The 141,994-nt window shown below is 49.1% G+C and overlaps 3 protein-coding genes across 5 annotated transcripts; 1 reads left to right on the top strand and 2 right to left on the bottom strand.

The window, feature by feature from the left end:
• Positions 1-3,898: 3,898 nt before the first annotated feature.
• On the bottom strand, positions 3,899-43,799 carry CAPN9 (calpain 9). Of its 2 annotated transcripts, XM_004776002.3 has the most exons (20): positions 43,382-43,798; positions 37,673-37,742; positions 34,177-34,295; positions 32,458-32,591; positions 28,592-28,760; positions 27,546-27,629; positions 24,750-24,835; positions 22,670-22,747; positions 21,155-21,315; positions 19,996-20,153; positions 19,613-19,821; positions 17,868-17,904; positions 16,773-16,853; positions 15,075-15,132; positions 13,228-13,292; positions 12,680-12,748; positions 12,346-12,424; positions 10,749-10,865; positions 8,052-8,116; positions 3,899-5,263 (listed from the first exon to the last, which is right to left on the bottom strand). In XM_004776002.3, the coding sequence occupies exons 1-20, from the start codon at positions 43,592-43,594 to the stop codon at positions 5,237-5,239; spliced, it is 2,079 nt and encodes a 692-aa protein (XP_004776059.1). In that variant the 5' UTR covers positions 43,595-43,798; the 3' UTR covers positions 3,899-5,236. The 2 variants fall into 2 exon arrangements, with proteins under 2 accessions (XP_004776059.1, XP_044943161.1); XM_045087226.1 differs by lacking the exon at positions 16,773-16,853 and having other exon boundaries at positions 43,382-43,799.
• A 28,094-nt stretch (positions 43,800-71,893) lies between these two features.
• Positions 71,894-84,330, top strand: AGT (angiotensinogen). The gene is made up of 5 exons (XM_004776001.3): positions 71,894-71,998; positions 76,667-77,518; positions 80,612-80,879; positions 82,522-82,666; positions 83,431-84,330. The coding sequence occupies exons 2-5, from the start codon at positions 76,690-76,692 to the stop codon at positions 83,620-83,622; spliced, it is 1,434 nt and encodes a 477-aa protein (XP_004776058.1). The 5' UTR covers positions 71,894-71,998; positions 76,667-76,689; the 3' UTR covers positions 83,623-84,330.
• A 3,272-nt stretch (positions 84,331-87,602) lies between these two features.
• On the bottom strand, positions 87,603-140,507 carry COG2 (component of oligomeric golgi complex 2). Of its 2 annotated transcripts, XM_045087223.1 has the most exons (18): positions 140,286-140,506; positions 121,353-121,514; positions 119,946-120,011; positions 117,663-117,743; positions 115,944-116,047; positions 113,507-113,615; positions 112,480-112,659; positions 110,729-110,853; positions 106,454-106,580; positions 104,426-104,565; positions 98,139-98,200; positions 96,278-96,429; positions 94,460-94,657; positions 93,488-93,560; positions 93,053-93,195; positions 91,361-91,500; positions 89,736-89,919; positions 87,603-88,209 (listed from the first exon to the last, which is right to left on the bottom strand). In XM_045087223.1, exons 1-18 carry the CDS (start codon positions 140,355-140,357, stop codon positions 88,108-88,110), a joined length of 2,220 nt encoding a protein of 739 aa, XP_044943158.1. In that variant the 5' UTR covers positions 140,358-140,506; the 3' UTR covers positions 87,603-88,107. The 2 variants fall into 2 exon arrangements, with proteins under 2 accessions (XP_044943158.1, XP_044943159.1); XM_045087224.1 differs by lacking the exons at positions 87,603-88,209; positions 89,736-89,919 and adding an exon at positions 90,848-90,999 and having other exon boundaries at positions 140,286-140,507.
• Positions 140,508-141,994: the final 1,487 nt, after the last annotated feature.

Raw genomic sequence — 141,994 nt, 5'->3', positions numbered from 1 at the left:
GACACAGTGACCAATTACCAGCCAAAGAAACATCAGCTTTGCAAAAACAGCCTGACTTTTATATGTTTCCACCAACTGCAATAATAGAGATAAACATGATATTGGATCTCAATCCAACATTTCCTGACTTTTCCAGGGACTTTCAACCGACTGAATGCTGCTCAGATGTGGTGATTCTTTTTTTTAAACTTCTACTTCTTGAATACAGCTGGCATGTTCTGTGAGCGGCACTGTGATTCTTTTGCTTACAAAAAGGGACCTGCATCTGTTTCCTCTCAAAGGTTCTTACCAGAGTGTTCCTTGCTTCAATGAACACCGCCCTGTGTGCTTGAAATTTGTCTTCTCCTGGAAGGCATAATGCCGTCTCCGGAACAGAACACCCTGCACGCTTTTTGAGCAGAGTGTAGCCAGTGTTGCATGCCAGGAAACAGACGCTCAGTGGGCGTCCTTCACGGAGCCACAGAAGCGAAGCCTATTGTGATGGAACAAAGGGATCAAAGGGGTTGAGGAACACATACTCTGGGTCCGATTTCCCTTCCTCCATGCTTGTGGTCTGCGCGCATTAGGGACAGAGAGCCCAAACCTTCATGTGGACCAGAAGCTGTTCTGTGCACGTGAGACACACCAGAGATGGGTATGACTCGACCCCCATCCCCACCAGTGAGTCGTCCCAGATCTACAGAGGACACCCACGGAGGCAGTGCTGTGATCCAGCCAGGCTTGGGGCATGCTTTCCGATGGGAGGACAGCCACCCCAGCTCCGGGCTGCATCCTGAGAACATGCTTGGTGACAAGCGGGGCCGTACGCATTTCTGGGCATTTTCCTGGAGACAAAGAGGAGGCCTGACTGTATCTTAAGTGGGAAGGGCCACACGGCACCCACCACAGTGCTGGCTGAGTGTCTGGTATTTGTAAACTGCAGAACGGAGGTGCTCATCGGAGTCCCCCTCCCCCCAGAGCCAGGTAGAGATGCATGTAGAGATGATTCTCCTCCTCACTGGGCTGTCCAGGAGCTCAGGAGGGGCCAGAAGGAAGACCTGGGGTTGGGGGTCAGTGGTGTAGACATGGTGACAGAATCCACAAGCACCCAAAATACGGATGTGTGCAGAGTGGGATGAAAACCCTGATGTCGCAAAGACACCAATATTCAAGTCCGAACAGAGGAGAGGAGCCTGGGAATGGGACTGGCAGCAAGGCAGGAGGAAGCCGGGGAGCAACGGTGCCCAGAGCAGAGGAGTGGGTTCAGAGAGAAGGCCATGGCCAGGAGCATCCCGTGTTTCAGAGACCTCACACGGGAGGACGTCTCCATTTTCCCCAGGAGCTGGCCTCGTCCCACCCGTGGTGCCACACAGTGGTGGGGGTGGAAGTCTGTTCCCGCAGTGGGTTGAGAGGTGACCATGGGGAGACCATCTGGGTGGATGACTGTCTTATTAGAAACTCGAAGTTCAACTATGAGGGAATAGAGAGGGAGCTAAGTCATGTGGACCGCTGACTTCTGGTGAGTCTAGAAGATGGAGAAGCATGGGGAGATGCTGAAAGGAAGGAGGAGGACAGAGAATGTCCTAGAAGCCAGGTGCTGATGTGGCCTGGAGAGATTCCTCTGGATGGTCTCCTTCTTCTCAGAACCCTGAGATTTGTCAGGGAATTAGGTATCAATCTCTTCTACCCCCCACCGGTCTCCCCATCTGCCCCACTGGGCCAGGAGTGAGCCCCACTCTACTTGCCTTCAAAGACCCAGAATTAGGGAATCCTATAATTGCACAGTGCAAAGCAGCCCAGAGAAGTTAAGTGACATGGCTCAAGTCCCGTAGCTCACTGGAGGTAAATGACAGGCTAGAATCCAGGTCTCTGTGCCCTGAACCCAATGCCATTTGCATCATGTGATCCTGCGTTTGTTCCAGGTGGTTCGGCTGTCTGACTATGGAAAGAGAGAGACTTTTCCTCCTCGCAGTTTGACTGGGAATGCACAGATAAATCTCCTCAAGAACACCCCTGGGCTATGTCCTTCCACCCGGAGGTGCTGTTCAGGGATCAAGGAAGAACCTTTCTCCTGCTCCCCTCAGACCCCAGCCTCTTGCCCCCTTTCAGAAAGGCACGGTGGGGCTGGGAAAATGCCCCAGGTGAACCTCAGTAGAAAGCCCAGCCTCCAGTGATCCGCAGCTGTGCTGCCGACACAGCCCACACTGGTACTTGGCAGGCGGTCTTGGCACTCTGGAGAATGGTGCTTTATTGCCACGAACGATCCAGAGTGCTGAGCAGATCTGGCACCACTGACCCTAGGGCTCCCGCCAACAGGGGCCCCTGCTCTGGTGCTCTTCCAAGCCCTGGCACCGCAGGGCACAGCTTGATGTGCAGAGTGCAGGGCTGAGAAGAGCCTGGGGCATTTCAGAGAAAGGTGTCTGCGGCCCATGGCTCCCTCCTCGTAGAGCCTGAAGGCTTTGTCTAAGGATCCACGGGGAAAGATTTCCACTCCCTGGGTTGGGTGAAGCTCTTTACATGTGACCACAGGGCTGCAGTTGATGAGTTGATGTGAGGTAAGGGCAGCCCTGTGGGGACAGATACTGGGGAGGTGGGGCATCTCTGTTATTGGGGGGAAGAGGGCTGGAGGCGTGACCACCCCTCATGATGGTCCACTGGCCTATCTCATCCTTGCTGATTTTCTGTTTAGCTGCTCTATCAGTTACTGAAGTGGGGTACTGAGCTGTTAAACCATTTCTTTCAATTCTATGCATTTTTGCTCCATAAATTTTGAGTCTCTACTACTAGGTAGTATTACATTTTATAATTGTTATATCTTCCTAATGTATTTACCCTTTATCATCCTGTAATGATCCTTCTCGTCTTTAATGATATTTTTATCTGGAAGTTAACTTTTTTATTTAAAAGATTTTATTTACTTATTTGACAGAGAGAAAGAGAACACAAGTAGGCAGAGAGGCAGGCGGCGGGGGGGGGGGAAGCAGGCTCCCCACTAAGCAGAGAGCCTGATGCGGGGCTTGATCCCAGGATCCAGGGATTATGACCTGAGCCAAAGGCAGAGGCTTAACCCACTGAGCCACCCAGGTGCCCCTGGAAGTTAACTTTTTTGATAGTAACATAACCACTCTGGCTCACTTATTGCTACATTGGCATGGTATACCATTTTCATCATTTTATTTTCTGCCTATTTTTGTCTTTCTGGGTGAAGTGTGTCTCATGTAGATAATAGCCACTGAGTCTTGCTTTTTAAATCCATTCTGATAATCACTGCCTTTTGGTTACAGTGTTTATCCATTTATATTTAACGTAATTATTGATGTGGTTGAATTTAGGTCTACCATTTTGTTTTCTGTGTCTCATTTTGAAAATGTGTTCCCCCCCTTTACGACTTTTGTGCTAAACAACTCTAAGTATACCATTTCGATTCCTCTGTTGCTTTACTGCATTTTTGTCATTTTCTTAGAGGTTGTTTTATAGATTGCAATATGCATATTAACTTATACTGTCTACTTCAGATTAATACTTGCTTAATTTCAGTAAAATATAGTAATATTGTTTCAATGTATCTCAATTTCTTCCCTTTCCTTTGTGCTATTATTATTATATATCACTACATACATTACAAACCTAAGAATACAGTGTTATAATTATTGCTTTGTATAATCTTATGTCTTTTAACAAGATTAGAAGAAAAAAACATTTATTGTCTTTTATATTCACCTACAGATACCATTTGTAGTGCTGTTCATTTCTTGCAACTTCAAATTATTATCTGGTGAGACCAACAGATCAGAAGACAATTGCTATTGAAAAGGTCACTTGTTATATTCCCCAATCCCAAAGGAGGGGGAAGGGCATGTCATGCAAGGCCACACAGAGAGGCAGCAGGGTTGATCAGGAAGCAGCGGGAGCAACGGGAAACATGTGGGCAAGAGTCTTTATTGAGGTTTTCGTGGGAAGGGATGGGTGAGGCAGGGTAAGCACTCTGAGGGCTGCCTAGTTTGAATAGTTTCAGCAGCTCTGGGCCAGGGAAGTGTCCCTAGTTGTCTGGAACCTGGCCCTGCAGTGATTAGGGCAGGTGGGTAGTGGTGTGGAGTGTGAAAGTCCCCTGGAGGAGGTGACTGGGGTGTGGGCTCTGGATTGGTTAGCTTGTATGTGGAAGGCACACTGTCTCTGGGAATTGACTAGCTCTGGGAAGGGCAGTCCCTCTGGGGTCAGCCAGACCTCAAGATGTCAAGTATCAAGGACAGGAACTAGGAAACATTGTTATTACATGATGCTGCTATTGCTGGGTGAGTTCAGGGAAGCGCAGGGAAGTGGGAAGAGATCATGTTGCCCTAGCATCTTCAGCCAGGGGACAGGGATCTGATGAAGTTTCACTTCTAACCTGATCTTCATCCCAATAATTGTCTCCCCTCCTCTCTCCACACACCCCTCCATTCCGCCTCACCTGCCACAAGTATATAAATAAGAAAACAGGGCCTAGCATTTACCAAGGCAATATCACGTTATTTCCCATCATCCCAATTTGGGGGGGATTTCCTATTCAGTGCCAGGGAGCTAAAACAAGGCTTCTCCGCTCTGCTCTTCCCCATCCTGGTAGACATGAATGCAATCCTGAATCTGACCTGGATCTGAACTACGGAGAAGAAGGAACATTGCACCTGGCTTTTCTGACCCAAAGCTCTAGACACAAAGGATGTCTGGATTGGACAGAGACTGTCTTAGTTAACATTCCATTCTTGCAAGTAAGCATCCAGAATTCCCTGGGGATCCCCCCAATAAGGAAACACACCTAGGATGAAAAGGCATAATCATGACATCACACCTTTCTATTCTCATCTCAGTCCCCAACACATCTACAAAAACATTGTCCTTTGTCCTGTCTAGGATGTTGGAGTATAATGATCGACACTCCACTGAAGCCAGGGTTCTGTGCACTGACTTACACTCTGGATAATCAGTACTGGGAAGAGGTGGGAAGGAGTGGGGGGAGAAGTTGCTAACAACGCCTGAATCTGAGTGTAAGGCACAGGGGGTGGCATCAGCCCGTCTTAGGGCAGTGATTGTACAAAGAAGTAGCATAAAATCAGAGATCACAGTTGAGTCCATTTCATTCTTCCAAGATCAGGATGGTGGGGCAGGGGAGGAGAAGGTTGGATAATGGAAGGGGAGCTCTACACCAAGAAAGCTTCTGAAGTTCACGGTTGAAAAGTCAAGACCCAGCTGGACAGACTGCATTCTTGCCAGGGAAGCCTCAGATGTTCATTGTCAAGTTGATGAACTGGGAACAAGAAGACAGAGCGAGGAAGTGAGAGTTGGTTCCGCCTCCGTTCCCCTACCAGCCCGGTTTGTTTATGTCACAGTAGCTCCACCATATGATCGCCGTGCCTGCGAATATGGACTCGTTCTTCCACACAAAATATTTTTAAAAAAAGAATTCCCAGCGCTTTCAGTTTTCCAGAGGTCCTGAGATCTTTCTGAGTTAGCTCAAGTCAAGAGCAGATGGTGAGAGAGAGAGAGGGAGCGAGAGAGAGAGAGAGAGAGAGAGAGAAATGTGCTTTCTCTCTGGCAAAGAAGAGAGCCTTCCTGAGGCTCCCAAAGCAGGGCGATAAGAAACACCTTTTCTCTTTGTCGAGGGGTCCCTTCATGGGGAGGGCAGAGGGGCTCCATCAGGAAGAGGCTGCGGGCTTAGCACCCAGGGCTCTTTACAAGTGAACTAGTGAAGTCGCATGTGGTTCCTTCTCTATCCTGAGGACACCCTGCCCCCTGCTTTCTTATCACAACCTAGTCATGGGACAACACGATTCTGTGGGATGGTTTCTTCTCTCCTCTGTGCCCCCCTTCCTAGACACAGTGTACGCCAAGGCCGGGGTCAGGGAAGGCCGCTGGGTGCAGGAAGACCCATAAGCTCTTTAGGCAAATACAACCATAGGAGGGGCAAGGATCCGATTGCTAATGGGTGGATGGGAGGGACTCTTGAACTTGGCCACAAGCTGCACTCCTTGGGAATTTAAAAAAATACCACTGTTTGGGTCCTACCACAGAGATTTGGACTTGATTGGTCTGGGTCACAGCCAGGCCACTGGGGTTTTGAAATCTCCCCAGGTGATCCTATCGTGCGGTCAGAGTTGAGGATGACAGGCTTGAAGGGAGAGAGAGGGAGAAGGCTCAAAGATTTTTCCTGTTGTCTTGGAGATGGACAACTATGGGCTGGGGCAGGAAAGCACACAGCACAGGACTTGGGTCTGTTGAGGGGAGGGTGGAGAGTAGAGAGAGCCTGTCCCAGCCCCCGCGCCTGTGGATGCTTGGTTTGGAAGTGACACCTTGACTCTGAGGCAATGGAAAGTTTCCTCCATGCTTCTGATCCTTTGAAGCCTTTGGCCAGAGGGTGTTGACTACCAAACCTGCCTGCTCTGCCCCTGCACTCTGGATAGGTGGTAACGGTCCTTTCTTCATGCTTAATCGTGGCCAAATGTTGACGTCATTGAGACATCTGGGTCTGGAGGTCCCTCTTATTTTCAGAAGGGGCCAGCTTGAGTATGCACACCTTTCTTTGGAACCCCCCAGGTGTTCTGTATGGTTGTCTGTCAGAGGAGTTAATTTATTGAGTGTATAGTGTGCACTGAAGTGTAGAGAAAATACTAGAAAAGGAAAATGCCCAGTTTCTGTCCTTAAGGAAATTACAGTATGTCCAGGGATCTGAGATACACACATGAGAACATTGGAAATGATCCGACACAATAAATTATATGATATTTTTAGAAACCAAACTTTTGGTGTAAGAGTAAGGCCTCGATTTTTCTGCAAATGGGGAAACTGAGGCACAGAGCAGCTGAATTGAACAAAATCAAAGCACAGAGGGGAAGTTCTATCCCATTTGATACACACACTGCTTTGTCTTGATAGTCAATAAAGCGGAACCCAAATCCAAAATTGCTACTGGGCTTGGAAATGAGCCAGTGTCTGCAGTGCGGATGTTGAAGAGTGCGGGTGGGAGGAGGGCTCAGAGATGTGACGGAGACTCGAGTTGCTACTGTGGGGTCCAAGGGAAGACAGAGCTGAACAGGAAGACACAGGGAGAGAAAGGGGGGAAATGGGCAACAGAAATCACAGTAACTGGTGAAGGGAGGTGGTCCATAGTCTCCTCCCTGCCTTTGGGCAGAAGAATAAGCAGTGTTCTCCGACTTTAGTCTGTGTAGGAATCGCTGGGGATCCTCCTAAAATGAGATCTGGCTCAGCAGGTTTGGGGTGGGGCTTGGTATTCTGCATTTCTTGTTTGTGTGATTTTTTATTGTCTTTATTGACATATAACTGACAGAACACTGTGTAAATGTGTATAATGTGTTGACTTGATACATTTATATGTTGCAATGCGATTAGCTAACATTTCTTTCAGGTCACATGATTATCATTTCTGTTTTCGTGGCTAGAACAATTAAGATGTAGTCTCTTGGAAGCTCTGAAGTTTGCGGCAGTCTTGTGGACTGTAATCACTATGTGGCACGCTACATTTCTTAACAGCTCGCCTAGCTGATGCCCACGCCACTGGTCAGCGGACCACACTCTGGGCAGGCAGAGAAGATGGTCCAGCCCTAGGATGCCTCTTTCAAGCCTCTGAAACTCTGATCCGTGCTCTTCCCTCCATCATTTTTGTTGTCGATAGCCCTGTAACTGGTAAAAGTTGTGTCTTTCTCAGGGTTTTTGAGAATCACGAGACCTACAGGACAACATGAGCAAGGGGAGTGAGCAAATCGGAAGCTAGAAGGCAGGCAGGCTGAGGAACCCGGATGGCAGAAGGAAGAGAAGAAGAACGCAGGGTTTGCTTGCTCACTCTGTTCCAGGTGATTAATCGTTTTATGCCTCAGTTTCCACTTCTGCCAAATGGAGGTTCTGTTCATTCTTAGCTCACAGGACCATTGTAACAATTGCATTGTCTGCTAACTGACTAGTACCTAAAAATATTAGCAGTTTCATTGTTGTTACTACCCGCCAAGGTCAAGTGTGACCTTCACAGGCATTCAGGAAACATTTATAGGGCGGGGCTCTGACTGGCCCCCGCTGGATCCTACCTCGTTTATGTTGAGACAAATGAACTCCTTGTCCTCGTTCGTTGTACTGAGAGCCTGGAACACCCCTGATGGGAGAGACACGAGAAAAGCATCATTGTGGGGACAGTTCCTTTGACAGGTTTCCTTCTTTCCTAGTGACCTTGGGGCCCTGCTGGGCAGCCCGTGGAGGAGCTGCTCCATCTGGTGGTAAGCAGGGATCTTCTAGAATGGCAGGCCAGACTCAGGCCGGCTACACGGGGATTTCTGTTGCATGATGGGGGCTCTTGAATTCCTGGGAGGGCAGAGCTGGTGGCCTTAGTATTGAGCAACATGTGCTGTCTTCTCCAACATGTTAGTCAGCTGGCTCCTGGGCCCCAAACATCACGCTTGTGCTAACTTTTGGGGGAGCTACAGATGCCTTGTGATCCACGGGCCTTCCCCCCGGAGGAAAAGCACATGTATGTGAAGCTAAGCCCTTCAGTCTCTACGAGTCCCTAATGAGAAGGTGAGCACCGTAGGCTCCCGCACACATAGGAGGAGCAGGGGGAGGTCGGAGAGCTGGCCCAGCTGGACATCACAGCTAACACCTGGAATAACCTGAAAGCTACTTTCCTCTCTGGGCCTCGGTCTCCCCATTTGGTCAAAGTGGCCAAGCCGGCCGAGTCTGGCTTCCCCTAAGAGTCTCCCAGGAGCTTGAAAAATAGAACAAAAAGGGGGAGGGAACTGTCATAAAACAAAAGAGACAGAACCCAACAGCCAGGGGAAGTGAGTAAATCCCGAGACAAGCAAGCAAACATGGAGAGATGACCTGGGAAGTTCAGCTCGCGTCAGTTCTTAGATGACACTGAGGGCTCCCTGAGAAGTGTGTTGGGGGTACAGATGGCAGGAGGGCTGTGTTGAAGACAAGCCTGCCCATTAGAGGTATTTACAGAGGGAAGGACTGAATTTCTGAGCTCTGTTATCAAATAATTTGAAAAAAAAATTGTATGTTAGAAAAAAAAGTGTACGTATGAAAGATTAGCAGGATGATCATTGTTGAGACTGGTGTAAGGCTCTGGAACCATCTGGGGGAGGCAGGTTACAAGGAGCCATGCTGTGTTCCACCCCCTGGAGTCTAATGAATTGGCTTCCTGTGCAGCCCAGGTCATTGAAATTTTCTAAACCTGCCAGGAGTGCGGGGGTTGTAATGTGTGGCGAAGTTTGGGAACATTAGTGTGGGGCCCATGGGGATTGACTGGTATTCCTTGTACTTAAGATTAAAAATTCTGAGAATAAAACGTTTGACTACTCCTGGGGTGAAGGCTTAGCCTCGGTATTTTAAAAAAGTTCTCCAGGCGGTGGATCTAACTAGAGGATCCCAGAGAAGGTGGGTGTGAAGCCCAAAGTGCATTCTCCCTAATATTCCTCGATTTTGTGAGAACAAGCTGAGAACCCCCAGCTTGGAAGGACTGGGCTGAAGGCATTTAGGAAGGACTGGGACAGCTGAGAGATGATAAGTTACCAAATTTCATTCTCTTTGGGTCCATTTTGTCCACCTTGTAATTCTAGTAAGTATCTGCCTTTCGGGGGGCCTTTCTAAAATGCACCTCTTAGCAGCTAGTGGTAGTGGTAGTGGTAGTGGTAACCACCTAGAGAAAGGCCATCCTGCTGGCTTGGTGTGCAAGGCCCTCCAGCACCGGCTTGTCTCCCTCGTGCCATCATGATCAGCCCACACATAAGCCTTATTTGTCCACTAAGTGCAGCTTTCCGGGGGGTTAGAGCTGGGTGGGGACAGGCTTCCGCAGGTAATCCTATGGGCTCTAAGTGTCACAGAAGCAGAGGGAGCTTTGGCACCCTAGACACGGGGAGCCCAGGCCCTGACTTGGGTTAGCAAGTGCCCTGAGGCCACCTAGCAAACATCCTTTAGAAAATGCCAAGCAGGATGGGTCCGTAATTCATGGGACCCAGTGCAAATGGGAAATGTGGGACCCCTTGCTAAAAAATGATGGAGATCACTTTTTAATGATCACTTTTAATCATTTAATAATTTTAATCATTTTACATCATTTTTAATCACTTAATGATCATTTGTTAATCATTTTCAGTGATGGTGACACTGAAGTGTGAAATCAAGCATGGGCATCCTCAGGGGTGCAGGGCCCTGGACACCGATGCATTTCTCTCCCTCGCCCCCAGTCATGCTGGCCACCCTGGTGCTGGGTTCTAGGCCCCTGGATTCAGCCTCAGCTTGGTGACACTGTCACCATAGACTGCAAAGTCTAAGGGCCTCCTACCCAAAATCTCTCTCTTTCTTCCTGAGGTAACACGTCTTGTTTGGGAAAAACCAGGTCAGGACATAGAGCTTACAAAACACAGAGGGAGGGTGGAGGGCGGGCGACAGAGAGGAAATGGGTTTGACCCCTAATGGGACCTTTGGGGGGCTGGAGTACCACCCCCCGCCCCATCCTCCCGCAAGGACACAGAGGGTGTACACGTGGAGAATGACTCTAAGGGCAAGTGATGTGGCCCTCCGCAGAGGCAGTAGACTAGAAGATTCTTAAGGACGGTCCTGCCAAGAAGACTCCCGCACCCCACCCCTCAGCTAACCACTGAGATCACAGGACAAAAACTGTCGTCGCCAGGATTTTTGCCTGGCTGGCTGTACCCACCACCCCAGGGACACTCCCCCCACCCCTCGCCCACCGGGTCCCAGGAGGCCCAGCCCCACCAGCCACTCACGGCTCGCGTTGTCCAGCCGGACCAGGCAGTTGAGGAAGTCGTCGAAGTCGAGCTGGAGGCCCTCGTCCGCGTACCTCAGGACGATCAACTGCAGGAGGTGATGGTTCAGCTGGAAGCCTGTGGGGGAGGGGAGGAGACGTGTCCGCCTGGGCCCCGTCAGGGGCACCTTCGGGGCGCACCCCGCCAGCAGGTGGGCTCCTTGTCCTCAGCCTAGATGCAGCGTGACCTTGCGCATCTCTGCCAGGGGGATTGCCCGTGGGCTCCTGAGGTCATGCTCCTGGTTTTGACATTCACTTACCCGTTATATCTTGCCAACTTTTCACTTGGGGGAAACTTAACGCTGGATGGTGTGTGAGCCCCACTCCCATCACCCTTCCTGCCTCCATTTCTGGAGAGCATTTTTTTTTAAAGATTTTATTTATTTATTTGACAGACAGAGATCACAAGTAGGCAGAGAGGCAGGCAGAGAGAGAGGAGGAAGCAGGCTCCCCATGGAGCAGAGAGCCCGATGTGGGGCTTGATCCCAGGACCCTGAGATCATGACCTGAGCTGAAGGCAGAGGCCTTAACCCACTGAGCCACCCAGACGCACCAGGAGGACACTTAAACCCAAAGGTGCTGAGGGCTCTAGGAATCACGTTTCTAGAAGGGATGCTGAAGCCCCCAGTGAGTGACGCCCTGGGGCAGGGGCTCCTTGTGTGAGCGACGCCAGGGCTGAGCCAGGGGCGGCTGTTTCACTTCTCTGGGATTCGTGTCCTTATTGGTTGAACAAGGGCTTGAGGGAGGTAAAGTCACTTTACATCCAACATTTAATGCTTCAGTATCTAACCCACATCCCAGGGACTCCCCGCGGACCTCCCCGCCGCCCCAGACTTCAGTCTACATGCTCCATTTCCAGAGAATGTCCAATATACTGCTTGGAAATCTACCCGGTCTTCCCTGCTCCTCAGTCCCGATCCCAGACAGAGGAGAAGGCCAGTCAGACATCGAGAGAGGTTTCTGGAGCTTCCCGTACTGTCGGTTGCTGGCCATGCCCCAGATGCTGACATTTGCTCCCCACGGGGCTGGAGGAGGGGAGAGAGGGGGCGTCCTCCTGCCCCCACATCAGTCCCGGAAAGACTCAGGCACACCTCTCCTCTCTGCCCTGTCCTTCTCCCCTAGAAACCTGTCCCTCAGTCTGGGGACCCGGCACGCCCTGCCTCATCCATGATCATTCCCAGCCATCACCATCTGAAAAGTAGCAATTAGAGGTCTGGGGGCACCACGTGTGGCCTGCCACCAAAGGCTCACATGACCTCAGCTCGGCCAGAAAACTTGGCCAGAGGTCGGAGAGGAGGGTCACGCTAAGTTCACCCTCAGTAGATCCATTTTAAAGATTCCTGCCAATATTGCAAAGTGACTCAAAACACGGGCCTGGGCATGAGCGAGTGGGTCCTGAGCCTGATGTCTGGCTCTGGCACTCGCAGAGCTGTGCCCTCAAGAAGCACAACCTCGGGTTTAAGACCGGCCACCTCCTAGGGCACGAGAAGCAAGGGGCTGTCCATAGACAGTCCCCGGCCACGGGCAGCCCACACCTGACCTTCCAGGCTCTGCTTTACCTGTGGCTTTCAGGGCCATGCGCAGCTCGTAGGAGGACATGGTGCCTGACTTGTCAGCGTCGAACTGGAGGAAAAGGTTCTATGGGGAGGACAGAGGCATTGAGAACCAGAGGGAGGGCACCATGGCCTGCCCACGAGGAGAGACTCCTCGACCTCTTGCTTTCACTTTCATTCTAGGGGCAAGCGTGGATCCTTCTGGAAGCGCTGGAAGCAGAAGGGACCTGGGAATTCCATCACGCTTCCTTCCCTCCGGCCCTCTCCCTTGGCCACGGAAAACCCCTCCTGCTCCAGTCTGGCTCAATCCCCAGAGGTCGTGCCTGGCAGGGTCACCTACTGTCCACTTCTTCAGCTTGTCCCAGAACACTGTGAACTCCCCGAACTCTAGCTTCCCGTTGCCGCTGGTCTGTGCCGAGAGCGTTAAGGAAGAAAGGAAGGAAGACGATTAGGGTTTGGACCCAAGGTGCCTCGTGGGACTTCAGCGATGGAGGGGCAACCCGGCTGGCCCGGGGGGCCCGTGACACAGAGTCAGGGCTCCTAGGGAGGTAGCTTAATTAGGAAATCATGCTTCTCTGAAGAGGGGAAATGGCAGGGGTGAGATGGGGAGGCGTGAGATGGGCATCGCACCACCAGGTTCGAGAAAGCGCAATGAAAACATTCCCTTATCATCCCCTTAGCGGGGACCCCAAAGTGGCAGCCAGACCCCCAAGTGCCTTCAAAAGCAGTCCCCCTACTGGACGGTCTGTGCCTCCTGATTCTGTTCCAGTTCTAGGTGCCGCCAGTCTTTGCGTATTCTCCGAGGAGACTATCCCACTGGCTAAGGGTGCCGCATTCTAGAAGGGTCTGCACGATGGGAAAACACAGCCCACGGATTTGAAAGGATACATCCATTAGAGAGATGATGTTTTTACAGGACATCAGACTGAGCTTCTTGAACTGGAGGTCCTTTTCTGAAATCACACATGAAAGCAGAATTCACTGGACACGTGATAAGATTAACTTCCCCGGGCTGCTGGGAGTGCAAGAAAGGGGTCAGATCTGGAGCTGGGGAGGCGGACACGTACTCACTCTCCAGCTGCTGGTGACAGCAGAACCTGACACGGCCTTTGGGTGGGTGGGTGGGGGGGACAAAACTGCACAATATAAAAAACGGGAAGATCGGGACGCCTGGGTGGCTCAGTTGGTTAAGCAGCTGCCTTCGGCTCAGGTCATGATCCCAGCGTCCTGGGATCGAGTCCCGCATCGGGCTCCTTGCTCGGCAGGGAGCCTGCTTCTCCCTCTGCCTCTGCCTGCTATTCTGTCTGCCTGTGCTTGCTCTCGCCCTCTCTCTCTCTGATAAATAAATAAAATCTTTAAAAAAAAAAAAAAAAAAAAAAAAAAACGGGAAGATCTTTCCATTCATTTATCCCAGTTTTAAAAATCCCAAGCAAAGAATTACAAATTAAGACCTTTATCGTTTGGTTGTGTGTAATGGCAAACATTTAGAAAGGACATAAATGACCAACGGAAGGGTCAGAGCAGAAAAGGTGACGTGTGTAGGATGGATTGTTACACGGTGCTTAAGAGCGGCGTTTTGGAAGCATGTAATGACGGGGGAAATGCTCAGAAAAAGTCAGTTTAAAAGGCAGGACTGAAGTTACTGAAGAAGTTTGAACACTCGCATGCCGTTCGTAAGAGCCACTTTGGAAAATGGTTGGCGGGTTCCTTAAAACAGAAAGTACAGAGTTACCCTGTAAGGCAGCAGCTGTCTGAGATATATGCCCAGGAGAAACGTCCACACGAATGACTCGTTCACCGACGTTCACAGCAATATTCGTCACGAGAGCCAGAGAGTGGTAACAACCCTCACGGCCCTCTGTGAGGAATGGGGGAACGAAACCTGGTATATTCCTACAGGGAAATGCTATCCAGCCATAGAAAGGATGGAAGAAGTCTTTGCAAATACTACAATGAGGATAAATCTTTTTTTTTTTTTTTAAAGACTTTATTTGTCAGAAAGAGAGACGGAGAGCACAAGCAGGCAGAGTGGCAGGCAAGGCAGAGAGAGACGCAGGCTCCCCGCTGAGCAAAGAGCCTGATGTGGGACTCGATCCTAGGACCCTGGGATCATGACCTGAGCCGCTGGAAGGCACTTAAGGACTGAGCCACCCAGGTGCCTCGAGTGATCCTTTTTATATGCAAAGTCCAGAATAAGTGAGTCTATAGAGACAGGAAGTAGATCAGTGGTTTCGGGGGCTGGGGGAGGTGGGGGTCTGACTGTTGCGGCATGTAACCTGCAACCCGCACACCAAGAAACGTGGTGGGTGGATTTTTCAGCATGAGAATTCTATGTTAAAGCTGTTACATTAACAAATAAAACTGTATAATTGGATGACAATTCCTTGTGTGTAGATGTACACACACTGAGAGACACACACGACAACACACGATGCACACACACATAGGCGGAGACACACACGCACATCTTAACGGGGTTTATCTATGGGTGGTTCAGTCACTGGAGGCTTTCGTCTTTGTCTTTAGGCTTTTTTGCACGTTTACAGAATTTTCTGCCGTAACTGGCATCATTTCTGTAATCAGGAAATAAGCAATGAAAGTTATTTGGCAAGTCTTCCTAGAGTCAGCCCTGGAGAGCAGGGGGAGCTGGAGGAGAGGCAGCACGAGGTCACAGGTCATGCATCCCCTCCAGAGGAGCCCTGGGGTCCCCAATGGGTGGGGGGATGAGCACTTACTCTTCTGAAGCACAGCATTTAAGACGTATTTGAGTTCCTCTGCGGTTACCTCCATGTCCTGTGGGAGGAGAGATGACTGCTTTGATGGCCCTTAGCGCCTTCTTTGTCACTTGCTTCCAGTCCTGAGCTTGATCTGGCTCAAGCCACAGTGTCACATGTCACTGGCCCTCAGGGACCCTGCTGCGAGCCCGTGTTCTGGTCCCTCAAGACTGCAACCTGCCTAACTTCTCAGGGACACCCGTGCCCCATGCAGAAAGGATGGAAAAGTTGGGCCAGGTGACACAGGCATCCCCCCCAACCCGGCAAAGCCCCCCATGTGGCACTTCTGTTGGAGGACCTTTGCGTCTGGGTCCCCAAGCCCCTGCACAGCAGAGCTCCTGCAGAGTATGAACAATGCCCACACTGGGGGCTCACCCCATGCTGGGGGCTCCCTCCAAGGACCATTTCAATCCAGAAGACTGGGAGGCTGTCCCGTGGGTTATTTTCAAAACCTCTAGGGTGAATTCAGAGCCACTGATTTGGGGCCATCTGCTAAGCCCACGAGAGCTCAGCACCCACGGCCCTTAGAAGCTTGTCAGAAATGTGGAGTTTCAGGTCCTGCCCCAGACCTCCAGGCGAGAGGATCTGCATTTTCCAGGATGCTGCAGCAAGTGTTACTGAGCTGCAGCGTGAACTTAAGGCTCCTTTGGTCCAGGATTTTGAGCTACTGGTGCAGAATAAGTCACCTGTGAAATTATTTCATATGGGCCTGCCTGGAGCTCCTGAGGCCTGGGGAATGGGGTTTGGGGTGGTCGGTTCTGGAGGAGAAATGGCTGATGTGCGCCCCCCTCCTCTCCGCCACCACCCCTTCCCCAGCACCACTCCGCCTGCCCTGTGGCCGTCTGGCCTGCTGCGGCTTACACAGAACCACCCAGGTCCCCATTTCTCTCCACCCAGACAACCGTCCCCAAGTCTCCCTGCCCTCCTGCTTCTTACACGGCCTAAAATCCTGCTGCTCCCCACCCGCAAACACAACTCTTTTATGATTCAGGGGCCCTGGCAGGAGAAGGAAGCGAATGTAGTCGTTATAGTCCCTCCAGGAAATGGTCAAACAAGCTCATTTTATTAATGGCTATGAGGGAGCACAGGTGGGACAGTTTCTAGGAGAATGGAGCCTTAGGCGAGAGACACCCAGGGCCCCCAAGAGAGGCCGGGACCCCCCAAAACAAGCTGACAACTGAGGGGACAAGAATGGGGTAGGGGCCAGAGAGCCAGAGGCGAGGGATGGATCCCGCCTTCCCCAGGGGCTGGTCCTGGCCCGAACCGCCAAACCTGGCCGGGCTGCTGATGGTACCCGACAAAGGTCACATTTGTAATTTCGTGGTGACCTCCCTGAGCAACCCCAACTTCCACCCGAGCAGAGAGAACATTCGAAAGGCAGTGGTTTATGGGCTGAGTGCAATGAAGCTCCTCTTCAAGGCTCCCCCTAGCCTTCCACAGAAAGCCCCAGGCCAGGCTGAGCTCCTTTGGGGGGCCATTGTCCAACCGAAGGTGGCAGCCCAGTCTGATGGAGGAGGTGGTCTTTGGGCCCTCCCAGATGATCAGGCCTGGCCTCCCGTTGGCTCCAGCTCCACCAGGCCTCTGGTAACTGCTGTGGAGGAAACCAGGCCCCTCAGCTCCACAGGGGTCAAGGCCAAGTGTAGCCCGCAGCGGCCCTACCTCACCAGCAACTTGTTCAAACAGGGCCCGGAACTGCAGTTCCTCCTCTGTCTCCTGGCCGGCTGGAGTCGGCTTCGGAGGCTAGAAAGCAACCAGAGGAACTTGCATTGGAGCCACAGAAAGCACTTGTGGCGTTTGCTATCCCAAAGAAATCGCAAGAAAAAGGCATGCCCTGGAGGCCTTGTGGTCCCTTGGGAGAGCCTGGGACCTCACTGCTGTGGGGAGGAAACAGAAGGGGCCGCTGCCTGGAGCATTAGGAACGGCCGTCGGATCCCTGGGGAAGGCTCTTTAGAGGGAGAATGTGGAAGGACTGATCAAGGGGACTTTTGCAGACAAGAGTGCTAGGGAGGCTGGGGTCCTGACCGAGCTGGGGTCCCAGCAGGGGTGGTCGTGGCTCCCTGTGCCCTCTCTCACAGACCCCTCACCACTCTCGACTGTAATTACTTGCTGAACCATCTGTCTTGACAGGTGGTGAAATCTTCAAGGACAGGAGTCTCTCACTAGCAGGCAGCCCTGAGCCCAGTGCATGGAAAGAGCTCAGCAAATGCATTGGGTGTTTTAGTTTTGTCTTGGGCCGATCAATACTGACTTGGGAAGCATCAGACTGTCCCAGTTATAGCTCAGCACGTCTTCAAAGTCTTACAGCCCCTGAACAAGTATAAAACCCTCCCCTACAGCCCCGCACAACACACATATGGTAGGGAGGAAGTCACGTGTTCCTCCAAGGCCTCTGCAAGAGAATCTCCTAGCCATGGGTTATTTTTCTTAGACTGAAGGCATTTTAAAGACATCTCATGCCCTGCGGAAGCGACAGCCACTTCTCAGGGTACAGAGTGAGTTGGTAGTCCAGAGAAACATCGCTCCAAACGGAGCTTTCTTCAGAGCACGTACCTCCTTCCCATGCCCGGTCGTGGTAGGACACGAGAGACTTAGAAGGTACAAGGCTTGTCCTTCATGAGACTGGAATCAAGGTACTCACTCGATCGCAGATAAACCATTCCCTGAACTTCAAAGCCCTGAATGACACTGTGATCGAAGGGAACTTTCGGGACTGTCACTGACTCCCACCCTCCAGAGTACCGTGCGAAGGCTTACCTCCGGAAGGTCAATGGCCACATCCCCATCCATGTCCCTGGGGGGCAGAAAACACATTGTAGATTAACTTCCTCTCTCATTCTTGCCGCCCACAAGAGCTGCCAGTCTGCACGCCTCTCGTGCGGGCGCTTTTGTGTGAACAGATCCTGGGAAATTCATCCTCAGCTTGTACCAGTATCTGGAAGGAGACTGGAGAAAACTCTCCAGCAGAATTTTCAAAAATTAAAGGAAGATCTTTAATTGCTTCTATTTAGTGGAGAAGAAGGAACCACACCTTTTGTAATCAGCTTGGGAACTCTAACCAGACTGGACAACTGGGCTTATTCTCAAGGCCTGCCACCAACCCAATCCTATCCCACCGAACACAAGATAGAGCTGGAGGCTACGAACTCACAGCGGGCTCCATCTCGGTATCTTAGGGCAGTCCCTAGCTGGGGCTTCATCTGGCTCAAAGGCGTCATTAGCCAACGTAGCCCTGCTCCGTCATCTCTAGAACGTCTCTATTGGGAAAAGGAGGGGATGCTTGTATCTTGAACCATTTTTTCCCTCTGCCACAGAGCAACCGATGGCAAAAAGAATAATGGGAAACTTTTCATAGACGTGTCCAACACAAAATAATTTTGCTCAAGACACTGCAAAGGGGGAGGTGGCGGAAAGTCGGGTATACTAAGCAGAAGGCCAACTTGTTCAGTATAAGCCCTTGACAATTAGCTTTTTTGATGGTAAAGTAAGCATCTGGCATTAAATTTTTGATGGTTCAGGCATCCGTTTCAAAGATATCCATCTCCAATAAACACATTGCCAGCTTCACAGCTAGACATAAAGCCCAGGCACCTCACCCACGAAGTTCTCTCTTTTTTTAGAAAGCTCTGGTAGACCATTTGGCCCGCTCCTTGCTTTTCCTTCAAGCACTTTAATTCCTGCTTTTATGTTTGAAGTTTACCAAGAGTGAACCTGTTTTGAAACTCTAGGCCCCTACCCCTGACCCCAATAAAGGCACAACCCCAGGCCTGTGCACTCTCTCTCTCTACTCAGGATATCACGAGGGGGTGGGGGGCAGGTTTGCCATGTGCTCTCCAGGACCTGTATATAATAAATCTTGTATTTTCAGAGTTCTTTGGGTTGTTAAGTTGTGTCTTGCAATCATAAAAAGACCCACAAGGGTCAATCAGGCCTCAGCATTGGCTCCAGTTCGGGAAACGTCTCTGGGGGCCCACCCCGGGCAGTACCTGCCCACCTGCCCAGGTGAGTGCCGTCAGGTGTTCCTAGCTGATGGCATTGCTGTCCATGGGCTGAGACCAACCCCAGACAATTTGGCAACATTTATTTAAACTGAAGCTGAAAGAATGCGTCTTTCTGGAAACCTGTAACAGTCACCCCCTTCACTGTATTCAAAAATGAGTCTAGCACTTCTCAATGTGGGTCCCACTCCAGGTTCTTGAGAATAGGGTCTGGAAAGTGGAGGCCTCACCCAAGCGTCACTCTGTGATACTCATCGCCGGGAGAGCGTGGTTCTGGGGGGGCTTGGGGAGAGCAACCTCTCAGAGGCTTGCTCGAGGGATGGAAGGAGCAGAACTAAAATGGAAATTATCCTGCTTTTGCAAATGGGTCGGGAGACCCTCCAGCCTGCTTTCTCAGGTGGATTGTAGGGAAGGGAAGAAAGGGGTCATGGCTCCAACGGTCGTCTGTGACTTCCCCGGAACTGAGCCACTAGCCGAAGAGGAATTCTCAAGCTTGTTACTCACTGGGTGACGGCTTTCTTCTCCGAAAAGATCCTCAGGCAGAAATCGGCTTCCTGATGGGGCTCAAAAGTGCTGGGAATCAGGATGTACTCCCCGGGGGGCAGCTTGAAGCGGTCAGAGACTTCTCTCAGGTTGATGAACGTTTTGCTTCTGGCCTGGGAAGCGTGGTACCTGAAGAAGTCCTTGTTCAGGTGCTCGTCTCTCCCGGGGCTCTGCAACCGGCATGAAGAGTGTTGGGAGGGGTTGGTTCTATGGGGAGGACCGCTGGTCTTGGCTACTTGGACACAGTTGGGGAACTGGCCATTGAGTCGGGCATGTGGACAAGGAGATGCTGAGGATCCAGCACCCGGGGTGGGGCTCTGAAGAGCGGCTTGTTTCCTACCCACCTGGTAAATGGCGTAGCCAATGGTCAGCATATCGGCTCCAAGCCTCTTGAGTTTCCTTCGATCTTTCTGCATCAGGGCTATGAGGAAAGTGCAGTCCTCCTGCCCCTCGTCTTTCTCGGTCAGGGACAGTTTTATCTGTGGATTGGTCCAGAAGGTATCTGCCATTTGAAAGAAGTGATTATTTCATCTTCCTCAAAAAAAGCACAAAAGACAAGCACAAACAAGCACGTGTGCACGCGCACACACACACACACACACACACACACATACACACACTCCATTCAGCCCCACCACATCTTCCCAAACCCGAGAAAGTCATTCATTTCTTCTCTCCCTCTTCTGATGACCCTCACGCCCTACTTCCTGTGACCCCAGTGAGAAGGCCAAGTGCTTCCCTTTCATCTCTACCCTCTCTCGAGCCGTTTCCCATGCAGCTTTTTAAAGACATTCCTCTGGGTTTGCTCCATCTTATTTCTCTCATGTGGTATTTCAGAGGAGAGGACTGTGCCCCTGTGTTTGTGCAACATGAGGAGAGCCCACCCCAGGCCCTGCTCCGACGGTGAATGCTGATTGGCTCATCCTAGTCTCTCTTGCTGCAGAGAGTTGGAACAAAGCCAACGAGCCTGCAGCATTTCCCCGGCAGTATGGGCTCAAGGAATTCCCAGTTAGAGGGATTGACCCCAAGTTGAGGACTTTCGTTGGCTGACTCTGTGCACAAGTGAGGGCTCAACAAGCCTTGGATGGTGCTGGCAGCCCTTCTGTGACTATAGAGAAATCTGGACTGAGGAAGAAGTCCTCAGAGAGAGGGCAGAGCAGAGAATCCCAGACCAATGGCTTGATGGAAGTATGCCTGAAGCCCATCCTGCTTCTCCTCTGAATTTTTCATCCATGCAAGGAAAAAAATCCTTTTTATTGTTAAACTAGCATGATTTATGTTTTTTTATTAATTGTCATGGGAAATAATCTAAGAGGCCAAACAAGTTTTTCCCCTAAACAATCTGATCCGACTTTCTGCTACGTCTCTGTAGCCCTCACTGGCCATCCCAGAAATCCTGCTAACTCTGCACTCAGGCTTTCTCTAAGGTCCAGGTGCTGGCCTGCTGACGTCTGCCAGGCTGGACTGGACGATGACAGAGAGCGTTACAGGCGGACTACCAACCCAGGAAATTGCGGCAGCCACCGGCGGTGGAGCCCCGCACCCAGCTTCCTTGATGGACTGTCACCTCCCACTTGTGGAGCGCGTTCTCTTCCAGGGCGTCAGGGGTGAGGTTGCAGATCTCCACTTTGTCAAAGTGGGTCTTGAAGTCCCTAAACGCCATCCTGCAACAAGGCAGAAAGACACCAGGCATAGAAGGCGATGGTGACGTCGTGATCCATTCATTCGCTTAATCATCTAACCAACCAGTAGTGAGTCCCCGTGCCCATCCTCAAGGATGGGGAGAACTCAGGTGTGGGCAGACAGAAAAGACACAAGCAAAGCTAAGGAGAACCTGGGTTCAGGGACTGCATCCCCGCCCCCTGCAGCTAGAGTGGGATGTGAGCGGTGATGTGCGGGTCAAGGCTCTTAGGGAGCGGGGTGGGGCGTCTCCTCCAATCTTTCCTGTCTCTCCACTTCCGCTGACTTTTTGAAGATGGCCAGGGGACCCCGGAGGATGGTGAAGCCATACCGAGGAAGGAGCTTGGGTCCCTGAATCAGCACGAAGAGATCCACCCACAGAACAGGGATGTCCTGTTGGACTGGTACAATGAGTGAGCGATAAACTCTATTGCATTTGTGTTTTCATACATCCTGAGTCTACTTATTACAGCAGCTGGTGTTACCCTAAGTCCTCAGTGCCTTGAATCGGGAGGTCACCATGATGGAATTCTAAATCACGCCAGCTTAGCACTTGGACAGGCTTCAAGGAAATGTTAGAGCTGGAAAATAGATATCCACATTACAAATGACAATCTGTTGGTTAAAACTGTAAAAATATGGAAGACAGAGGCTATGCTCGAGGGGAAGAGGAGGGGAAAAGCTAGATTATTAGTGTGTGCTGGTTTTTGCTTGCTGTGTTTAATAAGGCCTTTAAGAAAAAAGTGAGCTCCGTTCAAAATTGACTGGTTTGCTCCTCAGGGAAGACAGCTGGACATCAGAAATGTGTGGTCTTACAGGGTTAGAAGCGTCAACTCTTTTCTGGACCCCTCAGGAAGAAATAAGATCAAAAGAAGCTTCTAGAGACGAAGGCCCATTAAAAACTCCCAGGTAAGCAAAGCTATTCCACCCCACAGAAAGTCCAGATTAGGAATGTTTCCTGCCCACTTAGGTCTCTATTTTTGGATGCTCTCAAGGTCACTGCCATCGGGGTCCCTTGTCATCAAGCTGGACAAGGGGGCAGCCCCTGGGAGAAGCAGGACAGCCTGTCTGTCTTCAAATACACCATGAAAACTTGGATGAGAAACAGTTCGGAGGAGGGATGCTGGGCTGGAGACACAGGCTCAGCCCCACGTTTCTATCAAATTCTCTGCCAACACGGATGAGCACAAGGGGCTTGAGACAAATGGGTTTGATTTACCCTAAGAAATGGAACAAAGACAGACAGAAGGCAAGCAAGCGAGCCAAGGGCTCTCGGGGACTGCGCTCATACCGGTTGTGTAGCTCATACAGCAAGAAGAACAGAGACGAGCACCGTACCAGAACTCCCCATCGTCCAGAGCCGTGTGACACAGGCGCTGTTGCTCAGCTGGGCCCACAGAATGCCACTCAGAGGAACTAGGAGGAGTAAGCAAAGTCGGTGGAAAGGATATTGACCTTGGAGGGGGCCGGGGCGTCCCTCCCGAGGAGCCAGCGTGGTGGCTGTGTGGGGACCAATTCTGGTCAGTGCCTACTCCCGGAAATGCCCCCAGGGATCTAGAGGATGGCTGGAAAGTGCACATCCAAGAGAGCCCATGGTAAGAAGTCCTCGGGGTCCTGAGAAGCCCCTCCGTAGGGGATTATCATAGGACCATCCCAGGACATGGAACACCAGCAAAACAGCAGAAACTTCCAACTGGAACCCAGAACAGGGATGACCTGTGCCCCAGAGCACCTCCTGATCTTTCCTCTTCATTTGTAAGTGACGTTTCAAAAAGCAGTAAGAAATCTTATGTTTGCTTGGACTTGACATTTCACAGACTAAACGCTTTCTGTAGGTGAGCTTGCTAGGAAACCTCCAAGGTCACTGTGTCTCTGTGATCCACACAGCCGCCTCCAAGTGGTTCCTGCTGAGTAACCAGCACGTGGTACCCAGCCGACGTGGCTGCCTCGTCCACGCCCTACAGAGCTTGTCCCGGGAAGGACCCAGGTGAAGCCCCTCTCCAGGTCCTGCGTGCGGTACCCAGAGCCAGGACCTTCCGAGTGGCTCCCGTCCCATCACCTGCTGCCCAGCTAAAGAACTTTCAGGACTTCCCTCCTAACAAGCAGGGACAGGAGCAGGATCAGGATGGGGACCTGCCCTCCGTCACCCCGAGGCTGAGCGGGAGTGGGAGGCAAGCTCGCCTTCCAGCCTTGACCCCAGGAAATGCACTTCCCTTATTTCTCCCTCTGTGTGTTTCCCAGGAGAAGGCACGAGTGGCCCTTTTACAGGCTGTGTTCTCTAAATGGAAGGACACTGTAATTGTCCATGTGTAATACGAAGCGTCTCATTAACTTTGATTTTAATATTTCTGTTCTTTCCATTTCTGCCAGGAGAGGGAGGCTGATCTCTTCCCTCCTGTGATGTTGGTGTAAATCCATCTCTGCCCCAGGCCCTGGGCTCTGAGAAGGCAGAACCCAAATGGGGCTGGGAGGTGGTGGGACATGAGCCATGATGGGACCACCAGCCCCCCCAGGGGTGTGTGCTGTACCCTCAGGTTGGAGTCAGGTTAACAGAGACACAGACACACTGATGGCGGGCGACATGGTGGCCTCTTTGTGATCTGTGGACAAACACAGCTCAAGTTCTTTTACTCAGGCTCTAGACTTGCCGGAGGTCTCCCCAGAGTCCCACAAGCTGTGAGTGGGTCGGGTTAGGACAGCAGGACCTCAAGATGGCAGAGTCCTGCCTGAGGGCGGGGGCAGCTCAGGGAGGGTCCTGCCCAAACCCATCTGAATGTTCCCAGATCTTAGCCACCTGGGCCGCTTCCTGGGGACGAGGAGGAGACACACACCTGCAGGGGAGAACTTTCTTTATAAAGGGGGCCAAAGAAATAGCTGCTAGTTGACTGCTCTGTAAGGGGTGCATTTCTTGTTCCAATTCCTGTTTCTCTACTGGGCGGCCAGCCTCTCACCAATGGCCAGGGACCAATCAGAGAGAACCCCATGGTGATCAGCTCGGCAGTATTTCGGGGATTCTCACAACTCAAACACTCACGGCCACCCCACCCGACCCCACAGGTACACTTGCACACACAAACACACTGCATATTGGAGCCACTCATCCCTGGAGAGAAAGCCCCTCGCGACATCATGGGGAGATGACGTCATGTCCCCATGGGACAAAACAGATCCACTGATGTAAATACAGTAACGGGAAAGGGGGAAAAGCCCTTGTAAGCATGTTCCCTTTTGGCTGCATGGTGGGCCAGAGGGCTGAAGAGGGAGGAAGTAAGGCCACCCCAGCTGCAAAACAGTCCCCTGAAAGAGAGCCAGGAGGGAACTGGAGACACAGTGGCCCTTCCTTGTCTGCCTGCAGAAGCCAGCCCCGGGCCAACCCCGGGCCTCTGTGCCCTGGGAAGGCAAGGAGGCAGGGACTGACCTGTCACTCCAAGATCCGTTCCACTCAACCTGACCCCAAGGGTTCCGGACTCGGATGAGCTCCGTTTTCCGGCCTCGGAAGTTTACCTAGAGGGAAAAACATCAGGGCAATGTGGAATGGTAAAATCCAAAAACATCAGGGAAACGTGGAAAGGTGAGCTCCGGGCTCCTTCACCTCCGTCCCAGCTGACTTTCCCCAAAGCCTCTTGACTCTGACACGAGGCTAGTCACCAACTATGCTACATTATGAATCATGCCAGAACGGATACACTGTATCTGGGAAGTAAAGTAGAATTATAAAGAACAAGAAACCAGTCCATGTGAATCTTCAAATGAATGAGTTTTCTCTCTGGACTGGAGTCGCTGTAAGGGCAGGGACTGGGTCTTACTTCTCAGTGTACCGTCGGCATTGAGCACAGCGAGAGGTAAAGAGTTGTTTGTCCAAAGGGCTCAGGGAGCTATGAGTGAGTTTTCTTCATCCTTGATATCTCACTCACAGATGAACGAAAATTGTATAGGCCTATGCTGGGAACTTAAGCAAAGATAAACAAAACCACTTCTAAGTCTTCGGACTCCAATAATCCCCCCTTTCAGGTGTCAGGGGAGGCTTTCTGCTGTCCATATGGAGCACCCTCGAGCCAGTAAAGAAAGATGCTTGGCCATGACCTTCGTGCCCTGCCCCAGACCAGGAGAAAGGGCCAGTGCATGTTAGCAAGATGGTGGAGAAAGGAGAGTAAAATTTTATGAGCCAGAAATTTTAGCTCAAAACATTCCATCCTCATGCCCTGGGCACAAAGCTTATTTTTGATGTGAAAATCAAGTTAGTGTGACCTCTCCAGAGTCTAGGACGTAGCTTATAGCTCATTGTTTAAGAGGTTCATTAAGTGAAGTGCATGGGGAAAGTCAACGCATTGGACGGGGAGAGCAAGGAAAAGCAACTGAACGGATGTGATGGAAAGTTTCTACTACCGGGAAAAACATTTAGAAGATGTGCCAGTAAAAATCACATGCCTCCTGGGGCGCTTGGGTGGCTCAGTCGGTTAAGCGTCTGCCTTTGGCTCAGGTCATGATCTTGGGGTCCTGGGATCGAGTCCTGTATCAGGCTCCCTGCTCAGTAGGGAGCCTGCTTCTCCCTTCCCCCCGCTCTCCCGACCCCACTCCTGCTCATGTTCTCTCTCTCGTTCCCTCACTCTCTCTCAAATAAATAAATAAATAAAAAGACTTAAAAAAAAAATCACATGCCTGGACACCTGGGTGGCTCAATTGGTTAAGCAGCTGCCTTCGGCTCAGGTCGGGATCCCAGGTTCCTGGGATCGAGTCTTGCATCTGCCTCCCTCCCTCTCCCTCTGCCTGCCACTCTGCCAACTTGTGCTCTCTCTCTTGATCTCTCTGTCAAATAAATAAATAAATTTACCTTTCAATAAATAAATAAATAAATAAAAAGAATAAATGAAAAAAATCACATGCCTACTCAAGCGAGTGATTGGCAAGGCATTATGGACAAGGAAGGAGGGGGAAAAGAGCCTGTGCCGATGGTTCAGTTCTAGAGAGTCCCATTTCCTCCGCCGCCCTGAAGGCTCCACTCAGAATCCCCTGACAGGGAGGCAGGACAGGCTTCCTTCCAGATTCCCTGCTCCCCGTTTCTTTGGACTGTGTTACTCAAAATGTGGGCACCGACAGGAGAGACCAGAGGGGCTGGGCCTGAGACTTGTCCAATTGGGTCTAAGACTTGGGTCTACAGACTGGGTCTGAGACGTGTCCAACAGAAGCACAAAATAGGCCTTTAGACTTTGCTGAACTTGACTCCGAAACACTGTGGCCCGTGGCTTCTTATCCTTCTCTTCCTTCTCATCTCCTCCCCTTCTCTTTCCCACACGTCCCTTCAGGGGCTCTTGTCCCAACTAAGCACCCCCTAGAAGTCAGAGGGGTGCTGTGTGGGGTCTAGGAATCCCTGGGAATCAGTTCCATCCTGGGCTACAGCTGCAGAAAATGGGATTTTTGATGGTTATTATTATGATTTTTTATTATGTTCAGTTAGCCAACATACAGTACTTGATGGTTATTTATATGCCAACTTGACTTGGCCACTGGCACCCAGACATTTGGTTATACACCATTTTGGGTGTGTCTGTGAGGGCATTTCCAGATGGGATTAGCCTTTGGATTGGGAGACTGAGTAAAGCAGGTGGGCTCGTCTAATCAGTGGAAGACATGAATAATGCTAGAGAAGGCGGGCGAAGGGAGAATTCACGTTCTGTGTCTGACTGCTGAGCTGGGTCTTTGGTCCTCTTCTTCTCTCAGGCTGGGACTTGTACCATTGGTTCTTCTGGTTCTCAGGCTTTTGGACTTGGACAGGGAGACCCCTGCCAGATGGCAGATTGTAGGTTTTCTCAGCCTCCATAATCCTGGGAGCCAATTCCTCATTCCCTATTTGTCATCTATCATCTATCATCTATCTGTCTATCATCTATTGATATCTTATTGGTTCTGTTTCTCTAGAGAACTCCAAGTACTACAAGACTGATACAGAATTAGGGAAGAAAAAAGAAAAGAAAAAACAAAGCCCAGTCTCTCACATGAGCCAAGACTCTTACACTAAGCCAGGTGGGTATTGTGGGCTTCTCTCTCTCTCTCTCTCCTGTTTTGCTCTTTTGGTTTCCAGCCTGCCTCCTTTAGATGAGACCTTCTCTGAAACGTCTGAAGCTGTGGTGTAAACTGGGATGCCCTAAGTCAGTATGAGGGACAAGCACCGCCAATCTGTTCCTGTTCCCTATCCACAGGTGTTCACATCGCCTACCTGGTCAATTCCTGTCACACTGTACGCATGGCCCTTAATGAGGCCAAAAGGCGTCCGGGCTTCAGATTCTGCAGAATTTCTGATCTAAAATGTGAAAAAAAAAGCAGTGTTGGACCCCTTGGATAAGTCAAGCCTTCCCTACCTGCCCAGACCCAGCTCCGTGCCTGGCCCTTTCCCTTCCACTCCCCCAGTTGAGAGCCATGTGCCAGACACGTATCAGGTAGGTACACAGGACACCCCGAAGATGGTTAGCAGGGACATACAGCAGTTCCCAGGCTCTTCCCAGGGAGAGGAAGACCCTCAGTCTTGGCTCAGACTCCAGGGAAAAGTTCAATTTTTGCCTCCAGACAGAGCAATTTGATCCCTCCCCTCATCAGTTAGCCCAACAAAAGATAGAAGTACGACCCCATACACCAAAGAGAGGATCAGAACTGTTTAACAGTGTCACACACAACTCTATCACACACTTGAGAACACAGAGGAAAGGGATAACTTAGTAGCAAGGAAGACATTCCCAAGTTAACCCAAGAGGAAACAGAACTCAAATGGGTTCTAAAAACTGGATAGAATAACATTACACGTGTGTGTGTTGGCCTGTTAGACATTAGACAAATCCTGTTAGACCCCTCTCTGCTGGTATGAATGGTTTAATGCTATAGGAAGTAGTTAAAAAAAAAAGTTTCAGAAAAGTATAGAGTAAGACTCCATTTAGTCAACTCAAACTGGATTTCTCCTGTGTTTGTGTAGTTAGGCGCATGCCTGTTTGTCCCAGTAAGAGGTGGGGTGTGACGGGCACACACCGGGTGTCCCAGGGCTGGGACTTGGGCAGGATCATTCTGCCTGATACAGGAAGTGTGCCCTAACTTTGTAATTTGGAAAACATTAAATTAAAACTTTCATTTTAAGGACAATAAATAAACATTGACACATCCCCACCCCCACTCCCTGGAAGTCATGGTCCTCCTCTCGCCAGGACCAGGGCACCTGCTGGTCTGCAGCCCGAGGACCCCGCGCCGGGAACGAGAACAAGTAAAGGAAGGACTTACGTCAATGGAGCAGCCCACCAGAGAGCCCCTCTTCAAAGCCTTCTCTAGAATCTCATAGAAGTTCTCTGGAGCCTCTTTGGTTGCAAAGGTCTCTGCTACACCCCCGGTGAAGTCTTCCATGGCCTCTATGGTGCTGCCCCCCTTCAGAGCCTCATAGCTGCCGTTCAGCCTGTCGGGTGGCGAGTAGGGACAGTGCTGCAGGGACCAAGGAAGGCCACCAGGTGGCGCCCCTTGGCCAGAGTTTTTCTAACTTTTTTTTTTTTTTTTTTTTTTTTTTAAGCTTTTATTTGACAGAGGCAGAGAGGCAGGCAGAGAGAGAGGTGTAAGCAGGCTCCCTGCTGAGCTGGGAGCCTGATGCGGGGCTTGATCCCAGGACCCTGGGATCATGACTTGAGCCGAAGGCAGAGGCTTAACCCACTGAGCCACCCAGGTGCCCCTCTAACTCTTCTAACTCCTCTGCTGGCCTTGCTCTGGACTGGGTGTTGTGGAAGGAAGGCGGGAGGCGGGGATGCAGCTTTCCATGCAGCTCCAAGGATCCTGGGCTCTCTGTGAGGCGGGCAGGGCGGTGTGGTGGTAAAGAGTGTGGACTCTGGTCCCTGACTGGCCTTGACGTCAAGGGACGAATCCACCACTTACAGACGGAGGCTCCGGGGACAACTCCCTTCCCCAGGGCTTCAGATTCCAAATTTACAAAACGGGGGTGATGGGTGTATGCTCCCTCCCAGGACAGCTGTGAGGTTTGAATGGGGCTGCCTCTCTCTCCCTCCTTCTCCCTCGTCTTACCCAGAACAGGGAACAGGACTTGACCATGAGGGTGTTAGTTATACACAGAGTAAGAAAAGGTGAGGGTCTTTCTCTTCCTTCCTGGTCTCACGTGCTCCCAAACACACACACACACACACACACACACACACACACACACATTCTGGCTTGAATTTTAAAAATAAACTTTTCCATTTAGAACGGTTTCAGATTTATAAAAATAAGTCTGTAAATAGTAGAGTTCCTGTATATCCCTCCCCCAATTTCCCCCAGTGTTAACATCTTACATCAGTGTGGGTACACCTGCTACAGTGACGAACCCACATATTATTACTATTAAAGTCCCTACTTTCTTCTTATTTCCTTACTTTTTACCTCATATGTTCTGTTTCGAGATCCTACTGGGATATCACGTCACATTCAGCCCTCACGTCTCCTGAGCCCCCTCTTGGCTGTGACAGTGTCTCACACGTGCCTTACTTTCCATGACCTCGGCAATTTTGAGGAATACTGTCTGGTGTTTTGTAGAATTTCTCTTGACTGGGATCTGTCCGCGCTGCTTTTCTATTGATTAGACGGGGTTAAGGGTGTGGGGGAGGAAGACCAGAGAAGTAGCATGTCCCTCTCACCATGTCACATCCAGGGTCCAGACTGTCGTCATGACTTATCGCTGTTGATGGTGCCTTGACCACCGGGGGGAGGTCATGTCCGTTAGGCTTCTCCATAGTTACGCTCCTGCCCCCGTCCACGCTGTCCTCTTTGGCAGGACACCATCATGTGCAGTCCTCCCTTAAGGAGCAAGGGGGTTTTCTACACATTTAATTACTTGCAATTCTTCTACGTGGGAGATTTATTCTTTTCTGCAATTTCTATATTCAGTCATTTATATCAGTATGGACCCATGGGTAATTACTTTGTACTTTGGTTTGGAATCCAGTGTTACTCTGTTCATGTTATTGCTAATTATTGTTCCAAGTTTTGGCTACTTTCATCCTTCAGCTTGCTCCTGTGTCCCTTTGACATAACCCTATCAGTGTGTGTGTGATCTCCGAGGATCCTTTTACCGAATTCCCTTGATTGGAACAGCGGTATTGGACACCAAGAAGTAGGGGTGCTTGTTCCTGTGGGGTTGCTATTCTTTCTGGGCCTCTCTGCTGACAAAGTGAGATGATGTGTATACCCTGACCCAGGATATATACACGGATCCCTCTGGAACCATCTCTACTAAACAAAGCGTGAGTACAGCCTGAGTCTCCAGCCCTGAGCCGCGACCATAGGCATCATTCTAAGCCTCCTCCCCTTGCTTCTCTGTAACCTCCTCTCCAACAGTGAGAAACCTCGCCCCACCGCGTGCGCTCCGTCCCTTTAATTGGTATATACATATAATGGTATCAGAATTGTCATCCTTGCCCCTTTGAGAAGCAACTTGATCAGCCTGAGTGAAAAAGCTCGAGTATGATTCCTTTTGCTTTTAGTCTTAAAAACCCCATTCATACCCACATCATTCAGGTCAGCTCCTTTTTCTCCTACCCCTTCAATGAGTTTGATGCATAAATTTGCAGTACAGTTAGATGAAAGGCGTGGTCTGTATTTCATCCTGGGATTCCTTATCCTTCTCAATGATTTTTTAAAGCCTCATGTATTGGGGCACCTGGGTGGCTCCATGGGTTCAACCTTTGCCTTCAGCTCAGGCCATGATCTCAGGGTCCTGGGATCAAGCCCCACATGGGGCTCTCTGCTCAGCGGGGAACCTGCACCCCCCTCTCTCTGCCCACCTCTCTGCCTACTTGTGATCTCTGTCTGTCAAAAAAAAAAAAAAACAACTTCATGTATTAAAACGTCATTCTTTGTGCGGTAGTAAAGTTTCATAGGTTTGATAGATGAATGGTGCATTCACGATTACAGTATCACACGATATAGCTTTGCCACCCTAAAAAAGATCCCTTGTGCTTCACATTTTCAACCCTATCTCTGTCCCTCCCTCCTCCTGAACCCCTGGCAACCACTGATCTTTTTACTGTCTCCATAGTTTGCCTTCTCCAGAACGTCATATGATTGGGATCATACGGTATCCCTATAGCCTTTTTGGATTGGCCTCTTTCACTTAACAATACGCATTTAAGATTCATCCATTTCTTTTCAGGGCTTGATGGCTCATTTTTTAAAATCACTAAATAATGTCCCATTGCCTGGAGGTACCATTATTCGCTTATCCATTCTTCTTGAAGGACATCTGGGTTGTTTCCAGCTTTGGGTTCTAATGAATAATACACAATAAACATCCGTGTGCAGGTTTTTGTGTAGACATAAGTTTTTATCCAAAGCACAAGGGCTCTTGCAGTTCCTGTCTCTGAAGACAGGTTTCTCATGGCCTGAAGATCCAGGATCAACCCAAGAGGGACTCTCAGGGGAGCTCTGCTGTCAGCTGAGCTCGGAACGCGGGCTGGGTGGCCGTTTGCTGACAAGTTGACGGGCTGGAAATCAAGGGTGCTGGAGGGATCCAAGGTCATGTGGGAGGAGATTGAAGATGACTGTTTGGATTCTACTTACCTGGAGCTTCTTCAGCTCATCAAATCCACAGAGACGGAAATCAGCAGGATGGTTGCTGGGGCAGGGCGTGGGGGAGGGGGAGCTGGAGTTGGGTGGGTGCAGAGTTTCCGTTTTGCAAGTTCTAGATGTGGGCGCTGGTGACGGTCGCAAGACTTAATGTCACCAAGCTGTATGCTTACAAATGATTAAAATGGTACCTTTTACCACAGCCCAGATGTTCGCGCTACAACTGTGCTTGGTGGGAAGTTGGGAGAGCCAAGCTCTGTTAACCCACCCAGATTTTCCTCCACCTACTCTCCCAGCTCTTTGGGAGGCCGGGCACAGGATGGACGTGCGTCACCACTGTGCCCAAAGACCGGCCCAGGGAGGCCATGACATGAAAACTGTCCAGGCTACTCCTTTTCCACCTCCAACCCTGACCAAGCCCCCGGCAGGTGGGTCCCCCTGGGCCACACCTGTCTACCTGTGTCCCTGCTCCCTGAAGCTCCCTGATAAGGCTCCAGGAGTGGAGACCTGCTTCCCAGACAGGCCCTGCCCGTACGAGGGGCACTCACTTGGCGTAGGCTTTCTCCAGCAAGGCACTCCAGAACTCTTGGTGGTCGGCAGAGTGGAGGAAGACCAGGCGGTCCCTGAAGGTGGGCAGCCGGTCATCGACGACCACGTCCAGCCACTCGCTGTGCTGCCAGAACTGTCGGCCAAATCACGGGGCTGAGTTCCAGGGGAGGCCAGCCCACCCGTAAAGCCTTGTCTTTCTTCTGGAGGTAAATCTCAGACTGTGGCCATCGAGCCACGGGCGGAGCCTCCCACCTGCCACGGACACAGGCTTGAAAACCCTGTGTCAACCCACCAACGCCACGGGCCGATGGGACAGGGTCCCACAAGGACACAGCGGGGTGGGCTCGTTAGCTCTTTGCTCTCCTGAGGGAGGGGCCGGCCGTGGGCTTGTCCTGCGCTTGCAACAGTGCGGTTCTCTACACCGTCCCGTTAACCAGAGGCCAGGGTCTTAGCTGCCCCTTCTTCTTCCATTCCCTCCTTTTTTTTTTTTTTTAATTTTTTTTAAATTTATCTGACAGGCAGAGATCACAAGCAGGCAGAGGAGCAGGCAGAGAGAGGAGGAAGCAGGCTCCCCGCTGAGCAGAGAGCCTGATGTGGGACTTGATCCCAGGACCTGGGATCATGACCTGAGCCGAAGGCAGAGGCTTAACCCACTGAGTTACCCAGGCGCCCCTTCAGTTCCCTCCTTGACGGGGTGGAGGGGTGGGGGGGTGGAAACTCTACCGCTGATTTGTTTTGGCCATTCACAGAGAGAGAGAGAGAAAGAGGCTGTGACGGGGCAAGAGAACCCTTGTGCCAGGCGTGCAGACATGAGGTGAGTGTGTGTACATAGATGGGTGTGCGTGTGTGTGTCCACGTCCCTGTGCGCATGTTCTCGCACACGCATGTGCACATATCTGCGTGCCTGCGTGCACATGTGTGTGAGTATGTGCGGGTATCTGTCTGTGTGTGCGTGTGTTCCTCCTCATTCAGCTGGCCCAAGAGAGACGCTGAGGTAAGAGGTAAGAAGAAGGAGAAAGTAGAAAGAGGGGAGCAGACGCAGGGGTTCCGGGAGCTGCTGGTTTCCAGCTTGGGGGGAACATTCTGAGCGCGTCAGACCAGACCACCCAGCGTCTGGCCGAGGTTGTGAGTTTGAAGGAATATTTCTTGGGCTCCCAGCAACGAGCCCTAAGGGTTATGCTGGGAGGCCGCATGGCATGGGGCACTACCACCGGCCCCGCTGGGCTCCCCCGTGGGAGCGTCACCCTCCCAGCAAGTGTCACTTCAGGCTTTCTCGGGAGCATTTGGGACTTTGGGTCCCGCACACGCACTACGGGGGTAGACGCTCATGGCCTCAGGGCTTCCCGGAGCAGGTGCAGAGTTGGGGCTGGCCATCGGGGGCGAGCCGGCTCAAGGGATCCTGAGACGGCCCAGCCCGCTGAGCTGACCTCCTTGCCGGCTCACACGGGTGCTGTGGCTGAGGACGGGAGAGAAGCGGAAAGGGGGGCCTCACTCCCAACGCCCTGATTCCCAGATGTCAGCGTGTGACTGACGGGTCCCCGATGGGGCCTGTGCCGTCCTTCCTGTGCATTTGGAGGTGACCCCATGACACAGCATGGTTTGGGGTGCGGCTCTCACACAGAGAGGTCATTCCTTCCAGGATGACCAGGCAGCTTAAGAGGCCCTTGGTGTCGTGCTGGGTCCCGAGAGCTAATGCCCAGGCTGAGGCTCCCTCTTACCTGGAAGTGGAATATTCCGGCGTAACCGGGTCCAAAGCTTTGGTCCTGGGGGATGACCCGTGCCAGAGCTTTCTCGTTCAGCGTCAGGGAGGCGATGGCAGCTAATAGCCAGCAGTCGCCTGCAGAAGGAAAGCCACGCGTCACGGTTTTCATTGCCAATTCACCGTGAATGGAAAATTCTATGCTGGGAGGGGGTGGGGCATTCCGGAGGTGACCACATCTTTTCCACATTTAGGGAAATGGACGGAATACCAGCAAGTACGTCTGTCCTCCCCTTCTGCCTCGCTTTCTGGCTCTCGCCGTGCCGGGTTTACCACGCACAGCTGTCGTGGCCTGGGGGTGTCCGACATCGGCTCTGTGCTGTTCCAGAGGATTCCCCGCCACAGGGTCGGGGCTGCGGACCTTAGCATCGGTGGGGGTGCTGCAGCCCGAGAACCTGGGGGTCCTCGTGGGCTCGGGGAGTGAGTGTGTTTCTGGGACGGATGACTCCCCAGAGCACAGACTTGGCGGAGTCAGAGATGAGAGCGGCTTTGGTTACCGCTCATTTTCAAGGTCTGCTGATGTCTGCAGCCGAGACCTCACACTGACACACGGAGAGGACAGCTCCGAAGGGAAGCCAGACATCAGACGGCACTTCATCTGGGCTGTGCCAGCATCTGGGACGCATCCCCTTGCCCGCCCTGAGGCTGGGATGGGCACCTCCTGTCACAGCTGCCCAGGAGCCCCGTAAGTACCCATCCTCCAACGGGACCTCTCTGTCTCATACCAGATCCCTTGGTTGGCAGTCAGTAACCTTACCGTCATTGGAATTCAAGACCCAACACACTCAGTGTGGCTTCCTTGGGGTTCCCGTTTCTGGAAAATACCATAGAGCCCACGAGCCCTGTCTGATAGTGTGTGCAGGCAAGAGGGACTCGTGGAGGGCCTAGCATCAGGAAAGTGACTCACAGGGTCGCCCTGCTTCTGGCTTTCCCTAGGGTGTCGGCAACGGGGCACATACCACTGGTTCCTCAGGCGTCCACTGCTCCTAGCTAACGAGCAGTGATGTGGAGATGCTAATGAGAAGGGAACCTTCCAGGATCATTTGTTCAGCAAACCTCACGGAGTGCCTCCCGGGTGGCAGGGGGGCAGTCCCTGCTCTCAGCTCTGGGGTGGTCCTGGCGGGCCAGAGTCTGGGCAGGGGTGGGGGCCTGCTGTGGGCTGACGTCTTCCCTGCCCTCCAAGTTATGACTTGGCCCAATGCAGGAAAATGCGTTTCTTTTCCTAGAGCGCGGCAGCTCAGATCTATTCAGCCAGGAATGTTCTGAGCTTTTGAAGGGGGGATTCAGAATCCGGTGCTGTTCAGAATCCGGTGCTGTTTCTTTTCCTAGAGCGCGGCAGCTCAGATCTATTCAGCCAGGAATGTTCTGAGCTTTTGAAGGGGGGATTCAGAATCCGGTGCTGTTCGTGCGATGTAAAGCAAAGGGAAAAAACGCAACAACAAAGCAGTATTGCTTTATCTCTCTGCTGGGCCCGTGGGGGTGCATGGCATTGGTCCTATCAGTGCTACGGCCAGAAGAGGCTCCCTCTGAAGGTCAGTTCGTGGACAGCAGGGTGGGCATGCTGGGAGCCGACGGCTAGCGGGGAGGGGCCGGTGATCGTGTTGGTGGTGTTCTAGCTCTACTTGGGGTGTCAGGCTCACAGTCCTTCATTTTATTGTCACCCTTCATAGTTTAAATGGATGCTATGTATGGTATTTGGAAGTAATAAAAATGTTACAAAGTGGGGCCCCTGGGTGGCTCAGTTGGTTAAGCGTCTGCCTTTGGCTCAGGTCATGATCCCAGGGTCCTGGGATTGAGCCCCACGTTGGGCTCTCTGCTCAGCAGGGAGTCAGCTGCTCCTTCTCCCTCTGCCCTCACCCCTGCTCATGCTTTCTCTATCTCTCAGATCAATAAAAAAATCTTTTTAAAAAAAGTACTACAAAATAATAGTTATAATCAATACCACTAAGGTTAAATATGCAGTTGTAATTCCAAATAGACATTTGCACTCATGCCACAGACCAAAACATTGAAACACAAAGAGCCTATAGAAAGCCTTTCTATCGAATAGCAACATAGGGATGGGAGGGGGGCAGTGAGGGGAGGCAGAGGAAGAGTCTGGAGGGAGAAATGAGAGAGATGAGGAGGAGGCAGGCAGAGTCTCCCAGAGCAGGCTTACTCCCAGCAAATGAAGACTGATCCGAATGTAATTTTTCCCCAAAGGTCAAAGTCATAGCTAGGATGTGTAATTCTATCATCTGTGTACAGCTGACCCTTGAGCAACAAGGGGGGAGGGGTGCTGAGCCCACACCCCGACCAGCACACAGTACGAAATCCACGTATGACTTCTGACTCTCCCGAAACTCGACAGCCAGTAGCTTGCTGTTGACCAGAGTCCTTACTGAGAATATAAATACAATTAACACGTATTTTGTGTGTTCTCTGTATTCTGTACTGCCATCCTACGATAGGAATGCAAAGAAAAGACAATGTTAGTGAGACAATCATAGGGAAGAGAAAATCCATGGAAAGTCGGATGCTGTGTTATCTCCCCCCCCCAAAAAAATCCACGTATAAGTGGACCCGTGTTGTTTGAGGGTCAGCTGTATCTATCGATCAATCATCAACTATCATCACTCTCGGTCTGTGCCTCTGGTTTCTGTGTGTGGCGCAGCTGGTTGGTGAGCATGGGGGCTCCATTAGACCCTAGTGGAAACTCAGCTGAAGGCCGGGCCTCATAAGCTTGCCGCTCTGCTGGTGGTTTTTTTTTTTTTTTTTAGGTTTTTTTGTTTTGTTTTGTTTGTTTGTTTGTTTGTTTCCCACAGAATAAAGATAGACTCAGTCCAATTTTGGACTAAATCTGACATGCCAGACCCACCTAAACAGACTCGGGGGACACTCTCAAGGCCTATTTTAGGAAGGAGACTGTGAAGCTCCCAGAGGGGGTCCCCCAAAGCCCGAGCCCCCTGGAGGGCAGGGTGCAGTAATGGTTTAGAGCAGGTTCAGGTCCTGACTCCAAGCTGTCACTCCCATGACTAACGCTACTCAGCCTCCCTCTGCTGCGGTGTCTCCTCTGTCAAATCGGAAGGGTGACCGGGACCGTGACCTGGAGACCGAACTAATACATGTGAGTATGAGTTGTGTCATGGTGCAGGGAGCAGGACCAGCACCGCGGGGTTGCTCTGTTCTCTGTGAACCAAGCCCCACGCGGCAGGCGTGTCTGCCCCCAGGGGCCCGAGAGCAAGGAGCCCGGAGTCCAGGGGGCTCCATCCGGGGAGCAGACGGGCAGACTGGGAGGGAGGACAGGAGGAAGTAGCGGGTGGTAATGGGGAAGTTCCCCCAGACCCCGTGCCGCTTGGGCTTCCGGGGGTCCCATGCTGCTCTTGCTGGGGGGACAGCTCCGAGGCCCCGTCCTGCTGACCCCCGGGGTGCTCGCCCCACCCACCCCCCTCCGTGCTTCCCCCCCTCACACTCACCAAGCTCCCCCTGGCAGATATCGGTCCTGGTGGCTCCTCCGAGAATGAATTCTGGGTTTTTCACGATTTCCTGGAAGAACAAAGGTGTTCCTGTGATTGCAGTGTGTGATTGGAGCGGGCTCAGGGTCTCTCTCCTTTCTGGGAGCAGAGGGCTTTTTCCTGTATCCGGTTCTTTTCCCATGGAGGGTGCCATAGACCTGGGCCTGGCTCTGGCCGATTCCCCCCTCGAGGGAGAGATCCTGCCTCCTGGGCAGCCCCTCCACACCAAACAACCATCTCCTGCCATGCCCGGTTGCAAAGCAGGACCATGAACTGAAGATTCCCATTGCTGCTCAGGCCCTGGGCTAGCATTCGGGGCGGGGGGGGGGCAGTGTGGCGGTGTGGGGTGTGAGTTCGAATCCTGACTTTCCACTGCGGGCTCTGTACCCTCAGTGGGCTTCAAATTCCTCATGTTAAAATGAGGTAATACACACACCACAGACCAGTGACCAGGATCAAACACAAACTCATGCTCACCCACCCAACTCCGTTCATTTTTAAATTATGCATCGTGTGTATACGTACATACATGTGTGTTTATACACAGACATATACATACACATTACATAGCGGGTGATACATGCGTGTGTCTCGTGCAACTTAACCTCGGTGCATTATAATATTTCATTCTATATTGCCCATAATTATATTATTATGTGTACACAATTACTTACATATACTTATAGAGAGACATGCATAAAGCATTATCACAAGAGCGTTTGAAAGCGATTATGTAAAATTCATATATTCGCTAAGGCATCAGTCTCTGTTCCTGGCAGGGACTAAGGCAAAGAGCACAAGAGAGTCCCTGCCCTCCCGAACTGCTGAGGGACTGGGGGACCAGACCATAGACACGTGTCCGGACATGGGTCCCACAGCGGCAAGTACCAGGATGGAAAGTGACGGTGTGGGACGGGGGCTGGGTGAGCTGGAGCCATCAGGGAGGGCCTCTCAGGGATGTGGACAGTTGAGTAGGGAGTCCTGAGAGGGCCAGGGGAGAGGAAACAACAAATCATCAAGCATGGAGGAAAGTTCTGGCAAACAGCGGCTGCTTGGTCATTTAACAGGCTCCGAATGCAGGCGGAGTGAGAGGCCTTTCCCACCTCTTTCCAGAAACAAGACTGGAGGCAGAAATCCTTACCAGCACCTGGGTGGTGCCCTGAATGGTCTTCCTCAAGCTCCCCGGGACACTTCTCCTCTGGTCTCTGTCCCAAGGTATCAGCAGGAGGATGGAGATTTCTTCACAGGAAGAAATTTTGTCTTAAGACGAAGAGCTAAAGGGTAAGATGATGGGGTTCTCTCTGCGGCCCCCGGGGTGGGGTCAGCCTTGTGGAGCAATGGCCGTCCCAAACGTCTGCCCGGATAGCACTGCAGGGGCTTATTTGTGTTTCCAGTATTTCAGCAAACTGGGCCAGGAGAATCTGTGAACCCTGCCATCGGCTCCCCATAAACCCAGACGTGACAAAGGTCTGACCAACACCCTGAGTGCCGGCTCCTTCAACCCTGCCCTTAGCTCCAGGTGTCTGGGAGCCATGTCACTGGATGACTCTTGTCTCCAGAATGACAGGCAGGGCCATGGATGGTGATGGGGGCAGCTCCTCTGTGCCAGGCTCCCCGGCTTGTGCAGATCCTTTCATACGCACTCTCCCCGTTCCTGGAGGCCCGTCCCCTGGGTGTTTGCAGGTGGTTCCAAGCCAGGCCAGTGGAAAGGTGCAAGCCAGGAGAATGTGCTCCTCGCAGGAGCCATCCCTGATCCGCAGAGGGCTCCGGGCCTGCCATCTAGCTTCCCTAGGCTTGGTCTCCTTGGACCAATGTCCCGGGACATTGGAATGTCTGCCTTGGACATTCAGGGCCAGGTGCACAATGCGCATTGGAGCCCCTGCCCCCAAGAGCCCCCCAGGAGCTCTCGCAGCAACCAGCCCCTAACAGCAGAGCGTCGTAGGGCCCTAGCCAGCCGAACTCCCCCCGCCATGGCCCCATCCCAGTTGCAGATGGAAGATGGACTCTGGAGCTGGCAGATCCTGCCCGGCAGGCTGGGCCTCCCAGAGGCCAGATGGGCTGTGGGCAAGGAGACCCCCCTCCGCTGCCCCCCCATCCCTCCCCTGCCTTCAGCTGGCCCAGCCCACCAACGGCACCAACTGTGCCAGCAGCTGCCACCGCCGCTGGGCTCCACCTCGCAGCTAGCTGCTCTCGCCCAGGAGAGTTTCATCCCATGGCCTCAAACTGAGGATGGATGGAGAAAAGTGCAAAGGAGAAAACCCGGAGGCTCTCATCAAGTCAGCAGGGATTGGCTATCGGGGCTGCAGTGGTGGGACAGCCCGAAGCGTGGTGGACGCAGGGGTCTGTCCGGTGCTCCTGGGAGTGAGCGAACCCGCGTCCGGTTGCCGGGTTCCGTGAATGTGTGCGCATGTGGCCGAGCCAGCCGACAGATGTGGGTCTCCCACCCAGGGAGCGTGTGACCCCTGTAGGCAAGCACCTGTATGGTCCCCACGTCCATCTTGCACACGGAGTGGTTCTGCGTGGATTCTGGATGCATTGCATGGGTGCTGGGGCCGTCCCACATGTATGGGGGGCCCAGAGGTACGGTCGTTCTTACAAAATGCTGTTTGGGGGCTCGAGGATGAGGGTTCCCTGCTTGGGTCCTGTGACAGGAAGATCAGAAGCGTCTTGACAAACCTGGAGTGAATCCAGGCCAAGGACTAAGCGGCCTGGAAAGTTCCCTCTTGGGGCCTTTCTAACAAGTTGGGAGAGACTGGGGGAGGGCGCTGTGAAGGTGCGTGGGGACCTGGGGGTGTCTCTGGAGGCACAGGGGTAGTAGCAGGGTCATCTGACACAGAGACAAGGTGCAGGGTCATCTCAGCCACAGGCCGCCGTGTGCACAGGCTGCCAGGGGGCCGTCAGTCTGGGCTAGCAAGGAGCTATCCCAGGTTTAGGCTGAGCAGTTAGGGAGGGAATTGCCTAGAAGGAAGCAGAAGGATGCAGGCCGGCGGGGGGTCGAAGAGAAGGCGGCCACTTCCTTAGCAGAGGAAGTCAGGTTGTGGGTCTAGGAATTCAGGCCCCTGGCTGGACTGCACCGTGGCTGTCTGGAGTCCAGACCCACTCTTCCCCACTCCGACACACAGCTCTTTCCATGAGGCCTGCTGGAGGGCAGTTCACCTTCTCTCCCAGCAGAACCTGTCGCCCCATCCCCACTGTAGACCCTCAAGTTCTCTCCCTCAGTGCACACCTTGCCCTGGGCTTCCTGGAGGGTGAGTCCGGTGGCCCGGTGCCCTCTGCTGTCCCCTTGACTTTTCTGATCCGGCTGCTCTGGTGCTCACTCCCCATCCCGGGAGCGCAGCTGTGTTTGACAAGAAGGTGGTGCTGCGGGAGAGCACCCCGCCCCAGCGTCCCACTGGGCAGCTCCCCACTTGCTGCCCAAACAGGCAAACCCTAGTGCTGAGAAGATATGCAAACAGCACCCAGGCCCCAGAGGCCTTCTGGAGGGACACTGGCAACTCGTACCCTTTCCTTCCTGCGGCCTGCCCACCCGCCAACCAGGGGTCCCAGACCCCGTCCTGCAGGAGAATCTCAATCCTGATCCCCATCAGCCTGCCGCTCCCGATTTCACACACGTCTGTAAGAAGTCTGCAGAACACCTAGCCCTCAGATTGCAAACAGATAAGTGTGTTTCTGGGAATGAGGACAGAAGGGACCATGTCAGGGGCACGCAAAGTGACAGGCAGAACAGTTCTGAGAATGAGTCCGTAGGAAGGACAGCAATCGCAGACCCGAGTTAAGGTAAACAAGGAAACCATTTTGCCCCTGGCCGTGGATGGAGGGGCCCGACTGGACAGTGGCCTCACCCGTCCTTTGGGGCAACCCCGAGAGAGATCAGCAGTGGGGAGGACCACCTCCTAGAGCTGAGATCTGGGACTCTGGACTCCCTCGGGGGCCCCGGGGCCCTCACTCCACTGCACGAGTGGGAACGGTGGCATTGTTCACGCTGGCCTGTGTGCACACAGCTTTCCTGTAGGAGAAATTCCAGCTTTGGCAAGAAGGGGAGTGGCAGGCAGCGGCAGAATTACAGGTTAAACCAGGGGGTGGCAGTGCAGACCGCAAGGCAGGTGCCTCCTCCTGGTTACCATTAGAGTAGTAGCGACCACGGTCACGGACACTTACGTACAGGCTCCTTTCTGCCTGCTCTACACGTTAACAAAGTAATCCTTGCAACAGCCCTGCAGGGAGGCAGCATTATGACCCCCGTTTTGTGGAAGAGGAAAGTGAGGCTGTGGGAGGCGCGTGGCTCGGACTCTCCCAGCTGTGGGGAAGGGTTCGGGGCCTTCCCTCTTTTGGGGGTGCCGAAAGAGCCACCTCTTCCAAAGTCATGGCTTTTGGGGGTACCGCATCCTGTGACTGATCCGTGAGGGGCACAGACACAGGAGTCGCTGTCACCCCGACACGAGACGACTCTGAGGGTCCATCCCAGCTCCAGAGCACCCCGTGCAGCTGGCTGAGGGCTTTATGGGACCATTTAGGGACCGTTTAGGACAGCCAGAGCCTCCTCTGCCCAATCCGGCTCCCCATCCGGCTGCAGGTGTTCGTCCTGACAGCGTCCGTGCTAAACAGATTCATGTCCTTACGGGCACTGCTTGTGTGGGCTCCGGAGAGGAGGTCATGGAGCCGTTGGTGGCATTGCTCTGGGGTGACACCGGTCATAGCTATTGTGACATCAGCTGCCACCTGCTGCAGACGGCTGCTGGACGCTGGGTCTACACTGGTCGTTACTGTTCCCGCTTCACTGGGGAAGGGACTGAAGCTCAGAGAATTTAAGCGCGAGGACCAACGTCAAGGAACCAATCAGTGGCAGGGTGGGACCAGCACTCAGGGGCTCACCTTTCGTCTAGCCCTCTTTGCACTCTCCTTGTCCATAGCAACCTGCCCTAGGAGCCCGCCCGGAAGGTGTCCCCACCTGGAAGGAATGACAGCCCTGTGGCGCCTGAGGTGGGCGGAGATCAGGGCCTGACTAATCCAGCACAGCAAATATTGACTCCAGCTGATGGCCAAGGAGTCCCCTCCAGACAGTTGGGGGTGGGGCAGCTTGGACGCTGGCTCCCTTCTGGGAAGGGGGATGCGTGGCTTGGGGAAAGAGGCCCTGCTTCCGAGTGTTCCATCCATCCCATGGGTCCTGAGCACTTGTGGCATGACTGTCCCTCCACGCTGAGCATCCGGGCTGCAGGCAGAAGCCACGGGACGTCCCACGTGTATCCCTGCAGCCTCAGCACACGGGGCAAGGCTGCCTCCCACCCCGCTCCGCGTGTTTGCCTTTGTGTTCCCATAGAATGTGTCCCCTGAGACTTGTGTCCCACTCACCACTTAATGACAAGCCCATCTCTGGCTCTGGGCCCCAGTCCTGGCTCATGCCAGTGCGAGGCAGAGAGCTGGGGGTGGGGCGTAGCCAGATGCCCTGGGCACAGCCCTGTTTCTCTGGCTTGCTGGTTGATGTCCTCTGGGTGCCAGTCTCTCTGCAAATGGCATAGCATCTCGACAGGAGACCTGGCAGATGTGCGTGACAGATGTGTCTGTGTGGAGCCCCCTGCCTGGCCCCTCCTCTCCTTGCTCCCCTCTGCCATGCTGCTGAGCCCACACCCCTGCCTGGCATCCCCCCATCCCACCACTTCCTCTTGCACTCACCCCTGGCCGTTTCCAAACGAAGGGGATCTGGGGCCTCTCGCTGTAGAAGAGAGAGGAGTTGTTGGCTGGGAAGTCTGCATCCTCGAAGAGGACGCCCTTCTGCACACACGCCTGCCTCAGCTGCTCAAAGCTCTGGCCGGAGGAGTGGGTGATGTGGGCGTCCTCGGGAACTGGGTGCTTCTGGGGCCTTGGGGCCCTATAGAGGTAAGGCATGGCTGTTCCCTTGCTGGTGGGCAGGTGTTCCCCTGCTGGTGGGAAACAAGATGAACGTGCCAGTCGGGAAGGAGCCGGCTCAGGGAAACCAGGGCTCGGTGGCCCTTGGCCTCTTCCTGTTTGCCTGGGAACCTCCCTGCGAAGGCTGAGATGAGGCGCGCCCCAATGGCAAACGTAGAGAGAGCTCTGCCCTCCCCGGCGCCAGCAGACCCAGAGGGAGCAGTCAGCCTGGGCCGACTCCAGGCAGAGGCGGCAAACTCTTCTTAATGCACTGGGGAGAGTCCGCGGGAGAGAGAGGATTGCTTTATGGGAAAAGAGAGCAAGAAACCAAATTGGTCAGCATTTGCTTTGCGGGAGAAGAGTGTACTGTGTGGTCCTGAATCCCATCCGAGGTCAGAAAGCTGCAGGGTTTGTAGTCAGAAGGGAGCTTAGGGGACCATCATGGCACCCATTACATGAACAGAACTTACCCAGCGCTCTCTCCGACCACCTCATTTTGATTTAGAGCAGGGGTCCGCTAACTTTTTCTGAAAAGAGCCAGTTAGTCAATATTTTTGGCTTTGTGGGGTCATACGGTCTGTTGTAACTACTCAAGTTTTTGGGTTGTAGCACAAAAGCAGCCATGGATACTATGTGATGAATCAGCATGGCTATGTGCCAATAAAACTCTATTTACAAAAGCAGCTGGGGGGCCAGATGTTGTCCAGTTGGCATGTGGCGGCTGACCCCTGATCGGCTGGACTCACAGAGGACGTCAGCTCCTCCTCCAGGGTACGGACGCCTCTGTTCTCGAACATTCCAGGCAAGAGGTGTTGGGAAATATTTGCAAAAGCAGATATCATATGAGTAAAATTCTCTGTCCTGTAAAGCTCTACAAACAAGATTTCACATTTGGGAAGAAATGAGGTTTAGAGTTTGGAGGCTAAAGTTTAATAAAAATATTAGCTGCTGTGTGGTACTCCTGGTCTTCTAAGCACCTTACAACGACGTCTCTGCGGTTCTCCAGTCACGGTGGGTGTCGGAGGCACAGGGCCTTGTGTTAGTGGGTGCAGTTAAAAGCCCATGACACGAGTTTTATAGGACCTCCCAGTTCCCAGGAATGTTCCTTTAGTTCCACACACTTCCTGTCGAGTGGATCCTGCGTGTTGTGTTTCATAGAGAATGCGTAGACATCGACTGGTGACATCTGGGGAGAACTCCCAGGTTTGCCTGGGGTGACTGTGAGCAAAGAAGCCGTGCCTGTTTTCTCGGCATGAGTCAGGACAATGGGGTCTCCCTAGGGCCGCAGGGGGTTATGGGATCAAAGCAGCCTGTAGAGTCCAGGCAGGGTCAGCGGCTGTGGCTTCCTCCTGTCCCTGTCCTCACTGTCCCCTGCCCCATCCCACAGATGCGGGCTCTCATGACAGAACTGCGCAACCTCTTTTGTTGTGTCTCTTTGTTTGCACAATAAAAGATTCTGGAATGATTCTGTGCCAGAACCAGGGGAGCTGCCCGGAGTCCTGCGTCCCGCTGCCCCGCAGACAGCTCTGTTTAGAAGTGATTAAGGACGCGAGCCAGGGAGACTGGTGTGACAGCAGGAGGGCCCTCCACTTCTGGATCATTTCCAGGAAATGATCAGCAACCTTGGTTTCTGAGAATTTCCCCTCAAATGCCCCAGCGAGGTGGAAAGGGAGCTTGACGTGAAATCTAACACTGGGAGGAGTCACGAAGGGTCCGCTTCATGCCGGACCTTCCCCAGGCTCCGGGAACCTGTGTCCTTATTCCGTCCCCATAACAAAACCCTCTCTGGGCAGGAGTCTTTCCACGTGGTCTCTCCTGCGGACTGGAAGAACCAGACTCTTTCCTGAAAGCCTGTTCTAGTTACTGGGAAATCAGAGAGCGCATTGCCGTTTATGACCACCGCGGAAACGCCTCCGCACGGGAAACATACTGAAAACACTTAGCAATCCGCAGCCTGTTGGGGTTTGCCTTGCACCCTGCTCCCAGGACCGTGGTCCCAGTAGGGGAGACAGGACTGAAGCCAGGACCCTGCCCCAGAGCTCCTGTCTGCCTGCGGGGCCTCAGGTGTTACTACCTGGTCAGCCTTCTTGACCCCTCCCAGCTCCATCCCTTGGGATGAAGGATGGCCAGGGTGCAGGCAGGCGGATTACCCACCCCCACCTCCCGCAGTGCTGTGGGCTGATGCTCCTGCAGCGCTCATTGCCCCGGCTCAGGGCTGCATCCGAGCACCTCTGAGCCTGTTCTGGGAAAGCAGACACCGTTCTTGAGCCTCTCAGTTTAATTTTCCAAACCTTTGCTTCTTCTCAGGATGGAAAAGGGTTAGAGGAACCTCAGCCACACCATCTGGAGGCCCGGCGGGCATGCACACCTCCTCCAGGCAGCCCCCCCGCCACACACACACCCTAGGAAACGCTCTGAACACCTCGGAGAGGAAGGTTTGTGGGTTTGCCTGTGGGAATGGGGTGTGTTTCTTGGAATGAGTTCTCTCTGCTTGCCGCCAGCTGAGAGAGAGACCTCGGTGGCTTTGAGATCCGTGGGCCTCATGGGGACCATTCATCATTTGGGTTGTATCTCCTTTCCCTTGACAGGAACAATGTGCTGGAGTGAATTCTAAATTAATTGATCCTTACCAGGGCCTCAGGGGGCCTACTGGTTCTTCTCTTCCACACCCCTGGCTTGCACTGAGTATGTTTTGTTTTCCTTTCTCCACAGTAAGCCCTGATGGGTTTGTGCAGCAGAGGGATCAGAGGATCATGCCAGGGTGGGGGTTGGGAGGAGTCTGTGTCGATGGGGTTGAGAGCCAATGATCTGGCCCCTGGCCCGGGCGCAGCCACTTTGCCCGAGGACTCCAGTAGCCTTGGACATTGCAGCTGGTCAGACGGACTCTCTCTCCAGGACTTGCCAAGTGCACAAACCGGACCCGGTCCTGCCGTGGGGCCTGTCCTGTGTTCTGTGCCTGGCTTAGCCACGCTGGGGGCTGTGTGCAGAATGGTGGGGACGGCTGGAGGAGGAGCCCGGAGCCGAGGGGAGCCAGGGCGCATGACCCGGTGTCCAGGGGAGAGGGGCCGTGGCTTAGGGCAGGAGTGGTAGGAGAGCAGGTCAGAAGGGGCAGATTCTCTTAGCAAAATGACTGTCAGGGCTTCTTTGTGGGGCGCTAGGTTGGGGCTTCCTGCTCCCAGACCTGAGTCCAAGGATGGAAGACGGACAGACCAGCAAGTTCAAAAAACTTTATGCTGGCACGAAAACGCCCTGCTTCCTGCTGGTGGGAGGATAGAGAGTAAACTCTCATAACCTTTTTGGAGAGTCGTTGATCAAAATCTATCAAAATAACAAATGCCCGGACCCCCCACCCTGAGCCAGCTGTTTCCTCCTACAATGTCTCCCGCAGATAAACCTGTACCCCTGAAACACTTTCCAGCTTGTTCACTTCATTGCAACACTATTTACTGTAGAGAAAAGTTGGGAAGCCCTCAGGGCCCACTCTTAGGGGCCACGATCAAAAATTACAGCCCAGGGGCGCCTGGGTGGCTCAGTGGGTTAAGCTGCTGCCTTCAGCTCAGGTCATGATCTCAGGGTCCTGGGATCGAGTCCCGCATGGGGCTTTCTGCTCGGCAGGGAGCCTGCTTCCCTCTCTCTCTCTCTGCCTGCCTCTCCGTCTACTTGTGATTTCTCTCTGTCAAATAAATAAATAAAATCTTAAAAAAAAAAAATTACGGCCCAGCTAACCGTGCGACGGAACACCGTGTGGCCATCATATGGGAATGAGGGGATTCCACGATGGCACGGATGTTTGACGGAAAGGTCCCCGTGCAGCGTGGCATGCAGTCTGCCACTGTTTGTGGAGAAACAGGGAAGAGAATATGCTTTTCTAGCTGCAGAAGAAGTTCCTGGAAAATATATCTGGCATTATTAGCAAGAGGATCCCCTTTTCTGGGGTTTGGACTGAGTAAGCAGGGACTAGGGTGTTCGGAGACTTCTCTGTATGCATTTTTATAGGATTTTGTACTTATAACCTTATAGATGTACTCAGATGAATTTCTTTCTAAGTTTGAGATGTCGAGGTCCACTGGGCGGTTGGATAGCGAGCAGGACTGCAGACGTGGAGAGCGCCCCTGTCCTCCCGTCTGAGCGACCGAGTCCCTCTGGATGCAGGAACCTGGCACGGTGCCTCCGCTCAGTGGGATGCTCTCCTCTCTCCCCCCTCCCCGACTCTCCTAGCGACCCCTCCTCTTATGTGACCCTGTGCCCCAGCATGTAACACCCACTGTGTGTGCGAAGGGGCTTGGGCTGGGACGGGGGCCTCGGAATTCATGCTCCACGTCCCATGTGTGCAGAAATGGAATTCCTTCTCTTCTGGTGCCTACGTCCCGATGGGCCTTGGAAGTGTCAACTGCCCAGAGCACCCTATGATCTTTCCCCTTTGCAGGGCGCTCTAACACACGGAGTTCAAAGCCACTTTTTTTTTTTTTAAGATTTTATTTATTTAGTTGACAGAGAGAGATCACAAGTAGGCAGAGAGAGAGAGGAGGAAGCAGGCTCCCTGCTGAGCAGAGAGCCCAACGCGGGACTCGATCCCAGGACCCTGAGATCATGACCTGAGCCGAAGGCAGCGGCTTAACCCACTGAGCCACCCAGGCGAGTTCAAGGCCACTTTTAAGTATTATTGGCTTAGTCACTCTTTTGGCCAAAACTGAGTCCTCTTGAGGTAAGCACTGTCTCCAGGATCTCTACCCCAGTCCACTTTCCTCCCCGGGGAGGGGAGTGGCATTTGGGCACAGGGAGGGGAATGGTACCAGAACCAGACCAGAGGTCCCCAAGTCTCCTGGCCTGTGGTGGATCCGTCCTCCTCCCCTGGCCCCAGGGGACTTTCTTTCTAAGGTGGGAATGACCCACGTGTCACCATAGACTTCAAAAAGTCTAGCTTGAAGCTCAAAGCCAAGCAGGGAGGTCTTCATTCTAGAGGGCCTCTGTTTCCCCTCCCTTCGTCTCACTGCCAAGAAGTTGAGGCTCAGGAGTGGTGGTCACGAGGGCCACCCCCGTCTCCTAGAAGGAGCGAGCTGGTGCTCCCTCTGTCACCTCCCAGGTTCACACCGGGAAGCCTGGGTCCCAGGTGAGATTCTCACTTCCTCCCCCAGGTCGTGTCCTCACTGGAACTGCTGGCATTCCAGCAACCGGCTACCCACCCTTCCTCCCCAGTGGGCCACCCACATTGGCGTCACATCACAGGGCAGGTGGTCACCGGCAGGCACCCAGCGCGAATCTTTCCCAGGCGCTCTGTCCAGTCTCTGGCCTCAGTTGTCTGAGTGCAGAGAGTGTGCCGCTCGGAGACATGCATTGATCAGCTCCGGACAGTCCCCTCGGTTTTCCAGAGCTGCTCACGCTGCCTGTGCCACCCTTGGCTGCAGGCTTGCTTTCTGGCTTGATTGTGGAATACGATTTCCTCCAAGGCCTTGTCGCTCCAAATAAGCACTAGGCTCCTGCCCTACAGCCCAAGGTGACACTGTTGAAATGGCCTTTGCATTCCTGAGGGGTCTCATTCTGAAGTTTCAGCGTGGGGGCACCTGGGTGGCTCAGTTGGTTAAGTGTCTAACTCTTGGTTTTGGCTCAGGTCGTGATCTCAGGTCGTGAGATCGAGCCCCACCTGGGGCTCCACAGTCAGCGTGGAGTCTGCCTCGGATACTCTCTCCCTCTCCCTCTACCCCTCTTTCTCACTCTCTCTCTCAAATAAATAAATCAATCTTTAAAAAATAAAAATAAAATAAAATTTTTGGTGTGGAAGGAAAACTGATATCCATGGCTTCCTTCTGTGGACCCTCTGATGCCTCTGTTCCTGCAGTTTGGTCTCATTCCCAGAGGACAGCTTCCCGGCCTCCCTCGGGGCTGCAGGCTGATGCTACGCACAGATCCTAGGATGCCCTGAGCCCCAGGCCCAGCAGAACGGACCTCCACTCTCCGTGGTTTAGCAAGCAAACATCCCAAATTGATTTTTGAAAAACTATGCATCTAGTCGCCTCTTGCCCTGGAGCCCCCATTCCCACCCAGTAGTAAAAATGGGATTTACATTTTGCTGTGTGATACTCTTTCATTTTAAAAGGGTCTCTTGCTCTGCCAACTCGCCGTCCACATCAGCGCTCAAGCACCCTCTGAATCAGTCTCTCCGCTGATTCAACGGTCTTTTTCTCCCTTCTTCTTTCCAACAGTGGCACCTGCAGCAGTTGGGGAGGTGGGGAGCTCTGGCGGGGTGTCTGACTTATCTGGGGCATTGGGGTGGGGCCTCTGGGGCCCTGGGAATTCACCTCCTTTCTCACTGAGTTTGCATTTCGATTTTTTTTTTTTATCGTGGACAATGCTTTGTAATTCCCTGGCGGTGCAGCATGGCTCCATTTTTCCCTGATGGAAGCCCCTCCACCGGGGTCTCTCCAGGCCCCCTCAATCTCTGGCCCTCGGTTCCCTTCCCTGGCTGGGCTCTCGGCTCTTTCAGCCACCCCAACACGTCCCCTGCCTGCTCAGGACAATGCCAGGGGAAGTGACTCTTGAGTCTTAGCCATGCCTCCCCCTCCAGTGGAAATTGCCATGTTTGGGCTGCGCAGTGTCATTTGAACTCCCTTCTTCCAACTGGAGAGTTTCATAAATCCCATTTCATAAATCCCATCTTCCAGGGATGGGAACAGAACTTATTCCCGGGTCTTCCTGGCTGTCTGGGGCTACATGACTCAGGCTCTGCTCCTTAGAGGTCCCCACATGAGACTGATTCAGAGCGAGAGCTGGAGAAGCGGGAGAGAAGGAACTTGTTTCGTGTGTTGTGAGAGCGAGGCGGTGGTGAAGGCATTCTGGTCTTTAGGGTCTGCGTGGGAAGCTTTTGGTGTCTGTGTGTCAGCATCCTGTGTGAGCCTCTAGCATGTGGGCCTGAGGAATGAGGTCTCTGCCGGCGAGTGACTGAGAAGATGGCCTTTCTCCAAAGCAGCCCCGCGATGGCGCTGAGCATCACTGCTGGCTTTGTTCCTCCCAAGCCTGGGTCGCTGGCTTCGTTGGAAACTGTGACCTCCCTGTACCCTTTAATAAACATTCTGCTTTAAGTAGCAACTATTGCTTGCGACGAGGAATTGTGGGCACCCTTGGCTTGTTTCCATGTGATATTCAGGTCCTGGCATCTGAGCAGGCTCGCAGGCTTCCCTCTACCCAAACAGCCTTGGTGCCATTCTTCTCCGGGACCCACAGGAGCCCCTGTGAGGCCGTCTGCCCCGTGGATGCACGCAGAACCTGGTGCACAGCATACTGGTTTCAGAGTCTCCTGCAAACATCTGGAAGTGTTTCCTCCATTGCTCTTTCTCCGCAGGGTTAACCGAGAGGAGTCTTGGGGCTGGTGGAGGCAATGACTTCAGACCTGGGAGCTCCGTTCTTACCTTCAGCTTCTCCCCACCCCCACCAGCCCGGCCTGGGCTCTGGACCCTTTGGGACTCCTGCTCTGGTCCCGAGAACTCCTCTGGTACCACATGCACAAGCCTGCTAGTGTTCTGCTGGGCGGGGGAGGGGCTGCAGGGAAAGAGCGTGCAGCCCTCTCTGCCGGCTGTCGCAACCATCCCAGCTCCATTGTCTCCTTCCGAGCCGGCTCACGGCCAAACAGCAGAGCCCACCCAGAGCAGGACAGCCCAGCTGAGCCTCATGTAAAAGGCCAGCCACAGACTCATGGAAAACACATGTTCTGTAAAGCCCTTAAGCTGCCGGGGGTTTGTTATGTAGCAAAAGCTCACCAACACACCTCCCATGAGACCGTAACTATGGTGGGATGAATGGGACAGTCATGAGGCAGCTCATAACTGAGCACGACTGGGGGCAAAAATACTCTGGTTTGGGATTTAGTGTTGAAAAAATACCCCCGTTACACATCATTTTCTAAATCAAATTACACTTGGTCTGAGCTGCCAGTCTTCAGAACTGATGGAAAGTGTCCGTTTAGTGAGCTTTGGGGAAGGCTCCGTCCAGGGTTGCACAAGCACTCCCCAGGGAGACACAGGAGGCCGCAGGGGCTCGTACAGGGCGGTCCCTGGCATTGCTGGGGCCTCCTGGCTTGGATGAGGACGCAGCATGCGAGAGCTAGAGAGGCTCCCGTGCTTGTGGTATTGGCTCCGTTGGCTCTGTGAGGGTAGACATTGTCCTGACCCTAATTCCTCTGCAGAAGATCTGTTGTCTCAGCTACTAATCCTCCCCTGATTCTCCTCTAGAGCATTCAGAGGAAACATAGATTAGGGCAAGTCTGGGAGACTCTTTCCCTCCTTTCCAGAGATGCTATGGGGGTTTTGTTCTGGGTCTGAAGGATCCTACCATCCTAAGTCCAAGCACCATGTCAGACACCCTCTGATAGACCAGAGCAAGTATCCCAGAAGATCCCAGCAGAACACGCAACTGTCCTGGATCGTCCCCAGTCCAGAAGGCTTCACCATTATACAGCCTGTCCTAGGGTCCTGGGGTCAGTCCAGCCTAGCCTCGAAGACAGACCTCCGATTTACTATGAAATCAAACCAAGGACCCTGGACCTTGATTTTACTTTGAGTTCACATCTAGGGAGGTTGGGGTAAGGGAGGCCCAAAGCTCCAGGGCGCCCGTTGGCAGAGACTTTGCCAACAAGTCACGTGGCTCTGGGCATGGATAATGCAGAGTAATGTCCTAAAGCAGCTTCCACCATGTAGGAGGAAAGACAGTCTCTGGTAGTTTGTGATGTTTTCCTGTAGCAAAAAAAAAAAAAAGAAAAGAAAAAGAAAATCATTGTAGAGATTTTTTTATTCTCCACAACATTGCTGGGCCTATTAAAATAATTAATCTAATTACAAATATCTCATGGGAGCTCTCTCCTGCATCATACGGTCCAGCTGCATATGCAGAAATTGACATGGATTTTATTTAATCCCCCCCTTTTCTTCTTGCTGTGAAGGTTTATCTTCAGCAACTCTTCGTGCGTCGTGCGTCTCATCTTTTGTCACGTCTCAGTCCGTCTTTATGACACACCATTTTCAGATACTCATAAACGGTTTCTCCCACAGTGGGAAGGCGCCATTAGGCTGCAAACACATGCTACTTTTGCCCGGATAAATGGCTCAGGAAAAGAACGATTTGTCTCCTTTGAGCTAATGGCTTTCATAAAATCTCACAGCAGTCCTTATGCTCCAGCTTTCAGAAGGATTTATTAGCTTAGGCTCCCATGAAAAGAGAATTTATAAAGTCACTGACTCCTAGCTTGGAGGACACTGAGGAACACAAGAATTGCTCATTTTGGATAGGACTTTTTTCATCTGAGTACTATGATATGAACTAATACGGTCATGGGTTCGATTATTATAACTAATGTATAAATATAGTTTCCTGTTTAATTTAGGCAATTACAAACTGTGGGAGCTGGTGGGATGCGAAACCGTTTCACGATTTTGGAGAATAGTCTAGTTGTTCCTGAAATGGTTACACCTAGCTACCATGTGACCCAGTAATCCCAGTCCTAGGCATATCCCCTACCCCATGAAAATATATGTCCACGCAAAACCTTGTTCATGGGTGTCTATAGCAACATTATTCATAATGGCCAAAAGGTAGAAAGAGTGTGAACCAACTGATGAGTGGATAACCAGAATTTGGGATGTCCATGCGGTAGAATACGGGAGAGTCATGACAAGGAATGAAACCCAACACACAGCACAACATGGAGGAAACATGAAAACATTATGCCCCCGTGAAAGAACCATCACAAAAATCCATGTATTAGATGCTGTGGACTGAAGAATGTCTGTGTCCCCTCCCCGTGGCCCCAGGTCATAGGTGGAGACCTAACCCTCAGTGTGATTCGATTTGCTGGTGGAGTACTCACAAATGGAAGGACCGCCCTAGAAAAGAGGTTCAGGAAAGCTCCCTCGTCCCCTTCACCACTGGGGACACAGGAATAAGATGGCCATCTCTTAGTCAAGAAATGGGTTCTCATCAGACACTGTGCTTTGATCTTGGGACTTCCCAAGCTTACAGAACTGTAAGAATTGTTTGTTGGTGACGCCCCACTGTCTGTGGTATTTTTGTTACAGACACCCAATGGACTAAGCTATTCCATATTCCATTCGTATGATCGTCCAGAACAGGAAAATCTGTAGAGACAGCAACTAGATTAGTGGTTGCCAAGGGCTGGGGGAGAGTGGGGGGTGGGATAGAAGTGGGGTGCTAGCTATAGGATCTGGGGTTTCTCTGAGGTGAGGAAAATGTGCTGAGATTGATGGAGGTGATGGTTGCACACAGTCGTGACCATACTAAGCATCGTTGAATCGTACACTTAAAATAGGTGAATTGCATAATATGTGAATTATAGCTCAATAAAGCTGCTTATAAAAAGAAGATGTGTGTAAGTTCTGTGCTTAATTTTGCCCCTGATAAAGTTTCATAAAGTTATGTGCTGCAAATGTGACTTGGATGTTAATAATAGTGATGGTACTGACTGTAATCTCCATGGGAGGTTCTCGGGTGTCCCTGCACACGCCGTGTTCCATGCAGATGGCTCCTTGCAGGTCAAGGTTCTCCTGTAAGCTGTGCAGATTGATCTGCATAAATGAGGCAGAAAGGTATTTATCAAAAGAGCTCGGGAAACCCAGAAAATGGGTAAATGGAGAGAAAAACGGGTATGGAGATGAGCAGGAACTGGGGGAGACCCAAGAGCTGTGAACAGAGGGGCGCCTGGGTGGCTCAGTTGGTTGAGCGTCTGCCTTCAGCTCTGGTTGTGATCTCAGGGTCCTGGGATTGAGCCCCGCATCCAGCCCCACATCTGGCCCCGTATCAGGCTCCCTGCTCAGTGGGGAGTCTGCTTCTCCCTTTGCCCCTCTTCCCTGCTTGTGTGTGCTCTCTCTGCCTCAAATAAATAAAATAAAAGCTTCAGAAAAGAAAAAGCTGAGAATAGAAACATTCTCACAGAAGGGTCAGAAGTCGGGGTGACTGGAAGCCAACCATCCCCACAGCTTATACCTCTGTGCTTTGGACTCCAACTCCAGGTGGTGGCCCCTGAGCCTAGGGAAGGCAGAACCTCCCACTAACAGCCCTTCCAGATTCTACCTGAGACCCACAGGGGTCCAGGTGCTGAAAAGTGACCCAAGCCCTCGGCAGTCTCCAGGGATGCTGCCGGTTTTGTCCAGGGCGAACCTTGTGGCCCCATCAGAAAACAGAGCCTCTTCATTTTGCATTTTGGCCCCAAAATGCTACTTGAAGAATTACATTAGACACTATAGCAGTGTGTGGCTGACTCGGGAAAGAGAAATCGGGATTGGAGAAAACATTTCATTTAACCGTGAACGCCTGAGTAACAGATCTCTTCCTTGCTCAGCCCCCGTTTGTGGTTCAGACCAGTGTCTGTGCTCCCGATGTTGTGCAAATCCTGGCCAAATGAGGATGTTTGAAAGAATTTTTTGGACCAAGACCCAGATGAGGAGAAATCCATCACATTAACAACTGCAACAGCAACTTTGCGATAAACCTTTATATGTAAAGACTGAATTTGCTTCAGGAACTTGGAAGCCGAGCTGAGTACAACTGAGTGTTACTAGGTGTCACTGAACAACACGCGTGTTCTCGGCCACATCAAAGCAAACTCTTTGGGTTTAAGGTATTGTCTTTCTTTACGTTTTGATATCCTTTTTCAAGATCCCCTAAATGTATGCGAGGCGTTTTTCTTTTAAATAGTGTAGTCAGGGTCCTGGGAAGAAGTAGGCGGTACCCCCACTGGGACAACCGAGAAGATTTTCATCAATGAACTGTTCACCAGGATGTGGGCAGGAAAAGACACAGTAGCTTGAACAGCTCCCTGGGGCTTGGAGCAACAGGGCCCCTCTAGAACGTCCCCATCCGGGAGGGGCAGGAGTTGACAGAAGCGGGCATAACCCGGGGAGGGACTCCTACAGGTAGCGGGGACTGCAGGACCAGTAAGGATGATCTCCTCCACTGCCGAGACCAACTGAACGTCCACCAAGGGAGACTGATGGCCTCATTCATGTCAGTCAACCTCCCAGGGGCTGGGGCAGGGAGGCCAGGGTGGGAGGGAGCAGGTGGGTGGGAGTCTTGAGTGAGCTCTTTGCAGGGGGTGGGTCGTACTGGCAGTGAGCTGCGTCCCACAAGAGGGTGGGAGGCCCCCAGACAGTGAGCCCAGGCCTGAGTGCAGTTTTCTGAGCCCGTGAGTCATGGGATTATTACCCACCTTTCCCTGCAGCGTGCCTCTGGCTCTGCTCTTTTGTTCAGACGATAAGCAAAGCCAATTATTTATAGAATTTATGAATTAAATTATTTCCTGGAGTCTTTTTAGGGTGAAATACATGTCACGTGAAAGTGACCGTGGTAACGATTTTGAAGTGTACGGTTCAGTGGCCTTAAGGACGGTCACAGTGTTGGATGACCATCACTCCCATCCGGCTCCAGAACCTTCTCATCTTCCCAAACTGAAACCCTGCCCCCGTGCAACAGTAGCTTCCCATTCCCCGTCCCCCAGGCCCTGGCCATCACCAACCCGCTTTCTGTTACTATGAATCTGACCTCTTACAAGTGGGACCATACAGTATTCATCCTTTTGCTAATGACTTATTTTACTCAGGATCATGTCTTCAAGGTCCTTCCATGCTGTAGCCTGGGTCAGGATTCCCTTCCTTTTAAAACTGAGTGATAGTCCGCTCATGGCGCCCTGCTGATCCATTCACTCACCAGAAGATACCAGGATGGCTTCCACCTTCTGGGTACTGTGAAGAAAGCATAGGGGATTTAAGTGAAACAAACATAATGCAAACACCTTTGCGCAAACTCTAGCGCGTGCCCGCGACCCCACTGGTTAGAGGATCGTGCACACAAAAGAACTAGAAAACACACGTGCCCCCTGCAAGAGAGGGCATGAGAAGCTTCGAGAGCCCCGAGCTCAGCTCCTTATGGTATCATAGAAGTGAAACCCAAGCTTCTACCTGAGCCCTCCCCCTACCTTGCAGATGGGGGTGGTGGTCTCAGAATGATTGACAGGACAAGTCTCCAGAAGATGGTCTTTCCAAAGACAAGATGGAAGAGAGGGCATGGGGTTGGCCTAGTGACAGGCCAGCCAAGAGGAAGACTCTGGTTTCCTTCACAGTGGCTCTCAAGTGGCCCCATCCAACCAGATGTCACCAGCAGGCAGAGCCTGGAGTAGGGCAGCTTTGGAATTACACATGATCAGGTGAGTTCACCCCAACTCAACTGCATTGGCAAGTTTTCCAGAGGAAACGTCAATCCTGCAAAAGCTTCCCATTTTCAAACAGTAGCAAAGATGTCATTTTGGCCTGAGTGGGTTTATCACTTTGTAGCCATTGAGACAGCTCTTCAGGCGTAAGTAAGTGCAAACGAGTCCCCTAGTAAGAAAAGCAGCCTTAGGACTAAGGGTGCTGGCTGGGGGTTCCTGATGGTAATTTTCACAGGCGCTTGCTTTCACAAGCTTTAGCCTTTCGAATTTTTATTTGTTGGGGCACCTGGATGGCTCAGTATGTTCAGCATTGAACTCTTGAGCTCGGCTCAGGGCATGAACTCAGAGTTGTGAGTTCAAGCTTCCTGCTGGGCTCCAACATGGACATAGAACCTTCTTAACAAAAAAATACAGTAGATTTTTTGTTTGTCTGTCTGTTTGTTTGTTTGAAACCTGGTGAATGTATGAAAGTGTGCTTGGAAACATCTAGTAAAGAGCTGAGTTTAGGAGTTGATAGAAACTTTCTATCATTTTAATCAGAAGGCATTTTCACGAAAAGAGGAGGGATTTTAAAAGACCAACCTGGCTTTTAGGTACCTCTGGCTTTGGGTACCTCTCTAAATTTCTTGTGCTGTGGGCCAGATCACCAAGAAAGCCAGGGACACTGCTCCTTGGTGGACACAGAAATTCTGGAGACCCAGCTGTGGCCAGACACTGTTCTAGATGTGGAACTCTTGCCACGAATAAAATCAGTCCTGAGAGACTCATCGCCCAGAATTCAATACATAAACCCTATGATTTCATACAATGATCCCCAGTAGGAGGAAGTTAAGGGGGAGTCAGGGGATAAGGTGTGGGGCAGGGTGTCCCTCTGGGGTGCTCACAGAAGCCTCTGAAACGTGAGATTTGAACTGATCAGTGAGTAATGAGCCCCTGCTCCCAGATTGAGGAAGAAATCATGCCGGGTGGTGGTTTCTGGGTTCAGGGGACAGGAATGAGGTCAGAGTGGCTGGAGCCCAAGAGGATAAGGTGGGGGGGGGTGTACTTAGGGCTTACCCACGTGGTGAGTTCTCGGATTTGTCACTAACTACAATGGACCACCTTTGGAGGCATTGCTCCTAGAGGGAATGTGATGGGATTTACACCGAAGAAAGACCTCACTGCCTGCGGCAGGACCAACAGATGGGAGGGAGCTGTGGGGCCAGAAAGCAGGAAGTCTAGCAAGGTGACCTGTGGGACATGTGGGGGAGCCATGCATGCCTTAGACAAGCAGTTATGGGACTCTGTTGGGGGACATTTAATTAAAAAACAGAGTCTTCTCCCAACCTGGTAATTCTCTCCACAAAACAAGAGAGCAAAAAGATACTTTTATGAGTGAAGAGGCATTAAACCACATGTGATGGGCATCACAGGGAATCCACAAAAAGATGGCCAGCAGATACCACCATGACACACGTGCTCTCAAGACAGATGACAACTAGTCCTCAAGGAAGAGGACATGATGGCCCTCCTGCTCATGCAGAGTTCATTGCACTTTACCTGGTGACTGGCGTGACCATCTGCTAATTGAAGGGAAGACATGCTTCTCACAACATTACGACAGGAAGTGGGGGAGCCACCCCCTCCCCAGCTTAGGCTCCTACATACGGCACCCAGGGGCTGGGACATAAGAAGCTCTGGCCCTTCCTGCTTCTGTTTCAAAAAGAAGAGGATTGGATTGACAGCACCAAGTTTTCTAAGGTAAGTGTTCTGAGAAAGTGGATGGGGGAGGGGAGATCCCTTCCCCCACTCTCAACAGGAAGAATGGAGTCTCTCATGATTTCATTTGAATTTGTCCTTACAGGGCCCTCCGTGTGTCAGAAACATTACCCGGGAGCACAGGGCAGCTGTGCTGAACTAGTTGGGCGCCATCAGCCTCTTGCTGGCCATGGATGAAAGTCCAGGAGAGATGACCAGTGGAGGCCAAAGGGCAGTGTGGAGCGCAGAGAGGGAGAGGGTGGACAAAGCACACAAGATAGAGACCTTCGGCTCAGGGTCAGGTGGAGGGTCAGATCACCATTGCGCTTCTGCTTGCTGTCAGCCCAGCAGAGCTAGCGCTCTCCCCAGCCACCCGGCTGAAACCCACATCCCCAGCAGCCCTTTCATGGTGGACAGCACACTGGTGTCATCATAAAACACTTATCATGACCTTTGAGACTAGAGTTGTTCTCCTGGGGCTTGCAGAGAGGATAACAATCAGCCCAATCAGTTCCCTGACCTAATTCCAGAGTATATGATACCAGAGCCAGAAGAACACCTGTGCCCAAAGAGTTACAGTGCTGAGAGTATGTTCTACCCTGTTATGGAGAAGGGACGTGAAGCAGCAGGGTGACCTGCCCCTCAAAGGTGCTTAGGAAGTGGCAGCCTCTTAGAGTTGTTGCTATGATCTCACGGGTGACATAAATAGCGCCTCTCCAGGCAGACGTAAGAGCCCGGAAGGCTGGAGAACTTTCTGTGTTGTGCCTCCCAGGGCCAGATCAAGACTTGATACAGAAGACGTGCTCAGTAATTACTGAGAGAAGATGAGGATTGTTGGGCACTCAGAAGTGGATAGAACTTGCCATTTTCCCCGGCAGGCACGGTGTCTTTCTGGAGGACAGAACTCAGTAGAACTCTGTCGTGTGCCCCTCAGTTACTTACTTGAGGTTTCTAGGACCTCCTGAGCCTGTACTGATGGTTTGAATTTTGCTAGAGAATTGTCACTGTCACGTAGGTTTTCATACTTCCTGGCATAAAACTGTATGTCGGATTCTCTCTCAATTTCCTAATCTCCTTTGTAACTGTAGCCATTTTATAAGTGCTTGGTAAATATTTACTGACAGTCTGATTGATAGTTTTAATTTATGATCGTGGAATAACTCAGAGAGTACAGTTGGGCTTTGGACTCCTGGGGAAGACCCCGGGGATTCATAATTTCCGTGCTTGGTGTTACGTGATGGTCTCTCTGCTCTGGCCTGAGAAATCACTCAAATGGGTTTAAATATGGGACACAGTTCCTGGCACAGGTGGTCACTGTGCCTGGTCACAATGTCTGGAGCAGGGAGCTGAGGAGAATTATATTTTCCCTTTGCCCAGAATCTTTAGGAGGAGGGATTATCTTTTTTTGAGCTCAGTATCATACCTGAGCACCACTGGTGTGATTTTAGGGCTCTCCTATGCCTATCAGGGTGCCAATTTCCTGGGACCTTCTCAGAAAGTCCAATCATTCACCATCTCCAATGCAACCTTGACTCCAGAAAGTCATCAATGACATTACTGCCCAGGACAGAGGGAGAAGGGAGGACTTTCAGATCTCGTATCCAAATTCCTCACTCCTTACTCAGAGAGTTGGAGTGTTGGAGTGTCTTCTTGGAAACATGCTGAGATCCAGGGAACGTCAGGAGGTGAAAAAAAAAAACAAGACCTGGGGAGACACAGGGGCTGTGCTCCCCCAGTAAGGCTCTATGGAAGAACATACACAGATTGAATTCTTCATCGAAATACGGAGCAGGGATGCTGGGACACTATGTGAGAAGAGATTTGTTCACCCGTCGGGCTCCCTACTCTGGATAAAGTAGGGGAAGTGGTCCCACCCACTCAATGTTTTTGTTTGTTTGTTTTTAAATATCGTACGCGTAAACCAAATAGAGCCCTCTCCCATCTTGGCTCATAGTATGACATCTGGAGCCAAGTTCCACTGTCCAGACTGCTTGACCACTTGCCATGGAGCCATTTATAAGCCTGTTCCTCTAGTAAGAAGTTGCTTTAACTGTCATGGCTTCTTCTCTTCATACAGGACAGTCAACTGGCTATACCCACAACGCCTGGGGGAGGCCTGAGAGGTGACCCAGGAGTCCCGGCCTCTGCTACAGGGCTGGTTCTGGCTGGCAGCTTGTGCTGGCACTCCTACCACGGCTGGCCTCCCCACTGCGCCCCGACTTCTCCACTCCTTCCTGTTCGCGGCAGGAAGGCACCTCCACAGATTTCTGTCCCCCAAATTTCTTTGCTATGTTTTCCATGGAAGAAGAGATTGTTGCATAAACACTATTTCTGGAACTCGGTTTTCGCAAGAGGTACATCTCGGGCCCGTAAGGATGGTGTTTCTGTTATCACCTGTAGGGAACTTCAGTGGGAAAAGGGTGACAGCCTTTCCCCATTGGACAGCCATTCCTTATCTAAACTTATTAAGTGGTGAGCAGCACTGTCCCCTGTAGACTTTTCCCAACCCCATGGGTGCCAAAGCAAACATGTGGAGTCCGGCCACCTTGCTGTAGTAATACAAGTGTAAGGTGGTGTGAGTAGAGAAAATAGATCTGGAAAACAGTACTATCTGTATCTGCTTTCAGGACGCCTCCCTCAGCTGACACAGAAACGGAAGCCCAGGCCTCTCCAGGGCCATTCCCCAACCAGGGAGTCACCCCCCAAACAAACTGAGGACCCCCGAGAATGTGCCCTCTTAAACAAGAATGCTGAATTCAAATCTGTGTGACTCCTGATGAATTTTCATTGAAAATTTTATTTTCTGGGATAAAACCCCTTCAGCCCATTTAATTCACTAATCAATTTCTATTATATAGAGTAGTTAAATCATTTTTATTTTTCTAAAGTTAATGAAACATTTTCCATTCTAATTTCTCAAAAGTTGATTTTCATCAGGATAAATTCTTTCCCTTTTAAAATTTATTGTGAAGAGCTGATTAATCAATTAGCTTTTGTCCTCATCAAATTCTCTTGATTATAACATCTGCCTCTCCAGACTTTTCTTTTATAGCCGGACCCAAAGTTTCCTTTTGTTTTTCTCCCCCTTCCCCTTTGGCCAAGTTCAATGGCTCAGGCTTAAAGTTGGCTGATCTGAGTTTTACCAAGAATATAGTCTTTAAAATCAGTTTTCTACTAGTGACAAAGTTTCTCATGTACAATTCTAGCCATTGTCTGGATAGGTTATGTATGTTATTTCTTCCTGTCCTTTTCATTATGAAGGGGATGAAATAGGTCATCTAGCTTTTTTTGGTTTAGAATTTTCTGTACAGTCATCTCTTCATGCAGGAATAAAATAATAAAATTATACATGAAACAGGTGTTGTAAATAAAGTAGATGTTTCCAAAGTGAATATTTATGTATTTATGTTTTAAAGACTTATGTATTTATGTATTTGTGTGAGAAAGAGAGCATCCATGCAGAGCAGGGGAAGAGAGAGAATCCCAAGCAGACTCACCGCTGAGCGTGGAGCCCGACGCGGGACTCGATCTCACGAGATCATGACCTGAGCAGTCAGCCAGTTAACTGACCGAGCCACGCAGGTGCCCTCCAAAGCTGAATTTTAGAGAAGGACGCTATGCAAGTATAGATCCATTACCTTTGTCCCTGGTAACCTGGATTAACAGAATAGATCAAGGTTCAGCGAGCCTTTTGTGGGAAGGGAAGGGTAACAAATATTTTAGGATCATTTCTTCTCTCAACTCTGCTGTTGTAGCCTGAAAGCAGCCATGGACTGTATGGGAGTTACCGAGTATGACTGTGTTCAATTAAAGCTGTATTGTATATTTATATATATATATACTTATATACATAAATATATACTATTTATTGAGATAAATATATGATATTGATATAAATATATATTTATCTACATATCCACAGATTTTATTGAAGTATAATTAAGACACAATGTTATGTCAGTTTCCAGTGCACAACATACTGATTTAACATACTGATTTAACAATTCTGTCCACTATTCAGGGCGCCCCACAGTAAGCACAGCCACCACTGGTCCCCGTACGAGGTTGCCACGATGTTACAGATGGTATCCCCTCTGCTGTACTGTTCATCTCTGTGACTTACTTAATTTATGACTGGAAGATCGTACCTCTTAGCCTCCTTGATCTTCTCCCATTTTCCGCTGCTCCCTCCCCTCTGGCAGCCACCAGTTTGTTCTCTGTATTTAAGAGCCTGTTGGTTCCCCCCCCCCCCATTCCGCACATGAGACATATAGTCTCACACGCACATATAGTATCTGTCTTTCCCTGACTTACTTCACTTAGCATAACACCCTCTAGGTCCATCCATGTTGGCTCAAATGGCACGATCTCATTCCTGTTTGTGACTGCGGAATATTGCACTGGGTGTATGTACACCACGTCTTTATCCATTCATCTATCAATGAACACTCGAGTCGCTTCTGTATCTCAGCTGTTGGAAATAATGTTGCAGGAAACATAGGGATGCATATATCTTTTTGAAAGAGTGTTTTCCTTCTCTTTGGGTAAATGCCGGGCAGTGGAATCGCTGCGTCATATGGTAGCTGTAATTTTTGAGGCATGTCCCTGCTCCTTTCCGCAGTGATCGCATGAGTTGACGTTCCTACCAGCAGTGCACGAGGCTTCCCTTTTCTCCACATCCTGGCTAGCACTTGTTACTGTCTTTTTGATTCTAGCCATTCTGACTGCTGTGGGGTGATACCTCCTCATTCTCCAATAAAACTTTATTTATAGAGTTGTGGTCCAGATTTGGCCCGTGTGCCGTAGCTTGCCAATCCCTGGAATGGATGAATGTTATTCTATTGTTTGTTTACTTGCCTGGGTTGACTGCAGACGACTCTGGTTAGAGAGTTCCTGGAACGCACATTAGAAGTGCGTTCTAATTAGAAGTGTGTTTCTAATTCTAATTAGAAGTGCATTTCTCTTCGCCCAGTCTCTCGGGATCTCAGGATCACAGTTGTTCTTCAAAATCCTGTAAAGCTGCCGTGTGTGTGTCATACCCTGCTTTCTTAAGGAGCTCTTCAACCTACAGACTTAAATCGAGAACCATAAAATGTCCTGGGGAGGGATAAAGGGAAGGTAATCATAGCCCCATCGTACTGAAAACGGAGGCAGAACGATCTTCTTAACCTTCATCACAGGGTTAATTATGGATGTAGCATATTATATGATAAAACCAAAATGCATTGCAAAGCAAGGCATGACTCTAACGTTATTATTCATGAAACTCATCTGGGCAGAGCAGATTAAGTTCTGAATTTAACTGGAAAATTGTTACAATTTATACTTAGATCACTCCCTTAAATATAGAAACAATGACACTTCTGAGTATAGTATTAGATACAGAATTGTCTCGTCACCATGTTGGATACCGGCAGCAAATTTAACACTGTGTGTCAACTGCACTTAAATAAAGAAGAAAAGAAGAAGAAAAGCAAAAAATTCAATTAAACAAATGTAAAAGGGAGACCCATTACACACAGGCTAAAGCTTGAAGGGAAATTTAGTGTACTCAATGGAATCAAATTTTTAAAAAATATTTTATTTATTTATTTTTGGGGGAGGTGGGCAGAGGAAGAGGGAGAAAGAGTCCAGGGCAGATTCCTGGCTGAGTGCAGAGCCCGATACCACCCTGAGCCGAAACCAAGGATTGGATGATTGACTGTGCCACCCACACGCTCCAGAACTGGATTTTTGAGGAATGCTCTCTTGCCCTCTCCTTGGGAATAAAGGTTATGTTTTCGGGGATATTTTCACCTGCACACAACTGTCCCCAAATGCTACCGTTTGCACTCAAACAAGCAGACATCCAGAGACAGGCAATTGTTGGCACCAGCTGGGAAGCTCGATGTACCAATCAAAACTCAGGTTTTCCCTCTCGTTCCACTGTATCATTCTTAATTTGTTGGCCTTTGATCCTTATGGGTTTTGTCTTGTGGTTGAAAGATGGCTGCCCTGTCTCCGGGTAGTATGTAATGTTTGAGGGAATAGATTCTGAGTCACTAACTCTGCTAATACAAGGAAAGCAACAAGACTCCCAGAGGCCCTCAAATTTCTGTTTATGTCTCGCTGGCCTGAACCATCTCCCTTGACCATTAGTGGTTATAGGGGAACCGAGGAAAGTGAATAGTTACTTTTCCCAATTTCTGCGTGGATGTGGATGAAGGAGAAAGGTGAAGGGGAGAGGAGAGGTCGGCATCCAACAGCATCTGGGATTAACTTTATTGTCCATTTTCACAATCCCCTCGAACTGATTCACTATTTGTATCACCTAATATCAAAATTGATGGAAACAAATAATCTACTTCTTATTTATACAACTGTAGTGCGTGACCAAGAAGAGTCATCCGTTTGGCTCTGTGTTCTGAAATATGCTCCGGTCACAAGAATTTCCCTGAACAGTGTCATCTGGAATCCCCATCCCCTCCAGCCCTTGGTCTCCTGCATCTAAATCAGCACCCATGTCCTCACCAGGCAACATCTGTATGCAGAGGTCTGCAGGGCCCTGCCCGGCCCAGGGCATCGCGCGACGTCCGGGAAGGCTCCCAGGGGGAGCAGATCCCTCCTGCTGAGAAGCGGGTGCTAGCGCTAGTTCATCTTATTTAGCAGGAGTCTAAAGCCCTTAAGAGCTGAGAACATGCCTTTGTATTTGAGGACTCTTTATTGGAAGGAGATGGATTTCTCCCTAATGAGTTCATTTTACCAATGGAGAGAGCCCCAAGAGCTGTTCCAGTTTGTCTGGCTCAGATGAGCAGGGATGAGGACTCAGAAGTGGGGGAACGTGTCCTCGTCACAAAAAGAAGAACTTGGCGGCAGGACAGAGAGCATCTCCCTGCTGTCTGGTTCCAGGAAATGATGTATCCTGTACTCATGTGTCCTGGACCAGGCATGTTTGGGAGACAACAGCTCTGATCTGGGAAGAAGTAAGTCCCCCGTGAAATAATGAGGTTTGTCCTAGAAGTAGAAATAGAAACCTGGTTCCTGTGTTTATGCCTCTTTCTTTCCTTGGTTCATTCTACCAGCCTCAGAGTCTGATGGCATCATGTACATTGGTAAAACATCAGCTAGTTTCCCAGTTTGGCTTTGTTTTGCTTTAGAGCAGGAGTTTGTGTGTGTTTGTCCTGTGGCTGGCGGGCTGGCTGGTCAAGAGGTGGGAAAGCGGGAGTTTGAATTCAGACCGATCCTCATCTCCATGACGGCAGCATGGACTTGACCTCCAGTAGTGCCAAATGGAGGCATACCCCCTCGCCAAGGCATCACTGTGGCCCAACACTGCCTCCGACCCATAGCTGGGTTCATGGACCCCATTCTGAGGGATGGCTTACTCAAGCTCCATAGCCAATATGTGCTGTTCATTCCACAGTCTGCATTTAGCCACAGATAAAACATCCCGGACTTCCACTTAGGGAGCAGACACAAGAGATGGTACATATTAGAAAGAAAATTGTCCTAACTCTATATCGGGTCAAAAGTCAGTGGCCTGTTTGAGTGGCTGCTGCTTCTGGGAATAATTTAGAGTCTTGATCAAATGCTCTAGCAATTTTCTGATTTATTTTAATGAGCTTAAAAGCCTGGCATCGAAAATCCACCCAGCTGATAGTCAGCCTTGGGAGCTGATTAATGGCCTTGAACCAGTCTCGCAAGAAGTCGAAGCTGACATCATTTACTGTGTCCCACTTAATGATGATTGCCTCCTTACTTTTTCCCCAGTAACGTGTCATTACCAAGAGAGAAATGTCTGTTTAGAGGCCCCTCTCCACTTTGTAACAAGTTTGAAATGAACTTTGACGTGTGTTGTAATCCCTGAGAAGCTGCTTTCAAATATACTAAAGGCTGTAATTGTGTGACAGGGACACTCAAGCCTGAAAAAATTGAGAGAAGTGGGGGAAATCACTCAAGGACACTCAAGGGCATGTTTTTCAGATGCTCACAGATGGGGGCACAGGTTGCCTGGGTCTAGGGGAGGAGGGGAACGCCCAGAGGAGGGACACATTGGATATTCCTTTGACACCGAGCCACCACTAAGCTGTTTGGGGCCACAGACAATTAGCCTTTGGGAAGAACTTGTCTATATGAGCAAAATAATTATAAAATTATGTGACAGAATTCACAGGTTCATGTGAGATACAGTGATTCTTTTATTTTATTTGAATTTATTTTTTATTTTTAGCATAACATTATTCATTATTTTTGCACCACACCCAGTGCTCCATGCAATCCGTGCCCTCTACAATACCCACCACCTGGTACCCTGACCTCCCACGCCCCCGCCCCTTCAAAACCCTCAGATTGTTTTTCAGAGTCCATAGTCTCTCATGATTCACCTCCCCTTCCAATTTATCCCAACTCCCTTCTCCTCTCTAACTCCCCATGTCCTCCATACTATTTGTTATACTCCACAAATAAGTGAAACCATATGATAATTGACTCACTCTGCTTGACTTATTTCACTCGGCATAATCTCTTCCAGTCCCGTCCATGTTGCTACAAAAGTTGGGTATTCGTCCTTTCTGATGGAGGCACAATACTCATAGTGTATATGGACCACATCTTCCTTATCCATTCGTCCGTTGAAGGGCATCTTGGTTCTTTCCACAGTTTGGCGACTGTGGCCATTGCTGCTATAAACATTGGGGTACAGATGGCCCTTCTTTTCACGACATCTGTATCTTTGGGGTAAATACCCAGGAATGCAATGGCAGGGTCATAGGGAAGTTCTATTTTTAATTTCTTGAGGAATCTCCACACTGTTCTCCAAAGAGGCTGCACCAACTTGCATTCCCACCAACAGTGGAAGAGGGTTCCCCTTTCTCCACATCCTCTCCAAAACATGTTGTTTCCTGTCTTGCTAATTTTGGCCATTCTAACTGGTGTAAGGTGATATCTCAATGTGGTTTTAATTTGAATCTCCCTGATGGCTAGTGATGATGAACATTTTTTCATGTGTTTGATAGCCATTTGTATGTCTTTATTGGAGAAGTGTCTGTCCATATCTTCTGCCCATTTTTTGATATGATTGTCTGTTTTGTGTGTGTTGAGTTTGAGGAGTTCATTATAGATCCTGGATATCAACCTTTTGTCTGTACTGTCATTTGCAAATATCTTCTCCCATTCCGTGGGTTGCCTCTTTGTTTTCTTGACTGTTTCCTTGGCTGTGCAGAAGTTTTTGATTTTGATGAAGTCCCAAAAGTTCATCTTCGCTTTTGTTCCCTTTGCCTTTGGAGACATAGACAGTGATTCTTTTAAAATGAAGATTTAGAACAGTGGTCAGAGAAGGGACTTAAGTTCCTACTGTCTAACCAGTGAATGTCAAGATTCTTTCCGTTCTTTATTATCAAATGTGTCATTCCTGGATAATTTCCTATCTGGTGGCTCCTCCAGCCTGTTTTGTATCGAGACAGTATAGACCTTCCTGTCTCAGCAGTTTCCTGACACTCCCGAAGCTGTGCCCTCCATCATGCCATCTGGGAATGCTGGCTTCTGACAACTTAGCAAGTTGCCCTGTCCTTTGTTGACGATGACCACAAATGCAAGTCTTACCTACAGGGCAGTCTGAAATAGAATTCTTCTTCTGGTCATGTTAAACCTACTGCTTGGATTTTTTTTTTTGTAGCATTAACATAATAACATGTGTTATGATCGTACCTTCCCCTGAACTCCGTAGGGCATGTGGGCAGGGTGCATTCCTGGAGCATAATCCCTTCCATTGTCCACCTGCCTTTGGCACCCAACAGGAGCAGGGAGGGTAGGTGATGAGCGACAGTCTGGGGAAAACGGAGTGGGGGGGTCTCATTGTCCCAAGGAATGTATGTCTTCTATCTAGCATTGCAGAAGCCCACCCCAGAAAGCACGATGTCATTGCATTGATTTGAGGCAAGAGAGGGCATCTATCAGAAGGACCAGTTAGTGAATGGGCATCGATTTTGAAAGTCCTTGGAAGGGAGAGGACCACTCCTGGAGGACTGGCTGACACAGAGCCTATGGAAGGTGTGGGGTGAGCATTCTGAGGACCAGAGGCAAGGGATCCATAGGAAGAAAGATGCACGCTGCCATTGGTACCCTGAGGCCGTATAGAGCAGAAAAGTTACATGGGACACCGGTGATTGAGACAGATGTATGGCTCAAGCCCAAGGCTTTGACAGTGGCTCTTTGTAGTTCAGAACTCCGAAGTCCCAAAAGAAGACATCAGTACCATCCTAACAGCTCAATCTTATGTGATCCTGCTAATTATTATCAGTGAAACAAACGTTGTGCCAGCCAGCAAGAGTGATCTGATGAGGAGACAGCCCTCCTAAACCGAGGATGCTCCAGAGGCAAGAGGCCTAGAGCTACTCAAATATCTGGTCACCCCTAATGCAACATGGGGAATGCATAGAAGGTGAGGGAATGTCTTCATGGGGAGAAACAGGAATCAGAGACCACACAGGTCATGGTCCTGCCCCCAACCTGTCCCTGACACCAGAGAACTTAAAACATTGAAAAGAAGGTGTTCTAGGGTATAGTTTGTCTCCTTCCAGTTCTGTGGTCCCAGGATTCAACCCTTCATGCCTTGGTTTACCCACTGTGTTGGGCCATTTTGAGGCAATACAGTAAAATCTAGTTTTGTACATATCCTGGGGTTCAGGATCCCTCCCTCAAGCTTTACTAGTTTAAGAAATATGTGTACGGTATGGTTTGTCTAGACAGCAGATGTCCTCCTGTCCCTTAATACTGTCATTTCTGTGAAATAGTTGCTGTCCTTTGGACAGCTGGGCTAAGACACATGATCAGACATTGAACCTCCAATTCTTGACCCGTAGAACGTTTTCAATAAATAGTTTTCGGACAAATGCCTGAATGTGGTAGGAAAAGAACAGGTGTAGGTGTCAGACAGACCTGGATTCACCACATTCTTTCTGGGTGATGTTTAGCAAACCTCTGAGCCTCTTGGGGGCCTCAGTTTTCTCTCCCTGGGTGGCAGTGGGTGCGTGAAAGTGTGCACTCCAGACATCGAAGAACGTGGACGCACCAGGCATGGAGCCCCACCTTGGAAGGAAAACCACAGGTGTCACTTAGGCTAAGTCAGCAAACCAAGATTTAATATTCAAGTTAACTGAAGTTTGGATCTCCCAAGAACATGACCTTTCAGCAGACAACATGGAATTTTCTGGTCGATACCAGAAAATTTACTGAGAGACCACTTCCGCTCCCTCTAGGAGGCCAACATTGCCTAAATAACGCACTCGTAGCTCTTGCTAATAAATTCCTCCGTTCATTGTTTTCATGCCCTCTGTCTGCCTTCAAAAAGCTTTCTTTTGGTTTGCTCAGTGGAGCTCCCCTCTACTTGCTGCCTGATTCATGAATCATTGAATAAAGCCCATCGTATCTTTGCATTTGCTTGGTAGAATTCTGATTTTTAACAAGCTGCTCAACAAACGTGAATTCTTTCTTCCTTCTACCCAGAAGTTGAGAATACGGGGTTTTTTGCTCCTGCACCCATTCATTACGATGATTGTTAAAAGAGGAGTCCACAATTCAATCTTCCATTGGCTTCTCAATCTCAGCCCGACCCCTCCCTTGTCCTTCCCCGAGGCTGTTTTCCAACTCCCTAGGGACTCCTACCCTCCTCCTCATGGTCTTTGATGAGCAATAAAGGGTTGGTGTCAATCAAGATTGCTCTGGGTGCAGACATCTCCACTCCGGTGACTTGAAGCCATTCTGACATTCTGCCCCAAAAGCCCTCCTTCCGGCCCGGACTCCTCACCTCTCAGAATCTCCTCCTGGCTTCTGGAACACAACCCCTGTGTGTTACAGCCAACCCCCCCACCCCGCCCATCCCCAGCCTGCGCTGACTCCTTTCCCATCCCATCCCTCAGCTCCCTAGGTTTCCCTCTTCTCCCCTCTCCTCACATCTAAGACTTCTCGGGGTGGGGGGTGAGGGGTGGGGAACATCTCCACCCACAGGCCTTGAACTCCACCATGATGCATCAGGGCCCTGCACCCAGCTGAGATCTCCCTGCTGAGGGCGGGAATTGCCTCCCCGAGTATTTCCCGCTGGGATCCAATAGGCGCTCAAAACAAACCCATCTGAGATTAAACTCCTCCTGTGGCTTCCCCAAAGCTCTAGTGCTTCCTCAGTCCCTCTCTCGATTATTGGTTTCAGCATTCTCTCTCTCTGAGCCAGAGCTTGGAAATCTGATGCCTGTCAGTTAGAGGACATTTTGTAAAAGCAGAAATCAGGCTTCATAACATTCTCCCACTTCCATCCCTCCCTCCCATGGCATTGACTTTGACCTCTGAGTGGTGTTCAGGCTCTAGCCAGCGTCCTTTCTTTCCACATCACTCGGTCCCACACCCCAGATCTGGGGTGGCCAAGTGGTTTTCATCTCGTACGTCGGTTCAGATCCTGGAAAGTTTGGCCTAAAGCCCTGTGTCCAGGGGACACTCAGGAAAGATGGGGCGCCCTCCCCGCCCATGGGGGCAGGCACAGGGAACAGAGGCCATTTACTGTTATCCCTGCTCTTCCTCGTAGCACCTTTAGGGGTGCTGGTGTCCCCTGAAAACCTCCGTGCTTTCCCGCCCCTCTGGTACTATCCTGGAGGTCTCTAAAGATCCCTTCCTCAGTATCCAAACCCAGCTTGTTTATCCTTCAGGCTTGGACTGAAATGACATTGCTTCCTGAAACCTTCCCCAGCTTAACAATTGTTCCTTCCCAGGATCTGAAAGCATCTTGTCGGTGCCTGTCTGTCTGTACGACTGTTGGCGTCTAGCAGTCTCCCCAGCGAAATCACGACATCACTTCTCTGGAAGGTGCTTCTGCTCGGTTGTGCGTCTCTCTCCCCCTGCCCACCAGAGGGCGTCTCAGGGAGCTGGTGCCTAAAGGTGGTTTGGATGATCATTGAGCAGCTCAAGGCCGTGGGGTCAGAAATCGCCCACCCCCTACCTCCCTGGCCACCCTCCACGGCTCCTTCCCGTGGCCACTGGGGACTCAAGCACATTCTTGGGGACTCTCAGAAGCGCACCTCAAGAGGGCTCTATCAGAAGGCCTGGGTGGCTGTCACACCTCAGGCTAGAGACCCATCACACACCAACACACACCTACATGGGATCCCCGTGTGCATCCCCGCAGCCCCAGGGGAGGTGAGCTGGGGTAAATATGTAACTCCACGGCTTGCCGGCTCATGCTGTTCGGCACGGAAAGTGTGTATCGATCACTTTGACTTCCTGGAAGGAGTCCCAGCCTGAGAGTTGCTCTGGTGCCTGTCCCCTAGCCGCCAGGCAGCCTGAGGCCCCCACCCCCGCGGTGGGGCCAAGTGATGTCACCGCCCTCCTCCCCAGCTTGGGCACAGAACGGTCTGGGAACGGCTCCATCCCCTCTGATATAAATAGGGCCTCGGCCCAGCCAGGGGAAGAGGCTGCTCTTGTTTTGGGGACCCGAGGAAAAGGTAAGCAGGGAGCCCCTCCCGGTCAGGGCAGCTGATTTCTGCCGGGAGGAGAAGCCAGGGGGTCTCTGGTGGGGCGGCTGGGAGCCGGAAGGCAGGGGTCTGTGGTGACAGGCGCTGCGGGGGGGGTGGGGATCACTACTGAAGACGACGCTGATGTGTCCCCCTTCCTGTCACATCGGACGTCCTCTCATGGGCTGTCCTCCCCCTCAGGCACCCCAGGTCTTAGCAGAGGAACAGTCCCCCACCCCCACCCAGCTGTAGGGCAGGGTGGCCGGGTTCCCTGCTGCCTCTGAGCAGGGCTGGGTCCTCAGGCACAGGCCGGGATCAGAGCCACGGGGGGGGGGGGGAGGGCTGGAGTCAGAAGGAAGCACAAGGCTTGTGCAGGGACAGGAGCTGGGAGGTGGAGGGGGGAGCAGCCTCAGAGAGCCGGGAGCTGCGACCCTGTCCCCATCCCTGGAGGCTCAGATGAGGAGTGGCCTGTCTCCCTGCACCTCCCCCAGGCAGTGCTGCCTCCGGCCCTGGGTTCAAGGCTTGGGTGCCCTCAACTCATCACTTTGTATCCCCAAGCCTCGGTTTGCCCATCTATAAAATGGGACAAACAGCGATGCCTGGCCTCCCTTGCTCATGAGCTAGGGGTATATTCAGAGAGCTAATATAATGTGAAAGTGCTTTCTAAACTTTAAGAGAAACTGCAAAGACAGATTCTTATTGTTCAAGAGGCACTACGATGGGTGCTAAAGTGTGTGGACTGTAGCATCAGGGGGTCTGGGTTTGAATCCTAGTTCTGTCTCTCACTTAGCTGCGTGACCTTGAGCAAGTCACGGAACGTCTCTGTTCTTCTGCAAAACAGCATTCATTAATCCACTTAACAACTGTTTATCAAGTACATACTAGGTCCCAGGAGCATTTCTGGAAATGTGACATATATATATATCAACGAACAAAACGGAGCAAGGACCCCACTCTCTCGGAGTTTGCCTTCACGTGGGAAGAGACAGGCGATGAACACTAAACAAATAAATGCATAATAATTAATTATTTATAAGGTCATAAGGGGGTCAGTGCTGTGGGAAAAGGAAGTAAAGCGGGATAAGTGAGTTCAGGGTGTCAGGCGTGGTGGGGGACAGTTACAGCGGGAAATGGAGTGTCATGGAAGCCTTAGCAGGATGAGAAAAGTCCATGGAAAGTGCTAGAACACTGCCTGGCAATGATAGGCATTAGACCAGTGTTGGCTGCTGATCTCACTATTTCATGAAGCCACAGAACCACGAGGGGATATGGAAAGGAGACTGAGCAGGGGTGCTGGAGGAGGGCAGATCCACAGGAGCCTGGAGCCCCCGTTTATTCTGAGGCCCCATGGTGGGGTGACTAAGGACCGGTCAGTATGGCAGCCACGGATGCCCGCTGAGAGCAACACATAGCAGCCCCTGCCCCGGACTGTGACCGTGAAACTATTTCACTGTAGACAGTGCGTGTGCTGTGCGGGACTGGCAAAGCAGGGAGGGGGCTGTGCTTACCTGCGTGGCCCAAGCCCAGGACTGGGGGCCACTTCTGCCAGATTTCTCCAGCCCTCCGCTTCTACAGGTTTCCCCTGATAACTCAGAGTGCTTTGGCTTTTTACACGAGGCAACTGCTGGCAACGGAGGCCTGTCTGGATGGGAAGAACTTTCTGTTCCATTTTTGTATGTCGCGTGGCTTCTCATGAGAACCATGGATTGGGTCAAATGTGCGGGGAGGAGGGAGAAGCGGTGGCTGAGGTCAGAAGTCAAAGTTCCTTTGGTGTTTGATGACCAGAGCAGAACTAAACACACAATGCTTGTTGAGTTGAAAGCGGGTGCAGGTTACCAGACCCGGGAGAGGAGTGCGGAGCGCCAATGTCAGCGCAACCTGGGGATGCCTGGGTGTGCAGGAAAGATGGAGGCATCAAGGTGACCTTGAGTTCATGTCTCAGTTCCAGGGATGCCTGGGCTGCTCTGGGAGGGCAGGGGGATGGGGGAGGATGAGGACGGGAGCACGAAAGATGAAGCTGGAAGTCTGCGGCTTCACTGGAAATCAGTGCGATACCATGGAAATGACTGGGAGCGAATGAACCCGTGCCATGAACATGGGTCCTAGGTCCGCCGAGCCAGCCCGAGAACCTTGTCTGCTACGTTCTCTCTCATCGAGAGGCGAGGCGGGAGCAGAATCACAGGGCGCTAGAGAAAGCTGCCAGAAATCCTCCTGTCAACGACAGAGACCCACATCTAGGGCACAGGACGGTTCTACTTCGGACTCACCTGGGACGTTTTTTATAAAAAAACTAACCCTGGCCCCAGCGCAGACCAACGCCACCGGCTGTCGGTGAAAGGCGTTGGTGGGGTTGGTGTCGGGCTCCATGGGGATCCACTGCGCAGGACATAGTCCTCCACATGCAGGACACAGTCGCCGACTGGCCTGGGGTGCTGGGACAGGTGCAAACACCAGGGCTTCAGGCTGAGCCTCTGGTGCTCACTGCCAGCCGCCTGTGGGGGCCACAGTGGGGCTGAGAAACCCCTTCTGAGGCCACACCCCAGGGCCATTATAGCTGGCATCTCGGGGGCGGGGGGAGACGGACTTCCATGGTTTCTAAGGCTCCCCTGGTGAGACCTGTGGGAACCGGGCTTGGGACTGACTGGTGAGAATAAACGCAGGTCTGAATTGTGTCTGTTAAACGCTTTGCTGTGTGAACTCGGGAACTTTTTTTCCTGCCTCAGAACTCCCCTTTCTGTGTCTGCAAAGGAGTGAAAACTTTCCTTCCTCACATGAACAGCCAAGGGCTGGATTGGGGAATCTGTAGGCAGGGGCTTCTGGGGACAGTCACACACTACCCAGCTAGAACAGGTCTATTCTTACAGGACGCACCTGGTCTGGGGAATGAGGTGTACATCTCCTGGTTGGGACCACACACAGATTGTTCCTGCCAGGCCAACTTATAACATAGAAAAAAACCTCTGTGCATCTTAGTCTCGTATTCCAAACTGGTTTCCACCTACCCCAGGGCTAGGAGGCCTCCTGGAGACTCGCGGTCTGCCCCACAGCTGGTTTTCTAGGGAAGCTCATAGCCAGAGGCAGCCGTATCAAATTCTCAGACTGGGTCCCTTCAACGACAGAAATCTGTTCTCTCGTGATTCGGGAGGCTAAAAGTACAATGACTCCTTCTGGGAGAACCTTCATATCTCACACCGGTTTCAAGTCCAAGCTGAGATGTTGACAGATGTGTCTTCTGAGGTCTCTCCCCCTGGCTTGTGGATGGCTGTCTTCTCCCTGTCTTTCCAGGGTCTTCCGTTTGTGTGTGTCTGTGTCCTAATCTCTTCTAAGAGGGACCCCAGTCAAATGCGATGAGGGCCCATCCCAATGACCCCATTTAACCTAAATTACCTCTTTAGAGACTCTATCTCCCAATAGAGTACATTTTGAAGTAGTGGGATTTAGGACTTCAACATAGGAAATTAAAAACTTTAAGGCAACAAGGTGAATTTTGTTTATTTTAAAATCAAAGTTCCTTCAAAAATAAGTTTAATAAGATGGGATCGGGAGGGAGACAAACCATAAGAGATTCTTAATGTCACAAAACAAACTGAGGGTTGCTGGTGGGGAGAGGGGTTGGGAGAGGGTGGCTGGGTTAGGGACATTGGGGAGGGTATGTGCTATGGTGAGTGCTGTGAAGTGTGTAAGCCTGAAAATTCACAGGCCTGTACCCCTGGGGATAATAATACATTATGTGTTAATACAAATAATAAAAAAATTTAAAAAAAATTCAGTAAAGGCAAAAAAATAAGTCTAAATGTTTCCATATTACTCTTAAAAAAAGATTTTATTTATTTATTTGAGAGATGGAGAGAGTGAGCACAAGCAGGTAGGGGATGTGTAGAGGGAGAGGGAGAAGCAGACTCCCCACTGAGCAGGGAGCCCAGGATCATGACCTGGGCCAAAGGCAGATGCTTAACGACTGAGCCACCCAGGTGCCCCCCATTACTCTTTATTAAACATATAATTATCGACTAATCCATGATATCACTGATTTACCCAAGGTAAAAAATACTATTACGCAGTCGCATACTCTTTTTTTTTTTTTTTTAAGATTTTTATTTATTTATTTGACAGAGTGAGATCACAAGTAGGCAGAGAGAGAGAGTGGGAAAGCAGGGTCCCCGCTGAGCAGAGAGTTTGATGCGGGACTCGATCTCAGGACGCTGAGATCATGACCTGAGCCAAAGGCAGAGACTCAACCCACTGAGCTACCCAGGCGCCTGCAGTTGCATATTCTTGAAGAGAAGCACTTAACAACATTTTGTGAAAATATTTGTGTACATTTTTACTTGATGTAATGGACATTTTGGTATTTCTGTTTAAAATATACCCATGTCTTACTATCAAGACATTCTCCCCATTATAAAAATCAGACAAAAAAAACCAACCCCAAAATACTCTCCCCGCAAAAGACACAGCTCAGCGCATGATAGCGCATCATGGCTCACAGAGATACTGTCCTCAGAGCCTGGAATCTATCGCTTTTCTTTAAGGTGTTGTAGACCTGGATAGATTTCTCCTGGGTTCATGACCGCACGGAATACGGGAACAGCTAGACGTCTGGCTGGAGGGCACTAACACGCTTAGTAACCTGTCGTCCTGCACGAAATGCTGTTTCAGGGAATCGAGCGCCCCTGCCAGAGATGAGTCCTGCCGGAGTGGGCCTAAGGGCCACTGTCCTCTGCCTCGTGGCCTGGGCCGGCCTGGTAGCTGGGGACCGAGTATACATCCATCCCTTCCACCTCCTCGTCTACAGCAAGAGCAGCTGTGAGCAGCTGGAGAAACCCGGCCCAGAGATGCCCAAGGAGCTGACCTTCACGCCCGTCCCGATTCAGGCCAAGACGTCCCCAGTGGACGAAGAGGCGCTCCGGGAGCAGCTGGCGCTGGCCGCCGGGAAGTTGGAGGAGGAAGACAGGATGCGGGCGGCTAAAGTGGGCATGATGCTCAACTTCCTGGGCTTCCACATGTACAGGGCACTGGGCGAGTCTGGGAGCGAGGCCAGTGGGACCGTCCTGTCCCCCACGACTCTCTTTGGCACGCTGGCCTCTCTCTACTTGGGCGCGCTGGACCCCACGGCTGGCAGACTGCAGGCGTTCCTGGGCGTCCCTGGGGAGGACCAGAGCTGCACCTCCCGGCTGGACGGCCACAAGGTGCTATCCGCCCTGCAGACCATCCAGGGCCTTCTGGTCGCTGAGGGTGAGGCCGGCAGCCGGTCCACACTGCTCCTCTCCACGGTGCTGGGCCTGTTCACAGCCCCTGGCCTGCGCCTGAAGCAGCCTTTTGTGCGGGGCCTGGCACCCTTTGCTCCCATCACCCTCCCACGCTCTCTGGACTTGTCCACAGACCCGGATCTTGCTGCTGAGAAGATCAACAGGTTCATGCAGGCAGTGACAGGGTGGAAAACGGACAGACCCCTGTCAGGAGTCAGCCCAGACAGCACCTTGCTTTTCAATGCCTATGTCCACTTCCAAGGTAAGGCAAAGCCTGGAGGTGCCTTCGGGGTGGGTGCCCTAGGGGGACAGCTCTCTGTGTCTGCAGACTTAGTGTCCAGCATTTGGCTCAGCAGGGCCAGGCCTTGGGGATGGGCGGGGTGAGAACGTGGGGAAGTACCTGGGAGTCACTCTCAAGGAGCCGGTAGTAGCTGCCCAAGGGGGTCCTTGGATGAGCATCGAGCGAGCCACCTGCTGTCCTACTGTGTGCGGCAGCTCTAGTGCTCCCTCATATCCTGATCATTTAATCCCCTTGGGATGTGGTAAAGCAGTGTTACTGCCTCCAGGGAAAAACCCAGAGTGACCGCCTTAAGAAGACACGGCCACAAGTTGGGTTCCTGAGATCCAAACCCACACTTCCCGGTCCAGTGGCCCATCTGCACACTCAGAAGGGAGGGCTTCTTGTCTCTTGAGAAGGTCAGTGTCCTCACAAAAATACCCAGTTTGTTTGCTTACACCACCTTTCATGCTGGGAGCGGTTAGTACTACTCCCCCTTCCCCAAATCCCCACAAAGATAGCTCGCTCATTCAACAACTGATTGTTGAAGCCCTATTATGCACATGCCCCTGAGTTGGGTGTCTCAGGGGGCCAGGGAGGAAGGACGCACAAGTCTGGAACCCAGGTTGCCTACTGACGTTCAAGAGAGGAGATCGATCCCACAGGCGAGTGCCCCCAGCTGCAGAGCTCTAGGGAAACGTGCCCTGAAAAGGCACTCTGGGGCGCTAGGCCCTTGGAGGAGGGAGGGTCCCCAGGGAGAGGACAGAGGATGGTGAGGGGAGCAGGGCTGTGGAAGAACAAATGTGTGAGCAAAAAGGCTGGCAAGCTCAGGGCCAGAAACCAGAACAAGGGCGGCTCTGTTTGGCCAGAGCTCGGAGGGGATGGGGCCTGTGGGAGGCACAGCCCGAAAGAGGCGTCCGGCCAGATTTTGGGATGTGATGCTGGGAAGGGTGGTAGATGCTGGAGCAGAAAAAGTGTTCTGGTCAGAGGGTATCCAGGCCGCTGGGGCTGTGTCCATGGGAGGCGGGGAGGGTCCCAGGAAGGTGATGCAATGGGCCCACTGTCCAGGGAGCACATGCTGAGGCAGTGGCCTTGCAGACTGACAGGTGGGGCGGGCAGGGTGCATTTGCGAGCCAAGGGAGCCACAGCAGAGAGATAAAACTAGAGACATGGAGGCGTAATAGAGCACGACGGTTGTCTCACTCTGAAAACATCCTGCAAGTCTGTAAACCCCCATGGGGGAGGACCTCCAGCCTGTTCTGGGTGCAGGGGGAAGATGATGGACCCAGGAACCGAGGCCAGCACAGGCGCCCTCCTGCTGAGCATGGTTGCCCACCCCTCCCCCCACCCCTTGGAAGACAGAGAGGGGATGAGCGGCCTCAGCCTGCTCTTCCCAGGAAGAGCCCCAGGAAGAGCACCAGGAGGACCGCTCACTGAGAAAGTCCTGACCCCCCCCAAAGCTAGAGAGCCACAGGTGCCTGGACACTCGGCAGGTCCCACCATGCTCACTCTCTAATCTTGCCCCCTGACCTTTCTGGGCCTCAGTTTCCATCCAACAGAGATGCACCAGCCCCTCCTGGCCCAGCACCGCACGGCTGCCTTATGAAGCCGAAGGCTGTCTCTCTGGGGAGTTCGAAGTGCCTCTTTGGTAATGATGTTCTGTGAGCACGACCTCAGTGCCCAGATGGACGTGGCTGGCTCTCGAGGCCTCGGGGGTTGGGAGCCCCTGAGCTGTAGGGCGCCCTTTGCCCAGGCCCTGTGGTCATCCTGAGCTGCCGCTGGCTCTGGCAGGTTCCACGGCACCAGTTGACTTAACCCTGAGAGATTTACTTAACCTCTGGGTGAAGATGGATTCTGTGCTTTTCAGTGGAGCGTCCAGGACAGGGAAGCCTCCTCTGTTCAGACTCTCCTGTCCTTCCGTGTGGGTGGGAAAAGATTTAGTCCTTTCTTCCCCTAAATTTACAAGTCTCCGGCCAGGCCTGGTGGGCACTGAGAGCCCCCCTGGTACAGTCACGGGGGACCCCCAGGGACAGGGCGTTTAGCAGTTGTCTACCCCTCTTTCCGGGACAGTCGAGCCAACTGGCTGCACCCCTTGGCCACCCCTCACACAGTCCCCGGGGGGGAGGCCCTCACACGGGGCTGCCCCCTCCCCGCAGGCCAGGGCAAGCCTGCACCGAGCGTTTGGCTCCGAGCCGCGGCTCACCCCAGGTCCTGTGTCTGTCCTGGTCAGCATGTGGAGCCTGCCTTGCAGGACGTGTGCTTAGCTCTGCGTCCTGACTTGCAGAAGGGGAGCCTGTCACAGCCGACACTGCTTCCAGATGGAGACGTGCCCGTGCCCCAAGGCAGCGTAGGGCTGCCAACCTGCTCTGGGTGACACTGGGATGGTGGGCGCAGTCACTGCACGTCTGTCCAGCCCCACAGAACGTACGGCCCTGAGAGCGAGCCCTCATGTCAGCCCTGGACATGATGACAGTGATGTGACGGTGAAGGGTCATCAGTGCTAACGGACATCTGCTCCGGTGGGGGTGAGGATAGCACGGGAGGCTGTGCTTGGGGTGGGGGCAGGTGTATGGGGAAACTCTATATTTTCTCCTAATTATGCTACGAACCTAACTTCTCTTAAAAAATGAAGTTTATTTAAAAAAAGAAGCCGGTGAGTGTGGCGGGCCGCAGGCTTTGGGCCAGGTCAGATCTGGGGTGAGTTTACCTGGTCAGTTCATGGTGGCCTAAGGTCCCTGGTTTCCTTTGTGGTCCTTTGTGGACCTTAAGGTGACAGGTGTAAAATCTCAGAGTGGCACCTGGTGTGTCAAATGTCTTCAACACGGGCAGTTAGTGTCACCGTCGTGATCTCAAACGGTTGGATCTTGCAGGAGGAAGACTCGACCGGCCCTTGGGGTACAGGGTAGGGCCTGCAAAGCGCAGGGGTGGGAAGACGCCCCATGGCCCGGGGTATGCCGGGGGAGGCTGGGGCACAGGCTGGGCCTTCGGCTCTCCCCGTGGTGTCCCTAGCCCTGAGCGCATCTGCCTGCCTCTGCCTCAGCTGACCCGTCCCTCCTTGTCTCCTCTCTGGGTCCCCAGGACAGCTGAAGGGCTTCTCCCTGCTGGAGGGACTGCAGGAGTTCTGGGTGGACAACGCCACCTCGGTGTCGGTCCCCATGCTCTCGGGCACGGGCACCTTCCAGCACTGGAGCGACGTCCAGAACCACCTCTCCGTGACCCGGGTGCCCCTCAGCAAGAGTGCCTGCCTGCTGCTGGTCCAGCCCCATGGCACCTCCGGTCTGCAGAAGGTGGAGGCCATCACCTTCCAGCACAAATTCCTGACGTGGCTGAAGAACCTATCTCCCCGGTAGGGCTCCTGGGACACCGACTGGCACCTCTGGGGCAGCTTCCCGTGGACCGTGGGGAGCTGGGTGCATCTGTCTACCCAGGGCGGGAGGGCACGAGGGGTGAGCAGATGTATGGGTGTTGGCTGAGCCCTGGGCCCAGGACGGGGAGGGGCCCAGAGCTTCTGCTGTTCTGGAGCAGAAGGCCCGTGCGTTCACGTGTCACCCCTCCTTCTGTCCACCCGTCCACCTAACTCTGCAGGTGTCATGTCGTTCTGGGCGCAGGAGAGGGAAAGGAGTGGGAGCGTGATTTCCTTGGGCTTGGGCTTACCCGCTGGTTTTGGAGGACTGCATTTCATTCTGCCCTGAAGGGGGGACCTTTGATGCCATGACCACCCACCACGCCCCCCCACCCCTCCCCCGCCATCCTTCCACTCCCAGAGCTTGTCGGGGACTGGCTTCCCAGAAGGGTTTGGACCCCTCGGGAGGCCTGGGGGAGAGGCTTTCTTGGGGAGCTGTCCTTGAGTCCAAAACTCCCCGCTTGGCTGCCTGAGTGCTCCTCTTTCCAACTATGGAGGGAAGAAAGCCATTCCCGTGCTCTGGTGCGCTACACTTGTCCCTCGTCTGTGGCCCAGAGCAGTGGGGGCCGGAAACCTGCTCTGAGACTGTCACTCAGGGACACACTGGCCTTCCGAGGGCAACGCTCCTTTGGAAATCAGTTTTGGTTGTGCTGACCGTAAATGCCTAATGGCAAGTGTACCATGTGTACCGTCTGTAGCGCACCGTTCAGTGGCGTGAAGCACCCCACACTGGTGCCCCCGCCACACTGTCCGTCTCTAGAACGTTTTCAGCTTCCCCAACGGAAATCCAGCCTGCCCACCCCACCCCACCCCCACCCAAACCCTGGCCATGGCCGCTCTGCTTCTGCTCTCTGTGAACGTGTCCATTCTAGGACCTCAGAGGAGTGAACTCATACAGTGTCTGTCCTTTGATGACAGGCTTGTTTCACGTAGCATGATGTCCTCAGGCTCGCCCGTGTGGCAGCGTGGGTCGGGATTCCCTCCTCTTACAGCAGATGCTCCGTTAGACGGACAGACATGTTTTGTTTATCCCGCCGTCAGTCCGTGCACTCTTTGTCACTTCCACCGTTTGGCTACTGTGGATAATGTATGGACGTGGGTGTCATGTAAATCCCGTGAAGGCTTCGGGGGTCACGGGAAACATCCCCGGGCTCTCAGAGATGCCGACAGAAGGCAGAGGCCCTACAGGCAAGTCAGCTGAGTTGATGTCAGCAACAAGACGGCGTGGAGCGTGGCGGGACATTCCTCCCATTGCTCTCCCCTCCCCGGGGCTTTCTGGGTCAAGAATGCCTCTGCAAGGTGGTAGTAAGACATGCCGCGTTATTGCAGAGAACAGCATTTTACAGTTATCCACGTAGTTCAGCTCCGATGCGGCCAGCTGAAAACCAGAGTAGAACGAAGGACAACTCATCGCCAACCCCACTGAGCGCTACTTGAAGCGCACATCCTTCTCACAGTATTTCCAAGGACACGAGACTTTTTTGTTGTATTTGTTGCGACAAACTTTCCCTAGCTGGGTGGGGGGTTCCAGGGCCTCTCAGGGGGGAGCCACCCGGGACTTCCTAAGCGTGTGTCACCCCCGCAGGACCATCCGCTTGACTGTGCCCCAGCTGACACTGCGAGCCTCCTATGACCTGCGGGACCTGCTGGCCCAGGCCAAGCTGCCCACCCTGCTGGGGGCCGAGGCGAATCTGGGCAAAATCAGCGATGACGATCTCCGAGTCGGAAAGGTACCATCTGTGCCGGTGATGTCTGGGCTCGAGTGAATCCGTGTGTTCACAGGGGGGAGGTGGAGACGGAAAGGACACAGAGAGAGCTTCTGCAGGGCAGGCAGGGGAGGAGGGGAGGGCATGGCTATGTGGCTGTGCATCCAGGGTGGGAGAGAAGTGACCAGAACTTTCCAGGGTTTTCCGGGGACAGGTGGAGAGCAGCAAACCCTTCCCCACCATGTGTTTTTGGCTCTGCCCAGCTTGGTCTAGCCTCGGGGTCCTTCCCAGATCCCACAGCAGGGCCAGGACTCAGGCCATGGGATAAGGACCCAGTGCCAGCCCTGCCAGAGCTGCGTGCCCACAGGGAACACTCAGCAGGAGGCAGACTGTCCCTCTGCCTGAATGATGTCTCCCTAAAGCTGGGGTGCCTGGAAGTGCTGGCACCGGGGTGGGTACCGGGGAGAGGGGGCCCTTCGCAGTTCTGGCCTTGGAGATCACTGCTGGGGAGCATCAGTCCTCTTGCTAAATTTGTGGGATGAACCAAGCACTGGCGGACCACAGCCAAGGGGCCTGGGGTTCTGTCCTGGAAAGCAAGGTGGAAAGTGGGAGACTGGTGGGTTGGAGGGATGCTCTGGGGAGAGCTGTTGTGTGAGTTGGGCTGAGTGGGAGCCATCTATACCAAGGGGCATGTATGGCACGGGCGGGCTGGAGAAACAGCTGTCCTGCACCCTCTCCCTGGGTGCTGAGGGCCGTCGGGAGCTGTCACAACGCTTGCTGCTTTGCAGGTGCTGAATAGCATCCTTTTGGAACTAAAAGCAGACGAGGGAGAGCAGCCCACAGAGTCTGCCCCGCAGCCAGGTGAGCCCAAGGCCTTGGAGGTGACCTTGAACCGCCCGTTCCTGTTTGCCATTTATGAGCACGACTCCACTGCCCTGCACTTCCTGGGCCGTGTGACCAACCCGCTGAGCGCGGTGTGAGACCCGGCCACCCGCAGACCTGGCAGTCACCGCGAGCAAGGGCAGTGGCCGCAGCAGCGCTGATCTGTTGCCGTCTTCCACTCTGCCTTCCAGCGAGCCAGCTTTGAGCTGGGAGAATGCCATTCCCCTCCCATCTAAGGAGCGGCGGAACCTGTGGGCAGAAGGCCTCCCGGGTTCTTCGGCTTCTCCTGGGCCACGTGGGGGGTACCGGAAACCAGAATTTAGCACAGGACAACTGTTCAGGAAAAAGTCTGAACAGACCACCTGGGTCGTGAAACCAGAAATTGTTTCCTTTTTATCAGAGAACAGGAATTGGGTTTTACAATCCCACGGTTTTCCCTGCCCTGAGTGTCGATCGGCTGGGGAAGCGTGAGCCGCTGAGCAGCCGTCCCCATGATGCCTTAGCTTTCGTTGGTCCCGGTCTCCTTTCCCAGGATGCTGTGATCTTGGAAAAACCCAAGCACCTGAATTTATGTTAGAATGTAATACCACGGCTAATTATCCCTTGTGTTATTAATAAATGTCTTGCAACAATAAACAAAAGAAGAAAAATTCTTGGGCTGCCTGGGTGGTTCAGTGGGTTAAGCCTCTGCCTTTGGCTCAGATCCTGATCCCAGGGTCCTGGGATTGAGCCCTGCATTGGGCTCTCTGCTTAGCCCATCCTCATCTACTCTCTTGTCAGTAAATAAATACAACAAACAAATCAAATAAAATCTTAAAAAGAAAAATTCTTTCCTTCAGCGGCAAAACAAAAACCTGCCATTTAGCTGACAGACTGTCTACACCAAGTCCTTTCTAGGGCTTTGAGCCATATTTTGGGCGTATTTCCGCGGGCTGTGACTTAGCCATCATGTGGAGAAGTTTGCTTCTGGATGCTTCCATCCCTAAGCAGCAGGTGGGTGCGTGGGGGAGGAGGCCTCAGGCCCCTACATGCAGCCAGAAGGAACGAGGCCCACGGGCACTTCTTACTTTCCGGGGACACAGGGTTGATCGCTGGTGCTGACGACAATGAACCCATTTCCTGATGTACATACAGCGCTCTCTCCGGCTGCCTCCACTGACACCGAAATGACCAGGCAGGCTACGGACTATGGGGCCCACCGATGAGGGCCCAGGGGCATGCGGCGGCTGGACAAGTGTCTGGGGGTGAGAGTGGGGGTGACTGTCTCAGAGTTGAGCTGGGTCTCTCCCGTATGCGGATGCAGAGGTGGGAGCAGAAGCACCTGTGTTCCGCTGGCATCGGGCTCCCAGCTCCATGGGGAGTCTGCTTCTCCCTCTGACCTTCTCCCTTCTCATGCTCTCTCTCAAATAAATAAAATTTTTAAAAAATCTTAAAAAAAAAAAAAAGATTCTATTTATTTCTTTGAGAGAGACCAAGAGAGCACCAGCAGGGGGAGGGGTGGAGGGAGAGGGACAAACAGACCCTGCGCAGATCAGGGAGCCTGATGCGGGGCTCAATCCCAGGACCCTGAGGTCATGACCTGAGCCGAAGCCAGACACTTCATCAACGAGCCACCCAGGTGCCCCCATCATGTGATTTCTTAAAGCTGCAGAATGAGTAGACATTCAGGGTCCCTCAGGGAGACCCTCAAACACCGTGTGTTTTGAATGTCAGTGACTCCATCACTTCAAGGGAGTGGGGGTCCTGTAGCCCACGTCCCTCCCTAGGTTACTGCACACTTCTGTTGAGTTACCTGGAAAGTTATCTCTGAGGCTCGTTTGTAAGCTCCGTTAAGCGGGTCGAGACCAGCCAGCACTTTAGGCTAATTTGGTGGCACCCCTGAGGCCATATCCCTCCAAGGACCCTCCTCATGGCCCCTGTGAGAAACCTTCCATTCCGGGAACACCGAGCTTGGAGGATTGTTCTACTTGCTCCCTTCCTCGCCTTTGTGGCCGCCTGGCCACACCTGCCCACACAGCTAGTCAGCACCCACCTATACGAGAGCCACCCTCCTTCCTCTCCACACTCTACCCCCAAGTTCTGGCCTCCCAAGCACCCCCAACTCCAAACTCTCTCAAACCAGAGCCGCCACGCTCTGGGTCCTCCTGTGCTGGGGCCTGGCCGCCGTCCACACGGGGCTCAGTTTCCCTTCTTTCTGGGATCTTGGACACTGCTGTTGCCCGGTGTCCACACTGCACAGAAGCCCTGCTTTAGCCCACCAGGAGAAGCCTGAGGACCCTGGGGCAGCCTTTTCCGCACGTGCTTGGTGGCTGAGCCGCTTGGTTGCTGGCGGCGACTCCCTAGAGAAGTCCAGGACACTGCAGAGTCACCGGTACAGATGCCCATCAGGAGCACGGGCGCAAGTCGGAAGCAGCTCCAGGATCAGCGTCTGTCTCTTGGTCCTCCTGGACACACAGCCAGACCAGTTTCCAGTCCCCACGGGCTGAGCTCCGGCCACAGGACTGTGCTTGGCTCTCCCACGTGGGGCCACCCCCACCACCCCCCAGCGTGGCTCTCCATGTGCTTTTCCTTTCCCAGTTGGCTGCCGCTGCCGAGGGGGAGACCACATGGTGGTCTCTTTGCCTTCTTCAAGGCAAAGTTACCTAACAGAACATATATTGACACAGACGTTCTGGGGAAGCCAGGGATAAGTGTTCTAGAACTTTCTGCTTTTCATTAAAGACTGTTTCTTCAGCCTAGAAACCAGCATCAGGACCCCAAGTGTGTAGCAATGCCGAAATGAGCCCAGAGCATGGTGTTACCGGACCTAGGCCGAGCCTGGGCCCCAGCCCTGCAGTAGCAGCTTCTCTGTTCCGAGGCTCCTATTAAGGAGGGAGAATTACCTAGTGGGGAACCCTGGACCCTGGGACTAGCTTGGTTGGATTGAAATTCCACTTGTTAGTTATCCTAACTCCTTAATTTCTGTTTCCTCATCTGCATAGGGGGACAATGGGGGGTTGGAAGGGCTAAATATATTGGATCCCTGTCAACCCTGTTTTGAGACAAAGGAGAAAGGCAAAGCAACCAGGCCGAGGGGACACAACGAGGCTGGCCTTGACTAGTGCTGGGCTGGCGACAGGTGCTCAGCCCCGTGGTGACTGAGCAGACCGTGGGCCGGTGGGCGGATCTGTGCAGCCGCAGCCGGTGGCGTTGGGTCTCGGCTCCGGAGGGCCCTGGCCAGCATGGCAGGAGGCTGGCGTTACCCACGAGGGCCCAAGTGTACCCGCAGAGGTGAGTGCTGGGCCGGCCCCTGTGGTAGCTCACACAGGTCCTGTGGGGCTGCAGGACCGCCTGCTGGCACGGGGTGGCAGGGCCCCCGCAAATCCTGGGCCAGGGGCATGCGCAGCTTCGAGAAAGCATGACTTCCGTAGACCCCTTTATAGAGCTTGGGGTATGGGGGCAGCAGGAGATGAATGTGGGTGCGGGCTTATCTCTACTGGCTCCAGGTCAGCCTTGATCGCTCTCACTTCCGTCCCCTCCAGCGCGCCGTCCCGACCGCCCCCGTGGCCTACAGGCCCAGCACCCGCAGAGGCAACAGCTTGTGTAGACGGCTGAGCCGGCTCCCGGGGCTGTGCAAGCGCCCACCGTGACACTGAGTCCCTTCTGCTTCCAGCACCGGGCCGCGGTCCACCGGACCCTGGTCCCGGCAGGTGAGAGCCTCTCCAGCCGGGGCAGGGCGCGCAGGGCTGTGACCAGTGCTCTCCAGGCCCCAGAACACAGCGGAAGCTGCACGACCGCACTGGAGCTCCTGCCGCCCCTACTGGGGCTCCTCTCATGCCCCCGTTCCCCAGCTCAGCCTCATCATGGCTGAAAACGAACAGCAGAGTAACTGCTGACGGCTCCAAGCCCTGCTTTCCTCCCGCTCGAAGCGGCCTATGAACCAAGGGACTCTGAGATGCGAGGAAATCTCGCTAGAGGGAGGAGCGGCGCCTCGGTAGGTGGGTGGGCAGTGGCCCCGCATCTTCCCGACGCCCTGTAGCCTCTCCCTCTGCTGGGGACGCCACCTCACCCGCGCTCACCCACAACCCCAAACCGCATGTGCTTTCGGCAGACACGTCTTTTATTCAGGAAACGCGTCTCTCCTCCTGCTTTGCGCCGGCAGACGGAGGAGTGCGGCTTTCCGCCTCCCTCAGAGGATCGTCCCCTGCGCGCGGTCCCCCTGCAGGCGGGCGCTCCCCGTGGCCGGTCCTGGGGCCAACTTTCCGCAGCCCCCCGCGGCTCTACGTACTGGAGTCCCGTTTTAGAAATCGGCTCTTCCATGCTAAGATTTACAATAAAAATAAAATAATTTGCTCTGTAAACTATAGTAGAAAGTTTTAAGTGTCTTAAAAACGATCTTCCATACAACGGAAAAAGGCTTCTGTGTTCTGCTCGGGTGACAGGACACCCAATGTGCGGAGAGCAGTGGTGTTGGTGGTGGCGTGTGGCTGGAGACCCGGTGTACCACTTCTGGGCCACGGAGACTTGGGGAGGAGACAGAGCCGCTTTCCTCCCCTTGGGCTCCACGGCCTGCTCTCCCCTCCCCGTGGGCTCTTCCCAAATGCTCAGGACTGTTCTGCTGTTGCCTGGTCTTTGGCCGCAGCGACCAGCTCGGTGAGGGCAGAGAAGCTCTTTATGTCCTTTGTCACCAGGCCCATCTTTTGAATCTGCAAAGGCCACAAGAGTGAATGAGGCCTCCGTCTGAATGCAAACAAAAGCCCCTTATGAAAGGACACACAGAACAGCCCCCACCCCCAGCCCCCAGGAATCCAGAAAAAGGGCACTCCCCAATGACTGCTGGAGTATTTCTCCCTCACAGCAAAGGGCTGACTCATCATCAAGCTTCACTTTTGGGGTTGAACACTTGGCATTCTCAGAAGCCAGCATGTTCATTTATCTTGGTCACACCGGGCTCTTACCAGCCTGAGAGCCTCTTTTGTGGACTGTGAAAGAAAATTCACACAAAAAGAATAATAAAGCGAACTATCTTTTTAAAATGGAGAGTTTTCAAAAAAGCATTGGCCTGAGCTCTTCGTTTCTTCACACGCCACCACCAACCCCTCCTCAGAATCTGATGAATTGCAGCTGCTGTGGTGGGGCGAACACCATGGATTACCGTGGCAACCAAGTCGTGGCACACCGTGTCCCCGCTTTTGTGAACGGCAGCTACAAACACCACACGCACACATGCACAGGAAAGTCTGGAAAAATCTGCACCAAGTATAAAGAATCTGCTGGCATGCTGCTACTCCTCTGGGGACCAGGACCAATGACTCCCATTTCCTTTTGTCCCCCTGCTGCTACCCCCCCACTCCTCCCCTTCTTTCTTTGGCTTCTTTGTTCTTCGCGTTGCTGTAACAAATTGTCTTACTTGTAAAAAGACTCTAAGTTTCTCTTGTGAAATAAAAAAACAGGACAATGGACTTCTGCCAGAATAGACCTATCTTTAAATTCACCTCAAAGCAGCAAAATTTAGCTCTGCAGGAGTCCTCAATGAGCTAGAAAGCCAACCATCTCCTGATGGAGATTTCAGGATCTCACCTCTTTTCCTCCGGCAAAAGACCTTCCCAGAGGACCTGTGCCATTCCATGAGCCTAAATGGTTTAGAAGGCCAGCTTCTCAAGGATGAGAAGTTTCTTGATCCTTGAGCAAGTCACCTCAGTGTGAACAGAGGCCTTGCACAGAACCTGGATCTGCCTCCTAAGAGACGTTAGGTATAGTATTGCTCATCTACCCACGTGACCCTAAAGCCCGGGTTCGATGGAAACAGAGAACTCAGGCAGGGATGCAAAGAGGTCAGGCTCAGAGAATTTCTCAAGGGCCACACTGAGAAATCCATGGGCTCATGCTTTTCTCGTTATTCTAACCACCTGACTGAGTCTTGGGCATTTTCTAGGAGGCAGAAAAATAGGACAGCATCTCCGTCTGTGAGCTCATACTCACACTCATACTCACGCTCACACTCATGAGCGCCCGAGCTGAACAGAGGTGGTAGGCCTGCGACTGTCAATTTTTAGTATCTGCTTGTGCACATCCTTTTCCTTCAAGTATTTTGGGGACCTGACCTACTCTTCTAGCCCCAGAGGTGGACACTCCCACCTCCCCCAGGCAGCACGTGTGGGCTCAGGCAAGCCCCCAAGACACCGAGGGGCCCTCATCAGAGGCATCATGCGGACGACGGCTTGGGCCTTACCTGCTCTCCCAGGTACTCCACATCCAAGGCCAACTGCAGCCGGATTTTGTCATCGTCGCTCATGCCACCGCCGCTGGGACCGACGGGGTTGGTGGGAGTGCTTTTCCTGGCTTGTTTCAGTCTTTTCAGGCTCTCCTCCATTTTCCTCACCGAGCTCAGGACGTCTGACACAGTTTCGTAATACCTGGAGCACAGGACACACTCACTGGTGAGGCCGAGGTGCTCGTGTGCCTCCCCAAACAGGGGAACTGGCTTTGTGGACCAAAACAAGAGATTTTTAGGATTAAAAATTCATTTCCAATTTAAAAAAAATCTGCCATGGTAGATTTATCAATGTTTCTTAAGACTGAAAAAAAAATAGTTTTTTGTTTTTTTTTCTAAAAGATGTTATTTATTTGAAAGAGCGAGACAGAGAGTGCACAAAGTGGGAGGCGCAGAGCGAGGGGGAGAAGCAGGCTCCTCGCTCAGCGGGGGGACTGATGCGGGGCTCGAGCCAGAACCTGGGGATCGTGACCTGAGCCTGACCTGAGCCGTAGGCAAATGCTTAACTGAGCCACCCAGGTCTTGACTCTCTAACACTGCATTCCCTCAGAACTGAAGAAATATGTACGTGGACTTGTGTACAATTTTACCCCCGAACGCTAAGAGGAAACTGTGGGCCAAATGGTCTTTCCTACTTGAAGAGTGAGTAGCTGGAGTTCATTCCCCAAGTGCAAGTAACAGATTCATTTAGTCAGTTCTTGGAAGAGTCCATCTTTTAAAGAATGGAAGGATTTCAAATTTCTAAATAAAATGAATTACCTTCACAGTAGTCTCAATATAATTAGCCAATTATAAATGAATTGCTTTTCAAAACTTTGTTTACAAGCTGGTTACTTGGCACTTGGAATGTATTTGCCCACAAAAGCAATATTGTAACTCACTATTATGTCCTAAATTAACACACAGATTTCACTTAATTCAGATGAGACTGAAATAAATCAAGTATTAGTGCAAAATAATTAAACAAAATTCAATAATAAAAGTGAATAATATTCTTTTGACATAAGCCAAGGCTGGCATCGGGGGAAGAGCTGATTAAGGGAGAAATGAGGAGACAATCACAGGGATGCTAAAGACCTCCTTGTATTTTCAAGGACTGCGGGGTTGGAGGCACGGAGCATTTCTCCGTTGTAATGACAGTTCCGAATGTCTGTTTTCTCGTGTAGACTGCAGTGGCCTCGAAGGTAGGAGCCTTGGATTATCAGAGCCATTTCAGACACAGCTGAGGAGAGAGAGGATCTTGAAAGGAAAAGTAAGCCTGGACTTGCACAAAGAGGCCCGCATGAGGCGCATCATGGACAGCAAGGCCTGGGCGTGCCCAGGGAGGTGCAGGGCCCATGTGAGCCCCAGGGAGGCCGGGAGGCAGGTGGCCTGACGCGCTCTGGTGCAGGGTGAGCGGCGAGAGCGCGGCTGAGCCATCAACACAGACGGAAGGACTGAGCACCCGCACCTGGCTTGTCCAGCGACCCGCTGACTAGATGGGCTCCCCACCTTGTCCACATGCAACCCCCCAGGGCCTCCGCGGTCTCTGACTCAGAGCTTTTCTAAGAAAGTCTGGAATTGCCTGCTCCTCGGGTACTTACTTATGAGTGCTCTCAGAAAGGGCGCCTTCCAGCCACTGCCGAATTATTGCCTGTTTGAGCTTATCCTTGTGCCCGCTCTGAAGCTGGTGAAAGGGCTTCAGAGCACTGTCCACGTACGAGGAGGCTGCTGTGGGCACCTCCTGGAATAACGATGGTGGGGGATACAAAAGTACACAGGAAAAAAAAAAGAGTAAGTTACTCAAACTTCACAGAGGGGCTACTGACCGACCAGTTTTGAGACAGGTACAAAGTCCCTCCCTCTCCAGAAGGCACACTAGTGTTGTCTACAGAAAGACACCTGGAGAATGGAGGGGGTCCGGTAAAGCAAGGGAAAAGTCACGTTTCCAGCCAGAGACGGAGAGAGAAACATGTACGGGGATGGATGGGGATGATGGGGGGGGGGGGGGGGCTTGGGGGAGGGTTGTGTCTGGGACAGTGCATTTCTAATGAGCTCCCACCAGGTGGCGCTAACACCGCCGGTGGGCAGCCAGAGGAGCACGGATCTAGGGTTCCTAATTTGACTTTCCTTAGTTTTAGCTTCTTCAGGGGCAGACAAGGCCACTGGCATTCACTTTATATTAGAACAAATGACAGTATCTGACCCACCTGCACCTGGTAAATACATAACGTCGTACTGAACAGACGGGGAAAGCCGGTAGCTTACTAAAAGGAAATTAATGTATTTGGAACATAAAGTAGGTCTCTCCCCCACTTTGAAGTGGGAGCTTCAAGTCAGACCAGAAAGAGGAAGCCAGGTGAGAAAGTACTCTTGTTGGAAGCGGCAATCCTAACGCACACCCCAGATTTTAAAAGGAGAAGAAAAAGCACCACAAAGGAGATTCACCCCAGCTCGGTTCAGCCCTCTCTGCCTCTGGAACACCGAGTCGAACAGGAAGGCCAGCACGAACGGGACAAGACCCACGATTAGCACATGCAGAGGCTGCCCCAGGGACACTCCAAAACAGGACAGCATCTTAGGAAATTGTCATAGTTCTTAAAAATAATTTTAGCCTAACATCCAACTCTACAATTGTGAAAAAAGAAACTCGATGGAAAATTAAGTGACACGTAGCCAGAATGAGATGAGAAATGCCTGAAAACAAGAATTCAGGAGGGGAAACTAAGACCACTGGTCCAAAAGAAGTCCCCAAGTCGCCATTCTATAAAACGTGACAACAGGAGAATTTGACTTTGAACACCAGCGTGCGTGCACGCTTTTCCATCTCATAAATGCTTTCCATGTTCTTAACACAGCTTTTCAAATCTTATTAAGTTAAAGAACCGGAGGAAGCTGGTACTTGCTAGGACAGTATGAAGGGAACAAGGTAAATTCAAAGTTTTTCAAATAAAAGATTCAAAGACCAAAAGAGTATAGGAGTTAAAGATATTTTCTTAAAATGCTTTCTTTTGAAATCTTTCTTTAGCTTTTCTTTTATCTTTATCTTTTCTTTATCTTTCCTTAAGGCCAAAGGCATCCAGAAAAAGTCTGTATAGTCTGAGTCCAATTCTCAAAGCAGCTGACCGTAACCATTCACCTGTGTGGTCCCCCTCACGCAAATAAAGACTCTATGGATGAGGCCGATTAGGTCTGTCTTGGGCTGTCCTGGGTCTTGCTCAACCACTCCCTCCCTCGGTGGCTTTCCTGCTCTGTATTTCCCCAGCTTGGAATTCTTTTCAGTGAGTGCTGCTAACCTTATTGGTTCTCCGGTAAAGCCTGGGGACCTCCAGGGCACTTTTCAGGTAACTGAAACAAGACTCACTTAAGTCTTGGATGATTCTGTTACTCAAGGCAGGAACACAGGCTGACAGAGACATCTGGGAGTCCTCCAGGGCTGCTGTAGAGACATAAAGATTAGATGTAACCACTTACTCAGGCCCAGATGTGAATCTTAATTTAGACAGTGTCATGGTATTTAGAGAGTATATGACAGTAAATAAAATCAAATCATTAGAATTAAACAAAGTATCTCATTTAGAGAAGTTAAAATCACAGAACAGAATATAGAAACAACCAAGGATTTACAACGAGAGAAGAAAATGGTAAATATATCCTATAGTCTCTAAAGTTTTATTTTAAATTATTTCTTATTCAAAGATTTGCTGGGTCTAAAGGTTCATTTTTTTTACCTGAGATAGAAGAAAAATTCTTAAAGCCAATCATTTCAAGTTTTGGCTTGATTGTTTCCAAGAGTTCTGGAAGCTGAAATAAATATGCACTTTATATATTCAGTTACTTTTCAGAAATCAAAGGAAGAGGCAATTCTATTTGCATCTATAAACTCTAAAATATTGTTAATGAATGATGAAACAAAACTCAGGACTTTCTGTCATTTTTGTCAGAAGAAAGGAGAATTTCTAACGCTTTCACAATATAAGAGAAACATCACATGAAACGGCAGTGCTTGGCTAGCAACAGGCCAGGGACTATGAAAACCATTTCCTGTCCTGTGGTTCTCTCCGGTCCCAAAACAAGCTTACAATGAAGACCATGTTTTTACTCAAAACATGTGATTTGTTCGAGCACCACAACATATTTAAACCGGAGGAAAGCAGATTTATGTACCAGAGCACTCGCACCCAAATTCGGCCCACAAAGCCCTCTTAAGTAATGATAAAGGCCCCCAAATATGGGGCCCTATCCAGGGGAAAAAGGCAGAAGTTTTAACAGTTGAGCACTTTCAAAGTACAGCTGACGATCTAAAGTTGCCAGGAAATGATATGGTCAGGTCAAGTGGGGTAGAGACAATGAAGCCCCAACCTGTTAGCGATCATGCTGCACAGGGTGAGCGGAACTAATGGGCAGATGGGAGCGGGCTCTCTTGGGGCTTGTGACAGTGCTACGGGAGAGGAAGTGGAGGCCCCAGGTTCACACAGTTTGCGACCAGACTGATGAGCAAGGATGCAGACAGCCCACTGGTGGTGGGCGCAGGGTTTGGAAAGACACCTTGGAGGGCAGATGAACACATTCCCTTGAGGTGCCCTTGGGCCCCATGGTTCTAAGCCCTGTGAGGCCAAATGGTGTCAGGTCTTTGCACACACACTGCTTTCTGTGGCCATACCGAAGCAAGCACCTGGGATTCTTCCGGGACACAGGCCTACCTGCTCCTGAAGTTTGTCCAGGTCTGCGACCACATACACGAGCTGCGTACTGGAAATGGAGACTGTGGGCTTTGTTTCTGAAGGGCCACTTCCTTGGTCTTCACCATTTCCTTGGGTAACTGAAGGGTCTTTGCTACCAGTTACCAAAGTCTTTTTGATATCCTTGGCACTTTCATTAGAGATGGGCCTGAGTAAAAGCTGGAAAACCATTGCAATGATTATTTTTCCACTAGCAACATCTCTGAGCTTTCATTTTTGTGGGTCAGTGACTCACATAAAGTGACAGCTATCTACGAAGTATTACAAGTTCACTAACGGAAGCACAACAAGGAGAAACGAGGTCAAGCGACAACCCCACGTACATTTAATCTTCCTTAAACCTGTGTCTAATTTCAGTGATAAAAAGTAACTGGCAAAAATAAAATAGGTTCCTAAACAGAATGAAAATTAGTTTCTGGAACATCACAATTAAAAAAAAAATCATTGACTCTACTGGGTAAAATCATTTACCTAGTGTGTTTGGTAAATTTATCATTGTAATTAGTAAGGATAAAAAAAAAATCAAAATCCAAGCCTCATTATGCTTCAAATAGTACAAACAAAAGTGTTACTTGAATCATGTATCGTTACAAGGGAAAAACCAGAGAGAATTACCCTGGAATCAGGAAAAAAAAGGAAAAATGAATGTTTGGGGCAAGATAATTTATTAGAGACGTCAGAATTACTGGCTGGTCAGAATGCATCCGCCGCCAACTCAGACTGAACTGAAGAATCTCATGGCCCCTATGTCCCCAGAACTGACCGCACAGTGGTCTTCAGAAACAGCCTGATGGTCTGCTAAGACCCTTCTGAGCAGAAGATGACAAAAGGGAAAAAAACAACAACTGGCTTCCACTGAGCTCCCGGGATCTGCCAGGTACTTCCATCAACAATTTGTTGGTCAACAAATTATCTCTTTACTCCTCACAACCACATATAGAAGCTGTTTTCCCATTTTACAGATGAAGAATTTGGGACTCCAGAGCTAATCTTCCCAAGGCCACAAAACATGACGTGCAGAACCTCGGTTTGGTTCTGACTGAAGCCTGCGCTCCTTCCGCTAGAACACTCAGTGACACGGTGACGTGCTCATCTCTGATGCCAACTAGGACTTCTTCCCACAGAGGAGGCTTCTTTATGTCATCCTTCTTGAGAGCAAACACACGCTTCCGGCCTCTTTTCATTGTCATCACACACAATGAGCCAGCTGCGTGTCTGTCTGTCTCTGGAGACTGTCCAGGAGGCAGGGCCTCTCTCAGACCCAGATGCTGGCGCGGGGCCTGCCTGTGCGCTGAGCTGAACGGATGCTTTACGCACAGAACCTAACAAATCTTCGTGGGCATGTGGCTATTTAATATAGTCAACTACCTGACAAGGAAAAAAGCAGGATATTCTGAAATGAAGGGAAGGTTAATTAATTTCCCTACCTTTTAATCTCGACGATCGTTATGATTTTTTTTTAAACTTAGAAATACGATTAAAACGTCTATTTTTATTTCTATACCTTTTCATTAAAATGAGCATCTCTGTTTTAATCTGGGGGCACCTCAAAGATTCTGGCTTGGAGGAGGGAACACAAACTCGTCAGCGTGAAGCTTTCCCACCAGACACCCACAAAGGCCATGGAGCCAAAAGGGAAAGGGAAACACACACTGGCTACAAACTTGAGAAGGGCGCCTACTGTCGTCCTCCAGATTAATCTCTAGTGACCACAGGGCCTTGTAAAACTGGAATCCCTGACAGCAGTGGTTCTGGAGCGGCGGCGTGGCTGGCCCTCACCTCGTGGACGAAGCCCGAGTACCGAGCCAAGAGCTGCAGTGTGAGCCTCCACAGCCGATGTGTCAGCCCTGGGAGGAACATCTCAGCCGACCAGCACTGCTGCAGGCCGCTCCACGTCCTGTGAGAAGCCAGGAGGCAAAAGGGACTGCTGGCTGGAGAGGAAACAGACACGTCAAGAATCACCACCAACTCCAGGCTCAACTTGAACATTCTCAACGTGTAACTCAGGAATGGGGAAAATGGCCCTAACCCATCCACGCTACCCCATCTTTCGTGGCAATGCGCTAATTTTACACAGGTCCCCCTCCCAGGTGCTGGGGAAATGTTAAACACACAGCATTCAGAAATCATCTGTTTTGAGGCATCTTATACCACCTCAATAAACACAAGCAGGAGGGGCGGTCCTTGCAAGGGTTTCGACTTTGGTGCCGAGTCTGTCCTGTTGCATTTGTCTGCTCCTTCGTTCCTCTCCCTGAACCCACTGCTCATGTACAGAAGTCAGGGATATATGACCGTGTTCAGCAAAAACAGGTGAAGACCGACTTTGAGGCTAAAACCACGCGGTCCAGGCTGACCTGGCCACACAGACATGAGGAGTCTCAGCGGGGCAGCCTAGAGACCCACGTGACTACAGAAGTAGCTGGACAGTGTATGAGTGGCCACTGGGAATGACTACAGGACACGGGATTAGTGAGATGCTATGGAAAGCAAGTATGTCTGGAACCCACCAACCACTGTCACCTACTCACTATCCCAGGATGGGGGCCAGGGCTCTGGAGGCCTGGGGCGGGAACCCCAGTTGTGAATCACCCCCAGAAGGGAAGGGCCAACCTGATGCTTTACATGGGCCTGGGATGAAAGCAGATGTGAGCCAGTTTGCTATACAAAGAGCTGATCACCAGGGGCTAATCCCCTTGCCATGTTATATTCAGAAACAAAAATAATGCCTGCTTCCTATATTCTTTTTAATTAATTATTTTTATTAACATATAATGTATTATTTGCCCCAGGGATACAGGTCTGTGAATCGTCAGGCTTGCACACTTCAGAGTGCTTCCTATATTCTTAGAGTGTTTTTTGTTTGTCTATTTTAATTTCACTTTAGGGATGCCTGGGTGGCCCAGTTGTTTAAGTCTGCCTTCAGCTCCGGTCATGATCCTGGGGTCCTGGGATCAAGGCCTAAGTCAGGCTCCTTGCTCAGCAAGAAGCCTGCTTCTCCCTCTGCCTGCCTCTCCCCCCGCTTGTGCTCACTCTCTCTTTCTCTGAAAAATCAATCTTTAAGAAATAAAATCTTAATTCCAGCGTAGTTAACATACAGTGTTGTACTGGTTTCAGGCATACAATACAGTGACTCAGTGATTCTGTACATTCCTCAGTGCTCATCATGGTGAATGTCCTCTTAATCCCCGTCATCCGTTTCCCCCTCCCTCTGGTGACCCCCAGTTTGCTGTCCATAGTTAAGAGCCTGTTTCTTGGTTTGTTTCTTTTGTTCCCTTTGCTCACTTGTTTTGTTCCTTAAATTCCACAAGTGAAATCAGATGGTGTGTCTTTCTCTGACTCAGTTCACTTAGCATAATGCACTCTAGGTCCCTCACGTCCTTGCACATGACAAGATTTCCTCCTCCTTCACTGCTGAAACAATTTCCCATTCTTTTTACCGAGAATGCTCTATAAACCAAAAAAATCTGATTTCTTTAGCCTCTTTAGAAAAAAAGAGAGCCTGAGTTATGTTTTTAAGGTCTAACTACGGCATGACAGGACAAGGTGCAAGTAACCTCAGAATGGCAAGGTCTAGGTGACTGGCTGAGCTTCCCTCACTCACGGAATGACACCCTGCCACTGATCACTTTCAGGAAGTTACCTGGGGCGTCCGCCAGCACACCTGTGAGTGCTGCTTCTAAGGATCCTGCGATCTCTCTGAACCTGAGATAAAAACAAGAGCACAGATGAGGGTTAATGCAGCTGCCAGATGCCTCTCCCTGTTCTCCCTCCTTCCTGGGGACCAGCCACTGCCTCCACTGGCTTGTCCCTCGGTCTGATGCTCTTATCAGTGTCCAACCAGCCCCAGAATGCCTATTCTCCCAAATGTTTTCTTAACTGAACAAGGAATACATTTCTCTAGATTCGGGCACGATTGGGTAGGGTTTCTCTGTTATTTGCAGCTGACTGGAATCATGACTAGCCCCACGCTTTTCAAACTGAACAAACTGCCCGTTAAGCCGCCGTCAAGAAGCCATGCCTGCAAAGTCCCACCTGCCTCGTGAAACCCGAGTTTCCATCCCCTCGAGGCCACGAGACTGCAGGTATCTTCAATTCGTCTTGATTTGCACGATCACAGCAGAGTACATGTCCTCAAACTAAGGAACGGGGAGGCTGTATTCTGTATCTTTGTTTGCAAGCTTGAGAAAAGCCACTGCAGGTAGCCAGTGAGCACAGCGGCTGGTGGCCCATGCTCTGCACACTTCCGTGGAGCCCCTCATGCTCCCTGGTGCCCGCCCTGTTGGCACAGCCAGCGGCATCTGCGCCACTGCTTCCGGTCACTTTGCCTGTGTCTCAGCTGGCCCACCATCCATTGTGACCTCCTGTCGCCGATTTCTGTTTTAATAACTGATGAGGGCACGTGTTTAGGACTTTGTGACATGAACGTGTGTATTTTTTAAACTAGGTGCTCAGGTAGCATTCTGTTTGCCGACTATGTAAACATCCCCCACCATACCCTCCCCAGCACGCTCCTGTCACCTGCCAGTTCCCTTACGGCAATCAATTCTGACACATGCTCAAGATTAATTTACCTAATTGAGCAGTTTGGTTTTTTTAAATTATTTTACCTATTTTATTATTTTTTAAATTGTTTTGTTAGTCACCATACAGCATGTTATTAGTTTTTGGTGCAGTGTTCCATGATTCATTGTTTGCGTATAACACCCAGTGCTCCATGCAATGTGTTTCCTCCTTAACACCCATCCCTGGGCTCACCCATCTCCCCCCCCACCCCAAACCTTCAGTTCCTTTCCTGGAGTCTATAGTCTCTTGTGGTTCGTCTCCTCCTGATTCCATACCCCCTTCATTTTTCCCTTCCTTCTCCTAATGTCCTCCGTGTTATTTCTTATGCTTCACAAGTAAGTGAAACCATATGATAATTTACTCTCTCTGCTTGACTTTTTTCACTCAGCATAATCTCTTCCAGTCCCGTCCATGTTGCTATAAGAGTCGGGTATTCATCCTTTCTGATGGAGGCATAGTACTCCATAGTATATATGGACCACATCTTCCTTATCCATTCGTCTGCTCAAGGGCATTTTGGCTCTTTCCACAGTTTGGCAACTGTGGCCACTGCTGCTATGAATGATGAGGTACATGTGCCCCTTCTTTTCACATTTGTATCTTTGGGGTAAATACCCAGTAGTGTGATTGCTGGGTTGTAGGGTAGCTCTATTTTTATAACTTTTTGAGGAACTTCCATGCTGTTTTCCAAAGTAGCCATACCAGCTCGTGTTCCCATCAAGTGTTAAGAGGGTTCCCCTTTCTCCACATCCTCTCCAACACTTGTTGTTTCTTATCTTGTCAATTTTTGCCATTCTAACTCGTTTAAGGTGGTAGTGGTTTTGATTTGAATTTCCCTGATGGCTAACAATGAACATTTCTTCGTGTGTTCTTCATGTGTCTGTAGCCATCTATATGTCTTCTTTAGAGAAGTGTCTGTTCATGTCTTCTGCCCATTTTTTGACTTGATTACTTGTTTTTAGAGTAGAAGTTCTTTATAGATCTTGGGTATCAGCCCTTTATCTGCAGTGTCATTTGTGAATATCTTCTCCCATTCCGTGGGTTGCCTCTTTGTTTTGTTGACTGTTTCCTTTGCTGTGCAGAAGCTTTTTATCTTGATGAAGTGCCAAAAGTTCATGTTCTCTTTTGTTTCACTTGCCTTTGGAGACGTGTCTTGAATAAACATTGTTAAAATTAAAATGTCTATGCTGACCAGAGCGATCTATACTTTAAATGCCACCCCAATCAAAATAGCAATGGTATTTTTCAAAGTGATGGAACAAACAATCTGAAAATTGTATGGAACCAGAAAAGGCCAAGGAAATGTTAAGAAAGAACTACAAAGCTGGGGGCATCATGTTGCCTGATTTCAGGTTTATTACAAAGCTGTGATCACCAAGACAGCAGAGTACTGGCACAAAAACAGAAACACAGATCAATGGAACAGAATAGAGAGTCCAGATACAGACCCTCAACTCTACGGTCAGCTAATCTTCGACAAAGCAGGAAAAAAGAGCCAATGGAAAAAAAGAGAGTCTCTTCAGTAAATGGTGCTGGGAAAACTGGACAGCTATATACAGAAGAATGACACTTGACCATTCTCTTACACCATATACAAAGATAAACTCGAAATGGATAAAAGACCTCAATTGTGAGACAGGAATCCATCAAAATGCTAGAGCAGAACATAGGCAGTAACCCCTTCGACATGGGCCACAGCAACTTCTTTTAAGAAACGTCTCCAAAGGCAGCTTGTTTTTTTTATAGTACATGTGTGCTTTTTAAAAGCAGTCCAGGGACAGAGCTGAAGGAAACTGTCTGAAGGGTGAAAAGAACAGCACATCAGAGAGCGAGCAGCAGCTGTGCCGTCCGCCAATGTGCAACACAGCCCAGAGCCCAAGACCCCAAGGCTGCCCTGCACTGCTGGGACCGGCCTGGTTACCAGAGTTTCCTGGAGGCTAAGTGGAAGGAACCTTCACACCTACTGCCCAGGGAAGCCTGTGGAAGGCTTGTCTCCCTAAGCTGCAGACAAGAGGTATGGGGGAAAACAAGTGACAAGCCGAAAGGCAGGGTTAGAGAAGGGAGCCCAGGAGATAAGCCCAAGAATAGCAGCAAAAGGGGGTGGTATGACTCTGTACCTCAGGAAGAGACGGGGGAAGGGGAGCTCTACAGCGGGGAGAGCGTACTGGCCCCAGGTCTCAGCCTCAGGCCCCTCACATCACTTTTTCCAAAATCTATACAAAATACAGAGTAAGCTCTGACAGGGAAAAGGCCTGAGAGCTAGCCTGGCTCTGCATATAGCTGGGGAAACCTGGAGCGAGCTACACGGCCCCAAGTAAGGAAATGGTTACGTAATGCATGGCACATTCATTCTAGAATGTAGTATTGGAAGAGGTTGGCTTGAAGCTACACAGCAGTCAGAGCATGTATAACTTACCAGTAAGGAAGACACAGGACACAAAATTATGCAGACATTTATGCTAACGACAAGAACGCACATGTGAGAAGTTACCAGAACCAAAAGCAGCAGGATCCCTGGTACCTTGCTGCCTTCACACGGCCCTTTGCCGTGTGACCACAGGGGAAGAGCCATGAAAGCACACCTGCCTGTGTCACCTGACAGAGCTGTGCCTCCCCAGCCCGGGGCCCAGCACCAGCCCCTCACTCAGCTTTGCTGGGCAGCCGACTTCCAGGACAGAAGTGACAGGTTATCGTTCTTTATGCAAAACAGCAGCAAATGAGAGGCGACTCTGTTGAAGCTTGAGAAGCGAGCAGTCGTTGGCACGTGAATGTGTGATGCCAATCTGCTCTTGTCCAGAGTACTTGTAGCGAGGGCAAACTCCAAATAAAACCTTTCTCAATTCTTAAATCTGGGTTTGGGGAAGGTCTCCGGATAAATTCCTCCAGGCAGGCTTCAGGTCTGCGAGCTTCCGAAAGTGCTTGTACAGAATCGGCGCGGCAGCGAGACACCCCCTCTGCTCGGCAGGATCAGAACTGTCGGAGGCCGCGTCTCTACACACCTCTACCTCGTGTACACGCACACTTGGGGCAAAGGGAGAGTGCGTCGATGCTGCAGACATGCCACATCATTAACGAGGAGACCTACTACGTTCAGCATGTACCGAATAAAGCATATACCGTGAACGTTCTAGGAGTATGTAAGGTTCTAGAAAGTAAGGTTCTAGAAAGATTTCAATTAAAAAGACCTACAACTTAGCCTTTGGCTTTGAAGAGATTAACACCAGTTTCTAGGTAGCCACTGGCTTGTGACAATTTGACACGGTTTCGGTCCTACCTGCATTTACTTTCCTTCCTATGAGAAACCAAGTCCTAAAGCTACTTTGCAACATGCCTGTAAGAACATGGGAAATGCAGACCCAGCAGGGTATCAGGAACAGTGTGCTCCAGAAGGTGCTAGCTCGGAATGCTCCCTTTTCTCCTAAGAGGATGGGGATGCAGGCCTACGGTCAGACCAGGAGTGTAAACCTGTTCCCAAGAGTGCAATATGAGTATTTCTCCCTATAAATATGTCAAAGCATACCACTCCACTGGCTTTTGGCTTCCTTCAGGTGACCCTGAAATGAATCAGATAACAATACAACTCTGACCCTTGTCATGTTTGTGGAACTTACTGTCATTCCCCCAGAGTAAACAATTCAACACCTGGTAAAAATCAACAGGACAGTCCTACAAAGGATTACTTGAATTTATTTTTAAAATGGAAAAACAAACATATCGAATACAAGTTCCATACTTTGTAACTCAAACGTCATTTTTAAGAATTTCACAAATTTTGAGAGAGATTACAAAGAAAAGTTAACCAATCCCTTTGAATGCTTAGTTTTGAAGATCTGGCAAAGGTAAAATCTTTCAGGGAACTGGCTGGCTTTCAACCTAGTTTAAGGCTCATCTGCCAGCCTGTGAAAACCAACTGAAGCGAGGCTGTGCTGTTGCTGTGAGGCTCCGCCTGGCCCACCCCGAGCTCTGGCTCAAAACAGCCCGCTGGAGCTCCAGGAGGGTGGGTCCAGGAGGTGGGGGGGGACAGTACAAGATGTCCAAGCATGGGGTCATGGGATCTGGGGGAACAACTGGAAATAAGAGTTTGGAGGCAGCAGCCAGGACGTGATGTGATAGTACCAGGCATCTAAAGCTATCTCACCACCGACTACGGAAGAAATGGTTAAATGCAGACATCTCTTCTCTATGTAGCCTTATACTGTGACATAATGCTCCACTATTTTAAATTCTGCTCCTGAATCAAAAGGGCTTCTTACCCTGTCTTGATCTTGATTATCCTGTAACAACTACTTCCAATGTGGTCCATGAATACCGTAGATGAACAAATCCTTAATTTCCTACTCAGAGACAAGCTACGTGGTGATGGGACCTTGTCAAATTAAGCATAAAACTTGGAGTAGTATGAGAAGGGCATCTCCCTAATGTTCTGATAACCGTGATTTCATTATCTGAAGATGATTACATACATTTGCAATCATGGCAAGCAATTACAATCAAGGTACCTAATCCGTAATATATTTCCCTGTGACTTTCCCTCAGAACTCTAGGGAAAAGGATTGCATTGTAATGAAAGTACTCAGCGATGTAAACAAAAAGCCTATGACCCTCTACAGACCGTTCTAAAACACTCTAGTTAATGTCATTCTATGAAGGAACTTACCATGACCTCAATCAAGAGACTCTGCAAAATTGCCTGATCTCATCGATTTTTCTAGCAGAACACACTTTGCCAAGAGTTTATCCTAAATTTCCCCAATAGTTTATAGAAGCACTTATTTACATATGAGTCATCATCAGGACATCTGTTAGAAGCGTCACCATTTTCCAGAACAGAGAGAACAAATGTCAGAGATTATAAAGAAAAGCCAAAATAATAACTAGGATTCTTGTAACTGATTGAAGGAACCAGATGCAAAGGATACTTAAGGCTGTGCCTCTCCCCACCCTCTCTGAGGGAAAGAACTGTCCAGAGAAGCTGACAACAGATGTCGGCCGGGGCCGCTGTTTGACAGTAGACAGGTGGTGAGAAGAAGAAAAGGGAAAAGAAGAGTGTGCCGCTCCAGAGCCCCTCCTGCCCGTCTCGTGTGATGGCTGTGGAAGTGTCATCTCGGGGGACGGATCTGGGCCCGGAGGCCACCTCAATTCGAGGCTGGTGTACGCAGCCCTCTAATCACAAAATTATTTTTCTCTCATGTGAGTCAGGACCTTGGTAATCCAGACACCCGCACATTTCCATTTTAGGTTTTGCTTCCCATGGAACAGTACAATGATCTCAAAGAAAAGGCCGGTAAGTGGGGCAACCTCTGCATTGGTATTCGAATTCCCTCTTAGAAGACTGGAGGTGGGGGGAGGGAATAAATTACTGACCTTATTTGAAAATAAACAGGTAAATTCCACTTATTATTGAAGCTGTGATAGGCAGGATGAGCTCTTAGTCTCCTCACACTGGCCTGGGATCCACACTGCTGTTCAAACGCTCTCACAAAATCCATACTTATGGTGTATTTCTAAAAGAAGAACACACAGGTGGGCATTTCACTGTAAGCACACTAACCAGAAACAGGAACATGCATGGAAAGCTGTAATCCAGAGAGAGAAGGGGAGCCCTCGGACTCCGTTCCCAGAGCTGACAGGGACCTCAAGAGATCGTCCTTCCCGGGTCCCGACTTGAAGATCCTATAATGCCCAAGTGGTCCGGTGACCGGCTCACGAGCTTACGTGACAAGCCCATCTGGAAACCCAGTGCTCTGCAAAGGACAGCTCTCATGTTCTAGGGTACCCCTAATCTAGCCCACTGGAACGAGACAAGACCGGAAATTAAGTGGTCTTGCTTTCACTGCTGCTCCAGAAGAAGCAGCAGGACAAGAATCAAACCAGGGGAGCAGTCCAGTCCTTTCTACAGACGGAAGAGCATGAAAACAGATGGGGGAGGGAGGGTGTGTGTGGGGGGGATTATGGGGGGGCCATACCACCGTGAAGAGCAACAGCTGAAACTCACCCAGCATTCACCACCTGTGTGTTGTGCTTAATGTACCACTTAATTTCGCCCACAAAACTAACCTACCAATAACTACTGCTTGTACTTTAAGGATGACATTTCCTCTTCTGCTTAGGCTCCGAGAGAATTTACTCCCAGACGAAGCTAACAGAGAACACAGAACCGGGGTCAGCCAGCAGAGCAAAACCGCAGATGTGGTGAAATGCAGACTCCCTTGTGGGAACTCCAGGCCCCCAAGTGCCCAGGCTGTTAGGAGAATGTGTGTGGACCTTCCACGGACTTCTTAATTAAGATGGGCTCAATTCTGGCTCACCAAACCATTCACCTAAATTTGCTGAAGTCTGTGCTTAGGCCCGAATTACAGTGCCCTGAATACTACACGTTTTTAATTTCTTTCAGTTGGTTCTGAGCAACAGATCCCCTGAGTGTGAGTTCTAGGCATGTGGCATTGAGACAAAAGTATTATTTATCCTTTTGGGATAAAATGTATTCTACTTCTGCATAGGACAGGATGCTAAAGGAATACAAAGATGTTTCTTTCTTCACAAGAAGCATGTCACAGCAATGCGGAAAGCTGAAAGCATTTTTTGAGAGAAACTGACAGATGCTATGCTTGCTTGAAATATACCCACCAACATTAAGCACTGGTTTAGAATTCCAAAATCAAAGCGCTGTGAGAAAGTGTCATTTCCGAGCTGAAACATCTCCTGAGCCTAACATGATCCATACAATTCTCTAGAGTACAGCAAAATGTAAAAGGTCTTAAATGGTTCCTGCCTAAACCACTATTTCATTCTGCTTACAGTGTCTATTTTTGAAAGCCCTAATTTTCAAAATCACAAAAATCACTGTCACACAATTTACTGAAAGTGACACCAAGTGATCGTATTGTTCAACATACTGTTAACATCACACAATGAATCACGAGAATAGGTCAGTGGTATTTCTGGAATAATAACGCTCCAAATTTGTTGTCTTACCTGTTTTTGAAGTCCACCAGCTCCCCAGCTCACCACACTTACTGCCTGCCTCTCTACGCTTTAAGAATTAACAAGGATTTTACAATCCCATCGATACCTTTTGTTTTCCTCAAAAATTATACAGTACAGATCTGCAAACCTACTTTTTCATGGAAAACAATTGTAACGAGATTGGCTTTTAATGGTTTTTAGGATCTTTTTTAAAAGTGAGAAAATAATAAACGCATCTAGTCACAACTGTGTTTAGACTGGATTTTACTAAACATTGTCAAATTAAAATACGTATTCCCCAAAGTATCAGGGACTATTACTTGGATGAAATGATTTTTAAGTACATGCTCACTCATGAGCTCAAATTTATTTAAAAAAAAAAAAAAAAAAAACACCACAGAACCAAGACTCTGCAGAAAAAGGTACCTCGTGAAATGCATCAGGATTCCCGGGATTAAAAAGAGAAGGCAATTTTTCTTCTAATCCTCGTACTATTTCTGGCCACACAGAGTTCACCAAAAAGTCATATCCAGGAACAGTATTGCCTTTTTCACTGTAGGACAAGAGCAAAATCTCAGTCAGATACACTGTGCTCTTCTATTTACAAAGGGCGAAATTCTGCTGTGCTGCTTTTACTAGAAGTTCCTCAGCCTAATACTTATTTTGACCTTTACGAACAACTCTCTTTGTCAATGGGCTGGTTTAGGGCCGACACTTCTATGTTACTCTTTGATCCCAGAATCACCTGGAAGCAGGTGTGTCCTCTGTGGCCTGACTCTTTTATCTATCACACAGGAGAGCAAGTTGGTATCAGACTGCCTTGGCACGATTCCTCCCCTAATTAGGTCACCGTATTTACACTCTACCTTGGATAAGAAGCAGTCTAATAACACAAGAAGAGTTATCTTCGCATTCAATCTTAATACCGCTAAGCTCCGAGGTGTTGTAAATGACACTAATTTACCAATTACTAACAGCTGTGCGAAGACGCCGCCCTCTCTGAGGTCACCTTCAGTTCTACAGCTGTAGGACTGCTCCGTGTAAAATCTTGATCACAAATCCCAATACAGAACACCTATCACATTAATGTTTTTGTGTGTGTCCATACTTTATTTTGCATTTTTTAGCAAAAGGCTGGGCTCTGGATTTCAAGTTCTAGAATTCGATGAGAGGCAGAGGCAACACAGACATGAAGCATTCACTTGGGAGCCAGAGTGCCTGCGCTCAAATCGTGGGCCCTTTACTTTCTATGTTTTGTTGTCTTCATCTTTAGATGGACATGACAGGATATGGGTCACAGGATCATCCTACGGGTTAACGTCTACCAAGCATTTAGGCTGCGTACAGTAAATGCTATGTTAGCAATGGTTTCATACATAAGTAAATACGGCAGATTCGTTAAGTTTCTTCTGAATTTAAAGATACATAAATATTTGAGGCAAATACCACTGCGATGACCACCCGCTCTGACTGCTGTATACTGTGTGACATGCTGTACTTTTAAGAAAATTTTCTTGAACAATGGTCGGCAATACAGTACACGTTCTTTAAGCAAAAGTGGGAGTTCTATAGCTAAGCGGTGATAGCAAATTGGGATTTTACTATGCTGGCATTAAAAATCAACAGAAAATGCTTTCATAATCTTCCTGCTTAGCAAAAATGATCAGGACACACAGGTTATAACGGAAGCTACGCTTCACTTCCAGAAAGGGATACCAAATAATCTATATAGTTTGGTATTGATAAGAAATCACCGGTGGGTTGGAGGAGGGTTGGGAGGGGAAAAAAAAAAGGAGGGCTGGGGATGGCAAAAAAGAAAGAATAACATTAAGGGTTTTAAAACTACAGATGCACAGAGTATAAGCAACATTAAATAACAAGAGCTCCACATCCTCAAGGTAAATATCTACTTAAAGCCCCAAAGAGAAAATTTACATCCTCAAGATTAACAGCTGAAACAGATGGCAAATGAGGAAAGTGAATCCTTATTCCTCGGAAGATAAATCCCACATGCCGTCGGTGCTGCCAGGTTATAAAGGGCATGTGCAGACGAGACACATGGAACAATTGAAGGGCGGACAAGGAAAGCGCTGAGCTGAGCGTGTGGAAACCTGGAGGCAGGAGCTAAGCAGGGGGTGGTCAGGGGCAGCACAATCAGGATGCTTGAGGCAAATGACGACCTACCGAGGTACAATTTAGATTCCTCAATGGGACACCTGGGTGGCTCAGTCAGTTAAGCATCTGCCTTCGTTTGGGTCATGATATCGGGTCCTGGGACCAAGCCCTGCACTGGGCTCCCACTCAGGGAGGAGTCTGCTTCTTCCTCTTCCTCTGCTCCTCCTGGGCTCATGTGTTTTCTCTCTCTCTCTCCCCTCCTCCCTCTTACATAAATAAGTAAATAAAATCTTTAAATAAAAAACCATAGATTCCCCAAATTTCTGAGGCTTCTCCGTGAATTCGGCCACACTGAAAAAACTTGCAAAGCTTTGAAACTTGATATTTCAGGACCAAGACTAGCCTTGTCAAATCTAATGACTGGCTGGCTGTTTCCTAACTGTGGCTTCTTTAGTTTTACATCATGACTTTCCGTCTTCTTCTTCTTTTTTAATTTTATTTGAGAGCAAGACAGCACAAGCCAGGGGTCAGGGCAGAGGGAAGAGGGAGCCAACATGGGGCTCAATCCTAGAACCCTGAGATCATGACCTGAGCAGAAAGGCAGAGCTCAACCGCCAACCACCCAGGTATCTCTACATCATGACTTCTAAATTCTTAATGTGAAATCCAAATCCAGTTAAATCTTCATGATTACTAACTGCAAGTGGCAAAACCAGGCTTTCTCTAAATTCATGTAGTGAAAACAGGGTATTTCAATGGTCAAGTGGCGTATTTATTACTCCAGGTTTTTCTTCCCACAGAATACAAATTCAAGACAAACTACATTGCTTGCTTACTTCATAAAGATTAGGGACCTCCTTAGTCTACAGATTCATTCTTTCATTTTGCAGACACAGGGTAGTTTTAGCTTTAAGATGCTGTGCCAGGTGTGGGCAGGAAGGTGCGGGCAGCATGGAAGGGAGCACGTGCTAAGCCTACGGACATCAGTTCTCAACAGATTAAAAGCCAAATGGAATCCAGAGGATGTGCCTAATGCTGAACAACGGGATAAAAGATGGTCTCTTGAAAGAAGTGGTATCTCAGGCATGCTTGGGTGGCTCAGTTGGTTAAGCCTCTGCCTTCGGCTCAGGTCATGATCTCAGGGTCCTGGGATTGAGTCCCACATAGGGCTCCCCGCTCAGTGGGGAGCCTGCTTCTCTCTTTGCCTCCCCCTCTGCTTATGGTTTCTCTAATAAGTAAATAAATAAATAATCTAAAAAAAAAAAAAGAATTTGTATTTGACTGGAGCTTCATGCGGAGGGACAGGTCAACAGAAAGACAAAGGGAATGAGACAGGAAGCAATGAGGGAAAACACGGAAGCGCACAGTACAGATAGATGTTCCTCGGCTTATGATGGCCTCGGCTCCTAATAAACCCATTGTTCAGCTGGAAATCTTTTTAGTTGAAAAAGCGACTGAACATCAGAGCTCAGCCCTGCCTGTGCTGAGAACACTTAGAGTATTGCACAGTTGGGCAAAATCCTCTAACAAAAAGCCTATTTCACAATAAAGTGTCTGGTATCTCATGTAACTTACTGAACACTGCACTGAAAGCCAGAACAGGACGGTTCAAGTGTGTTGGTTGCTGACCCTCATGATCATGTGGTTTGCCTGGGGGCTATGCTCGCTGCCCCTGCCCAGCATTACAAAAGAGGATCCTACTGTAGATCGCCAGCCTGGGAAAAGATCCAAACTAAACACATATCACTTCTGCACTATTATAAAAAGTCAAAAAACCATAAACTGAACCAATGTGAAGTCAGAGATCTTCTGTACCAGGTGTATTAGGGAAGGTCAAGTGCTCCTGTCTGGCCAGGAGCCATAGTGGTATGAGGGAAAGTTCCACAGTAGGAAGTTCTATAGTGGAGAACCGCTAGGACTCAAGCACCAAGGGCCTCACAGGTTGCGCCAGGAAGACTGGATGCTCCTCTGTGGGCGATGAGTTGCCACAAGTGACTCTGGAAGGCCGCAGAGCTCTGGGCAGGTGGGACAGCCGAGGGCTGCAATGAAGAGGGACAGGTGGAGCTGGGAGACCAGGTGGGGAGAGCCCGCTACCCTTGAACAAAAGGCGACAAAGGTCTGGACTGGGATGACGGAGATGGTGGAAGGTAATGGGATATTCATGAAACAGAACTGGAAAGCCATGGAAATGAAATGAGAGAGGGAGGGAAAACCGAACATGACTTTAATCGCCATCAGTATAAAATGTGTTGAATTAAACTGAATTGGTATTTCTAGACAGATGATGACATCACAATAATGGAAAGAACCCAATTTTGATTTTGAACCTGGTTAAGGAGAAAGTATAGACAAGAGAAAAGCAGAGGCTCTGGAGTCACACAAATGTCACCATCGAGATTCGCCCCCACTCTTCATTCCCTTCCCTGTAAACCCAGGCGAGGGACACCTGCCTCACAGCACTGGTAACAAATAGGGAAGCGCACACGTTCCCGGGTCAGACAGGACAGCCAGGGATCAGCGGCCCATGAGGAGGTGACAGGTGGCCACTAAACTGAGCTCAGGTGCATGCACAGCAGTTTACGTCACCTTGAGATGGCTCCTCCTGTGACCTCTCGAAGAAGGCAGCAGTGGTGAGGAACGAACTCCAGGAGCTTAGCATACATGATCTGCAGGCCGTCCGGATGAGACTCAACGATCTGCTCTACGATCACCTAGCAGAAGGAAGAGTGGTTTTTGTTGTTGTTGTTGTTGTTTTTAAAGCACCTAAAAGAGAAGTATGAACTATACACTACACAGAAAAGAATCAAGTAAACCTTAAAAATGCACTTCGTCCTTCCTCCATCCCACTCAACATGCTTTCTAAACAGGAGGTAAGTAACAGCGGCACGAAAATCTAGGTCCCAGGATTTGGGAACACTGTTCCAACCCCGGGGGACACAGAGGCTGGGGGACAGAGACTGGCCTGAAGCTAAAACATCACACACACTCATCTGCTTCCCTTCTGAGCTTAAAAGCGAAATACTGTATCTCCGGACAATAGCTCTGTACCATCTTCACCCTGGCCTTGTCTTCTACCATCTCCAGAACAGGGAAAGGGCTGAGACAGAAAGCGATGGAAGAAAACACATCTTATTTTGCTTTAGTATTTTACTTTTTGTGGTGAGGCTGAGTTGCAGGAGGTGAATGACAAGCATACAAACTTAAAGTACAAACGTGGCCACAGTTCATTTAACGACACGGAAACGTAAAGTGCTTCCCTAATTTAGCATATTAGATTCAGTTCAACGAAAAGGGCATAATTAAATAACTAAAATATTTTCACTTATTGACAAAGAATAACATGATCTTTTTCACCCCCACAGAGAGGGCTATGAACTATAATAGGATACATACAAAGAACTGACAGATCATTTATTTTTAGTAGTCCTAATGAAGCTGAGAAGATTAATGAAATAAATCCTTCAATTTCATTTCTATCAATGGGATACTGTCCTATTTTAAAACTGGAAGCCTTTCATCCTGAAGTCATGGCGGGTAGCTTTATACTTACTGGACAGAAAGAACACTCACACTGGCAGGTGACGGGAAGAAAGCCCTCAAACGCTGAGACTGGCTTCATGACTTCTGTCAGCCTGAACTAGATGAAACCGATGCTCTCTAAGTGGGAAACTGCTGATTGCTGGCGGCCTCACATGGTGCAGCCCGTGCTCTGGCCGCTCAGAGGCAGGATACACTGACTCCCTGTATTTAACTGTATCCACATAGGTCAAGGACACTGGGTAACCAAGTTCCGGACTTAAGGTGTTACCCCGCTAACTCGCCCATAAAAGCCCTTTATCTTTGAATAATCCCTCCCTCCCACCTTCCTGGCCTCGCAAACTCTCCCATGGTCTTCAAGACTTAGGCCACATCAATTCTGCGAAGACGCCTCCCCTCACGGACTTTCCCTGCGCACAGAGCTGTCTTCCAGCTCCTCCAGCAGGCACGGGCGCCTTGGTGGGGTCACGCTTTTCAGCAACTTCATTAACGTATAACTTACGGAAATTGAAATTGACCCAAAAATGTTCTGATCCATACCTTCTTCTTAGGCAAGTCCTTCATCCCTACTAAATTAAGATGATCCCTGAGCTATGGCATCACTGGAAGAGACCAGAGTACATGCCTGATTCCTGCCATGCTGATGGGCACCAACCGGGACCAACCCTTTCTTACAACCAGAAGAGCAGTAACTAGGAGAATCTTCAAGGAAGAGCCCTGAGCTCTCTCACACCCAGTCAAGAATCGAAGCCAGAGTAGATGTTCTGTGTTTGCAGAATGAGGTGCATGGGGGCACAAACCTCATCCATGTACGGTTTCACCAGTACTTGACCGACCAATGCCTCTGCGTCCCGTGTCTTGTCAATTGTAGCGTAAGTCCGTAGGCAGTGCCTTATGATGTCCACATTGGAAGTCTGAAGCCCTTCTAGCAGCAGGCCTTCCAGGGACTGCTGCAGCATGGCCGTAATGCCAGCTATACGCTGCAAGAACAGAGAGACCAGGAAAGAAGGTCCAGGCACAACAGTTTCTAAAAACTCAAAAATATATGTATAATTTATATACATATGTGTTATATATATAAAGCAAGCCTCTAATTCTACCAGAATATATGTAAGATTAAAATCCCAATATTTCCTAGAGAATAACAATGAATCTCTTCTCCCCATGATTTCTTTCTTTCTTTGTTTTTTTTTTTTTTAAAGATTTTTATTTATTTATTTGTCGAGAGAGAGCACAAGCACACAAGGAGGCACAGGCAGAGAGAGAAGCATGCTTCCTGCCAAGGAAGGAGCCCAAGGTGGGACATGATCCCAGGACCCTGGGATCATGACCTAAGCCAGAGGCAGTGGCTTAACCGACTGAGCCACCGAGGTGTCCCCTCCCTATGATTTCTTTGAAAGTAAGTCGGCTTCATCAAAGGGAAGTTTAGACAATTACTGAACAACTAAAAGTTATTTGCCTCTTAAGCTACAGAGTTAGTTGGACAAGCGTGCATTTAAACCCGGTCAAGGGCTTTGGATAAATGAACTCTGACTACATCATATGATGTGTCAAGTTACATGAAATTCAGAATTCATTTTACTCGCATAATAAATCACTGTGAGTGATTTCTCACTCGCATAGTTTGGAGACTACACTCGTGTCTTTACACAAAATCTATCTAGTGTGACACAATGGAAGCAGGGTCCCAAGCAGCAGACACTGAAAGAAAAAATTCAAAGCTAGCTTCAAAATCCTGTAGCAATTATCAGGGAGCAATGCTAGGTCAAACCAAAATCATCCAGGAAATTCGCAAACAGCAAATTGAAAATCGAAACCAACACTTACTGGTCTTACTTTGTCCAGAAGAGGCATGCCTTTGCTCTGAATAGCATGAAACTGTAACTGGTTAAATTCTGTGGCAATTCTCTCCAAAATCTGTCCAGTCCAGAGAGGGCTAGTAGAGACAATTAGAGAAGTGTAATTCCCAAAGTTAATTTCTGAGCGACCACATCACCTGGTCAGCAATGCCGACTTTGGCGCCCCTTGTGCTCTTTCTTCCCAGTGTGTTCCCAGCCACAATCCGCCCCCCCACCACCACCTCCCATGCCTTACAGCGCTCAGGCACCTGCACCTGCATGCCACCAATTTTCAGGACAAACTGTGCAGCAGGCCCCAGGTGTGGGGGGTGAGGAGCGGAGATGTCATAGAAGCCACCGACGCAGCCTGGCCCGGGGCCACAGGGCCCAGGCAAGGGGATGGAGCTATTTTAGGTCAGTGTGGGTACAACTGCGTGTTTCCACTACGTTCCTTGGGCTCTCCCATTCGTGCCCTTCTTCTCCCATTCTCTAACCCCCTCCTCTCTCTTGCCCTGTCCTACCATTCATACCCGAATCCCCCTCCGCCTGCCTCATTCTCCCTCCCCAGTACCTCCCCAGTACCAACTACTGCTATCTCCTCAATCAGCTAAAACTGACTGCCTAGCAGCAACCTGGGAAATCCCTCAGAGAAGCGGACTCCAAGTTTACATTTACCCAACTGTAGAAAGAGCAAGCTTGGTGCTCTGGGAGCTGGTGAGAAATCACTCACAGTGCATCTGCCATCAAGTGGACTGGATACACTTCCCTCCTGCCCCCCCCCCCATTAGAAAGAATCAACCCCATTCAAAAGGAAGCCGAACAGAGAAAGAAAATAAAATAAATAAATAAAGGCCCCAAAGCCCCTGCTGGGCTCTATGAGGCATCCCACATCTGAGGATGGGCAGTCAGGTAGTGAGGAAACACACTGTAAGGAAACCCAAAATGTCTGGAGACCCGCCGTGGTGTGCCCAGTCCCGGAGCATCAGAACTAATGTGGAGGGAAGGCAAGCGCTCGGCAAGACCAATGCTGCTGAAGCCTAATCCCAACCTCTACTGACTGATCCCATGCGCATTTCCTATTTATCCTTATCTCAGCATTTCTGGGCCTGGCCAGCAGGATGGATTTACCGTGCGCCAATGCTGCTCTGGCTTTCCTGACTCTAGAGCTCAGAGCTGCTCTTCTCAAGAAAAAAAGTTCTCCAATGTAATGCTGAGCAAGAAAGTGCACAATGTCTGTTTATCAAGGACAGCGTTGCAAAGGGACAGGATTGTAGACATAGAGCTCACTGAGGTGTTTCTATCTGAGGAGCACAGCGGCAACGGCAAAGACAGGAAGAACACTGGAGGGCCAGCTCCCCAGGGGCCGAACGTGGACGTGGCTGGAGGGGCTGCAGGTGCTGCCGAGGGCTGCAGCAAAGCGGAGCCGCTGGAGACACATGGGCTGCAGAAGGGCTGCACACCTAGTGTCTGCTAAGTGCGGATGAATGGGGGCAGAAGCATGAGTGCAACAGGCTAGAGACACAAGCACAGTGGGGGCTGACCACTTAGTTGAACGCCTTGATGTGAAAGGGGTCAGAGACCCTGGACCAGAGAATCACTTCCTTTGGGATGTGTCCGTTCTTAATCTCTATCATGAGACATGTGGAGCATATGGTCTCTCAAGTTCCTTCTAAAATCTAAAACCTTAATTCCTAAAATTTAGAAACCTAACTCCGCCTGCAGGAGGAAGGACTGTTAGCCTCACAGGACAGAGCACGCAGGGCACCAGGTGACCTTGATGCGGGCAGCCCAGCTGGTATGTGCAGGACCACTGCACTACTACTGTGCGTCTCACGGTGCTGACAGGACCTAGCTACTCATTTTCTGAGTCACTCATTCACCCTGGCTGATTGAAAATTCACACTAGGAAGGGAACAAGACAATCACAGTATAACAAAGAGAGCCATCATCTTTTTTCTACTTCATAAGCTTTTTATTTCCTGTTTGTAAATTTCAACTGGATGTGTCCTATACTGTTTCATAATAATATAATGCTGGTGCAAAATACATCAATGGTAATACTCTGGGCATGTCTAGGGGAAAAAATGAGATGGAAAAAAAACAAGATGAATGGTAGGTATGCCTTAAAGATCAACAGGATTTTGCTAGTACTCAGGGAAGGTGATTCCAAATATAAAACTTTTCCACTGGAAGCATACTGACGTGTTGGAACTGTGGTCTCTAACCAAAGGGTTTATAGGAACGTGTTATAGACTTCACCATTTCATGCTCTCCACTTTCCTGGAGCTACATTCAAAAACACTAAGCCACAAACCTCGATTTTTTCTTGTTCAGAAATGAATTCTAAATAAGCCCTCCCCGCCTAATTAGGCTGGATGTGAAGTATTAATTTATGTGCTACTTAGTTAAAAAAAAAAAATACTTACCTGCTTGCTTCTAGTGCAGAGGTTTCTTTAGAACTTTGTGAATTTAAGATTTTTTCAATTTTTTCAACTGATCGAATAACTTGTATAAGCCTCAACACACACATCTATAAAAATAAAAATTAAGCAAACAAAAAAAGTCACCATCTTTACTTTTAATCATCTTTATTTCCCATGCTAAATGCAAGAAAATATAAGACCAAAAGGCAACTTCAAATATATAGGACATGCTATATTTTGAATATTTCTATGAAACACAGAATTGTCAAGAATGCAAATCTTAGTTCTAGAATAAGCATACTTCAATATTCTATTGCAAGTTTATAGAAAACAAAAACCCTAGACTTTGCTTTCTCATATTCTATACTCTTATTTCTTCTCTTTCCCATCCTGAATCTTTCTATGGGCTTTTCTTTCCTATTTTTTAAAAAAAGATTTGTTTATTTGAGAGAGAAAGAGAGAGACTGCATGTATGCGTACAGGGGAGGGGCAGAGGGAGAGAGAGAATCTCGAGCGACATCCTGCTGAGCACAGATCTCAATGCGGGGCTCAATCTCATGACCCTGAGATCATGACCTGAGCCAAAATCAAAAGTCAGATGTTTAACCAACTGAGCCACCAGGTGCCCCTCCATTTGTTTTCTTATGGCCCTTTCTTTATTCATGTTTTAACTTTGGCTTCCGATCATACTGACCCTCTCAGTTTACATGTGCATATACCTATATGCCCAAGCACCAATTCATTAAAGACCTTTTATACTACAAATGTTATCAAAGGGGTTGAGGGACATTATGAAAACTCTCATCCTTAAAGAACAAAAAAATACAAAGTCATCCATTCAATAAATAGTTACTGAACACCCCTGGGAGCTTGACATTCGCCCTGATGGGGGTCGGTGGGGAGGGGGACACAAGAAAATAAGGCAAGAAAAACACCCTGCTCTCACAAAGCTTACGGTTTTGTCTGAAAGCACACGACAAGCATTCTTTGGACAAAAGCTGTGAGGAGATCTAGAGGCGAATTAAACAGAAGGTCCCTCAAACAGGCTTCTCCCCACTGAGATTTTAACAAATATGCTAATAATACACATAGAAAACATTGTACAGAGCAGCAGGCGAGAGTCAGAAGCCCAGACTCCCAATGCCCGCTGTGCCCCTACATCGTTATGATCATGAATGACATCGGGGACACTTGAAACTGGAGACAACACTAAGGGGTGCACTCCCGGGGTGAGCCCTCGGATGTACGGAGCCGTTGCCTGTCTCGCACACCTGAAAGTAAGCCAACACTGCATGCTAAATACTGGGAATCGAAAAAATTATAGTGAACACTAGAACATAAAGAATGCAGAATCAAAAAATAACAACAAACCTGCGGCAGAATCCTGAGTTTGCTTTGGAAAGCCCACTTCTCCCCTAGTCTCTAATATAGGCCTATTTTCTTTATAGGGCTGCTGACAATTTTTTACAGTCGTTAACTGTCAAGCGCTGCACCGACAACAGTTATCACTGTTTCTTGTTCTGGAAAAAGTAGGTGATCTTGAGATCGTGTGGGTACCTCTAAAATTCAGTCTCATTATTTCAAGTAGATAACATGACATAATGTGTAAAGTGCACATGCATGAGAGCTTTGAAAAAAAGCTGAATAGTGCTGACAAGTACGTGGGGATAAGAGGAGAGGGCTTCAACTGGCATGCAGCATAAGAAATCTACTGGAGGGTACCTTTTTCTTCCTTATGTCCTCTTGTTTACACATTCGTTCATCTACTGCCCGAATTCCTTCACTGACAGATGACCTGAGACTCTTTAAAAGAATAAGAAAGAAAACGTATTACAGACATTGTTTTGTCACGTTATCAAGTTCCTACATCTCATTCAATTCCACAGAACTTAATACCTGTGCACCAGTACTATGCAGATATTGACAAAAACATGATATACCAGACACAGTTACTGTTGAGGGGACTCATGATCTGGGGGCATAATGACATGAAGGCAAGGTCGCATGGCCAGAAGAAGAATGACACATATACAGTGAAAGTTATGGGGATGAGGGGGCTTAGAATGGAGAACAGATAATATGAAGCAAAGTACAGGACAGTCTGGAAATGTGACGGGGCTCGAATCGGACTCTGAAAGCCATGTGTACACAGCTGCCGAGGTGGGGAGGGGATGGGGAGAAGATGTAAGTGCAGACACACTCAGGGTCAGGGTCAGACAGGTACACAGCCGTGTGCACTGCAGGCTTCCTTCTGGAGAGCAGCAGAAATAGGAAGGGAGGGCCAACTTCACTGAGATGAGGTCTTTAGATTGTGCACATTTTGGAGAACAAGAGAATGTCAAAGCACTGATGCATGATGATGAAATGTGGGTATGGAAATACCAGGAATCAAGAATGAAGAACAGAAGACCAGAAAAAGGCAGAGCGCAGAGGTGGAGAAACTTGTCCAGAAGCTAATGAATAAAGAGATAATTAGGAATTAGGGCCAAAACAAAGGTTAACAGTAACAACTAGAATAAAGTAGGCATATCACAAAAATTCCACAGGAAGGTGAATTAATTCACTCAATCAACATTATGAAACCCCTCCTGGACGTCAGTATTGTGGAAGCCCACAGGGATACAATGAAGACAGATATAGTCATATCCCTCAGTGGTCTGAGAATCTCACAGAACAGCTTCAGAGTTGGGACCAGAAAGGGAGGTCAGGCCTGTGGCTGAGCAGGACCAAAGTGGCCATAAAGACGGGCCATGGAAAAGGGAGGGGATACGGTGATGGCAGGGGGTGAGGCGGGACGGGAGCCTGTTCCAGTAGAGCACATCTGCCTCCAGGGAGGGGGTTTGAGAGAAGAGTTGGAGGCCAAAGGAAGGCTAGGCTTGGGAAACAACACCACTATGAGGCCCCGGGAGGAAGAGGCACACCAAGGAGGTGGCGGGAGAGCCACACAGCGGCTGGTGTGGAATCCAACAGCGGACCATGAAAATCCCTTCCATTCCAAGGAAAAGTATCTTTAACAAGATTTTGTAAAATTCAAATGAGACATAAGCCATGGAAAGTATTGGCTAGCTCAAGACACAACTCAAGATTTTTACCTCTTTCACGAACTCTTTCCTGCCTGCCCCTCCCCTAGGCTTCTCAGCACTGATATTTCCGTTACTCTGCATTTTTCTTGGTTCTAACCGTGTACTGTGTCTTCCCTTAAATTATGTTCTCCTTATATTCTCTCTAGGATGCAGGCACTGTCTTAGGGGAGGGATGCACAAGGCCACTCAAGCTAGAGGAGACACACAAGGAAGGATGGTGTCGTTTATGACAAGTTTACGACAGGGCATCAGAACGGACAGAGGCCGTAAGTCAGGGCACCAGACACAGATGGGGGGGGGGGGAGGACAGGGCAGCACAGTTTTCTGTTAGATGTGATGCCACAACTTCCCCTCCACTGTTCACCCAGGTGGAGTTCCTATTCCCAATGGCTTAGAGGTGGGGAGTCCCATTCCCACAACAGAGATTTTTCTGAGAGAACATTCAAATGTAACATTTATTAAGTACTACATTTTATTTATATTATCCTTCAGTTCCATTAGGGATTACATAGCTTTTGTAGATCAGCCCAGGAACTTAACCACACGTAGATTACATGGGGGGGGGTATTTATAAGATTATAAACTGTTAAAATACAAGTCATTTGTAAGTTATAAACCACTTACATATGACCAAAGTGGCATTAATAAGTTGAATTAGGAAATATGCTTCCTCTCCCCTAACATTTTAAGGCTGTCTACTCTGAGAATATATTTTCTTCAAATCGAACATGTTTTTTTTGAGGTTTTTAGCATATGCAAAAACAAAATCATTTACAACTCTTTTGAAGTGAATATTATAATCAGAACCATTAAAATACAACCACCAGTACCACCAAACTAACAGATGAAAAGAATTCTTAGAGAAAAGCCGACAAGGACAACATGTGTCACAGTAGACTGTTATCATTAGTTGGGGACTTACCAGAACTTCTTCTCGTAACTGTCCCAAAGGCACAGAAAGCTGATTGAGGGCTTTGTCCATGCCAACCTAAAGGCAAAACCAGGTTGGCACAAACACATCACAATAAGGAGTAATAGTGACATATCTATTTAATGATCAAAGTAGTACCAGATTTAAGTTATTTTTTTGGCACAACCGTATTTTGCTACGTAACTAGCTAAATAACAGAAGTGTTATTTGGCCATTAATGTTGCTCATAGAATATGAAAAAATCTGTTGAAATACATGAAACTATAAAAATAAGGGAAGTCATGAGAAACGGAAGTTTCCTTAGGAACAATTTGCCTTTAGATGACATTTTAAATGAATGTGAAAAATTTTCACAGAAGGTGAACAGTTCTCTGTCTGTAAGATGATACTCAGCCAGCTGATGTGAAGTGAAGTCTGATGGGCTACGTCTCTCTTAAACATTATTATAACCCTTGAGAAAAACAGAAATTAAACATAACAGAAGTAAAATTTTCTAGGTTTCTAATCCTATTGGGACATTTATCTTAGTGGTATATTTCCCAAAAGCAAATGTGCATCATTAATTTTAATGCTTCTTGAAATTCCCATGGAGCTGCAACTTTCTGTGCTTCTCTGGACAAACAGATTTAAAACAAAATGAAACATCAACAAGGAGATTTTCTGCCAAGTAACAAAAACATTTTTTTTTAAATTTTTAAATTTTATTTATTTATTTGACAGACAGAGATCACAAGTAGGCAGAGAGAGAGGAGGAAGCAGGCTCCCCACTGAGCAGAGAGCCTGATGTGGGGCTCAATCCCAGGACCCTGGGATCATGACCCAAGAAGGCAGGGGCTTTAACCCACCGAGCCACCCAGGCACCCCACAAAAAACATTTCTAAACAGCTTTTACAAACAACTGATAAGCTCACTGCAAATCATTCTTATATTTTTATAAAACCAAACTTTTTAAATATCAATATTGGCCAATGTTCCCTCAACCTAGCTCTGGCTAACAGATACACCTGGGAGTAAATTAAACATTTCTGTAAGAGTGGTGGATATCTGCTCCTACAAATAAATTAGTCTAAATCAAGGAAGACTTCAGGGTAATCACTTAGCAACTAACAAAACAACCCCTTGGGTATTATTATCCTTTACTTTTCACTGTTGACTAATGAATTTGAAACATAATCAAACTAGAGCAGCCTTAAATGAATAAAAACTAAAACAAACAAAAAAATGTATTCCAAAAAGTTTAGTTCTTTTATTAATGAAACTGGTAATTTCTTCAAGTTTCTGGTAGGGTTGGTGGGGTAATCAACTGAAAGGTATCTAAAAACTCTGCCCTTTTAATAAATATGAAGGAGAGAGAAAGTGTGTGTGTGTGTTTATAGGACTTGCAAATTTCAGGTTTACCAGGTTTGTGGAAAGGTTGACAAAATCTGCATAATCCTTGTTAATGAGCTCGACCATGGCTGTTTTAAGAAGTTTATAGTAGAGTTCCAGATCCGCTCTTAGTTCCTCCAGCTGGACACGCTTCCTACAGTCAGACACAAAATGATCGACGTCGAAATCTTCCTGAAAATCAAACCAGAAAGAAAAAATGATTGCACTGATACCATATTTTACATATAAAAATAAATTCAGAGAAAGAATAAGAGAGAAACACCATTCTGTTCATTTAAGAGGCCGTATTACTGCAGGGGAGCACACACAGGGACATCAGGGGGTCTGCTCACTTCCTAAGACTGTGGGAAAGGGGGCCCCTCGCCAAGACCATTCTCTCCTGTTGCCTAACTCTACAGGCATTTTCTTTCTTTAATTATACATTTCAAAGAGGCTCTTCTCAAAATAGAAACAGATTTTTCTTCTTAATTTTAAAAGTAACAAATGTTCACTGTCAAACTTTCAACCAGCAAAGAAATACTTATATGAGAGTAAAAAAAAAAAAAAGAATCACCCACTCTCTTATGCTCTGCAGTTAAGCACTGTTAATGTTTGTTTATTTTTCTTCACTATTTAACACTGCGATTCACATCCTTCCAGATTTTGTTTTGGTCTTTCTCCTTACTTTTTTTTTTTTTTAAGATTTTTATTTATTTGAGAGAGACTGAGAGAATAAGTGGGAGGAAGGGCAGAGGGAGAAGCAGGCTCCCTAAAATCATGACCTCAACCAAAGGCAGACGCTTAACTGACTGAGCCACCCAGGTGCCCTAGTCTTTCTCTTTAAAATATAAACTACTTTTGGGGCGCCTGGGTGGCTCAGTGGGTTAAGGCCTCTGTCTTCAGCTCAGGTCATGATCCCAGGGTTCTGGGATCAAGCCCAGCATTGGGCTCTCTGCTCAGCAGGGAGCCTGCTTCCCCTGTCTCTCTCTCTGCCTGCCTCTCTGCCTACTTGTGGTCTCTGTCAAATAAATAAATAAAATATTTAAAAAAATAAAATATCAATTACTTTTTAAAGAAACTGACATATAATGGACACGTTAGTTTCAGGCGTACAACATAAAAATTCCATATTTTTATCTGTTGTGAAATGATCACCCTAAGACTAGTTAACATCCATCACCAAACATATACATTTTTTTCTTGTGCTGAGAACTCTTAAGCTTTAGCAAATTTAAATATATAATAATATACTATGCAGACATCGAAAGAAAGGAAATCTTGCCATGTGCAATGATGTGGATGGAACTAGAGGGTATTATGCTGAGTGAAATAAGTCAATCAGAGAAAGACAATTATCATACAATCTCCCTGATATGAGGAATTTGAGAGGCAAAGTGGGGGGTCTGAGGGTAGGGAAGGAAAAAAAATGAAACAAGACTGGATTGGGAGGGAGACAAACCATAAAAGACTCTTAATCTCACAAAACAAACTGAAGGTTGCTGGGGGGAGGGGTGTAGGGAGAGAGTGGTGGACATTGGGGAGGGTTATGTACTATGGTGAGTGCTGGGAAGTGTGTAAGCCTGACAATTCACAGACCTGTAACCCTGGGGCTAAAAATACATTATATTTCGAATAAAAAATAATAAAATAAATATACAATAATACACAGTATTATTTACTACAGTCACCATGATGTACATTACATCCCCAGGGCCATCTTATTAACTGGAAGTTTATACCACTGGGCCCCTTCATCTATTTCCTCCACAACCCCATCGCCTCTGGCAACTACCAATCTGTTCTCTGTGACTTCATTTTGTTTTGTTTTTTAGGTTCCACATGTGAGGGAGATCATACAGTTTTTCTCTTTCTCTGTCTGACTTATTTCACTCAGCACAATATCCTCAAGGTCCATCCATATTGTTGCAAATGGCAAGACTTCCTTCTTTTTATGGTTGAGTAATATTCCATCATATACACACACATTTTCTTTATCTATTCACCCGTCGGTGGACACTTTAGTTATTTCCAAGTCTTGGTTGTTGTAAATACTGGGATACTCACTACCGTGAGTGTGAGTCTTGCTGGCCACTAGAGCCAGGTGATCTAGAGGTATTCCCTGGGTAGCAACTGCAAACCTCGGGGCATCATACGAGCATTCAAGCTCCTTTCTGGGAGATACCAGAAAGCAGAAGCGAGGCAGAGGGACAGCGCAAAGATGGCACCTGTCAGCTCCATCTTTGGGGAATACCTTACTAGGCCCCCAGATCCATGTTAAATTAGATGCCTGCCCCTCAGGGCCCTAAGATAAGCAAATGAGCCTCTTTCACAGAAATCTGAACGCATTTCAGTCTGCTGCTTCTGTGCTGAGTTCCAGGGTGGATGGGTCTACTCACATGACTGCTTTAAGATCTGTTTCTCAGTTTGCTCTAGCCTTGTGGGTCTCATGGGTGCAAGCTCTGATGGCTTTCAAAGCTGGATGTTTTGGGGTCTTGTCTCTTAGATGTAGGTCTTAAAAGTTAGGGTGCCAGAAGTGGGGATCAAACCCTTTGCTCCTCAGGGAGAAGCCTGGGGTGTTGAGTACCCTCCCAAATCCCAGGTCGCTGTACCAGGGGTGGGGTTTATGGCAAGACTGATTCTTACTTCAACATAGGTTTTTTTTCTTACTCACCTAATGTGTACAAGTCATTCAGCTAGTTGTAGGGTTTTTTCCACAGGAAATTTTTTCATATGGAGCTATAGATTCAGTGTGTATTTGATAGAAGAGATGAGTTCAAGATCCTCCTATGCTACCATCTTGAACGGAAACCCCAGACCTTCTCTATGTATATGTGTACACACACACACACACACAAATACTCATGCTCTTCTAAACTATTTCCCATCTAGGGGCACCTGGGTGGCTCAGTGGGTTAAGCCTCTGCCTTCAGCTCAGGTCATATCTCAGGGTCCTGGGATCGAGCCCCGCATTGGGCTCTCTGCTCAGCGGGGAGCCTACTTTCCCCCCTCTCTCTGCCTCCTTGTGATCTCTCTCTGTCAAATAAATGAAATCTTAAAAAAAGAATAAAAAAATAAAAAATAAAAACCCATTCTATAAAAAAATTTTTTCCCATCTAAAAATATAACTTCAATGTCTTTTCATAAAACACATACATTTCTATTAATATTTTATGTGGATGCTGAGTGTCCCATTGAACAGACGTTCCAAATCTTTCATAACCTATTTTCAAGTATTGGTCTCACAGGATTAGCTATGCTGTGTTTACCCTTTACAATACTGTGATGCCCTGGTAGGCTTATATGCTTAGAGGCAATAAATTACTATCTATTTCCCCTGTGACTCTGCTACTCACTGACCTGTTTAGTCAGCAAGAATCAAATGTGATGATTCCCAAACTAGTTAAGGACACCTACACTTACTTCGTAATTATACAGCTGCATTAAACACTATGTAAACCAACAAAATATGACTGCAAAAAAAAAAATCACTGTTCTTTTGAAAACTAAGACAGCTACTTTGGAAAGATTTGATACAAAGAAATCAATAAGAAAATTTTTGCTAAGTTAGGTATGGGTGAAATGACCAGGTACCAGGTAGGGAGGGGGTGATCACAGGATTCTCACTCAATTCAGTTAAAGAAACTGAAACTGAATGCAAAAAAGACAGCATAGAAAGCTTTTTTAAAAAAGATTCTTTTTATTTATTTGAGACACAGACAGAGAGTATGAGCAGGGAAAGGGGCAATGGGAGAAGGAGATTTCCTGCTGTACAGGGAGCCCAATGCAGGACTCCATCCCAGGACCCCGAGGTCATGACCTGAACCGAAGGTAGATGCCTAACCTATTGAGCGACCCAAGTGCCGTGACAACTTAGAAATCTAATCAGCAGGCCAGTTTCCAGAGAAAAAAGACCTGGCACTGCTTCAATGGAGAATAAATGTACATATATTTTTTCCAAATAAAATGCTAAAAACTACATGTACCATTCCCTAAGAGTACTTGTTTAAACTGACTTTCTTAGTTAATCAACCAAAGACTGACCCTGATAGTGTCGGAGAGGAGGACTTCATACCAAACCGTAATTTCACAGTCATCTACTGAAAGCCACCTGCTTCTTAAACTGGGGCCCAAATTAGCCTGGACCTTTCTCTCCTGAGACCATCTCAGACCTTACATCATAGTTATGTAATACATCACGGGAGGGGGTCTCGGTTCATAATCCTGGCCATCCTACTCACCAACTGTATACCTTTAGGTCGATCACTTTCTCTGCCTCAGTTACACATTGTTGAAGTTCTGAACTTCATGATAGCATTCTAAATTGTATAACTGGGGTGCCTGTGTGGCTCAGTTGGCTCAGGTCATGATCCCAGTCTCTTGGGTTTGAGTCCCACATCAGGCTCTCTGCTGAGCAAGAAGCCTGCTGCTTCTCCCTCTGTCCCTCCCTCCTATTCCCACACTCACTCACTTTCAAATAAAATCTTAAATAAATGAATAAATAAATAAATCATATAACTTAGCCTCAATGAACAAATGTTATTAGGTAATATTAGTACTCAACTTACCATTTATGTATTTGTTCTCAGATAAACAAAAGTTCCGTAACAAATAACTCGGAACATCTGTAATTACTGGGTTAGGCAGCTTTTGATGTGAAAAGCAAACCCAAACACAGAGTACCATAATAGAGACCCATTTCACTTAACAAGCATGTTTTTACTTTATAGTAAATGGTTTTACTTTGTAGTGTAGATTTCCCAAGTATTTAAAAAGAAAGTATTTACAACCCATACATTTATGGTCAACTGATTTTTCACAAGGATGCCAAGACCATTTAATGGGGGAAAAACAGTCTTTTTGAGTGCCTACTACTGGGACAAGTGAAAAAGAATGAATTTGGAACAGCAACTTCACACATACACAAAAATATAACTCAAAATGGATCAAAGATTTAAATGTAAGAGTAAAAACTATAACACTCTCAGAGAAAACAGGTGAAAGTCTGTATGACTTTGGATCGGGCAAAGCTTTCTTAGACATGATGCACAAAGCAATAAAAAATATTAGATAAGCTGAACTTGATCAAAATAAAAACTTTCATGTGTCAAAGGGATACTACGGAGAACGTGAAAAGACAACCCACAGAATGGGAGAGAGTATCTGCAAATCATTTGTCTGACAAGGACCTAATAACCAGAATATGCAGAATATGCAAATACAGTCTTACAACTCAACAACAAAAAGACAAATAACCTAATTTAAAAACAAGCCAAAGACTTTTGAATAGACATTTCTCCAAAGATGATACACAGACGGTCAAGAGCACACATCAGGATGTTCGACATCCTTAGTCGTTGGGAAAATGCAAATCAAAAGCACAAGGAGATGCCATGTCACACCCACTAGGACAACTATGGTAAAATAAGAAAAAGAAAAAGAAAAGAAGAAGAAGAAAAGTGCTGGCAAGAAGGCAGAGAAGCTGGAATCTTCCTGCATTGCCGGTGAGAATGTAAAATAGTGTGGCAAAGGCAGCAAACAGCTCGGTAGATCCTCAAGAAGTTATATGTACAATTACCCAGCGATTCTAAGTCTAGGGGTATGACACCGACAGAACTGGCAACAGATGTTCCTGCCACAACATGTACATGCATGTGCACAGCAGCGCTGCTCGTAACAGCCAGAAGAGTATATACCCAATGTCCATCAACTGATGAATGGATACATAAAATGTGGAAGAGCCTCTTACACAACCATAAAAAGGAATAAACTGTTACATGCTACAACAGGAGTGAAGTCTGAAAACATTCTACTCTCAGGTTAAAGGAAGCCAGACACAAAAGGTCACGTGTTTAAATGACTCCACTGATATGAGATGTTCCAGAAGATGCAAATCCATAAAAACAGAAAGTAGATTCATGATTGCCAGGGAATAAGGGGAGGGGAGAATTGGAACTAAGAGGTTTATTTTTCAGGTGATGGAAGTGTTCTGGAATTAGACAGTAGTGATGTATGTACCACATACACAGAGAAGAGTACACTTTAAAATGGCAACTATTATGCTTTGTGAATTATATTTTGATGAAAAATGAAACAACTTAAATATCAACAAGTTAAATGCTAGGATACATTAAAAAAAAATCCAAAGTAACACTAATCACAGGAACAATGGAGTAGCTACATGAATTTCAGACAAAGCAGATTTCATAGCAAGGAAAATTATCAGGCATAAAGAGCAGCATTACATAAGGATAAAGAAATCAACTGACCAAGAAAACACAATTATCCTTAACGTATGTGTGCCTGATCAACACAGGTGAGACACAACCTAACAGAATGCAGGGAGAAATAAACAACTCCAGTATCACAGCTGGTGACTTCAACACTTCTCCATCAGTAATGGGCCGATCGAGCAGCAGGGTAACAAGGATCTGACAGATGCAGCCATTCAGTCCAGACATAGCGCACTGAACACCACCATTAATAACCGTACAACAGACGACCACAGACAACTTTGCCCAGTAATAGCGCGACACACATTCTTCTTAAGCTCATATGGAACACCCATCAAGACAGAGTAATTCTGGGCCATAAAACACAACAAAATTTTAAAAATAAAAATTACACCAAGTATGTTCTCAGACCACAATGGAATTAAAAATCAGTAACAGAAAGATAGCTGAAGAAGTCCAAAATACATGGAGATTAAATGACACAGGAGACAAGTCTCAACAAAATATAATGTAGCAAAATGTGTGGGATGCTGCTTAAAGGGAAAATACAGTATTGAAAGCCAATATTAGAAAAAAAGGATTAAAGTCAATGATCTAAGCTTCCACTTTAGGTAACAACAACAAAATCATATCTAAAGTAAGGAGGGGCGCCTGGGTGGTTCAGCTGGTTAAGCATCTGCCTTTGTCTCAGGACATGGTCCCAGGGTCCTGGGACAGAGCCCTGCATCAGGCTTCGTGCTCAGGGAGGCTGCTTCTCCCTCTCCTACTCCTCCGGCCTGTATTCCCTCTCTCACGAACTCTCTCTGTGTCAAATAAAATCTTAAAAAAAAAAAATCTAAAGGAAGTAGAAAAAAGCAAAAATTAGAGCAGAAATCAATGTAATTAAAACCAGGAATTTTTTTTTTAAATCAATAAACCCCAAGTCTGTTTCTTTGAAAACATCAATAAAACAGATAAACCCTTAGCCAGGCAAACAAAGAAAAAAAGGTAGAATGGGGCGCCTGGGTGGCTCAGTGGGTTAAAGCCTCTGCCTTCCACTCAGGTCATGATCCCAGGGTCCTGGGATCAAGCCCCACATCCGGCTCTCTGCTCAGCAGGGAGCCTGCTTCCCTTCCTCTCTCTCTGCCTGCCTCTCTGCCTACTTGTGATCTCTGTCTGTCGAATAAATAAATAAAATCTTTTAAAAAAAAAGAAAAAAAGGTAGAAGACATAAATTACTAATATCAGATGAAAGAAGGGAGGCTACTGCTAACAATCCCAATCACTGTAAATTCAAGCAAACATTTACGGAAGAAATACTACGTGATTCTGTAAAATCTCTTCCAGAAAGTAAAACTAGAAGGAATATGTCCTAAATCATTCTAGGAGATCATCATTACCCTGACACCAAAACCGATACTGCAAGAAAAGAAACTACAAACTAGTATCTCTCATGAACACAGACACAAAAATCTTCAACAAAAATTAGCAAATAAAAGCAAACAGTATATTAAAAAATTATACACCAGGATCATGTAGGATTTATTCCAGGTATGCAAGTCTGGTTCAACGTTAGAAAATCAATGTGATCCATCACATCATCAGAAAAAAAAAATCACATGATCATATCAACGAAGGAAGGAAAAAAACATTTAACAAAATCCACACCTCTTCATTATTAACCCTCAGGAAACTAGGAATAGGAGGACTTCCTCAACTTGATAAAGAATGTCTCCAAAAATCCACAGCTAACATGATATTAATACTGAGAAAATAGAAGACAAGGAATCAAGGCAAGGATGTCCCTCTTACTACTACTATTCAACACTGTACTGGAAGGCCAAACTAATGAAATAAGATAACAAAAGAAAATAAAAGGTATACAACCTGGGAAAGAATAGAACTTTGTTCACAGATGACATGACTGTCTACAGAAAATACAAAGACTTCACACCCCACACCCACACCCACACCCTCCTAAAACTAGTCAAGTGATTATAGCAAGACTGCATGATACACAGTTAAAATACAAAAGTCAATTGCTTTCCAATGATGTATCAGACAAAGGGCCAGTATTCAAAATTTATAAAGAATTTATCAAACTCAACATCCCAAAAAACAAAAAAATCCAGTCAAGAAATGGACAGAAGACATGAACAGACCAAAGAAGACATCCAAATGGCCAACAGACACATGAAAAAGGGCTCCATATTACTCAGCATCAGGGAAATACAAATCAAAACCACAATGAGATACCACCTTTCATCAGTCAGAATGGCTAAAATTAACAAGTCAGGAAACGACAGATGTTGGCGAGGATGCGGAGAAAGGGGAATCCTCCTACACTGTTGGTGGGAATGCAAGCTGGTGTAGCCACTCTGGAAAACAGTACGGAGGCTCCTCAAAAACTTAAAAATGTAACAACCCAACGACTTAGCAATTGCACTATTAGATGTTTATCCAAAGTACACAAACATAGTGATTTGAAGGGGCAAAAGCACCCCAAAGTTTATAGTCAAACTATGGAAAGAGCCTAGATGTCCATCAACATATGAATGGATAAAGAAGATGTGGTATGTACACACACACACACACACACACACACACACACATTACTCAACCATCAAAAAGACAAAATCTTGCCATTTGCAAGGACATGGATGGAACTAGAGGAAGAAAGACAAATACCATATAGTTTCAGTCACATGTGGAACTTAAGAAACAACAGATGAATATAGGGGAAGGGAAGGAAAAATAGAAACAGACAGGGAGGCAAATCACAAGAGACTCTTAACTACAGGAAACAAACAGAGGGTTACTGGAGGAGAGGGGAAGGTTGGGGTAACTGGGTGAGGGGTATTAAGGAGGGCACTTGTTGGGATGAGCTCTGGGTGTTGTATGCAAACAATGAATCACGAAATTCTAACCATGAAACTAAAAGTACACTATATGTTAACGAAATTGAATTTAAATAAAGAAAATTTAAAAAGTCAATTGCTTTCGTATATACCAACAATGTACAAGTGGAATTTGAAGCTAAAAACACAAGACCATTTACATTAGCAGACAAAAAAAATTAACACGTAGGTGCAAATCTAACGAAATATGCACAAGATCTATGTGAGAAAAAGTATAAAATTCTGATGAAAGATAACAAGCAAGGTAAGATGTGAAGTGGAAAGTCCATAATCTTGGGTAAGAACACTCAATACTGTTAAGAGGTCAGTTCTTCCCAAACTGATCGACAGACTCCATGCAATCCCAATCAAAATGCCAGTAAGTTATTTTGTGGATACCAACATGTTGACTCTAAAACTTGGATGGAAAACTGGAAAACCAAGAGTCCCAGAGTATTCAACAAAATATTAAAGAGGGGGAAAAAAGGAAATTGAGGATTGCCACCACCCAATCTCAAGACTTACTATTAGGTGCTTGGCAAAAGAGAAAGGTGCTTGGAACAGAGTGGAGAGCCCAGAAAAACATCCACACACACAGGCAAAGGCAACTCAATGGCAAGGACAGTCTTCAACAAATGGAACCGAACAATGGGAAATCGATAAGAAAAAACAAAAAATGAAAAGAATAAAAACAAACTTTTCACACCTTTCACAAAACCTAAACGTAAAATGCAAAACTTCTTAAAGATGACATAAGAAAAAATGCAGGGATCCTTGGATTTGGCAATGACTTTCCAGATATAAAACCAAAAGCATGATCTACAAAAGAAAAAATTGATGAGAGGGACTTTGTTAAAACTAAACTTCTCTGTAAAAGAATGAAAAGACCAGTCACAGAGTAGAGAAAATATCTGCAAAACACATCTATGGTAAAGGACTTAAAACCAAAAATAAAATATAAAGAAGTCTTAGTAGCAATAAGAAATCAAACCTAATTTAAAAATGTGAAAAGAGCGGTGGCTGGGAAGCCCAGTCAGTTAAGCATCTGCCTTTGGCTCAGGTCCTGGGGCTGAACCCCACACTGGGCCCCCTGCTCAGCGAGGAGCCTGCTCTTCCCTATCCCACTGCCTGCTGCTACCTCTCCGTGTGCTTTTGCTGTTAATAAATAAATAGAATCTTTAAAAAAAAAAGGATCTGAAAAGATGCTCAACTTTGTATGTCATTAAAAAAAATGCAAATTTAAACAAGGTACTATTACATATCACATAGAATATAAAAAATCCAAAGCACTAATAATACCAAATGCTAGCAAGGATGTGGGACAACCAAACTCTCACTGTTTGGTCAGAATGCAAAATGGGAGACATTGTGTGAGACAGCTTGACAGTTTCTCACAGAACTAAACACACTCTCCCCATAAGATCAGTAACTGTGCTCCTTCATATTTACTCAAGAGCTTAAAACCAGTGTCCACACAAAAACCTGCACATGGATGTTTACAGCAGCTTTATTCTCTGAAGTGCCAAAACTTGGAAGCAATCCAAATCTCCTTCAGTAGGTGAACAGGTACACTGTGCCACACCCACACAATGGATTATTTAGCAATTAAAAAGATGAATTATTAAGCCACAAGACTTGGAAGAACCTTGAATGAGTATTGCTAAGTGAAAGACCAGTGTGAAAGGCTAAATACTATATGATTCCAACTCTATGGCATTCTGGAAAAGGTAAAAATTAACCAACATTTTTATTTTTTATTTATTTTTTAGGTCATCTCTATACCCAATGCCGTGGCTGGAACTCACAACCCCGAGATCAAGAGTCAGATGTCCTAATGACTGAGCCAGCCAGGTGCCTCTGAAAAGGAAAAACTCTAGACAGTAAAAACATCCCAGGCTGCAGGGGTGAGGGAGGAGTGTGCAGACAGAGGAGAGGAAACAAATAGATGAGGTACAGGGGTTTCAAGGCAATGAAACTAGGCTGTAAGATACCAACACTAAGTAAATAACATTATACATTTGTCAAAACCCACAGAACTATAGAAAGAGGAGTAAACCCTAATGTAAACCATGGACTTTAGTTAATACTGTATCAATGCTGGTTCATCAGTTGTAACACATGTACCACAACAAAGCAAGGCATTAATAATAGGAGATAGTGAAATTAGAAGAAAAATAGCTTCTCTTTGTACTCAGGGGTATTTCCTATCTGAACCAAGGTAAAGTACAAATCCCCCAAAAGGTCAGAGGTTGGGAGATCACAAGTGGTGTTGGAACACAGGAAAAGAAATGAACAAACCAGACAAGTTGCAGGCAATTAAGAACCATTAACCATTAGAGAAGCAGTGACATCACTCAAAATTAAAACCAAGTAGAGTTTAAAAGTTTAGCTACTTTACTAACTAGCTGCAATCAGGGATGGCAAACAAAGACTAATTCGAAGTAACCTGGGAATTAATCATTTAAAACTTACCAAAAATCCAAAATTAGTAGCTTTAATGCTATGAAAATAACACAGAATTTGGAAAGATTGAAATTCTATAAGCTGCCAAGAAGTAAAACACTCCTTCCCGGACACATGGACTTATAAAATCACTATGTACTATCTCCACGAGAAGCAGAATCCCCCGGAACTATCACTTTGTAATGATGAGAAGTACTAAGAGGGCACATGAAATTTATGATTTCTGCCCTGAAACACGTCCCATTTCATCGAGACAAAAAAACAAAATAGTTAAGCACTAATCTGCACACTACATAGGGGTTGAAAGACAGAGAAAGTTTGTGTGAGCTCATGTATGTGTGTGTTTCCAACCATTCTTGAAAACAATGGACAACAGAGATGAATAAATGCCCCTGTACATCCCATAAATATTCCTTAAATATTTATCATGCAACTCTGGCTCTGCTCTAAGACCTGGGGACACAGTCATGAAAAGACAAGGTCTCTGCTATTAAGGAACATATATTCTAATGCAGAAATGAGAAAATAAACATGTAAACAAACAAACATGATATTAATAAAGAGTGATCAAATAGTGATTAATGAATAGTGATTACAGCTAAAAAGAAAACAGGACACCGTAAAGGTTTGAGTGACAAATGGGATGTACTTTAACTTGGATGAACCAGAAAATATAGAACAATGAGTTGCAAGTGTGGGAAGAGTGTTCCCGCACAAGAGTGTTCAGCATGTGTACAAAAATGTCCTTGGAGCTCTTCCCTCCAGCCCCTGCTCTCAAATCTCTGACCCAGCTAGGTGGGGATATAATCTAGGACTTGTGTCTCCCAAAACTCATTCTAAATCTTTGTTCGGTGACTAAATTATTCAAGCTTGAGAAATTAAAAACATATGCTAACAAGATCTTCCCACCATCTACAGAGAGATCATCTTAAAAGCATCATGAAATAGTAACACCGAAATTCTAAGGAATTTCTGTTCAACATTTTAATCAATTTTATATCAAACTCCTTTGTTGAATTTATATACCTGTTTGACATATTTATGAAGACACACACACAAAAAAACAACAAGCCTACATTCCATAAATGTATTCATCCATCTAACAAATATTTAAGTACCTAATTACACTCTGTTCCAGCTGATTTCTTCTCTTTATCTCTTTTTACCCCTCAATTTAGCACCAATCATAATCTATGTAGGCTTTTAGTTCGCTTCTTGAACTTAATTTCTTGAGCTATTTAAAGGAATTAGCTAGTGCTAGAGTTCTCATCACTGGTCACACATTAGAATCACTTAAGGAACTTTTTTTTTTTTTAAGATTTTATTTATTTATTTGACACACAGAGAGAGATCACAAGTAGGCAGAGAGGGAGGGAATCATGCTCCATGCTGAGCAGAGTGTCCCATGCAGGGCTCGATCCCAGGACCCTGAGACCATGACCTGAGCTGAAGGCAGAAGCTTAAATTAATCCTCTGAGCCACTAAGGCACTCCCTCACCTGAGGAACTTAAAAAGCCCTAAGGGCACCTGGCTGGAGCATGCAGTCACTGGAGCGTGCAGGTCTTGATCTCAGGGTTGTGAGTTCAAGTCCCATGTTGGGTATAGAGATTACTTAAAAAAAAAAAAAAGAAAAAGCCCAAGCCCCAGTTTGTGATTAATTTGTTTAAATGTTTCAAGAAATTTGATGCTAAATGTTGTAAGACTAGTTAAATAACAAAAAGATATATTTACATAATACTTCTTGGTCTCAAATTTTGAACAAAGAACTTACTAATAATCAATAACTTAGTAGGCCAACATTTTATTTAAATAAGTTTTATGATACTACAAAGAGTGAATTAGAAAATCAAAAGCAAAGAGAAATGGGCATGGTGTGAACATGGGGAAGCAAGAGAAAGCAAGAAAGTATGTGACCATGAAGCGAATGCTTAGCTCCGAGATCCTTCTCCGAGAGAAGGACAGATTAAAACCTAAAAAGAAAGAAAAGAAATATCCTGTGCACTCCAGAAAAGAGAAGTGCCCCAACATCCCTCCTGCTTTTTCCTGTATAAACACACAGCTGGGCCGCCTTACTACATCATGGTTGGTACTGACTTTATCAACTTTTTTATTTAAGCCAAACTTGACTGGGTACAGTCAATGGTGGACGGGCTGTGTGCCAAGTGTACCAGTTGTACAACTGACTGTGTAATGGCTGAAACTGAGAAACTGGGGTGAGACTATCAAGAGGCTCTAAGGATTGCGAAAGAGCCAAGATTCAAACAATTACCACGTACACACAAGACAAACTACGCAGATGACTGCTCAGTACGGAAGTAATTCAGAGTGTTACACTGTGGCATCAGCTGACCCAGACCCAGAAGATTGCTGGAGTTCCCATCATGGACATCTCTAACCGTAGGACGACACTGAGCGAATGCCAGATGATGATGCAGCCCCTCACTCCTATTTCTTAACAGAGTTCCTCAGCTCTCCTTTACCAACGTTTCCTGTTGCCAGTTCATACAAGCAATTCTCCTTACCCAGTTCCTCTGTTCTGAGCTATGGCTAAAGACACTCACTTTTTTATGTTTTGAAACTGATTATCTTGTACCATTTTACATTTTGTTGCATCTTTTTATAAATCAGATGACCGCTCACAAAAGGAAAAAAGGAAAGGAAAGATCAAAAGGGAGGACAACAACAACAAAACACTTTTTTTGCCGGGAACCCCTCTTACCAAGTGCCAATCAGATCAACTTTATCTGATGTTACATCGTCACATCTCCTCTATCATCAGGGAAAGTAGTTCACATAAGAAAATTTTTCTATGAGTTCCAGGCTTACATTCCATATTTGGCTAATTAGAATTTTATTACTATGTCTGTCTCAAATTGATGCGGAAGAGAATGGAATCTTGTCATCAAGACGTGACATCAAACTAAGAACCCACGGGGTAAGCACTCAGCTCCTGTGACACGAAGATGGCTCCTGGGGATGGGGGACCCTGGGCAACAGTGGCTGACCTGCAGGCCTGCGTCTATCTGCCGTCTGTCACTCTTCCCTCTTCCTCCTCTGTCAGCTGCTATTTCCAGCCGCCGTCAACAAAGTCCACCACAAACAGCCATCTCTTCCCTCTGGTCCTGTTTACTGTAGCTAAGCTCCAGGCCAGGCATCCAGATCACCAGCCCTGTGGGAACTTCTTCTAAGGTAAGAGGTGGCCCTATTGGTGAAATGCAGGCGCCAAGGCGTGTGGACATTGTGCCATCTTCTGCGCTATTCTTAATGTTCTGATTGTCCCACTTCCCTCAGTTCCCACCTGTGGCCTCTGGAAAGGAACATATTACAGTAGGATTTCCAAGGACTGATGCGTGGGGGTCAGGAGATCCGGCCTGTGATTAGCCCCAAATAGCTGTGTGGCTTTAAAGGAAGTCATCACACCTCAGGCCTCAGTTTCCTTACCTGAAAGCCAGGATGGACTAGAGTCTTTTCAGAGGAGCTGGCAAAGATCACATAGATAAGCACCACCTCATTATACTAACAAGCAAACAGAAGGCCAGAGGCAAGTGATTTGCCCCAAGTCAGACATAAGCAGGCAGAGGGCAGAGCCGAGGATGTTACCCACATCTGCAGGTCACAGCTAATCAGCCAGCACAGCACAAACAGATCTGAGCAGCTGCTCGTTCTTCCCCTTTTCCATTTTGTCCATCAGAATGCATGCTCCCTGCAAACAAGGACACACAGGACCTGCTTCCTGTCTCAAAATTCCCAGTTTACCCATTTAGAACAGGGAGGAGCCTCAAGGACTTACCCCCCACCACACACACACGGTTCTTTTACCTATGGAACATGAGGGTACATACATTCACCATCCAGAGGGCTCCTGCCTTCACTTCTCATGGAAAAGGTCTTCATGTGCCTACCCGGGGTGCCAACAAAGCCACAGGTTCCAGAGAGGAACTAACACAGAGAAGTTCGAAGGAGGCAGACTGGCTCAGTGCAGAAACAACCTGTCTACCAAGGAAAACTACCCCACGGGGGACTGATTCTCTTTGAAATAAGTTCGAGTGTGTGGGAAAATGGTTTTTCAAGAGCCGGTGGACTGACTAGTTACCTGGTACATACAAGATCACATCCGCATTCTGACAAGAGTGGCCTGCCTGTAGTGTAGACCAGGGGCCAGAAAAAGACAAGGAAGGTGCAAAAAACTGGGTGAGAAGCTTCTACGGTGTGATGGCAAGGGCGCACTGCAAAGGTACGAGAAGAGATGGAGAGAAGTATATGGACTTAAGAGGTTTAGGAAGCGAAATCCACAGAACTTGGTGTGACAGACTAGATTTTGGAAAGATGACAGAGTAGGAGTTGACTTCTGGTTTCCCCACTCCCAGCTAAATGGATGAAGTGTTTACTGAGAGAGGCAATAGAATAAGAAAGTGGTTTTCAGTGGAGGAGGTGCTCATGAATTCCGTCTTGAACCTGATGAGTCTGAGGGGCCACAGAGAAGAAAGGTCAGACAGTCCGATACTCAGAAGGCGTGTGGGCCAGAGATAGGAATCTGCCTTACCTGTCGATAGGTGGTCATGAAGCTGCATGATAGGTTATCTAGGGAAAGGAGGGAGCACGGGGCTGAGCCCATAATCAGCATTCAGTGGCTACCAGGAGCATGACTTTGCACAGGAGACACATCAGAGAGGTAGAAGAAAGATAGGAAGCAATGCAGAGCATTTGGTCTACTGCAACATCGAGTAAGGAGACAGAGAAAGGTCAGGTGCGCTGACTTACAAACAGCTTTGGTAAGAACTCTTTAGTGGAATGATAGGGCCTGAAGGGTGGAAGGTGAGAAAGTCAAGTCAACCCCTGAGCACCAGCTGCGATGCGCGACAGTGACAGGGCAATACCTAGAGGTGGGGCAGTCAAGTGGGAGAGAATCAAACAGGAGCGCGTGATGGGAAGGAGTGCAGGGGAGAGGATCCTCGCAGGCTCCTGGAAGGGCGGGAGGGCATGGGCTTCGAGCCAGAGTGGAGACCGAACCCGAGGAGGAAGGAGAGCCCCTCCCCGTACCAGGCGAGGAGGAGAAGGGGGCAAGTATAAGAATGGGATCATGATCAGCAGGATGGAGGAGGTCCCGTGGGATGGCTGCTAATTTTTCTGTATGACTGGAGATGAAGTCATATGTTGAGATGGAAGAGGAAGGCTACGTGTGATGTCAATAGCACACCCATGTAAATGGTCTAATTTATCTGTTATGCCACTTTCTCCCCCTACTACCAATACCTTATGTCCTGCTCATCTATTAGTTGGCTGTCAACCCAAAGGATTTTCGTATTTCTAAGCTGACAAAGTATGATGTTGCCAGTGCCTCTGCCCCAGGTGACCCTTCCCCATCTGCCATTCCTGCACTTTGATCACCTACCTCTTTTGCATACCTTTCCCCTTCTATTTCTCATTAGATCTCATAAACATGACTTTTTAAGTAGTCTCCTGCCACCAGTCAGCTCGAACTCAACAGATATGACCATGCAACTTCCTGCTGTAAACCTGACTGCAGCTCTACCGTGAAGACTGCATCAACGTGGACCCCTCAATGTATGCAGTGTCCAAGGTGCAACCCGTAGCCCCACCCCATCTCCCTTTCTACCATCCCAGTCTCATTCCAAAATGTGCCAAACAAGACACCTATGTAGAAATACAACCCCGACAGCAAGCTCTCCACTCATTTCTGCCTCGGAACTGTAACTTAACAAAACATCTCTCTGACGGAAACACAAATTGCAAATAACCTTTATTTCCAGCTCCCACATAGAAGATCAATACCACTTTACACAGAACAGCTGTTCCATGTATTTTCCTTCTATGTATGAAGGGGTCACGTTCATTAACACTACAAATTGTACATTATATTCAGAAATGTCAGAGCCTTGAAAGAATATGGAATTGCTGGCATTCTAGCCACTTTCCCAGTTTGCTCTCTTCCTACCTCTAAGTCCTACTTTAGAACTGCTATTTTGAGATTTCTATTTTCTGAAGCTGCTTTGACCAAAGGCATTCTGTCAGCTCAGAGTGAGAAAGATGGCGGGGCTAGGAAGTGTGAGAAAATGCTAGTGTTAGGCCCAAAGAAAGCCTGACGAAGTCCAAAGACAGACAAGCTAAAGAGACTTCAGTGCTTTGAGATTCTTTAAGTCTCTCTGTGTGTGCCTTTTCTTCTTCCAATGACCTCTCTCCTCATCACATGTCCTTCGTTAACAAAAGGTTTCTGGATCAGAGAATTCACTCTGTGCTCTCCTTCAGACACTCCAATTTACACCTTTTATTACAGTGGTTTAGCATCACCATACAAGAACAAGAGTACAATATACCTTCGTCTAGACACCCCTACATATTAAAAATGATACGGCCACACTGCAGAGGATCCAGACACAAGCACTTTTAAAGCCAGAGTTTGGGAGATGTGATCTGAATGCAAGTATCAAAAAGGAACTAGCTGGTTAACCCAAAAAAGAAGAAAACATATTATGACTTGAAGCCATAAAAAAGTAAGAAATTCAAACTCTTTTCAGAATTTTAGGTACCTACAGAGCCAAAACTTTTTAACACTGAAACCAGCTACTAAATCCCAATCCTTAGAAATTAAACATATACGTTTTGATAGTTTAAGTACAGACCCAGAGGGATACAGAAAACAGATAAAGCTCCTCCTGGCTCTGATTCAAACCTTGGGACATTTTCAAGGCTATGTCTGATGAACCTTTCCTGTCAGTAAAGTCTTTTCAGTTTAAATTTCTATTCTGTAAGTTTATGTCCTACAGTTATCTGCTGCCAGCTTCAGGCTGACCTCACCAAGAGAAGTAGGGCAACTTTAGAAAAGGAGCTTGGTATGCTTTGTAGTACTGGACCAGAACCAGTAAGGACAATACAGTCTTTAAGATATCTCATTCGGGAGCTTAAGACGAAAGTCAGGCATAAACGTTAGGTTAAGTGCCTTTTTGACCCGATTCCTGGTAAGTACGTGCGTTCAGAGATGTGTTCAACGCACAGTCGCTCAGCTTCTAGGCACAAGGCACTGGGAGGCTTCTGTCAGGCCGGGGGAGCGGCGGTCTGACTGTGCCGCACGGTACCAGAGGCGGGTCGTACGGGTCCGGGGCTTTTACGTTTAGCTCAAAACCACTTGCCCTGAACTTTCAGGCCTTTTCATTCAATGTGCACGATTTCACAGGAATGCTTTCTCCAGGCTGCACCTAGCCAACCCCCTCGGGTTGAGACTCACTGCGAAGTGCAGCGAGGGCCCCGCCGAGGACCCGTCCGGGGCGGGCACGGCCCAGGAAGCCCGCAGGAGAAGCCCGAGGAGAGGCCCCGGAGGGCCAAGGAGGGCAGGCCACCCACAGCCCGGCTCCGGGGAGCAGAGCCCTGGCGCGCACCTTCATGAACTCGTCCTTGTCGAAGCAGAGCGAGTCCGGCCCCTTGGGCAGGTTCATCCTACTTCTCTCCATCCCGCCGGCCGCCGCCTCTCAGCGCCGACACTCGAGCGAGGAGGAAAGGTAGGAGGCTGCGCGTCCCGACCCTGCGGGTGCAGCCACGGAGTTTCCACCGCACAGAAGGCACCGCTTCCGCCAACATGGCAGCGCCCGCGCCGGGGCCAATGAACGAGGACGCTGCGGGCCCGCCTCCGCCTGCCGTCGCCAAGAGAAGCGCACGGACCGCCGCCTCCGAGCCAGCAGGTGATGCTGCCCCCATGCGGCGGATGGCGGCACTACAACATCGCGTACGTTCCTGTGGGGCAGCCCGGCCGCTGGTGATGCCAGGTGAGCGGGAGAGGGGAGGGCGGGGAGGGTCAAGGGCGCTCCCTCCCAACCTCACCGTTTCCCTCAGAGAAACGGCCTGCGAGCCTCTTCCAGGACCTTCTCCCGAGATTGTCCCGCGGGAAGCATAGTCGTGGCGGGATGCTGGCCCTTTACTTCTGCGGCCGGTTGTCCAGAGAGGGGGGCGCGTCCCGGTGTCAGGCGTCCGGTCCCCGGGCGGGCGCCGCCGCTGCAGCCGCCTGGGCGCAGAGGCCTCTGTGGGAACCCGGCTTCCGCCCTTAGCCCCCGCGCCCACCCGCGAGCGTGGCTTCTCCCCCGCCGAGCTTGGCTCCAGCGATCTGTAGGGAGGAAGGTGGTCAGCTGGCAGCCCCGGGTCCTCTGGGCAGCTCCCGGCTCCACTTCAGCTCAGCTGTGGGGGGGCCACAAGTTTGGGTCCTCAGAGCTCTTAAAGGATCACCTCGCTACCGGCCGACAAAACACAGGTAGATGTGCGAGCATGTTTATGTCCAGTCCGCTCTAGAATGGGCGGAATCGTGTGTTTGTGGCCAGCGTTAGATCGATCGCCACACCTGCTCCCAATTTCCGAGACCCCCTCCTCCTCCTGCCATCCTCCCCACATTTATTTTGAGATTTTTCTTTCCTCTTCCCTTGCTCTTTCTCCCACTGTCCTCCCCTTTAGTGGGAATGTCATGGTCAAATGATGATTCATTTCTCTTTTTTTTCTCCGTGAGATTCTGACAGCTCAAACCACAGATCTCACGCGCGCCCTTCACCCTGCAGCTTTGCTGTAATAGCCCAGGCCTGGGCTGCCCCTCCCAATGCTGTGATCTCCCAGAGATAGCACGAGCAGTCCTTAGAAAGGGATGGGACACAGCAAGACAACGGCTTACAGTGAGTCTTGCATTCGAGTCACTCCAAACGGGAAACTGGTCACTTTTTAAAAAAACATGAGTACAGAATCTGAAACAATACATTCCCTAGCAGTGGGCCTGGCAAGGCCTTCTTGAGGAAAACGTTCCCAGTCAATATCCAGAGACTATGACATGTAGGATGAGTGCTGGAATCTTATTTGGAGAATCAGAATAAATTGCCAGGGGAGCAACTATGAAAGTGCATTCTATGCCCTGTTGTGGTCATTTGGATGTAGGGAATGAAAGCCTCGTTATTTGGTCTTAGTTTGTTTACTCTTATTATGAAAATTCTCAAACATACACCAAAGTGTGTAGAGCAGAAGGATCCCGGCCCTTCCGAGTACTTATCACTCTGCTTCCCAACTGTTTCATAGGCCCTCCTCCTCCTACTGCCCCCGAAGTGCCTGTATTTTTGTT

The sequence above is a fragment of the Mustela putorius genome, unplaced genomic scaffold (assembly GCF_011764305.1).
Source record: "Mustela putorius furo isolate JIRA1106 unplaced genomic scaffold, ASM1176430v1.1 tig00001075_pilon_pilon_pilon, whole genome shotgun sequence".
In the NCBI taxonomy this organism is placed as follows: Eukaryota; Metazoa; Chordata; class Mammalia; order Carnivora; family Mustelidae; genus Mustela; species Mustela putorius.
The sequence above is the reverse complement of the archived record's forward strand: the minus strand, read 5'-3'. Positions and strand labels throughout refer to the sequence as shown.

What these genes read in the sequence shown, in the direction of transcription:
- CAPN9 (XM_004776002.3), bottom strand. Translation starts at nt 43,594, where the DNA reads ATGCCTTACCTCTATAGGGCCCCAAGGCCCCAGAAGCACCCAGTTCCC. An exon ending in AAATGCTGTGCTTCAGAAGA is followed by an intron (nt 13,293 to 15,074) that starts GTAAGTGCTCAT and finishes GTGTGATTTCAG; the next exon opens with AAAAGGACCTCCAGTTCAAG. An exon ending in CCGGCTGGACAACGCGAGCC is followed by an intron (nt 8,117 to 10,748) that starts GTGAGTGGCTGG and finishes CTCTCCCATCAG; the next exon opens with GGGTGTTCCAGGCTCTCAGT.
- AGT (XM_004776001.3), top strand. Translation starts at nt 76,690, where the DNA reads ATGAGTCCTGCCGGAGTGGGCCTAAGGGCCACTGTCCTCTGCCTCGTG. An exon ending in TGCCTATGTCCACTTCCAAG is followed by an intron (nt 77,519 to 80,611) that starts GTAAGGCAAAGC and finishes CTGGGTCCCCAG; the next exon opens with GACAGCTGAAGGGCTTCTCC. An exon ending in ACGATCTCCGAGTCGGAAAG is followed by an intron (nt 82,667 to 83,430) that starts GTACCATCTGTG and finishes GCTGCTTTGCAG; the next exon opens with GTGCTGAATAGCATCCTTTT.
- COG2 (XM_045087223.1), bottom strand. Translation starts at nt 140,357, where the DNA reads ATGGAGAGAAGTAGGATGAACCTGCCCAAGGGGCCGGACTCGCTCTGC. An exon ending in AGTTACGAGAAGAAGTTCTG is followed by an intron (nt 117,744 to 119,945) that starts GTAAGTCCCCAA and finishes ATTCTTTTAAAG; the next exon opens with AGTCTCAGGTCATCTGTCAG. An exon ending in TTCTGGACAAAGTAAGACCA is followed by an intron (nt 112,660 to 113,506) that starts GTAAGTGTTGGT and finishes CTGTTCTTGCAG; the next exon opens with CGTATAGCTGGCATTACGGC.